Raw genomic sequence first — 144179 nt, forward strand, 5'->3', positions numbered from 1 at the left:
TCTACAGGATAGAAATCAGATCATTGGGTGGGGGAGGGGCATGGAAGAACTTTCTGGAGTGATGGAAATGTTTTACAGCTTGATTGAGGTGTTGGTTATGCAGAGGTATATAACTCATTAAACTTAAGATTGATTAATTTTTACAAACTAAAATTAAATTAAAATAAAATGAAAATTAAAACACAAAGCCCCAAAGCCTGAAACAACAAAAAGACTTCATATATCCAACTCCTTAATTGACAGGTGATTACACAGGCATAAATGGAACTCAGATATTGAATGGTAGTCTCAAAATCCTTTGACACCATGAAGAAAATAAAAGACGGTCTTGTGATAGAAAATGACTGGACAAAGGTCTGTTTTAATTTGGGTAATTAGGACGCCACGCAGTGAGCAGAGGTTGACACACGCCTGGAACTTCGTGAGCAAGGGAAAAGTGGTGGAAGATGAATCAAAGAGGAAGGGCCAGATCAAGTAAGGCCATACAGGCCATGGTGAAGAGCTTGGATTTTATTTTACGTGTGATGAGAAACCACTGGAGGGATTTACACAGGCCCATGGTATGACTTGCATTATAAAGGATCACTCTGGCTGCTCTGTGGAGAGTCGATTTGGGGAATGGGGAAGAAGAGAAGCAAAGTGACCAGTCAGAAGGTGTGTTGGTTATTCCCCTTGCCCTCGTTATCTCTTACACCATTTCATTATCTGCCCTTCTCTGACCCCGAAGGCTGACAACTGCAGACAGCATCTCCAGGGCCCCTTTGCTGCCTGGTTTCTGGTTGAGTTGAGCTTAGGCCATGAGAGGCACTGGCAGGAGATCAGAGGTGAGAGCAGAGAGATGAGGGTACTCATTACCACTGCCCCCTGCCCCATTTCCTTCCTTCCTCACCCAGGTCCTGTCTGGGGCTGTGTTCCTGCAGCTCCTGGTGCTTTCACTGGGACTTCACCATCTCTGGGTTGTTTTCTTAAGCTTGCCCCCTGCCTTGGTTAATAGTCAATAGTTAATGGTTTACACATAATGGTTTATGGTAATAATATATGCAGTAATAATATACAAAGGTTTATAGTTAATAGTCATTAGAGTCTTTTGGGGTTATCTCTTTTGAGTGTACCATCTGTTGGTGCCCTGAATGGCACAGATGGTTGTTACAGGCAAAGATGCTGATGGCTTGCACTACAAAGATGGTGAGAAGAGGCCCCATTTGAGATATATTTTGGAGGTAGAAACCAGAGGACATCCTTACGGATTAGATGTGGAGGATGGGAGAAAGAGAGAAAGGGAGGGAAATTCCTAGGACTGGGGCTTGAGTGGTTGGTGGTGCTGTTCATTGAGGCAGGAATGTCTGAGGGAGATGCAGGCTTATAGGAGCAGAGACGAGGGAATCAAGAATTTCTTGTCTGCCATGATAAGTCTGAGTTGCCGATTAGACGTCCAAATGGAGGTGTCGTGAAGGTGTGTAGACATATGAGTCTAAAGACCAGTAGACATGTTAGCTAGAGAGAGAAATTTGGGAGCCGTGAGTATGTTGTTGTGTTTCAATCCAAGGGGCAGGATGAGATCACTTAGGGAGAGAGTGTGTTAGGGAACCCCCGTTGTATGAGTTGTGCTGGACACTCACAGTCCCTGACCCCTAGCAGCCCAGACACAGGCAGTGACCTAGGCTCAGTCAACCTAGGACTCCTGTCCAGGACTTCGAATCTGGAGCCAGTGTTGCAAAGAAGCAAGGGACAGTTCCGAATTCCTTCGGATGGCAGCAGCTGCAGCATCCATGTGGTCACTGGCAGTGGTTGGTGGTGACAGTGTCAGCATGCAGTGTCCAGTCTGTTCCTGGGGTGTGAACTTGGCTGGAATGCTGAGCCCTGAGCTTCCCTCAGTCTCAGACCGTTTCCAAGCCTGTTTCACCGGCCTTCCTGTCAACTCCGTTTGCTACCTGATTTCCTGCCAGTGAATTCCTTTTCTCCTTAGGTTAACCAGAGTCAGTTTCTGCTGATGGCAACTAAGAACACTTTTAGCACAATGCCTTGAACTTGGAAGGCATTCAGCAAATATGTGCTGAATAAGTGTCTGAATAAGTTTCCTCCTAAGTCGAAATTAGTAAGGAGTCCCATGCTTTTCCACCATGGCTGCCATGGTCTAATGGAGAGTATTCTTTTTCGTGAATTGACAGCTTTCCTTGGAGTTTTCAGAGGACAGAGAAACAAGAGGTCAGCAGCTGAAGTAACTGTTATCCTAATCTAATAGGAATAAACATGTTGACACATTGGTGAAGTCAGTTTCCTTCTAAAAATGCCATGTGGGAATTATTATTCAAGGGGAGGAATTCTTCCCTGGATCCTCTGGTACTTAAGGATGCTCCAGGTCAACCCACCCACCATTCCCCATATTTTAAACAGCAGTTATAGAAACCTGTGAGCTCCTGAGTTTAAGATATGTAGCCACAATGAAAGCAATGAAAACTTTTGTCCTTTGCAACTAGAATAAAGAGATCACGTTTTACTTTTCCAAACTTGTCAAGGTAATTCAATTCCTCCCTCCCCTCCGGCGCTTTTAAATGAAAGTCAACTGTTGTCTTTGAAGAGACTTAAAGAAATTATTGAAACAGCTGGAGTCTAAATCTGCTTTGGCAAAAACAAAAAAAAGTGTGGAATTATCCTACACTGGTCTATTTTACATTTTATTGAGTTTGAGCTGCCTAAGGGGCCATCTGCTGGGGCTCCTGTAAAGAAACCAGCTTTCTGTCTACAGCTAGCTCTGAATCCAAAGAGAGGCTAGCTCCTCAGCCACGCTGTGAACCCAGTACAGGAGAGTGTGCCGTCAACTGGAGCTCTCGCTGATGAAAGTATGGAAATGTCAGCAGCTGGAGAAATAAGTTAATTTTGAAAGGATCACTACATCTGATGCTAGATCCTGTCAATTCCACCTTAATGGCTCTGTCATGTCTATACCCTCCTCTCCATCCCCACTCAGTCTTGGCCAATGCTTCTCCAATGTTAATGTGGACACCAATCACCTGGGGATCTTATTACAATGCAGATTCTGATTCCACAGGTGTGGCGTGGAGCCTGAGATTCTGGTCGTGTGACAAGCTCCCAGGTGACACGCACACTGCTGGTCTTGGACCACACTTTGAGTAGCCAGGGTCTAGGCCACCATAACACGTCTTCCCTGGATATTTACAGCAGCTTTCTACCTGGTCTCCTGGCTCTAGGCTTGATCTTACTTGCAACAGATTTTCCCTAGAGAAGCTAGAAGATAGAAATGATTAGAAGCTAATCGTGGATCTGTAACATTCTCACCTCTCTCCACTTAAAATTTCCCAGTGGCTTCCAGTGTTCTTAGAATACCATCCAGACCCTCTCCTGTGGCACCAAAGGTCTCTATGCCCACGAGCCTCCAAAGCCCACTCTCCTCTGTAGCACCGGGCATTCCAGTCCTCTCGCAGCACTGGTGTTCACTTCCCCTGCAGTGGAAGCGTGGAGTCTTAACCACTGGACCGTCAGGGAAGCCCATCTTTGCACGTCTTGGTACTTCTTCAGTTGGGGCTGCTCCCCTCTGTCTGCCTAGTGAATGATTCTCTGCTAAGTCTTTTCTTTCCCTCCACAGCTCCTGCCTCTTACACAGAGGGAGGACCTCTCCCTATGGGTTCCCACAGTACCCTGAAAATCTCTCTACCACCAATTTTAACAAACTGTATTTTAATTGTTTATATGGTTATCCCTTGGACTAAACTGTGAGCTTCTTGAAAGCATAGACTCCCTTCCTTCCTTCTTTCCTTCCTTCCTTCCTTCCTTCCTTCCTTTTTCCTCCCTCCCTTCCTTTCTTCTTCCTCCTCTCCCTCCTATTCCTTTCCTCTCCCTCCCTTCCTCCCTCCCTCCCTCCCTCTTTCCCTCCATCCTTCCTTTCTGTCACACTGAACTATCGAAATTTCTGAGATCTCCGGTCTATGGGACTTTGCAACACTGTTTGATCTCCCACCTTCCAGACGTGGAAATTCCTATTCATGCTGCAAGATTCAGCTGAGATGGTATTTGCCCCAAGAAAATTTTCTAAATAATTCTTATGCCCACTCCAGCCCCAGCCAGACTAGGGGCCCCTACCCTGTACAAACAGATCAGAGCTCTGAATACACTGCATTATAATTGAATATTTACTTCTCTGCTCAGCTAGACTAGGTACTCATTCATTCATTCAACAAATATGTGTTGAGCATCTACTGCTCTAGGCACCAGGGATACAGCAGTTCACAAAGGAGACAAAAATCTCTGCTCTGCTTCCTTGGATCTTACATTCTAATGGAAGGAGACACGTAATACACAAATATCAATACGTATGTCAGGTGGTGACAAAGCCTTTAAATGAGAATAAAGCAGGTTAGGGTGATAGAGAGGGACGGGGAAGTGTCTGTTTAGGGTGGTGAGCAAAGGCCTCTTGCATAAGATGGTACATTTGGGTAGAGACCTGAATGAAGTAAGGGAACAAGGCGTGCAGACATCTGGGAGTGTTCTAGACAGAGGGAATGGCAAGTGCAAAGGCCACGAGAATGGATCGTGCCGGGCATGTCTGAGGAACAGCATGGAAGCCAGAATGGCTGGAACAGCGTGAATAAGGAGAGTGGTAAGCAGCATCGCTGAGCCTTGGAGCAGGACCACCTTTGAAAATAAAGAAGATTGTGGACTCAGGAAGACAGGGAACTTCACTGACGTTCAACAGCCAACACAGAATAACATTTCTTGAGCATCAAGAGCTGTTGTTTATTGCATGCCTGCCGTGGGCTCATTGCCCTTAACACTCATGATGACCCTGCCAGGGAGGTAGTGTTAACCCAACTGCACACACGAAGCAACTGAGGCTAGTGATTTGTCAAAGGCCACTCAGCTAGTAGGTAGATCAGGTGCGACTGGGACCTGGGTCTGTCTGACTGCAAAGCCTGTGCCACTTCTGGTACATTTCATGATGTATCCTTATAGTTAAAAAAAAGAAAACAACAGTTATCGAATAATGCCAGAGGCTTTTTTGAGGGGTGAAATGAAACATTATCACAGATTGAATGGTTAAAGAAAACAGGTCACAGCATACAATTTAAAACTTAAAAGTACAAGACTTACCAAGAATGTAATGCCATTCGGTGTTCTAAGCAGGGCCTGGACTGAGTGAACATACGTTTTGAATGCGAAGGGATGGGGGGGTGTACATTTCCTGTGGCTGCTACAGAAAACGACCACAAACTTAGTGACTTAAAACAACAGAAATTTATTCTGTTCTGGGGGCCAGAAGCGTTGAACTTCAAGGTGTCAGGCACGGCCAAAGGCTCTAGGGGAGAATCCTTCCTTGCGTCTTCCAGCTTCTGTTGGCTTCAGACTTTCCTTGGCTTGTGGCTGCACCACTCCAGTCTCTCCCTCCGTCTTCAAATGGCTTTCTCCTCTTCTCCCTGTATCTGTGTCTTCTCATCTGTCTTATATTAGGACACGTCATTAGATTCTCCCACCCAGAGAATCCAGATGATCTCTGAACCCTTAATTACATCCGCAAAGATCCTTTTTCCAAATAAGGTCGCACTCATAGGTTCTAAAGGTTAGAGAGTAGACATATCTTTTGGGGGCCACTACAACAGTTGGTGACATAACATTAACAGATCCATAGTCCCCCCCATGACCGTCCCAACCACATTTGAGTCCCCACAGGGTTCTCCTGAACCCTGGCCCTTCTCAAATGCCTCAGACCTTACATAGGAGAAAGAGAAACAAAGTCAGACTAGGTGTGCATAAATTCTTGCTCTGAAATATTATAAAGTATAGCCAACAGGTTTGTATTTAGACAACAGTGTTCTTATCTCTCCTTCCAGGCAGCCACCGGGGTGATACTCAAAATATTGCACAACTGATCTAGCGCAGGTACCAACCCATCAGAATGGATGCCGCAGCCCATCAGGATGGTACCCACTGTAATCAACAGGCACTTCTAGGCTGGTGTCTACTGGGAGCAGTGCGGTAGTAACTAATTACTAATCCCTCACATTTAGGCAGTCACCTGGTTTTCGATGTTTTCTCATAGCATTGATACTGTTTGGTTTCCACGACGGTGCTGTGAGCATAGCAGGGCATGTTATCTCACAGACAAGTGAACAAAATCAGAGGAGTTGGTTGCCTCACCTGGGATCACTCAGCTGTGTGGGGCAGAGGCCAGCCCAGACCCCTTGTGATTCCTAGTCCAGGATTCGTTTCCCTTTACCAGGCGGTACTTGCTAGGATAGACTTAGTTTACTTTGCAATGAGCATAACGTGCATAGAAGATGAGGGCTGGATATCTCTTTTGGAAGCTGAATGGAGGAGACTGACCAGTGGCCAAAATCCAAAATGCCTTCAGGAGCTGGCAGATAAACTAAGAGCGCGACCGCCTGGGGCGGGTGGTGGGATGCACAGAGAGTGTGGTGGAACCTACATGGATCTGCAAAGCACATGCCTCCCTTAAAGGTGCTTAAAATCAGATATTTTTTATAACTCTGAGGTAGCCAAACAAAACAAATCTGTTTGTCTTATCAGCCCACAGGACACCTGTGTGTACCCTTTGATATACCAGCCATCTCAATGACAGATGACAAAACTGTGATTCAGAGAGGCCAAGTAATTCGCCCAAAGTCAAACAGCTTGTTACTGACAGCTGAGGTTAGAAAACAAACTACTGGTGACCAGTGGGGAGAGGGAAGGGGCGAGGGGCAAGAGAGGGGTAGGGGATTAAGAGGTACCAACTCCTATGTATAAAATAAATAAGCTATAAAGGAAGCAGCCGCATAGCCCAGGGAGATCAGCTCGGTGCTTTGTGACCACCTAGAGGGGTGGGATAGGGAGGGTGGGAGGGAGACGCAAGAGGGAGGGGATATGGGGATGTATGTACACGTATAGCTGATTCACTTTGTTATACAGCAGAAACTAACACACCATTGTAAAGCAATTATACTCCAATAAAGATGTTAAAATAAATAAATAAATAAATTACTGCTGAATGAAAAAAAAAGATATATTGTACAGCACAGGGAATAGAGCCAATATTTTACAATAACTTTAAATGGAGTATAATCTATAAAAATATTGAATCACTATGTTGTACACCTGAAACTAATATAATATTGTTATATATTATATATAACTATATATACTAGTTATTATATATAGAACTATATATAACTAACCCTAACTATACCTAAATAAAACATAAATTAAAAAAATGTTACAATGCTAAGAAAAAATGCGCTCTTCTCACTCTCTGCCCAGTACTCTTCCCATCCTTATTCACAGGCTGCACTTGCCCCTACAGTGCCCTGATAGGTCTATCACCCTGGGACTGTGACTCATAATCCAGGCTTTTACTATCCCTGTGACGCCATACTCCCTTGTCCTCCCAATCAAAATTCCCCAGACATTCTCCCTGTTCCCTATAGCCCTGCTCCATGTTTGGTCTAAGCTGAAAAAGGAAGGCACGCTAAGGCAGCAATGAGAGGCAATGGCTTAGGGTGAATTAGCATAGCCAGTTGGGTCAGTTGTTATGTCAGTCAAGGATAAAATCTCTTTATTGCAAGGTCATTGGGGAAGGGAATATAATAACAGCATGAAGAAGAGTTTGGGATCTCTAGTTATAGAGACCTGGGTTCAAATCATGACTGTGTGACTTTGGGAAAGTTACTTATCCTCTCTGTGCCTTAGTTTCAGCTGAAAAATGGTTATAATACTAGTCTCTTCTTCCTAGCACTACTGTGAGGATTAGACACAGTATATGCAAAGCTCTTAACACTGTGTCTGGCATTTGGTAATTCATCAGAAATGACAGATCTTGAACATAAAATCTTAGACAATAAAAAAAGATGCATCCCATGTGAGCATTCCTTGGCAGTCTAGACGGCTTCTGTGCTCCAGATCTGCCTGGGGTCAGAAAAGAGAAGGGTGAGGAGGGAGAAAAAATCCTCTGTGTCAACTGGTGTTCCTACATGTTAATGTATATAGATAGCCACCACCATCAGATTATCTTTATGTAAGCAAGAGCGTTTTCATATACTTTACCCATAAATGGGAGTTCCTTGGCAGGGCTATTTTGTGCTGGACCAAGAATAAACTCACAGGAAGAACGTAATCATGGAATAGACAAATTGGATCCAATATGCAGAATTGGGAGTGTCAGCCAGAAAACTGTAAGAGGCTAGAGATAGACTGGGAATAAAGCACAACAAGTGAAAGAAAACAGGGACAGACTCCGTAACCCCTTGTTCTGCTCAACATTTCTTATCGATAATTGGAATAAAGACTAGAGGACAGGGCTTCACTGGTGGTGCAGTGGTTGAGAGTCCGCCTGCTGATGCAGGGGACACGGGTTCGTGCCCCGGTCCGGGAGGATCCCACATGCCGCGGAGCGGCTGGGCCCATGAGCCATGGCCGCTGAGCCTGCGTGTCCGGAGCCTGTGCTCCGCGGCGGGAGAGGCCACAGCAGTGAGAGGCCTGCGTACCGCAAAAAAAAAAAAAAAAAAAAAAAAAAGACTAGAGGACAAATTCATTGAATTTGGGAGGGGCATACAGCTTGGAAGGGATGGTTAAATACCTTGCATGACAGAATTAGGTTTCAAAAAGACCCAGAAAGAAATCTGACTTCCTGGTCTAATCAAGATGGAAAAGCCCCTCTAACAACTAAAAAAAACCCTGGACATAAACCAACATATGAAGACTCTAAAAGGTGGAAAGAAGAAGGTGGACTTGGCTAGGGACCTCGGGACTTCAGGAAGGACAAGGCAGTGAGTTCTCTGGGTTTCCCTTTGCCTCCCATATATCCAGAACAGGGAGCTGGGAAAGTCTGCAACCTGGAACCACCAACAGGCACAGACAAGAAAAGCTCCTTGAGGGGCCTGCTCTCCCTACCCAAAGGGCCAGGAAAAAGGTGGCCTAACACAACAGAAAACCTTTTTGCCAACACCTGCCCCAATCCAGCTAAACACCAGTCTGTGTGTCTATGCCTCTACCCATACCACAATGAACTGATTACCGGAGCTATATAATAAGGCTTCCATTGGGCGGTAGGATGATCTCTCCCACTTCATTCTTCTTTTTCAAACTCTCCTAAGTTCTTGCGTTTCCATTTCATTTGAGTGGGTGCTTATATTATTGATTTGCGCCATTTCCTCTTTTCTAATGTATGAATTTAGTGCTGTAAATTTCCCTTCAGCACTACTGTAGTTCTGTCCCACAAATTTTAATGTGTTGTTCTTTCATTGTCATTTTGTGCAGTGTTTTATTTGATTTCCCTTGAGCCTCCTTCTTTGACCCATGGATTATTTAGAACCATGTTGCTTAGTTCCCAAGTGCTTGGAGATTTTTCTGTTATCTTTGTGTTAGTTTCTAGTTTCTAGTTGGTTTATAGTTTGATTCCACTGGGGCTGGAGAGCATACTCTGTATGACTGGAACTCTTTTAAATTTATTGAGGTTGGTTTTATGGCCAAAATAGAGTCTATCTTGATTAATGTCCCGTGGGCGCTTGAAAAGTATGTGTATTCTGCTGTTATTGGGCAGAATGTTTTATAAATGTCCATTAGATACTGTTGGTTAATGATATTGAGTTCTTCTATACCCTTGCTGATTTTTCTACCAGTTGCTGAGAGTAGGTCATTGAAGTCTCCAACTATAATTGTGGATTTTCTATTTCTCCTTTCAACTCTATCAGTTTTTGCTTCATGTACTTTGAAGCTATGTTGTTTGATGAATACACATGTATTTATTTATTTATTTTTGGCTCTGTTGGGTCTTTGTTGCTGCGCATGGACTTTCTCTAGTTGCGGTGAGCGGGGGCTACTCTTCGTTGTGGTGCACAGGCTTCTCGTTGTGGTGGCTTCTCTTGCTGTGGAGTACAGCCTCTAGGCGTGTGGCTCTGGAGCGCAGGCTCAGTAGTTGTGGCGTATGGGCTTAGTTGCTCTGGGGCATGTGGGATCTTCCTGGACCAGGGCTCAAACCCGTGTCCCCTGCATTGGCAGGCGGATTCTTAACCACTGTGCCACCAGGGAAGTCTAGACAAACTAAATTTAATACAATTATTGATATGTTAGGATTTAAGTCTGCCATATTATTGTTTTCTCTTTGTTCTGTTTCTTTTTTCTTGCTTTCTTGTGGATCACTTGAACGTTTTCTAGAATTACATTTTGAGTTATCTATATTTGAAAAATGAAGAGGATAAACTATCCTACCAACATTCTCTTTATGATGACATATGAATTATCTAGATGATACAGGCTTCCTCTCCAATGTTCCTGACTTCCTCCTGAGCCCTTCCTGGGAGAATCTTTAACATCCATATTTCTATTAACAGTCTGTTCAGGCCAATGTAGGATTTCTCTATCATGCTTTTCAAAAATTTTCCAGCCTCCACTCATTACCCACTTCCAAACTCACTTCTACATATTTGGGTATTTGTTACAGCAGCACTCTCCTGGTACAAAATCTGTATCATTAAGGTTTCAGAGTAACAGAACCAGTATGAAACATATATTGAGGTTTATTGCAAGAAATTGGCTTATACAATTGTAGGTTCTGGCTAGACAAGTCTGAAATCCACAGAGTAGACCAACAGGAAAGGCAGTCTTGGACTCTCAGTCATGAGCCAAAGCTGCTGTCCAGAGGCAGAATTTCTTCTTCAAAGAAGCGTCAGCTCTGCTCTCAAAACCTTTCACCTGATTGAATCAGGCCCACCCAGATTGTCCAGGATAATGTCCCTTACTCACAGTCAACTGATGATGCACTGTAATCACATCTACAAAATACTTCTATAGAAACATCTAGATTAGTGTTTGATTGAATAACTGGGGACTGTACCCTAGCCAGGACACATAAAACTGGCCATCACAGATGGTAAATTGCCACATTCACATTTTAAAAGTGTTTGACAGCATATACTAAAGCTAAACATATATGTCCTTTATGACCCAGCAAGTATCCTTCCAGGTTTAGACGTAGTATAAATGCATGTATCTGCCAAAAGTCATGTACAAGAATGTTCATAACAGCATTTATTTGTATTAGCTTGAAATTGGAAACAACCCAATTTTCCATCAACAGGAGAACGAATTAACAAGTTGTGGCACATTCATTTAATGAACTACTACTTAGCAACGAAAAAGAACAACCTACTACTACATGCACAGTGCAGATGAATCTCACAGACATAATGGATGAGCAAAAATAGCCATTCACAATTGAGTACATTCTGTATGATTCCATTTATATGAAGTTCAAAACCAGGCAAAACTAATCTACAGTGCTAGAAATCAGGATAGTAGCTACCTTGGGATGGGAGTTATTGACTGGAAAGAGGCACGAGGGAGCCTGTTGGTGCTGATAATGCTCTGTTTCTTGATCTGAATGGTGGTTAGAGGGATGTGTGTGTACGCGCGTGCGCACGCGCATGTGTGCACATGCGTGAAGATCAATCAAGCTGTACAATTAAGACCTATGCACTTAAATTATACCCTAATAAAAAGTTAAAATAATAAAAAGATCCAGACAGGATAGGAGAATGGGTTGAAACCAACAAAATGATCTTTAATGTCTAACAGTTTTAAAGTAGGGCATGAGGAAGACCTGGGGGCTTCAGCTGACCCCAAGTTCTGTATGAGTCAGCCATATGACATGGCAATTTTTAAAGTGCAAGTAATTTAAGCCGCTTTAGCAGATGCAAAGTCTCTGTTATATTTCATCTTGCTGGTTCCAGCCCATCATTTTCAAATCTCTTTGGATCTTAATTCTGTCATGTAAGACAAAATGGGGGTGTAGAAAGAACTCTTAACTAGGAAAATAAAGCCTTGGAATGATCTTTCTAACTAACTAAGACAACAATCTAAAGTTGAGCAAAAGTCCAATGAGTTGTTTTGTTGGTAACTGGACTTAGATTTAGAGACCAGATACAACATTTTTCAAAAGTTGTTGACAAATTTAAGAGGAACCAGAGGCCAAGAGTTAGGATGGTAATGAGAAGTAACCCTGCCATATACGGAAGAACTTGAGACAAACAACTAAGGAGGGATGTGGAAGAGTTTTCATTTTGAATATTGGAAGGGCTGGCATTTGGAAGAGGGCATATCTGTTCATGCCCAAGGGCAGAGCTAAACCTGTGGTAGGTGTGATGGTGAAACTGACTTGGGTTCTACTGTATTAAGAAGGAACCTTCTAATGCCAGGGGCTCTGCAAAAGGGGGAGAGCTGGCCATCATGGAAGAGTTTAAGCAGTTGCTAAATGACCTCGGTGTGGAGACGGTGCTCAGAGGAGTCCTGCTGCATTGTGCCTCTTTCCAGATATGAAGAAGCAAAGAATGGCACCAAGGGGAAGGAAGGTGAAATCTCAAAGAAAGGAAAATGTTGACACCTATGTTCAATCCTTACTATCCATTTGCAATCTCTTGAAAGTAGTCAGTGGGGATGCCTATGAAGGTAAAGCATCACACATTTTTAACTAGAAATGGACCAGAAATAGAAGGTAAGGTTGTTGCAACTTCCCCGAGGTGCCTCTGTAAATGACGCTAATATCAACTCCCAGCATTATGTTTTCAGGAGAGAGAGACCAGTTTCAAATGCTGTCTAGCCTCTCCAGTCCATTTACAGGACCACCCGTTAAAAACTTTGCCTTGGGGCTTCCCTGGTGGCGCAGTGGTTAAGAATCTGCCTGCCAATGCAGGAGACATGGGTTCAAGCCCTGGTCTGGGAAGATCTCACAAGCTGCAGAGCAGCTAAGCCCGTGCATCACAACTACTGAGCCTGCTCTCTAGAGCCCGCGAGCCACAACTACTGAAGCCCACAAGCCACAACTACTGAGCCCGCGAGCCACAACTACTGAAGCCTGTGTGCCTAGAGCCCGTGCTCCGCAACAGGAGAAGCCACCGCAGTGAGCAGCCCGCGCACCGCAACAAAGAGTAGCCCCCGTTCGCCGCAACTAAAGGAAGCCCGCACGCAGTAACGAAGACCCAACGCAGCCAAAAATAAAAATAAATAAATTTATAAAAACCTTGTCTTCATGAAGCAGCGTAGAAGAAAACCCTATTATGACCCTTTTTGAGGACATTCTCTTCAACCTCACTCCTCCTGCCCCTCCCAAACTAAAGTCCACCGATGTAGAAAATCCACCAGATCTTTATACTCACGATAAAGTGATTTTGCTTTCACTGTATTTAATTTAGTAGAGTTGCACCAAACATAAAGGATTATTCCAGCAAGTGTTGGTCAATCTGACCCTGTCCAGAATGCAATTCTTATTTTATTATATGGCTGCAAAAATATTGTCACAAGTGTCTGTGACTATCTATAAAGGACATAAAGTTATTAAAACACATTCTCTTACCAGAGCAGTACAAAATATTACATAAACAAATCAAGCTAGAAGCGAGCATATTTCATTTGCTTAAATAGCACGAATGAAGCCACCGAAGCAAAGCATCTGATGGGCCAGCAGGCAGCAGGGAGATAATTTCAGTGATGATATGACATGATAAGTGGCCTCTGCTGTACACAATTTTCGCTCCAGAAAATGATTCACCTCCCACTCCTATCACATTGCTCTTTCCCATTGATGCATATGTCAGTTCTGTCAGCTCTGGAGTCTGAACAGGACCAAGTTTGTCCTGTGTGCCTGGGGCTCCAAAGATGCGAACCCATGAAAGAAAAACAAACCCACAAAGCACAGCCTGCTTTTGGACATCTTCTAAAACGTAAATATTATTTGGGTCCCTTTTCTGTGTTTTCGTTGAGAGTCTAAAGATACCCATAGAATAATACTCTTTTGAGACAAGGCAGCTTGAGAGGAGGTGAGAGCAGCCATGCTGTGACCCTGTGGAAGCTAGGTTTGGAGTTCTAGCACTTACCAGATGTGTGAGTTTGAGCAATTCACTTAACTCGTCCTCATCTGCTAAATATGGATATAATACGACTTCCTAGGGTTGTTATGAAAACTAGGTAGTGCCATGCATGTAAGGTGTCTAGCCATACAGTTTGTGTCTATTAAGTGGTACTTAGTATTAGGATTCAGTCATTTAACAAGTATTTATTGAGCACCTATTTGCCCAGCACTGTTCTAGGTGCTGGGAACACAGCAGTGAATAAAGAAACCAAAGTTCCTTCATTAATAGATCTTAAATCTACTGAAGGGAAACAAACAATAAACAGAATAAATAAGTAAAATGTGTAACTTGTCAGAAGGTGATAATTACTGTGGAGAAAAACGTAGCAGGGAAAGAGAATAGGGGTAGCTGGGATTGAGTTTGGGGTTGCAGTTTTTGATGGGTGGTCACCTAAGACTGTGACATGTAAGCAAAGACCTGAAGGAAGTGAAGGAGTGAGCCAGGAGCCAGAAGGCTACCTGGGGGAAGTATGTTTCAGGCAGGTGCAATAGCAACTCCAAAGCCCTGAAACAGAAGCGTGGTGGGGGGGGGTGGTGTTCAGACAGCAGGGAGGCCAGTGTAGAGTGGTATGAACGATGGGGAGAGAAGTAGAAAATGAGGTCAGAGAAGTAATATGGACGAGATCATGTAAGGCCACGAGGGACTCCCTGACAGGGAGTAGGTGCTACATATGTAATAGGTATTCTTATATAACGCCATCATCGTCACCAGACTCAAATATTTAAAGAATCACCCATTTCTGGGTTAAAAGCTATAGAAGGCACAAGGGTGGTAGCAGAGAGATTTTTGAAATAACTAGATGAGAGATGATGGCAGTTGAGACAAGAGTAACCACAGTGGAGGTTGTGAGACACGGTCAGATTCTGGATATATTTTAAGTTAGAGCCAGCAGGATTTCCTGATTTAGTAAATGTGGGGTGTGAGTGAAAGAGAGGATTCAAAGATGACTGCAAGGTTTTGGTGCCCGAGCAACTGGAAGGAGGGGCTTGTCTTAATCTGAGCTGAAGACTATAGAGGTGGGGCACATTCCAGGAGATCAGTAGCTTGTTTTGACCATGTTAAGGTTGAGATGCCTATTAGACACCCACTGCGGGCAGGCTAAGTAGGAAGTTGGATATCCAAGTTGGATATCCCCCCCAAGAATTCAGGGGGGAGGTCCATGCTGGTGTTAGCAGTGTATGAATTGTGTTAAAAGCCATGGAACTGGAGGAGATCACCAAGGAGTAAGGATAGATAAAGAGAAAGAGGAACTGAGCCCTGGAGCACTCCAATGTTAAGAAGTCAGAGAGAAGAATAGACAAATCCATGGAGATGGAAGGCAGGTTTATGGTTGTCAGGGGCTGGAGGTAGGGATGGAGAGTGACTGTTAATGGATAACGGGTTACTTTTGGGGGTGATGAAAATGTTCTGGAATGAGATCATTGTGATGATTGCCAACTCTGTGACTCTCCTATAAACCACTTAACTGTACACTATAAAAGGGTAAATTTTATGGTATGTGAATTATATCTCACTTAAAAAAAAAGAAGTTGGAAAGAAGAGGAGGACTCAACAAGGGAGACTGAGGAGAGGTCAGTGAGGTAGAAAGAAAACCAGGAGAGTGGACTGTCCTGTAAAGAAAGAGAAAAAAAGTTTCAACAGAAGTGTTACCAAATGCTGCTCAGACTTAACCTAGGTTGCAGTTACATCAATGGATTTAGCATCATGAAGGTCACTGATGATCTTGAGAAGAGCCATTTAGGTGGAATGGTGGGGGTGAAGCCTTGACTGGAGTGAGATGGGGAAACAAACCCATTGGTCACTGTTGGAGGATGCCAGGGATCCAACTCATTATTTTGAAAACTGGAAAATAGAAAGAATCAAGCATCCTTCCTGCCTTTCTAGGAAAATGGTACCACTATAAAACCATGTGAGGGGGCATTTCTCTTTATAGAAGTATTTCTAGCTAATAAGTGAAGATGGGATGATAGAATTCTAATATCACCACGTTGCAATCCTCAGTGTAAACCTGTGCATTAGATTAGCAATACTAGCAATAGCTGCTAAAATCACACCAGGAGGCATTATCATACTTCCGTACCTCCTAATGGAGGCACATGCCACCACCAATGAAATGGTCTTGCTTTTTTTAAAAAAAATCAAACTAAATCTGGTTAAACCTCTAGATTCGACTACCAATGTACAGAAAACACAGGAGACAAAGGAGCATGTTAAATGAAACTACAGGGATGCAGCCAGTGAATTAGAGAATGTGGGGAATTCTACAGGATAAACAACAAGTTCTTTCCAACAAATAAATTCTAAGGGCAAAAAAAGAGATGGAAGTGGAACACTGACAACACAAAATTCTGGCAAGGATTTGGAGAAGCAGGGACTCTCATTCATTGCTGGTGGGAGTATAAAATTGTACAGCCACTTTGGAAGACAGTTTGGTGGTTTCTTACAAAACTAAACACACTCTTACCATATGATCCAACAATCACACTCCTTGGTATTTACCCGAGGGAGCTAAAAACTTATGTCATGTAAAAATCTGCACATGGACATTTATAGCAGCCTTATTCATAATTGGCAAAACTTGGAAGCAACCAAGATGTCTTTCAATAGGTGAGTGGATAAATAAACTGTGGTACATCCAGAAAATGGAATATTATTCAGCACTTAAAAAGAAATGAGCTATCAAGCCATGAAAAGACATGAAAGAACCTTAAATGCATATTAAGTGAAAGAAGCCATTCTTTAAAAAGCTACATACTGTCTGATTCCAACTCTATGACATTCTAGAAAAAGCAAAACTATGGAGACAGTGAAAAGATCAGTGGTTGCCAGGGGTTGGGGCAGGGAGTGACGAATAGGCAGAACACAGAAAATTTTTAGGGCAGCGAAAATACTCTGTATGATACTATAATGATGGATACATGTCATACATTTGCCCAAATCCATAGAATGTGTCACACGAAGAATGAACCCTAATGTAAACTATAGACTGTGGTTGATAACGATGTGTCAGTATTCATTTATCAGTTGTAATAAATGTCCCACTCTGGTAGGGATGTTAATAAGGGAGGCTATGCATGTGTGGGTGCAGGAGGTATATGGGAGATCTCTGTGTGTTCCTCTTAATTTGGCTGTGAACCCAGAGCTGCTGTAAAAACATAGTCTTTAAAAAAAATCTAGTAGAAGAATCTCAATATATTGCTTTATACCTTTCTGGATCTATGACGTCTAGAAATTTTTGCTGATACAACTGGAATTCTTATTGTATATCCAGGAAGTCTCGTAGCTTTCATGGAATTACATTTCTAAGGAATTCTCAAGATTAGATTTTTATTACAATGTTTTTCTATTCCTCTTGGACACTAGAACTGATCCACTGTTCAATGGAGGACTCCTTTGGTCTTAACTTTGTATGGTTTCCATTTCCACTGCCCTCTACAATTCTGTGCCTTCCTTGCTAACCATCTTTCTGCCTCTTTTCCATATGTGTATGATAAATTAATGAGGAAGAGACAGACAGATAGACAGACAGACACACACACAGGAATATGAATGGGAGGAGGGAATTTGGAGGCAGTGAGTATAGACAACTCTTTTAAGGAGCTTTAGCATGAAAGGAAAGAGAAAAATGAAAAATGGGGCAGTTGCTAGAGAAGGAAGTGAGTCAAGAGACATGTTTGTTCACTGAAGGGAATGATGTGGTAGAGCAGAAAAAATGGCTGACTTAGAAGAGAGAGGGGGGAATTGTTATAGCTACATCCTTGAATAGGTAATAGGGGGGTGGAGATCTAGTGAGGAATTGGAAAAGTTGCCCTTAGGTAGAAAACACACCTTTTCCAATGTAACAGATTTGGTTGTGGGAGCTTTGGGAAGTTCTTTTTATCTTCTGCTCACTTATTTTCTCAATAAAATAGGAAACTAGATCACTTACTGAGAGTGAAAATGGGGGAAGAGGTGTCAGAGGCTTTAGGAGAGAGGAGTAGATGTGACGTGGTCTTCCACACGAGTTGGACAGTGAATGTCTAGGAAAATAGTTTGGTTGCCAGGCAACTCCAAGGATCCACTTGTGGCTATTAGTCATGAATTTAAAGTGAGAACAGATAGTGTGGTTTTGTATTTTCCTTCAGCCACAGTTCAGCTGCAGGTGCAGAGCAGGGAGAGAGGTGAACTTAACCAGGTTTGGGGTTTTGCCAAGTAAGTATGCAGATGTGAGAAGGGCATTAAGTTGGGGCATACACAAGGGAGTGATTACAATGACTGAGTATGGAGTGCAGGCTCAGTAAGGAGGGGACAGAAGACATCAAGGGGGTAAGGTATGGTGAAAAGGTAGTAGGATCAATGGATGGGAAGTCTCATGGGGTCAAAAGATAGTTGGGAGTGAGCTGGACAGATAGGAGATGCTGGTCCCCCATCTAGCCTTGCAGTGAGACATTGAAAGTTTTGGTAGAAAAATTGGTAATGGCCAGGTCTAGGGTATGAATTGAGTGGCTGAGGTGAGGCTGAGGGAGAACAAGATCATTGGAGGAAAGGATGTCAAGGGACTGAGAGGCTGGAGTGGGTACTGAAGTAGCGGTGGTGTTATTAGTGGAAGAGGTCGTGGCTGTGATGGCAGCCCAAGCAGACATCATTGCTATTGGGAGGAAGGGGACAAGCGCAGCTCTGTAGGGAGTTCCAATGTCTCCCCTTCTGGGAGCTCTTTGACTCTTGTGGTTAAATGAGCCTCTCTCACACCTCTCCCCTCCCCTTCCCGTCACCCATGCATCCCATTACTCTATTTTGTTTTCTTTAATGCACTCATCGCTGTCTGAAAAGATCATGCTTCTTTAGTTATCTTCTTCCCCCTTATTGTCTGCCTTTTCCACTAGAATCCAAGCTCCATGAATTTGTCTTTTCCAGTGCTTTATCCTCAGGGCCCATACAATGCACTTAATAACCGGCAGTTAGAAAATAATGAAAGAGAAGAATGAATGAGTTTGATCATGAGTGTGCTGCCTTCTCAGCATACAGGAGGGCCCTTTACGAAGCCTTTGAAGAGTGGGGTGAACAGGATGCATTCAGGGGAGGGGAAGCCTGTGTCAGCTGGTGATGAGGGTTTCTGTGAAGGGGGTTCCTGCGAAGCGTGGAGGACCAGTGAGGAGTCCTCAATTTCTGTAAAGTGTGGCCACTATTTTTTCCCTTCAGGAGAGTGTAGGCTGTTACATGTTGAGTAAATAAATACAGAATTCATGCGAGTGACTCGCCGTGCACAGCCCACTGTGGGTTCAAGCTGAGTTGTTCCCAGCCAGCAGAGGAGTAACTCGATCTTGGGCTGCCCTCCAACTGCAAAATATTGCCTTTCCTCCGGGGCTCTATCTCCATCTTTTCGCATCCCGTTCTTTTTTATCTCCACTGGCGCCAGTCAGGCTCCACCTCCCCTCGCCTCTACTGAAATAGGCCTGGTCAAGAACACCAGTGACCTCCTGTACCCAGTCATTCCATCGTTTCTGCCTCAATGCTCGGCGGCAGGGTGAGACACATCGACAGCTCTCCCCTCCCTGGAACATTTTCTTCTCTCAGCTGCCGTGAAGATAACCTGGGGTTTCCCGCTATCTCACCAGCTACTCCTGCTCCGCTGCTTGAACTCCCAACGTGGCCGTGAGGGTCTCAGGGCTCAGTCTGTGGTCTTCTTTTCTCTGTCTTCATCCTGCTTCCGGCTATTTCCCTTGGCTTTGCCTCTCCGCTCCCATGGCCTCCGCTGCCAAGACTCCCATCCATCTCCTGACAGCTCTTCCTAGCCAGGACTCTTCTCTGGGCTCTGGACTTCAGTATTTCTGTCCGCCTACTAGACATCGCCTCAAACCCAAATGTCCAGAACAGAGCGCCCTCACCAAATCTCCTCCTCTGTGTCACTCATCTCTTTAAATGGCATCAGCACAGACCCAGTGGCTCTGGCCAAAAACCTGGGCGACATCACCGATTCCTCTTTCTCTTTCACTCACCTCCAGTTACAAATCCCTCATCAAGGCCTGTCGGTCTTACCTTCTAAATAGCTCATGACATGTCTTTGTCTCCACCCATCACCCCATCCAAGCCAGCATCCCCTCCCACCTGGATGGCAGGACTCATGTCCTGACTGATCTTCCTGCCTCTGCTCTTTGCTCCCCCACTGCAGCCAGATCAATAATCTTTTCAAAACATAAATTGGATTATGTCTCTCCCCCACTCAATACCGTGTAATGGTTCTTCCATTGTCATCAGAATACAAATCCCCAATCCATGACATGCCCGTGTTGACCTCTCTGGTCTCCCCTGCATGACTCCTTCCCCTTCCTTAAACTCTGAACTTCTCTTGGTCCCTCAGATGTGCATGGTGAGCACGGGCCCTTCACATGTGTTTCCCCTCTTCTCCGCTATTCACCTTCACCCTGTTGACCTGGATAACTTCTCATCTTTCATGTCACAGCTCAAATGCCACTTCCTCCAGGAAGCCCACTCTGACCCTCACGCTCAGCCCTCGGGGTCCTTGCTCGATGTTTCCAGAGCTCTCTACATACTCTTCGTGTCATAGCGTCGATCTGACTGCGTTGTAACTGCTGACTTTCTGTCTCTCCATCTAGACTAGAAGCTCTGGAGGGCAGGGACCTCTTGTCTTTTGTTCCCCTCCGGATGCCATGTGTCGAGCTCATAGTAGGCTCTTTGCACCAGCTTATCCTTATACTGGAATATTCCTCACCAGCATCTTTAAAAGTCTGGCTGCTCATCTTTCAGATCTCAGGTCAAAGGTCGTCTCCTCACGGATGCTAGCCCTGACCACCGATCAGAGCTAGTTATCCACTCACTATCACATCACCCTACTTCCATTCTCTGCACTGCACTTGCCACTGCTGGATATTTTCCTTGCCTGTGTGTTTATTTTTTATCTGTTCATGGCCTATCTTCCCCAGCAGGAATGTACACTCCATGGGATCGGGGACCTTGTCCAGTTTTGCCCCACATTATAACATAGCACCTAGGTTAAAGCTTGGCATGTGGTAGGATGAATGTGGGATGAATATATGTTGGATGAATTGAATGAGTGAACCAATGAATGAATGAATCAATCAATCAATTAATCAAATATAACTCTCAGAGGAGAGCTGGCAGTTCTCAAGTGGAAGCTGTAAACTAAGTGAGGAGCTTGTGAAGCCTGCTTCACAAGCTGGGGCCTAAGATGGTCATCGGTGGATGCCTAAGGACCGTGGCCAACATTCGCCCAGCATGAATGGCTTCTGGAACTCATGAGAGAAGGACAATTGGGAAGGTTCTGTTTTTAAATTTCCAAATGGGGCAGACCTTTGGTATGGCAAGAAGAAAAAATAGCCCCCAATGTCTCTCCCCACCATGGCTTCCTAAAGGAAGGGGCTGGCAGAGGGTGGCTTCTCAGAACTTCTGATGGGTGATGGAGGCTGGTTAATTGGTAACAAGTAAGGCCTGGGACACAGATGTCACACGAACACTCATGAAAACCAGTTTACCATTGGCTAGACCCAGGGCAGGACGGAGCTTTTGAACAGTCTCAGCTTTGCTGGAGGGCAGTGAAGAGACATACTGGCCAACAGTCCCTGCATTCCATTGCTGCCCTGCCTCTCCCCATCCCCTACCCTCACATCCTCCGCCCCTAGTCCTCCAACAGCAAGAACAGAAAGGCATCACTCCACCTCCAGAAGCTCTGGTCTCAGGAACTCATCCAACTTTACTAAATCGAGCTCTTCGCTTCTGTGAATACTAAGAAGCGAACCTAAATGAGCCCTTTCCAACAGAACTTCTCCCTTGCTCAGCATCAAAATCGAGGTTCTGAGCTTTCCAACAAACATTTCTGAAGCCACCCTCTTTCTTTTTTAAAAACTGAAAACTACACAGCTCTCTCGCAAAGAGCCCTCCTCCCCACTCCCCCTTTGGTGGCCAGCCATGCCAGTTTGGACACCTCCCAAGGACCAGACTTTTTATGAACAAAGTGCAAGTTCCCCCAAATGCTGCCTGATTGATGGAAGTCCTGTGGGATTCGACCCTTAGAGGATTGACACTCAAAGGCTGCTTGATTATTAAGTACCTCCAGAATAGACACTAAGGCCCCCAATATAAGACCAAACTCCCTGAAGTCCCATTTGCTTGCTGTTTCACATATTGCTGTAGGCAATTCCACACCTTATGTGCCCTCTGGTCCAAGGGGACCCTGTGTGGTGTTGCTCAAATAATAGAAGACATAATTCCTACCCTTAAAGGGGTCCAGCGGGGCCAGATAATCATACGTGCCAAGGACATACGTGTTAATGAAGACACTTGTAGTACAGACGCATATGGCGTGACCAGCATTCTCTCTTTGCGCCACCTCTGGTGAGTGGGCTGAGCTCTCAGCTGTCCTTTGGGCCCCATGACACAAAAGAGCTGACTCCAGGACATCAGGATCAGGCCGCACCCCGCATCCAGGGCTAGTGATAACAGCTCAAGTTTAAATTCTGGTCCCCGGAACAAGAAAATCTCAGAAGATCCAAAGAGCCTCCCAACCCAAACTACCCCCCAGTGGAGTGTCTGTTAACTGAGTCAACTGGAAATGACCAGCCTTCCCCCTGAGGCCGGGGTGAAGGCTGTGAACCTAGGAGCACAGGGAGGAATTTACACTTGTGGCTCCAGCCTCATCCTCCTTGCTTCTTTTTTTTTCTTAATTTATTTTATTGAAGTAGAGTTGATTTACAGTGTTGTGTTAATGTCTGCTGTACAGCAAAGTGATTCAGTTATACCTATATATTTTTTCCTATTCTTCTCCATTATGGTTTATCACAGGATATTGAATATAGTTCCCTGTGCTGTACAGTAGGACCTTGTTGTTTATCCATTCTATATACAATAGTTTGCATCTGCTAACCCCAAACTCCCAGTCCATCCCTCCCCCACCCCTCCCTCACCCTTGGCAACCACAAGTCTGTTCTCTGTGACTGTGTTTCTGTTTTGTAGATAAGTTCATTTGTGTCATATTTTAGATTCCACATATAAGCGATATAATATGGTATTCGTCTTTCTCTGTCTGATTCACTTCACTTAGTATGATAATCTCCAGGTCCATCCATGTTGCCGCAAATGGCATTATTTCATTCCTTTTTTATGGCTGAGTAGTATCCCATTGTATATATGTGCCACATGTCCTTTATCCATTCCTCTTTTGATGGACACTTAGGTTGCTTCCATGTCTTGGCTATTGTGAATAGTGCTGCTATGAACATAGGGGTGCAGGTATGTTTTTGAATTAGAGTTTTGTCAGGAGATATGCCCAGTAGTGGGATTGCTGGGTCATATGGTAATTCTATTTTTAGTTTTCTGAGGAACCTCCATACTGTTCTCCATAGTGGCTGCACCAGCTTCCATTCCCACCAACAGTGCACCTCTTCGCTTCTTAGTAATCCACTTGATCACACTCCATCACGCAAGCGCATTTACTTTAATGGGAGGTAGAAGTACAGACACGGAGCTGAGGAACTCCCCTCAAAGGACGGCGCCTGAGACTCTGGCAGCGCAGAAATCAGCAAAGCCACTGTGAGCTCAGGAAATGTAGACATTTTGTGTGGGAGGCGGTGGCTCTTGGAAAAACAAAAAAAGAAAGAAAGGACAACCACAGAAAAAGCAACTTGCTGAACTGGTTATCTTTTTGCTTCAGGGCTGGCCACACAATATCCCTGTCACAGAATGAGTTTAAAGGAAAATGAGAAAGCATTTCATGGTCTGCAGAAACCACCAAACTCTAGCCCTGCCCCGGCACAGCAGCCCAGAGCACACAGCACTCTGGGAGACAAGAGGGACCACCAAAGGCTGCCATGCCCACTGTCTCCACTCTCTCCCAGCATCCCACATCCTGGCCCCCAGGGGACTCTTTCCCATCCAGACTTGGCTGTGAGACATGGAACTGGGCAAAGGACTCCCTCAGCCCTTAGCCCAGGCTGTTTTTAGCCGAATGGGTCCAATGCACCAAGCCACAGTAAAATCCACTGCCAGCAGCCGTAAAGAGATGGGGAAATGCGGGGCGGATGGGAAAGGCCTCTGAAGTAGAGAAGCAGTCCCTAAATAGGGAGGAGAAAGCCACATGCTGAGGGGTCATTTTCTGAGAAATCAAATGGGCCAAGTGCAGAAAACATGCAGCAAAATCCCCCAAAGTGTTTGTAAAATATAACCTCGACTCTCAATTCCTTGGGTGAGGCAAACTTGCCTGTGAAGAATTCGTGTGCGGAGCACCTTTTAGGAAATGACCTTCAGACCCTGCAGCCAATTTCTTGGGATAATCTGAGTGCTAGATGGAATTTTTTAAACACCCGGTCAACATTTGATCCATGGCCACGAGGCACATATTCCAACAAGGCTGTGCTAGCTTTGGGTCCCAATAAAGAAGGTGAAAGGGGTTTTCTCAGGTGTCACATAACTTTCCTCTAAGAGCGCCCCCGTGAGGTCACGCACGCTGGCAGCAGCATCGGCAGCAGTGTGCAATGTCCCGAGCCTCTTGGAAGGGCAACACTCAGTTAATGAACATAAAAGTTCTGATGTCATTGAAGAAATATGAAAGCTCTGATATGCTTGTTAAAAATCAATCTCTACTTTTTTGTGGTGCCAGGTGTTTGGGGAGGACGGGCAGGGGATGGGGGAGGCCACTAAAGTCACATGCTCTTGTCTTGAGGGGGAGACTTTCTCCATAAGGGCCAGATAGTGGATATTTTTGGCTTCATGGGCCCTGTGGGCTCTGTCACACAGGCTCAATCCTGCCTTTGTGGTGCGAAAGCAGCCGCAGACCATATGCAAACCAATGAGCATGGCTAAGTGCCAATAAAACTTTATTTGCAAAAGCAGCCTGGGCCCGATTGGCTCTGTGGGCTGGATTTGGCCTGCAGTCCATACCTGGTGACCCCTGCCCTCTGCTAAGCAAATGCTCATTTGCAGATTTCTTCTTGTTCAGCATCTCCAAACTTGCTGAAAGGTAAAGGGACAAGCTGCGATCCCTAGACGCCTATAATCACTTCTCTTCAACCATTCTCAGTTTAATCCCATGATGTCATTCTGAAATGCAGTGGGTCATTGACAGGGTCACATTACTCAGAGAAAAACAGGATGCTCGACACCTAAAATATTCAGAACAAGCCCCGAGCTCATCGCTGCAAAAATGCTCTTATATAATGGGAAGCAAGGGAAAAGGGAAGGGAGCCATGGGCGGCTGCCACTGCCCCCACCCCAGAGCACATAGCCCCTTGCAGCTGTCACTCCAGTGGCCAGATGACTTCATTTCAGCTTTCCCCTGCCCCAAATAAAGGGGGTAATAATCTCTCACTTGGGAGAAATACCATATGGTAGATGCTTTGAAAAGTTGTAAGAAAAGTAGAAATTACTTAGGGGGAAAAAGCTACTTCCAAAAGCATGAAATTTGTCTAGAAAAGGATCAGGCAGTTTCTTTGAAATACCATAGCTTCCTAGAAAATCGAGTCTAAAGCAGTGGATTAGGTAACAAGAGGGGCATTATCAAGGCAAATTGATGGGGAGATCTCTTTCTTGTGTTTACATACCTTTAGTACAGCCCAAATCCCCAACACTTATTCGCAAAGCCCTCCCGTGACCTGCTCCCGCTGGAATCTCCAACCTCAAGGCCCACCACTCTCTATCTTGTACTCCAGACTCAAAAATACATGACACAGTGACTTCTAATTCCCCAAAGGCTCAGGGCCATGTGGTTTCATGTCTCTGGGCCTTTGCTCATGGGGTTCCTTGTTCTAGGAGGCCCTTCCTGCCCTTCAAAATTCAGCCTCCTTATATGTACAAAATAAATAAGCTACAAGGATATATTGTACGGCACAGGGAATACAGCCAATGTTTTATAGTAATTTTAAATGGAGGATAATCTACAAAAATATTGAAGCACTGTTTTGTACACCCAAAACTAACATAATATTGTAAATCAACTACACTTTAATGAAAAAAGTGAAAATTCAGCCTCCTTTGTCTGTTCCCTGACCCTCCCAAATATGTTCGGCACCCCGTCTGCTGTGCTACTTAGGGCTCTTTTGTACATATTTCTCCCATGGTATTTACCACACTGTTGAGTCATTTGTTCGATTAAATGACTGATTTCTTCCACCAGATCAAGAGCTCCTTGCTGTCTGATACATCTCTGGATCTCCAGAGCCTAGACAGTGCTGGGTTCGTGGGAAAGAGCTCCATATTGCCCAGGTGTTCTCCTTTGAACCACAGCTATATTTTCCAGGGCTTGCTTAAGTTACGGCTCCAGGTTAAGGTCTCTAGAACACAACAATCTGTAGTCCTGGGTTCCTCAGTGTGAAGCTCCAGTCAAGTGAGTCATTGGCATAGTTCCTTCATGAACTTTAACCCAACTCTTCCAGTCCAATTACTGAGAGTCTCCCAGACATCTCCTTCTTATCCTTCGGGTCTCACCCTCAATGTCTCCTCTTCTGAGAGGCTATCCCTGGACCCACAGTCTCGGGTAGGTCTCCCCATTAGTCTGTCTTGGCTCACCGTTCTTTGGCTTTATGTCACTCATCACAATCTGTAACGATTTGTGATATTTCTTTCTTTGTTTATGGTCTGCCTCTCCCACTAAAGGGTTAGCTCCACGAGGGGCAATGCTATTCAGTGTTGTAGCCCTGGCCTAGAACAGGACTTGGCATTTAGTTGGCATTTAATAAATACCTGTTGAATGAATGAATGCCGTGAGGTCTGAGTAACATAATACACCTCGAATGTCCCACACGTCACCATCGCCTAGAGGCGTGCCGTAAATGTTTCTTATCGACATCTCTTCAAACACACTAATCCCAGGAAACAGCTAGGATAACGAAGCGGCATTTCCCCCATTACACGGCTTGCAAAAATGCTTCCCTCTGTGTACAGACAAATGAGAAGGGAGATGAAAGCCAGAAAGAAGGCAGTTGTCATCTTTCCTGGACAAATAAGATGTGTGCAGAAGTTGACAGCGTTCATGTTTCCTGCAAGGGCAGCAGAAGTTAAATTCCCCACAGCTTAAGCAACTGGGAAAACCAGAAATGTTCACACATCACCTTAAAAGTGGGTCTGACCATACTGCAGAGGGAGACAAGCCCGGAGATTATGCCCATATAAGGCCCTGCAGGCCGCTCCCAGGGGAGCCTGAGATAATTTGGCGCCTCTCAGCAAAGACCAGCAGGACTGCTCTCAGGGCTTTGCTCACCAAGAACCCCAGATCTGCCGTCTCCATTTTCATCTAAACATTTGAGGAAAATTCTATTACTACCCTAAACATTTCAGGCCTCACAGACTTTGAAGGAAGGGCTGAAAATAAATCAAATGCGGCCACGGTGGACATGCTCGCTTGAGGCTCCCTGAGCTGCTAGGAGGCTGGGGTGGGAGGCCAGGGCTCTGGAAGCCACCTGAGTTCAGACAAGGGCTAAGAGCTGCTTCCTTTTCTGCCAGTGACCTATAAGGCCAGGGGATTGGCAAACTCTTCCTGTAAAGAGCCAGATGGCGTTTTTGACTTTGTTAAGGCCTCCGTCATAACTCCTGAACTCTGCCGTTGGGAGTGGAAAAGTCTTAGACCATAGATAAATGAATGTGTGTGGCAGTGTCTCAATAAAACTGTACAGATGGACACCGAGATTTGAACCTCATATAATTTTCGCATGTCATGAAATAGTCTGCTTTTGATTTTTCTCAACCATTTAAAAATGTAAAAGCCATTCTTAGCTCTCAGGCAATATAAAAACAGGCAGGCGGTGGGCCCAATTTGGACTCAGGGCTGCAGCGGACTGCCCCCGGAAGCAGGCAGCCACGCACAAGGAACACAGCCTCAGGCATCTGGTCTCACTTGGATGTTTCAAGCTTACCTCTGCCACTTTCTGGCTAGGTGACCTGGAGCAAGTCGGTGGAATCTGAGCCTCAGTTTTCCGCATCTGTGTAGACTTCCCTGTCAGCTGTGGAATGAGGATTTGAAGAGGTAAGGAATGGGGAGCACTCAGCATAGCTCTTGGCACATAGTAAGCACTCAGTAAATGTTAGCTACTGTTATCTGAAACGCCCTTTGCTTGGAGCCGGGGTTCTCCCTTCAGATAACCCAAGTGCCTAGCACAGTGTCTGGAATGCGGTAGAGGCTCAGGAATTGTTTGCTGAATGAATGGAACTCAACTGAAATGTAGCAGCTGACATTAACTAACTAACTAGCTAGTTAGCTAGTCGCTAACTAGCTGCCCGGGCTGTCGAGTTTCAGCCTGTCTCACTTCCAGACGTTTAGTTTTGGCCCAGTGTCCTGGTTGGGTCATCACTGGGGACAAACGGTTGGTAGCTGCTCAATAATCACTCGACAGATGAATGAATGAATGAACAGCTACTGCCTAAGCCACGCCTTACGGTGTTTGAAGTCCAAGAAAAGAGATTCCCTTCTCCCCTCCCCCACCATCCCTGGGGCTCCCGATGTTGCGAGGGGTCATGAGGATGCGGGGGACCCCTCTGAAAGTCTGCTTGGGGAGGCGGTAGGTCATTGTAGGGCGCTACCTGTTTGCCTTCTTCTCTTGCCTCCCTCGGCTGGCCCCCCACGGGGGCTACTGGCCTGCCTACCACCTGCCTCTCTAGGAGACGTGGCTCTCACACAAACTGTTTGGGGCTTTTTCAAGGCAAATTGCTCTCTGCATCTGCATCCTCATCCAGAGGGGCCTTGTTCCAGCTGCTAAGGTAAAAGAGGGGTTAGCCAGTGATTCAGGCCCATGTGCTTCATGGGGGGAAGCCATTTATTTTTCTATAAACAGCATATGGTGCTCATCTACCCCTCCCAAGGAGGCTGTGGGGATTCCTGGCACGTGGGTGATTTTAAGTTTCAAAGATTCTCCTGGGTCCTGGTTAAAAAAAAAAAAACTGCAGAAAAGACGGAAAAGGAAATTATCTTGAGCAGTCCCTAAACCACGAAGAGCATCACGGGTGGATTGGAGGCTCCAGCACAGGCCTCCCTGGAGACAGGAAGGCCCTGGTGAGGCCCAGCCAGGCTGATACGGTGCTGGTTTTCCGGCCGGAGAAGCAGCGTGGGCATCAATGAGCGCATTTTTTAATGATACGGCGACCACCGAGAAGAGGCCTGTGGGCTACGTGAGCACTGACGAGACCTTTAAAAGCTTCCAGCTTTCCTCTAGAGGAAGTCTTGACTTGGCTCCGGCTACAAATACTGTCAACCACATCATAGCTGTTTCACAAAAGCACTCAGAAAATGGAAAATGTGAAGGGCATTTGTGGGAACCAACAAGGAGCCAAACACAAGCACGGCATCACTTTTCCCACCACCCAAGGAGCCACCTTCCCGAACCTCAAAGAGGCAGAAAGGGGAGTCAGGGGCCTCATGCCCGTTGAGCTGGTGAGCTCCGGAAGGCCCACGAGGGTCGGCATCTCAGAGCCTCCTTTGGACCTCTGAGCCCATGGCACCAGCCATCTCTTCCGATTAAGAGTAGAGATAATATCCGTAACAGCCACCACGGATAGAGTGGTCACTGTTCCCAGGCACTGGAACTAAGCAGCCCTGTGACCTCGGACATTCACTGAACCTCTTCTAGCCTCAATTTCTTGCTTACCTGTAAAAGAGACACAATAATAGCTCTTACACCAGAGGATGCTTGTGAAGATTCAGCAAAGCAATGCGTGGGAAGGGCTTAACCCTGTCCCTGGCCCATACGAGGTACTCAATAAGCGGCAACTGTTATTATTACTATTCCATGTGAAAAGTATCAAATGATTAGGATCAAAGAGGGAAACGAGAATGGTCTTAACTCTGCCTTCTGTCTCCCCTCACCCTCACTCTTCTCACCTTACCCTAGCTCTTTAACACAGACCCTATCCATTTTCTCCCTATCCCCAGAAGGGCAGCCGGGACGAGGACTGACCTGACCGTCGAAAAGCATGAGCTAATCACTCACAGGTCTGGGTGCCCGTCAACCGCCACTCTGAGCAGACTGCCTCTTTCTTCCTCCTGGCCAGGTCCATTTTCTGCAGTTTACATCTCCTTGACAATGCCACTTTGGACTGGTTCCACAGGACAACGCACGAGGCACGCCCTGGCAATGTGAAAAGGCGTCAGTTGGCTATCTTGCCAGACTGTGTAGCTGTGAATCAGAAATACCAAGGCATCTGAAAGCAAAAGCCACACCTTCTGTGATGGCCACCAAAAATAATGCCCCCAAAGGTATTTTTTCCCCTTCCTCTTCTGAGTGTAAAGCAGAAGAGAGGGAAAAAGAAAAAATGAGTGGCAGCAACCAGTCCTATGAAGAGAATGTTTCATCTTGGTTCGTGCATTTGTTCATTCATGGCATTCTTAGTGTCTCCTCTTGGCTGACTAATATGCCACAGGTATGGGGAAAATGAGACGAATAAGACAACGGTGCCTGGGCCCGAGGGGTGCACCATCTACTGGGGGAGATGGACAAAATAAATGAGCAATTGTCATATGGTGTGGAAAGTTCTCTGCTGTTGGGCCCCAGAGGAACGGGCACTGAACTCATCCTGGGAGTATGTTTGTTTTAGTCTGAGAACAAGCCAGCGACAACAACAAAAAATAGGCTTTGATGAAAACAAATGGAACTCAGCAGCCAGGAAACCAAATACAGAGGGCACAGGGCCTGCAAAGGCAGCTCTGGATCTTCTTCCTCTGGGTCATGGTGATTCTGCTGCTATTTCTTGTCCATTCCTGAGCCTGCTGATTGGGCTCTTGCCTCCAACCCTCAAGAAAGAGTTAATCCTTAAGAAAATGCTCACAATATTGTTTTAATTGAAGTATAGTTGATGTACGATGTTTTAGGTATACAGCAAAGTGATTCAGTTATACATATATATTCTCTTTCGGATTCCTTTCCATTATAGGTTATTACAGGATATTGAATATAGTTCCCTGTGCTATACAGTAGGACCCTGTTTATCTATTTTATATATAGTGGTGTGTATCTGTTAATCGCCAATTCTTAGTTTATCCCTCCCCCACCCCCTTTCCCCTTTGGTAACCATAAGTTTGTTTTCTATGTCTGTGAGTCTATTTCTGTTTTGTAAATAAGTTTATTTGTATCACTTTAAAAAATTCTACATATAACTGGTATCATATGATATTTGTCCTTCTCTGATTTACTTCACTTAGGATGATAATCTCTAGGTCCATCCATGTTGCTGCAAATGGCATTATTTCATTCTTTTTTACGGCTGAGTAATATTCCAGTGTGTGTGTGTGTGTGTGTGTGTATGTGTATATATATATACACATACATACATACCACATCTTTTTTTTAACATCTTTATTGGAGTATAATTGCTTTACAATGGTGTGTTAGTTGCTGCTTTATAACAAAGTGAATCAGCTATACATATACATATATCCCCATATCTCCTCCCTCTTGCGTCTCCCTCCTACCCTCCCTATCCCACCCCTCTAGGTGGTCACAAAGCACCCAGCTGATCTCCCTGTGCTATGCGGCTGCTTCCCACTAGCTGTCTATTTTACGTTTGGTAGTGTATATAAGTCCATGCCACTCTCTCACTTTGTCCCAGCTTACACTTCCCCCTCCCCGTGTCCTCAAGTCCATTCTCTAAGTCTGCGTCTTTATTCCTGTCCTGCCCCTAGGTTCTTCAGAACCTTTTTTTTTTTTTAGATTACATATATATGTGTAGCATACGGTATTTGTATTTCCCTTTCTGACTTACTTCACTCTGTATGACAGACTCTAGGTCCATCCACCTCACTACCAATAACTCAATTTCATTTCTTTTTATGGCTGAGTCATAGTCCATTGTATATATGTGCCACATCTTCTTTATCCATTCATCTGTGGATGGACACTTAGGTCGCTTCCATGTCCTGGCTATTGTAAATAGTGCTGCAATGAACATTGTATACCACATCTTCTTTATCCATTTATCTGTTGATGGACATTTAGGTTGCTTCCATGTCTTGGCTACTTTGAATAGTGCTGCTATGAACATTGGGGTGTGTATACCTTTTCGAATTACAGTTTTCATTTTTTCTGGATATATGCCTAGGATATATTTATTTTAAACATATTTATTTTAAACATCCAAAATAAAAATCCCAAATCCTGTATACAGTAGGATTCCAATCTTGTACTTGTTTGTTTCTGTATGTGGGAGTTCATAATGCACATACAGAAAAAAGACTGGAAGGAAACACATACAAACATTTACAATAGTTCTCTTTGGGAAGCATTTTTATATCTCCTTGTTTCTTAAATATTTTCATTTTTCTACGATGAACATGTATTAATCTTTGTTACCTGAAAAACAATGTTAATTTTAAAAGCGAAGAGTCTGTCTGCAAAAGGCTGCGTTGCTATGTGATTCTGTTTATATGACATTCTGGAAAAGGCAAAACTATATAAACAGAAAACAGGTTTGTGGTTGCCAGGAGCCTGAGGTGGGGAAGGGACTACCTACAAAGGGACACATAGGGCTTCCCTGGTGGCGCAGTGGTTGAGAGTCCACCTGCTGATGAAGGGGACACGGATTCGAGCCCCGGTCCAGGAAGATCCCACATGCCGCGGAGTGGCTAGGCCCATGAGCCATGGCCGCTGAGCCTGCGCGTCCGGATCCTGTGCTCTGCAACGGGAGAGGCCACAATGGTGAGAGGCTCGCGTACTGCAAAAAAAAAAAAAAAAAAGGGACACAGGAGGATTTTTTGGAGTGATTAAAATGTTCTGTATCTTGATTGTGGTGATAGTTACATGATCGTATGTGTTTTTCAAAACTCACAGAACTGCACACTTAAAAGGATAAATTTTATCGTATATAAATTGTTCCTCAATAAATCAGATTTTTTTTTGTTAGAGTCTGGATCATTTCTCCAGTTCTATTATTTTTTGAAGAATCTAATGGACCTAGGAAGATAATGACAAATCTGGAGGATATGATCTCAAAAGGAAGATTAAAGAAAGAGATAAAAAAATTTTCATATTCCTCTCAGTCTCTTCAAGTTCAGCCATAAATGGCTGGGGCTTGAGTTTGGTGTTTTGGTTTTACTCCTTTTTTAAAGTGACTTGAGACCAGGATATATGAAAGACATAGTTTTTCTTGGTATTTAATGAGGTGACTTGAGTATGAGTTCAAGTATATGATTTACAACTGGAGTGATAACTTTATGAAACATTTACATCTGTGACAACATCTAATAAAACTTTTTATTATTATTAGAAACATTGCTTGTATGGTTAGAACAGACTGTCAAAATAATCCCCCTTGGACCAGACACATCACAAATTGATCATTTACCTTGTTGCTCTTGCCAGTATCATATCTAAATTCAGGGGACTTCCCTGGCTGTCCAGTGGTTAAGACTTCGCCTTCCAACGCAGGGGGTGCGGGTTCGATCTCTGGTCGGGGAGCTAAGACCCCACATACCTCGTGGCCAAAAAACCAAAACATAAAACAGAAGCAGTATTGTAACAAATTCAATAAAGACTTTAAAGATGGTCCACATCAAAAAAAATCTTAAAATTAAATACATAAATAAATAAGTAAATTCAGTCTGATGGAGAATTGAGAAAAGGGCCAGCCACTGACACAATTTTCTTTACGAAGATTGGGGTTTTCATTTACTACAAGGGACACAACATAAAGACTATCTTTGAGTAGGAAACTACATGACCAGAAACTGGCAAGAACATAAGATTATCTGTAGAAGGAGAGAGGGATGCCTAGACACAGACCCTCCTTCACACGAAAGGACTTGAGGACCCCCTGTGTGTATGGCATAGGGATGGGTGCTACAATTCCTGTCCTGAGTGACCAGGGTAGACACTGCTGTTCAAATTCAGTCATATCATTTAAATATTTGAGGCTGCTTTGCCCTTTATTTCATATCGAATCAGATCATTGTCTATAAACACTGACATTAGATGCTGTTATAATTGAGGTAGCATCGAAGCTACTTCCACTTCTTCCTTAGGTAAACAATAACAAGAGGAGATTCTAGAATAAATCAGTGTTATGGAAAGGAGATGGGCAACAGGCTCAATACAGACAGAAGAGCTGTTCCAGTTACTTTTTATTAACCTGTAAATTCTTCTGTTTCTCCTCAGAAGCAGCTTCAGATGTGTGGTACAGAAACTGCATGTACACATGCTCCTGGTTCAGATAAAATCAGTTGAGAAATCACAGAGAAATACCGAAAATTAGAAAATATCTAAGCGATGGGTCCTGGTTAAGGGCAAAATGAAAAGATGGCATGGAGTTTTCTACAGAAAAAAAATTGGCCATGTTAGTCTATTTTATTTACAAACTAGGAAATTCGAGCTCTAGACCCATAAAGCCAGAGGCCCACTGGACATCTCCACTTGGGTATCCCATAGGTACATCATGCTCAGTGTGTCCAAACCTGAATCCCTTCCCTTTCCCTGTCTCCCTGCTCTGCTCCTCCTGGGTTCCACATCTTGGTGAATGGAACCACCACTCACCAGTCACTCAGTCCAGAAACCCGACAGTCATCCTTAACCTCCCACTCTTCCTCACCTCCCATATGCAAGCAGTCAAAAGGTCTCCCCTAAACCTGCTTTGTCATTCCCTTACTGTTACCACTGGTCTCCATATTCCTGGATCCAATGGACGCTCTCCTGTCTTTGTATGACTTGATCTCTTTACAGAATTTGACACTATTGGCCATCCTTTCCTAATGAAAACTCTTTCTCCTTTAATATCTGTAACACTGCTTTCATTTTCTACCAACCTCTCTAGTCTCTTTAAACATCACTGGTTTTGCTTGCTTGTTTGTTGTTGTTTTGTATTTTTTTCTAGGACTCTTCCTATTATATACTTTCTCTTGGGGATCTCATCTGCTCCCAAAGTCCAGATTTTTCTCCTGTGCTCCAGGCTTATATATCTAACTTATCCTTTAAGGCTCAATTCAACATGAACTTCCTCAGGAATCACAGAATAGTAATTCATCTAATTACAAGTCTGTCTCTACTACTAGACTGTGAGCTCCCTGAGGGCAGGAACCATGTCTTATTCACCTCTGAATTCCCAATACCTTGCGTAGGCACTCAGATAAAGTTTGTTGAATGAATGAATGGTTAGTAGAATCAAGTCATTGGTCTCCTATGAAAGGTAGAGGTTTGAATCCCCCTACTGACATCCCTACCATTGGGTCAAAAAGAGTAGAGTTCAGCTGGATAGAGTATACTGTAATGAGAGCAAAGTTGCTGGTTACATTATTACCCAGACCAGCCAAATTTGTCCTGGACGGTAACTCTAGGCCAACTGTGAACTCTGACCAGCTGTCTTGAAAACGTAATGTTAGTCATCAAGAGGAGTGGGTGAGAATGCAGCATCACTAACCCAGATGGTGGTAGGGTCTCACCCCAGTAAGTAATCTTCTCCTCTCATTGGTGTCTCCATCTGAGCCCCCTTTTGGGGTGGGATTGGTGTCGGCTGAAGAAAACCTTGGGGAGAGGGAGAGGACACTTTTTCTTCCTAGTGTCTCCAGGGGCTACACATCTAACCCCGCCGTCTACAGGGAAAGACTGAGGTAAGCCAATGAAGTTTTCTGTCTAGGTTAAGGGCATACTTTGTGAGGTTCTGAGTTTAATATACATTTTTAGATCAGCACATCAGTCCTACAATCTCTGGATGGGGGAATAAAATCCTGCTGAGGAAGGAATGTAATCATGAGTTAACATAAAAGCAATTTTAGGAACTACCTATCGGGATCAACGTTACTTTTTTTTTTTAATGACAGCTCTCTGTGGATCATCTTTCTCTCAAGGTAGTTCTGAACTGACTTTTCCCAACAACTCCGGAGGCAACGAAGACTTCGTTTTGGAAACATTGGCTGGGTGAGCTGATGACTCACACCTCAGATGAATTAATAAAAGTTAAGAAAACAAAAACCAGATGTTTCCTTCATCTTAATATAGGCCTCTATGCTCTCTTTTGTCAGTTATACTGTCAATTGCTGGTTTCCTTCTCTTGGGGCAAAAATCAATCTTTAAAAAGTTTGAATCTCTCTGTATTTTTTGATGAACTCTGTCCCCACAGTTGCTATTTGGCTCAAATGTCCACAAAGACTGCAGCTCCGGCACCGACGGTTTCAGCAAGCGAATGGCACACAGTGCTTGAGGACAGCATACCAGAGGGCTTTGCACGCTACACTGGATTTGCTAGAGAACTCCTGCAACAGTCTCTGGGGAAAAGCACAAAGTGAAGCAGTCTCCTTGCTCACACGTAAACCTCCCCAGAACCAGAAATGGTCTGACCAACTAGCCGAGGCTTCCTTTCCAGATCCAGGATTCATTCTTTGGCCCTTGACCCTCCCAGAAAATGCTAAGAACTGTATTTTAGAGTGCCCACAACATATATTTTCATTCTCCTGGCCAGACCAGTGGAGGATACACCGAAATCCAGAGTGACGCACTCTTTAAAGTTTCCTAGTAATACCACCCATCATTCCCGGAGAACGTCGGAAGCATTCTGTTTTTTGTGAGGGAAAATCATTTATTTTTTCCTCCATCTATTGTACTTTGCTTAAGGCAATTATTTTCCCCAGACGCCACCCCAAGCAGAAAGCTCCAGATGTTGTTCGGTCATAATGGGAGAATGGACTGCAAGTCCTAGTGTTTTCCAAGCTTGCATCCTCTCATGCCCTCCCAACTTTCTCATTCGGAGCCCTGAGCTGCTTTCTCTCACTCCTCTTTTCCTGCTTGGGTTCCATCTCCCCTCACCTTCCAGAGGCAAATTTAGATTTGCACCTTTCCTGCCTACATTTCTGAACGTCTTTGTCAAAAAAGGGATTCTCTAAAACTGCAGTACTACCAGTCCACACACCCATTTGCCCAACCCAGATCGCTGGGAATCATCGTAACCCACTTCACCCCTCACTCATTCACCGCATTTAGTTTCCAAGTCCTGTTGATTCTATTGACGACATGTCTCCTGCGTTTGTTCCCTCCGCTCCATTCCTCCTGACGTTTCTATAGTCCAGACCACACCCTCTTTCACCTGAACCACCATCCCTGTGTTCGCTCCTCCTCTGTCCGGAAAAGCCATCCTTCCCACTGCAGCCACAATGAGAGTGATCCCTCTAGAACCCAAATATGGTCATGTCTTCCACACACTGCCACTCCCTGGTCAGATAGTGGGCGTGGAGGCCTGGGAAAATCCCTTACACCAGTGAGTAACATGGAAGTGTCCGTTAAAGCTAGGCTAAAGCCACAGAAATGGCAGGGCATTCCCCAGCCTCCTGACCCCTCTCCCAGCTGGGCATTTATCATCCGGACTTTCCTCCATCCCAGTGCCATGTTGCCTGCGTACTTGCTAGTCTCCCTCACTGGACGGTGGACTCTGGATCTTGTTCAGTTCTGAACCCGCAGCACCATACACAGTGCCTGACACAGAGCAGACACTCAAAACTAAATAAGAGACAAAATCCCCTCTCCCTCCAAGGCAATGTGTTAGTTACCTACTGCTGCTATAGCAAATTACCACAAACATAGTGCCTTAAAACAACCTGCACTTGTCCTCTTACGGTTCTGTAGGTCAGAAGTCCGACACAACTTCACTGGGCTAAAATCAAGGTGTCGGCCGGGCTGCTTTCCTTCCAGGGGTTCTGGGGGAAGACTTTGCTTCCTTGCCTTTTCCAGCTTCTAGAGACCGCCTTCCTCTCTCTTCAAAGCCAGGAATGCAGCATCTGTCTGCCCCTGCTTCTGTTAGCCATCTCTTTTTCTGAACACAGCCAGGAAATGTTCTCCAATGTTGCGGGCCCGTGTGATTGGACTGGGCCCACCTGGATAATCCAGGATACTCTCCCCATCTCCAGGTCAGCTGACTAGCAACCGTAATTCCATCTACACCTGTCTCTTTGCCATGTCACTATTCACAGGTTCCAGGCATTAGGGTGTGGACATCTTTAGGGTTCATTATTCTGCCCACCATAAGCAGTAATGGGTAAGGGCCCTGAATCCCATATAGCGGTCCCTTTCTAATGCTTTTTACATGATTGCAATGCTTTTACCTAATTGGCTGCGGCTGCCTTTATATCAAAACCATGATTTAAGTCACCTCTGTGATCCTAGTGCCTGGTCCAGGGCTCAGACCCTGTGAGGTGCTCAGTGTTTGCTGACTGGAAGTTAGGAAGTAAAATATTGGTTGGCTGGAATGTTTAAATAGCAGCTTCTTGGTTCCCCTTAGAAAAGGGAGCTTTGATTGTTGGTCCCAAGAAAGTGTTAAAAAAACAATTTTATAGCACAATCAGGGGGTCCTATCGCCATTATCTTGCTTTCTCACACTAAACCAGCTCTCAGATTGGAAAAACAGTCAGCTTCCATTATCTGACAGAAGTCTTCCAGATTTTTCAGATGAAAAAACAGCTCACATGCTTTCTGCCTAGTCCACATGGGAACACAGCTGTATAGGAAATTCAAGCGAACAAAAGAAAAAAAATCATGCAATAAAGCCTTGTGACTCCCCAGGCAACCAAGAACTGAATACTTCTCAAGCAATTTTGGTAGGATTAGTATTTAAACACACAGTGAACAACCTCAGTTCCAACAAATCTGGAGAAATTAAGCCTTGTTTCCAAGAAGCGCTCACAGAACTTTCAATGCGTTTTTCCATCACGGCGAAAAGAAAGAACTTGCACAGCTAAGCTGCATCTCTCGAGTGGGATCCCACGCCCACTGGACAGCAGCAAGTTTAAAACGAGCAGGACACCGGGGGCAGGGCTCCCAGGCTGCAATGGCGGTACGGGTGCCTGGTAAAGGAGAGGGGCTCTTTCACTCAGCAGACAGAATTGTCCAGAAACTATCAGGTCTCATGGAGTTCAGGCTCCAGCAATGACAGCCCCGGCTAAGCCGGTTCTCAGAGTTCAGCCTTCACCATGGCAACCGCTTGGGAAACCTCCAACTTGCTGAACTGGAGATTCTGAAGGAAAGTCACCCACAGCAGAAGCACGGTCTTCAGAGAGTTTTCCGTAGTTTATTCATATAGCACCTCATCAGCAAAACCTGACAGAATACTCAAGCTCAATGTCAAGAGCCTTCTGAACCCCGGTCAAAACGTTTCAAGGTACATCACTTCACCTGATCCCCCAAACAGGCCTGGCAGCTACTTGCGGCTGGAATCATACTCCAGTACCTACCACAGGGCTGGCACATGACAGCAGCTCAGTAAATGTTTGCGGGATCCGTGACCTGTCATCATTTTATAAAGGAAGAAACAGCCTCAGAGAGGCTCAAGCAGCCTCCTCAGCATGCCGAGCAGCCGGCAGGGCTGGCCTCCGGCCTCTGTCTTTCCCACTCCACCATGCTGGCCTTCTAAATCCAACTCAGTAAAGGGCAGGAGGACGTTTCGCTCCTTTTCGACAAACATGCGTTGAGCGTCTACCCTAAAGCAGGCCTTCCCACCACTCCTCGCTGTCCTCTGCCTGGGCAGTTCCTTCAAGCCTTGGTTTTAGTGTCACCTCCTGAGCAAGGCCTCCTCGATGAGCCCTTCCACAGCCACCGGGCCACCACCGCCTCGCACCCAGTACCCTCTATGCCGTTTCCTGTTTGGTACTCATCCCTGTCTCTAATTACTTGATGTGCGTATTTGTCTATTTATGGTTGGCCTTCCCCGACTGGAAGCTCCGTGATGGCAGGGTGCCGGCTCAGGCTTTCTGGTGACGCCATAAGATGAGGGAGACGAGGCCACTGAAACAAACAGCCAATGTGCTCTCAGGTGCATTCATAAAGATGTCCAGAACAGTGGACTTCCGGCGCGTGTCTGAAAGACAGGGAGGCGATGGGGTTGTCAGCACGGGGCGGAAAGACTCAAGAAAGACACACCAGCTCTTCTTCTCCAACGTCTGAAGGCTGCGACCCAGAAGAGGGCCGTGGACTTGCCTCAGAGGAGCGGTGGGAGAGGGCTGGAGGGACAAAGTTGCAGGGGCAGGCTTGGGTTCAAGGTGCTCCTCGTTAGGATTGTTGGGTACTTCCTATCTTGCACACTAATGTGTGAGTACTAAGAGGGTGGCCGGCATCCATTTTATTCCTCCCGCTATGTAAATAGCGCAGTACCTGGTATGTTTGTCACTCCATAACTATTTGATTGAATGAATGTTGTGTCGAAGATCAGTTACAGGCGGAGGCTGTCACTGCTCACTCTGCCTGGAATGTTCCTCATCCCCCCCGCCCCCGCCGCCTGTCATCTGCTTGACCCTCTGGTTACTCTGTGGTCTAACCTTAAATATCCCGTCGTCAGGAAAAGCTTCCCTATCCCCCTATCACCGAATTACAGGGCCCTCTCAGAGCCTCCTGTATTTTTCCATCGTGTGATGATTGTATTTGACGTTATTTGCTGGTTATTTGAGGTAGATATTCCCCTACCCGAAGGCACTCAGTCTCTCTTGCCTGAATGATCCCCAGCAATGCCGTGAGACAGCTGTTGGCATCCCCTGTAGAGTATGCTCTGTGAGAGCAGGAACTGCTGTTATTTGCTGCTATAGCCATCGCGTGGGGCACAAAGCAAGTACGCAAATATTTCTTGAATGAATTAACTTTACAACTAAGAAATTACTGAAGGCTCAGCAACATGTAAGTGGTCGACGTTACACAATAAGCCAGCAGTAGAGTCTAGATTTGAACCCAGGTCTGTGTAACTCCAAACCCTGTTTTTTTTCTACTACACCAAACTCTGCGGGTATAGAGCCATTGTTCAGGACCTCGCGGTCTGCCATAAAAGGTGGGCCCCTTGGTGGAAATGTTGGAAGGCAGAGTGTGAAGGCATGGCACCAGCCAGGTTGCCTCACCCATGGGCTCAAGGAGATACAGGAGGGCACTTCACTAAGAATTCGAGAAACTTCCCAACCAGGGGAACTTGTGTCTGGCGGCCAACAGTGCAGCAGACGGAAGGACTGAGCTGAGACTTCATGCCCTACCCTGGCCTGATGGCAAGCAGGTGGTGGATGGGCAGCAGGATGGACGTCTGCAACTCCTTTCATCATCCTTCTAGTTATACTCAAGATGGACTAGCCCATCGCGTGCTATTGGAGCTGGGAGAGTAGCAGGTAACAAATCTAGACTTTGGATTTGAATCCTGGATCTGTCACTTACTAGCACTGTGACAACTTCCCTCCACCTGAGTTCCCTTATCTGTGAAAGGAGAATAACACAAAGCATGATTAAGATTAGATTAAAATGTGGATGAAAAGAACACCTCCTATATACACTGCCTGGATCTAAGGGGGCTCAAAAAAATGAGCACTATTTTTATCATTCCCAGTTTATTTCAAGCCTCATACCCCAATGCTGCATCATCTGTGTGCAGTACTTCCTGGCAAGGACTTTCTGATTAAGTCAAGACATCTACATTTTCATCTCCTTACACCTGTGCCCTGAGTCAGGTAAACAAATAGACTTGCTCAAATCTAATGCAGGGTTTTATTTGTGAATTAGGAAACATGCGTTTGTTCAAGAAACGAGCATCAAAGCTGCTGTCACCAAACCCCAACCTACAAAACTTCTTACGTACAAAGAGAAAGACCTGTCTTTAACTTGGAAAAAGGACTATTTGTGTGATCGTGCTCTCAACCCAACTTGCAACTGCCTTTCTACCTAACTGGATACAGAATTTACTCCCCCCATATAATGGAACTAACATTTTCATGACATTATCCACCACTGAGCTAACAGGCTACAAATCAATGTAACAGATTCGACTGCTTTGAGTCGTATTTCTTAAATGGTCCCATAAGCAAATACATCCAGCCTCACACATAAGCACCAGAAATTTGCCACCCCGTAAGTTACGTTCCGTTAGGTTTCTGTTTGTTGCTTTTTAAAACATCAGTCTTCCCCCTTTCCCAGTAGGTATATAGGTAGAAAAATAAATGAAGTCAGCACTCTTCACTTCTCACTAGAATAAACTGTGACTCAAACACTGTGAGTGGTTATTTGCAAGGCTATAATTTTTTTAATGACAGATTTTCCTAAAAGAAACCACTATAACATCTGTCCAAGAACTCCAAGGGAAAACAAAAAATACATAAAAGATTAAAAGTCTATTACTTTAACAGCACATTGCCAAACACGGACAACTAGGATAAAATGCCAAGGAACCTTAAAAAATAACTTGAAAAGATGCAACGTTCAAGTCATTCAAACGTGTAGGGTCCACAAAGAACAGAAAAACAAGTCCGAGAACAGTTCTACTTGTGCATGATGGGAACTCAGACTGTACCTCATCCAAGTTCATTCAGGTGTCTCAAACCAATAGATGTATGAGCAGAGTTTGTTTTTGCTTCTTTGCTTGGAGATGCGCACGCAGATTAGAGAGGAGAATCTTCCAGATGCTGATGTAAGCGCAGCAGACTTGGTTCCCCTCTGATAAAGTACGAAGGCAGATTTAGTTGACTCAAACTTTATCAGTTTCCCTAAGAAAAGGTCTTATGCATGCTGAAACAGACGAGTTACTGAATTTGTCATGCTAAGTATTTACAGCAATTTTCATAAAGTGAGCTCAGTAACTTGACAGGATAAAAAAGGTAGTTGTGAATTTCTTATATAACCTTTTACAACGTGAATGACTTCGTGGGTAAATGACGCTGAAGTTCAAAGCCCCTCAAACACACATTAACAAGAAATTATTGACTGCATGAAGAGGCACACATTGTAGAAAATGCACACTTCACGGGGTTCCTGCATAGCAGGAAAGTCACTACCACTACATAACAAATGGCTATGCCAACAGTTAGAGCTGCCACTCAAGGGTCCAACAGTAGAATTCCCTCAAAATCGCAAGGAGTGTTTGCATCACAGCAAGGAAACCTTTGGGAAGACAAGTACATATTTCGTTTGCAAAGATATTTTGTGTTGGACAATTTGAACATCGCATAAACAAATCCGTTTTTGAATTGGGTACGATTTAAGGCAATGCTACTCAGACCTGAGGGGGAAAAAACCCACAGAAGTTTCTAGTTTTCTTCTGAAACTTTGACGGGTCAGAATCAGTGTCGGAAAGGATCCCCCCGCTAAGATTCAATGCACCATTAGGTATCTGCAGCTTACAAAATAGGATCCACTTGCATACTCTGAATACGAAATGGGCAATGTTATGTACTCTTCCTTGAAAACTGTAAAAAAACAAAACAAACATGGCAGCTTAGGTATTTCATATTAAAATGTCACATGAGCATGAAGACAACTACACCTGGTGCACACAAAGGAGTAACCGCCCTCACAGCAAGCTCTCCGCAGCGCTGTACTTTTCTCATGACTGGCTGTGGTGTAGTGTGGAACGGTCATGGATTCATAAATTAACTTTTAACATCAACTACAGACTAATGAATGACAATTAGACACAAGTAAGTTCAAAAGTTTTACATTTTGCTCCTGTTTGGCTGCTAAAGAGCAGCGATTTAAATTCATATAAAAACTTCTGACCACAAAGCTTGCTATACACATAAAGTACATAATCAAAAAGTAAGCAGCAATTGAATTTCTTATTTAAACTTATCTGGTATATATTATTTACATATTTGGGGGGAGAGCTCTCCGAAACCACCATGCTCCTTACTCCCCTTCCTGGCCTCTGCCCCCTCTCCGCCTGCCCCAGCCCCTCCAAATCGAAATCAAGTGCTCTGAACTATATACAACTGTACTTTGGCTAAGTGGGCTGGATGGCGCGACTCCTTCCCAGGTCTTGGAGTGGAAGAAAAGAAACAAAGTCTTGGAAGTCATGTGCAGCCTTCTTTTCCGAGTAGCAGTGTACTGTAGCCAACAGATCTGTTCTTTTCATGGCAAGGGGGGCAAAGGGCCCCCGCACTTCACTCCCCAATCTGAGTGGGGCAAGATCCAGAGCCACTGGCCTCTTGCACCACAACAGGCCACCGGACAAAAAGGAAAGGAAAAGGTCACGACAGAGGCAGCAGCAATCAACACAAGTTTCCCGACAAAGGAACTTCTCCTGCTAGCACTCCCCCCTCTTCCTCTCCCTCCCCTCCCACAAATTCATTGCCTTAAAATTAATTCATATCACGAGAACTCGGTACTCTGGTTAAGTGTCAAGTAAATATAAGAAAGAGTAAATCTGTCACCTTGTATACTTGAACTGGGACATAAAGCTGGGACACACGACATCACTGAAATTAACTTTCTAAAACAGATCCGGTCTACATAGTGCAGCCAATAAAACGTAAGAGTTTGTTCACAATCTGCCTTGTACAGGGTATTTATAGTCTTTCGATGCCATATAAATAGCATTTATACAGCTTAAACATTCAGAGACATGCACTGGGACTTTTTAGGTAGTACGAATTTCTTCACAATCACATGTGCAAATTTTACAGATCACTAAGTGAGTAATGAGTAAGCTTAGGCTGGACCGTGTCTTGTATTATCTAACAAATTTAACGGGGGTTCAGAGTCATCCATAGGAAGAACCAGGCGTGTTCCCCGAATGACCAGTTCATGGTCCCCGAATGCAAGTTCCCGATCCAAGGCATCTTCAGAACTGTTTCCCATAAATCTCCTAGGGGCACCGGACGATGCTGATTCAGTGTTCACGGTAGAATCTCCATACGTCAAACTAATATCACCATCATTGAGAATAAGATCGGAGTCATCATCTTTCAACTGTTCCTGGTTCTAAATTCAAATAAAATAAGTTTTGCGAATTGTTATGAAATTCAAGAAACATTTCCAATAGCAGAATTTTCAAGGATGCCCTATTTAAAAAGCTTCAGGGGCCGCTCCCTGCCCTCAGGATAAAGTCGAAAGTCCTCACCTTGGCTTAAAAGACACTGTGCGACTTGGGCCCCTCAGCTTCATCTCCCACCACCTTCTGTTTCTCTGACCTCACCCGCCTCACTGTGTGCCCGAAGACTGAAGTGCTGACAGCTGCCCCAAATCTCTCGTGCTTTCTCTTACGTCCTGTCCCCTCTCTCCTCCTTCATGTAACTAGCGCCTACTTATCACTGAGGTCTTGGCTGAAAAGTCACTTTCTCCCAGAAGTCTTCCTTGATCATCCAAGGCTAGCTTAGGGGTCCTCCTGTGTTCTCCCCTAGCGTCCTGTACTTAGTCTTCTCCTTAGAGTGGCACTTACCCCTTTGCGTAACTGCTCAGGCAGTGGTCTGCGCCACACACACACACACACCCCCCGCACTAGACCCTAAGTCCCTTGTACGCTGTACTTCAATCACCTAACAGTTTAGGGGCACAGAGAAAGTATTCGCTAAATATAAGTTCAATTGATTGTTGAACAGATTTATATAAATGAAGCTTTTACTGCCGTATCAACAATACCTAGAAATACTGAACCCTCACTACACACTTGTCACCCAGCTCAACGGGCGTTGGTTCTAATGGAAACTTTGGGGCCAAAAAGAATATAAATAAAGTTCCAGAAAAGGGAAAAATGTCTAGCATATATAGTGCCACTGTGGCAAATTAAAAAGTGTACATGTGCACAGGAAAGTCTAGAAGGTATTCAACAAAATGATGATAGTTAGCTCTGCATGACAGAATTGCTAGTGGTTTTTATTTTCTTATGTTTTTGTACTATCTGAAATTTTATTATAATGAGTACATATTACTTTTAAAAATCAGAAAGTCATTGTTTAAAATATAGAGTAAGAATTATTCTAAATACTCATATTGATCTAGCAAAAAAAAGTCTGTGACTAATACTCCTTGAGGGAAGTAGAGCTGACAGAAACATCCTACACTCAGCTCTCCTATCCTGTGCGTGTTTAAAATCTTTAAATTTGTCTAAGATGGTCAAATAGACTGAGGGCACGATTGGACAAAAATTTTTCAACTTAAAAAAAATTTGCTGTTGCTAGAAATTTGCCTAAATACTCAAAGACAAAGACATGTGAATTAAAAACCAAACAAACCCATTCCACCAACCAGCCATAATCCCTTCCTGCCCAATCCAGTTATAACAGTTAAGTCTAACAAGCGTGTCTATCGCTTAATTCAGCAATACTCAAAGCTCTGTGGCACCTTCACTCGTCAGCAGGGGCTCTTCAGCACCTTCTAATGACTTTATTAAGTTTCAGGTTTGGGGCAATATCTACCAAATTTTAAAATGCATATGACTTTTGACCCAGCAACTTAACCTTTAAAATCTATTCTTTATAACTTTATATTCTTGGGTAAATTTATATATACAAGGATATTCACTGTAAACATTGTTTGTAATAACAAAAACACAAAAGGAGGAACAATGTAAAGGTCTAGCCACAGGAGACTAATTAAATCAACCTTGGCAAAACCACACTGTGCAGCCACCAATAGAGAGAAGGTAAGGGATCTCATGGACTCTTAGAAACATATCCATGCTGTATCATTAAGTGAAAAAAGCAAGTAGCAGGACAATACTCTTATTATGATCCCATTTGTGTAAAACAATAAAGAGAGCTATATATACACATATAAGTTTGTGTAGATAAACTATAGCAGGGAGTATCCAAAATAAACCCTTAATAAAGACTGCCTCTGGGGGATGGAGGTGGGAGAAAGAGAGCGACTTTTATTTTTCACTTTGTACGTTCCATACTGTTTGAATATCTGGCTGCAAGCATGCTACTTTTATAATTTAATAAGTAGTTAACATAGCAAAAAATAAAATTAAAAAATTAAGTTTTATGGTTGTTACGGGTTACATGGTATCTCCCCCCCCCCCCCCCCCCCCAAGAGATGTGAAATCCTAACTCCCAGTACCTGTGAATGTGACCTTATCTGGAAATAGAGTCTTTGCAGGTGATCACATTAAGATTAGGTCCTTGGTATGGGCCCTGAGCAAGTATGACTGGTGGGTGTCCTTATAAAAAGGGAAAATTTGGAGACACAGACGCATACGCGCACACAGGGAGAATGCCAGGTACAGATGAAGACAGAGATCTGTGTGATGCATCTTCAAGCCAAAGAATGCCAAAGATGGCCAGCAAACCACGAGAAGCTGGAGAGAGCCCTCGGAAGGCCCCAACCCTACTGGCACCTTGACCTCAGACTTCTAGCCTCCAGAACTTGAAACAGTAAATTTCTGTTGTTAAGCCATTCAGTTCGGGGTACTCTGTTATGGCAGCCCAAGGAAACGAATAGAACAATGCCGTATTTTGCTATCCACAGGACACACAGGCATTGTGGAACTCTTCTGGCTTTTGGTGATGGCGAGTGGGTCTTTGGAATCCCAGAGCCAGACCTCAATGACTTAACTGACAAAGCTGGCTGACCCCTCAGCACAGAGCCACATGGGCTAACAGGGTAAAGAGGGAATGGGGGCCGTGCTTGATATGGGAGCCTGGGCAAAGTGGCAGGGAGGGACAAGACAACACGGGGTGTTCCCCCCAGCCCACCAGTAGTCTGTCGGAACTGTGCACTGACTCAACATAACACAACGCTGCAGGGTGCTCCTCCCTGACCCAGGTGCCACCCCTGCTAAGACTCCTCTTCCCCATCCATTCTCTGTGGGATCTGCTCGAAAACACCACAGAGGCGGTCACAGGGAACTGGAGGGTGCATGTCTACACTGCTTTACCACAGCCTCATCTCTCAACTCAAGGTGTTGCATCAGAGTAGTCAAAATTGGTGGGTTTTGTTAACATGGGTACTTTATTTGATGCACCAGATTATTTTTGAAGGGTTGGGTTAGAAGTAAAGGTTTTTAAAAAAGAACTTGAAAAATTAAATGTTCATATTTTAAAATAAAAACTGGTTAGCATTTGTCATTTCTTTCTTTGTGGCAATACCTGCTGAATCACTAATCTTATGTCGGCAGCTAAGGAAAAAATATGGAATCTAGATTATATCTAGATATATCCATGCCTCCCAGCAATACGGTACACAGGTAGATAAACTTTCCCTAATATCCGAAATAAAAGAGCATCTGTTGCACTTTAGGGGCATCAAAAAATGTTTTAGTAATCCTCTCCACATGACTGTGACGACCCTGATTTATAGATTACAATATACGCAGTTAGTACTAAGCTCAGGCCACATGCTGCAAATAAATGAAAACCAGCATGGAAATAGAATTATTTACTAAAATCACTGACAGTAAGATGAGATGCTATTCTGTATCTTTTTTCAAATGACGGCTCAAAGGCGGTGAATTATATTTATAGATTTCAGTGCATTTTCTGGCTGAGCAAAATATGTTTATATTCCTGCTTGTGGATTTTATACCTTAAACGCAAGCAAAGCAAAACAAAACAAAAAACCAGTAACCCATCCACAGAACAGATAGTTTTAAATTTAACTTAATGAAGAACTTAGGTTCTGGATAAAACCAACTTACCTCATAAGCCTGGGGGCTGGTTAGGCATCTCGCAACGGGTCCACAGCAGGCAGGGAGGGTTGTCGTGAGAGGAGGCCCACTGTGCGTCAGCAGAGGCTTCAGATAGCTGTGCCAGTTAAGGAAGAGCTGCGTTCCTTTCTTTACCAATTTAAAAGAACAATCTGTTTGATAACAATCACTGTCACAGTGTACCTACCAATTCAGATAGCAAATGTTGTCCCATTTCATGACCCTATTATGCAACGGGAGGGAGATTTTATTATTATCTCTGTTTTACAAATATGGAAACTCAGGCTCATAGAAGTCAATGATCTGCCTAAAGTCACACAATTAAGTAAACGGAGGACCAATACTCGAACCCAGATTGGCTTGATTCCAAATCCTATGCCCTTTCCACTACATCATATTGCCTTTCTGATTTTACTAAAGCCAAAAGGAAGACAAAATCGCTCTCAATTTAGCGCTGAAGGAGACACGGAAGAAACTAAAGAATGGTAAGAGCCTAAAAAGAGATTAAATATTCCAGTAGTAGAATATAGCAATAAAAATGGTTTTAATTATTTATTGTAGACTCAGCTGGCCTCTTCAATGAGTTGAAACTTTAGTATCAAAGGAAACTCAATTCTAAAAACATTAAAAAAATTATGCATCATGAGGTCCTCTGTCATAGACTCTTATTTCAGTATTCATCTATTCTCCAAAAATAAAAATAAAAACAGATGCAACAATATATTTGATACTCAGAAGAAAAAAAGAGGGAATCATGAGAAAAAGCAGAAAAAGGGAGAAAGACACATACATATTCGCTACTTTCTAAAATTACAACTTAAGGTTGTTCTCAATTAAAAATGAGGAGGCCAAAGAAATTTACATAAATTCACATATTTATAAACTCTAAGATTAAAGTACTTCATATAAACACACTTACATAGCTCATAAAACATCTTGCCACACAAAACCACTGAAAATCTGGAATGATGAATTCTACTAGTGCATTAAGTACAGAAAGTACCAGATCGTAGTTTAGTGGTACTTAACACGCTAGTACAGAGGCTAATAAGTCTTGGTATTTAACTCTATAAGAACAAATTCCCTAAAAACTAAAACTTACCAAGTATTGACAAAAGGAAATCTGAATAGTCCTGTATTTATTAAAGAAACTAAAAACCTCTTCATACAAAAAGTTCCAGGCCCAGAAGGCTTCACTGGTTAAAATCTTCCCAGACTTAAGAAATACACAAACTCCTCCAGAAAAATAGAAAAGAGAAAAATTCTTCCCTACCTGTTTTATAAAACTAGCACAATCTTCCTATAGAAACTTGACAAGGACATTACAAGAAAAAAAAATCACGAGCCAATGCCTCTCATGAAAAGACACAAAAATCAGACACAAAATACTAGCAAATTAAATCTAGTGACATACACAGTGAATAATATCATAATCAAGTGGGATTTGTTCCAGTAATGTAAAATTGGCTTAACATTCAAACAATTGATGAAAATCAGCAAGATAACACACTAAAGGAGAAAAAATAAATACACGATCGTCTCAGTTGATGTAGAAAAAGCGTCTAATAATATTCAATACCTATTTATGGTAAGAACTCTTAGCAGACTAGAAATAGAAAGGAATTTTCTTACATTGATCAAGGATATCTCAAAAACTGACAGCTAACATCATACTCAATGGTGAAATATTGAAAAATTTCCCCCTTAGGTCAGGAATAAGACAAGAATGCCCGCTATCATCACTTACATTTAACATTGTACTGGGAATGTCCAGCCAATATAATAAGACATAAAAATAAAACATTATTATTCACTTGGTTATGTGCATAGAAAATAGAATCTAAAAACTATTAGAAATGTAAGTAAACTTAACAAGATTGCTGGATACAAGGCCAATATATAAAAATCCAATTATATACCTATATATTAAGGGCAAAAATGTAGAAAATAAAATAAAATGAAATACATACCATTTACAATAGCACCCAAAATACCAAATATATAGAGATAAATATAATGAAAGATGTGCAAGACCTGTCACTAAAAACTATAAAACATTAATGAGAGAAGTTAAAGAAGATCTAAATGAATGGAGGATATACAGTGTTCATGGATTGGAAGACTCAATATTGTTAAAATGTCAGTTCTCTCCAAATTCATCCACAGATTTAATACAAATTCAATAATTTGCCAGCAGCTTTTTTTCTGTGTGTGTGTGAGCATGAGTGTGCATGTATGTATGGAAAATGACAAGTTGTTTCTAAAATTTAGATGAAAATGCCATGGACCTAAAATAGCTAAGGCAATACTAAAGAATGACAAACCTGTAGAATTTCTCCTATTGGATAGCAAGACTTATTAAAAAGTACAATAATTAAGAGAGTGTGGTATTGATGTAAAAATAGACAAAGAGAAAAGACGGTCCGGAAATAAGAGCCCCCCGACTTATATGGCCAAGTGATTTACAACAAAATTTCCACTGCAATACAGTGGGTTAAGGATGGCATTTCCAATAAACGGTGCTGGGTCAACTGAATACTCGTATGGGAAAAAATAGGTCTTGACCCACACCTCACACTATACACAAAAATCAATTTGTAATGTATCGAAGACTTAAATGTGATAGTTAAGACAATCATATGTTTAGAAGAAAACATAGGAAAATATCTTCATGACCTTGGGATATAAAAGATCTCTTAAGACACAAAAAGCACTAACCATAAAAGAAAAGATTAATGAAATAAACTTCATTAAAATGAAGAATTTCTGTTCCTCAAAAGACAGGATTACAAAAATGAAAAGGTGAGCTATAGATTGGGAGAAGATAGTCACAATACATATAACTAACAAAGAACTCAATTCAGGAATGTAGAAAGAATTACAAGTAAATAAAAAAAAGATAAGACAGTTCAATTAAATAGTGAGCAAAAGAACCGAACAGACACACTTCATAAAAGAGGATATCCAAATGGCCAATAAACATATGAAAGGAAACCTCATCAGAGGAATGCAAATTAAACCACGTGAGATATCACCACGCACCCACTGAAATGGCTAAAATTTCAAATGCTGGCCAATGCCAAGTTTTGGAGAAGATGTGGAACAACTTAACTTGCTGGTGGGAGTGTAAATTGGTTACAACCACTCTGGAAAACAGGTTGGCAATATCTATTAAAGCTAAACATACACTTGCTCCAAATTCCATTCCTAGGTATATACCCAAGAGAAATGAGTGCCTATGTTCATCAAAAGATGTACAAACAGGGAATTCCCTGGTGGCGCAGTGGTTAAGAATCCACCTGCCAGTGCAGGGGACACGGGTTCAAGCCCTGGTCGGGGAAGATCCCACACGCTGCGGAGCAACTAAGCCTATGCGCCACAACTACTGAGCCTATGCTCTAGAGCCCGCAAGCCACAACTACTGAGCCCACGTGCTGCAACTACTGAGCCCGTGTGCCTAGAGCCCATGTTCCGCAACAAGAGAAGCCACCGCAGTGAGAAGTCCGCGCACCACAATGAAGAGCAGCCCCCGCTCAGCGCAACTAGAGAAAGCCCTCCCGCAGCAACGAAGACCCAACGCAGCCATAAATAAATTAATTAATTAAAAGATTATTTTTTTAAAAAAAGATGTACAAATGTTTAGCTTTATTTATAATCGTCAAAAGCAGGAAACAACCTAAACGTTTATCAACAATAGTTTCTGAGATATCCTTAACCAAAAAAAAAAAAAAAGAAAACCCCCAAAAACCAAAACCCCGTAGTATATTCATACTATTTATGGAACACTACACAGCAATGATAAAGAATGAATTACTGGTACAGGCAACAATATAGATAAGTTACACAATGTTGACTGAAAGAAGCAAAACATAAAGTAATACATAGTATATAATTCCATTTATATGAAGATCAAAAATAGGTAAAACTAATCCATGTTGCAAGGAATCAGAACAGTGGCCACCCTTTTGGCTGTAAGGCCTTCAGGGAAGTCATTACTGACTGCAGGGAAAACAGGGAGCCTTCTGGGGTGCTTGAAATGTTCTTCGTATCTTTATATGGGTGGCAGGCACACAGGTGTATACATAAGTCAAAATTCATTAAGCCATACCTTTAAGATTTGTATACATTACTGTATTTAAGTTATATCTCAATTATAACAAATGAACAAACGGACTGCACAAAGGAACTGAAATCTAGAATGATGAATGATTAATTATACTAGGGCACTAGGTATTAAAATTACCAAGTCTTAGTCTAGTAGTACTGAGTCAAACAATTCTTGGTGGTCACTTCTATAAGAATATAAAAAAATATTATTCTACTCTTTCTCTACATTAGGATCATTTAATTATTTTGTATATTATGCAGAAAATATACAAAACATTTATGAAGGAAAAACTAAACAATTTTTGTTAAATCAGAAGGATGAAAAAAATCCCAAGAGATATGGGAGTGGCTTATACCCAAAATGCTGATAATGGAGCCAAAAGTAATGACATAATCATTAAACAATTTTTTTTTTTTTTTTTGCGGTACGCAGGCCTCTCACTGTTGTGGCCTCTCCCATTGCGGAGCACAGGCTCTGGACGCGCAGGCTCAGCGGCCATGGCTCACAGGCCCAGCTGCTCCGCGGCATGTGGGATCTTCCCGGACCAGGGCATGAACCCGTGTCCCCCGCATCGGCAGGTGGACTCTCAACCACTGTGCCACCAGGGAAGCCCTCATTAAACAATTTTAAGGAGCCAGGATCTCTCTCCCTCTAATAGGAGTCTTAATACCATAGATAAGCGAGTATTCATGTTCCCGTATATTAATTTTGAGTCCTCGTAAAAAGTGAATGTAAAAATCTAGCAAACAGAATATAGTAAACAGTAGCTTCTAATGATAATTGTCAAGCGCATTTTTTGTAAACATAGAAGGTTTTGATCAGAAAGTCAAAAGCAAGGGAAAAACATTTTACATGGTTGTCCCAAATTTGCTTCAATGGAACATAAACCAGGTTTTGATTCCCTTACTGATAAGTCTCAGCCAGAAAGAACTCCATGGTCCCTTTTTCTAGTTCAACTTTCAAATAAGAAATTAATTTTAATAAATAGTGAGTGATAAAATGTTTTTTAAAAGGCATGATTTAAACAGGTTATTATATATAGCCCGACCCAAAGTATAGCTATGAAGAAGACTGTTACGATAGGACAAGAAGGAAATTGGTAAACAATGAAGCACTGGCATTCTGAATGGAGAGGAGAATCTCCCAGTCTGTGGAAAGGTCAGAGAAAAAACGACATCGCTGACTACTGCGGTACCTAGCATCACTGAATTTCTCATTCTCATGTTTTTTCCTAAGGCAGTCTTTCCTCTTTTACTCTAACAAGCACACGGACAAACACCAACAAATCCCTTTTGCGGCATTCACTCGATTAGCTAAAGGACAATAAATATTAAAGTTTGCTCAATAAATAAACCTATATATCAAAACAAGTCTATCATAAGGGCTCCTGAGTCCCTGCATACAGCAAGCTTCTGCAATAACCAGTCCTTACTGGTTCCATGGGTTTTCAGAGGATTCATCTGTGTGGGTTTCCTCTGGTAACCTTCTCTACTACACTGAAGGGGAAAGGGAAGACCAAAGGCAGGTTTTATATTCCAGTTCAGGAAGAGAGTGGTCAAAACCATTGTTCCATTAAACTCTAGCGTCCACGTCCACACTGTCATTTTTTTTCTCAGTTAAGGATACTTATGATCAAAGTTATACCATATCCGGAAAAGCCAGGCACTCTCTGCTTTGGTAGTTCTTCTTTCACTTTCAGGAATACCCTGCAAACAGATTATAAATCAATACATACACAAAGATAAAAACACATTTAGTTAAGAGTCATTTCTTTGTAGAATCAGGAACATAGCCTACCGCATACGAGATACTCTCCAACATGGGTAACATGAGAAATTTAATAGCTTGTACACTGCAGCTTGGGAATAAAAAATTGAAGTGTTTTTCTGAACACTTCTATTACTCAGGCTGCTTACTGATTTATGAGTCTACTGGCATTTAAAAAAATCAGTGTGGGATAATCCATCCCCTAAATCTGAAAGGCTTACACCCATGTGAACTGCACCTTAAGTAGAAAACATCCCATCAACATCCCGATCTCTGGGAGTTGTCATGGGTCCCAAAGTTAACTGGCATTTTCAAAGTTGCTACTATGTTCTTAGAACACTAGCAAAATGTAAGTAAGTAGGGAAATTCCATGTTAAGCCTGACTGGGTAGGAGGGAAAAGTAACAGCAAGCAGCTTCAAAAACAGCTCCCCCAAAACATCAACTGGGTCCTTATGTGTAATATGATGCGGTCGGCCAGCAGTGGCGCTGTTAGGCCACCTGGTTCCTCTCGGCTCTGACACGAACTAGTTGGGCAACTCCCTTTCCCTCTCTCCAGCGGAGTTTTTTCATGTATACAATGTTACTCGAAGGCTCTATCCATCATGAATGTTCTATGTTTCCGAGACTTTCGAAGAGTACGGAGTTTAGATTCTGGCTTTTGGTTCCTGTTCTTCCTGGTCTTCAAAATAAATGAATCTTCCTCTCAACATGTATCAAAACATAGACAATATAAAAATGTTTGAGAACACTGTATGGGCTTACAAGAGCGGAGAATCACCCATATTTCCTTTCACATCAGGAGGCATTGGTTTGTATGTCTCCGCTTTTTGAAGAGCGACGAATCTGTAAATCTCACATGATCCTCTCACCACATGAGCACCTGTACACCCAACTCCCACACGCTCCGTAGTTACTAAAATCTTCCTCTGGGCTTCCCAGTGGACACTCGAAATACTGAGTAAACAATATACTGAGCCAAGGCATCCATACGGTTTTGAGGGCAAGGTAAAAATGAGATTTTTTTCCCTGGATGTCACAGCTGCTACTCACCTACCTGGCTCTCTCCCTGTCACTCCATTTCCATTTGTCCTCTGTGGCGACAGAGGGGACATAGCAAGTGGAGACTTTCGCAGATGGTGACCAAGCACTTGTCCGAGGGCCTGTTTGGTAACTCTTCTTGTTTGGCCATGGGGGTGGAGGCACTGAGGAGCTATTGCCCCTTGGAAAGCACCCCAGCAGCTCACCGTCATGGGAATTTATCCAGCCTTGTTGTACAAATAGTGCAAGCCCATGAAATTATACTTTAAGGTTCTGACCACAAAAGGGGCAAGTACTTACTATGTCACGTACACACTCAGCACTCAATAGCTAGCAAAATTAGCATTCAGGAAATGAATCTGATAAAAAACATTTTTAAACTACACTCTGAAGACAAATAAACCAGGGCTTGTTTCAGACAAGAAAAAGAACTGTGTTTTTAAAGAGATGCTTTCCATCTTCAAAAACCTCATTTCTGTGATTCCCCATCTCATGTCTAGGGCAGAGGCATATAGTCAGTGGTGCTCAGAAAGCATTAACAAGTGGCGGGAAAATACCAGAAAAGGGTGGTCAGTCTAGGGAAGGCACTGAGTCACACTGCATTCAGTCTACCAGGTTCAGGTTCAGAGGAACAACTGAGAAAGTGACACATGGAAGTAAGCAAGGAAACATGGGCAAGGCTGAGGCACGGGGTAAGAAAGCACATTCTCCTGAACAGGCAGGAAAGACTGGCTGAAGAGTCCAACGCTTCTGGGCAGTTCTCAAGGGCAGCTGCTGGTCATCCAATTTGAAAGTTACACAGGAAGAGCAGCTGGAGTGGGGCTTACATCAGAGACAAGCCTTCATGCGCAAACCAAAGTGGAAAAAGGCTCCCCGTGCCAGAGCAGTCACTTGAAAACCCAGGAGCACTTAAGGGACTGCTCTCGTCTGTGGCCAAAGCCCAGGTTGGCCCAAAGATAGGAGAGCTGTCACCCTTGATAACCACACGCTGCCTAAAATTCAGTTTTGTCTCTATCGAGCAGTGAGAAAAGCCAGGAATGATGTCAGTTAAAAGCTGATGCAAATAGGACAGGATCTAAATAATAGTGACATGAAGTCTACAGTAGATTTGTTTTCTTTCCAAGCGACTACACATTTGACAGAAATGCCAGAGACAACACAAATGCATATTTACCAAATGTTCTTGGTCTGAATCAACACCAACCCTAAAGGAGAAACACAAAAGGAAAATGAGATCTTGCAGTCAAAAGAAAAATTGTCTATTCACATATGGGCACTGTCAGGCAACTACTTTTCTCAACGCAGAAGCTATGGAATGCTTAATATTTTCGTGCTTCTCGATGGCTGGTGACGTAGACTTTTGGCTCCCACCACTCTCCTTAGCACGGCTTGGACCCTAAGGCAAGCAGGGTCTACTAATATTCTCTTCCTGCAATCCAATCCCACTTACCAGTTTCAGAAAAAGAACTTTTTCTTCTGTAAGTCCACTACAAGCAGGAGTCAGGGAAAGCAGCATTGCCCCAGTGGTTGAATAAGAACTACAACGTAGTTCCAAAAACAAGGCTGGCCCAATGCAGTTCCAGGAGGGAGCTGCATGTTTTCGGACCTCTTGGCTCTCACGGCAACATCCTCTTATGACTGCAGAGAGGGTCCAATTACAGGGGTTTTCCCATAGGCTAATGGACAGACATTAGCCTTGGTTCTTCAGAATTCTTTCTTATCTGCTTTCCGTATCCCAGGGAACAGCTTCATTATGAAGAAGCTCTCTTTGACTCCTCTACCCCCTCAGCACGAGCACTCACCAACCCCGCTCATTCTTCCCCTAAACTGTTTCTCAGGTCTTCTCTCCTTTCCAACTGCTCAAGCTCGGGCCTCATTCTGACTCGTGGGGTCTGGAGCAACTGGCTGTAAGGTTGCCCAGCTGCCAGGCTCTCCTCTAGAGTTAGCCATCTAAAGCAGAGAACTAACTCACTGGCTTGTTCCCTGGACAAAAGACTCTGAGAGCAGCTTGCAACCCAGAGGGTCAAGTCTAAAGTCCTTTGTGTGGCATGCAAGACTCTACAAGCTAGCCTCCCCCGCTGCTCCAGCCTAGCTTTCCCCTCATCCTCGCCCACATACCCGCTGTTAGCCAGACCGACTGCTCCTCTCCCCAAATCCTGTCCTCCCCTGAGCTTCCACGCCTCCGCTCATGGTGTTCCCTCTATCGGAAATGTACTGCCCCTTATTTTTTTTTTTGTCCTCCTTTTTCAAGTTCCAAAGGAACCATTCTATGGCCCCTTCAGGCGGGACTTTTCCTTTGTGCTTTTACAGCACTTTCTAGATTCCTTTATTATAATACTTAGCACAGTATAGTTATTTACCGGTCAGTCTCCCCCAAAAGACTGTGAGCTCCTTGAGGATAAAGGCCATGTCCCAGTTCATCTCCGTATCCCCAGAGTCTAGCACAGTACCTGACACACAATAGGTGCTCAAATGTTTATCGATTAAGGTCACTACTACAGACAACACAGTAAAAATAGCAGTGTGAGAAGCTGTAGCAGGAGCAGCCCAGTAACACCGAAGGGAGGAAAATGATGCACGACCTTATCTGGAAGGCAAGTGAATCAGGGCCAAAGACTTGAAAACAGATGGCCACGACCAGCTTCAGAATTGAAAGAAACGCTCATTTCTTCCTTGTTAAGATGGCCAGAAGCTGTTTAATATCTTCTTAGCCAGATTAAACTCTAATCACATTTGTGTATCTCAAGTGACATCTAGTGGTCTTGAAGACAGCACATTTGGGTTTTTTTGTTTTTCTGGTTTTTTAAATAAATTTTATTTATTTATTTATTTATTGGCTGCATTGGGTCTTCGTTGCTGTGTGCGGGCTTTCTCTAGCTGGGGTGAGCGGGGGCTACTCTGTTGCGGTGCGTGGGCTTCTCATTGTCGTGGCTTCTCTTGCTGTGGAGCACGGGCTCTAGGCGTGTAGCCTTCAGTAGTTGTGGCACGTGGGCTCAGTAGTTGTGGTTTGCGGGCTCTAGAGCTCAGGCTCAGTAGTTGTGGTGCACAGGCTTAGTTGCTCCGCGGCATGTGGGATCTTCCCGGGCCAGGGCTCGAACCTGTGTCCCTTGCATTGGCAGGCAGATTCTTTTTTTTTTTTTTTTTTTTTTGCAGTATGCGGGCCTCTCACTGCTGTGGCCTCTCCCATTGCGGAGCACAGGCTCCAGACGCCATGGCTCATGGGCCTAGCTGCTCCGCGGCATGTGGGATCTTCCCAGACCGGGGCACGAACCCGTGTCCCCTGCATCGGCAGGCGGACTCTCAACCACTGCGCCACCAGGGAAGCTCGGCAGGCAGATTCTTAATCACTGCACCACCAGGAAAGCCCCCTGAAGACAGCACATTTGTAATTCTCAGATGGAACAGTACTGGAGGCCAATTCAAGGTAATAAAATTTCTCAGAGCAGTTATTATCTGCCAGGCACTGTGCTAAGCACAGGGCATAGACATGAATTAGACACGGCTCTGCCCTCAAGGAGCTCACAGACTAGTGGGGGAGACAGATACAACTAGAGCATAATCCCTAAGGGCTTTGCAATCCAGGAGGGCTGGGTTCCAATCTGACCTCATCTCCTTTCTAGCTGTTTGAATTCAGTCAAGTTATGCAGCCCTATGAACCGCAGTTCGATCACCCGGAAAATGGGGATGACAGACCCCACACAGAGTCGCTGCAAGGATCAAACAAGAAAATGTGTCTAAAGATTTTAAAACAGTGTCCCATACGTCACTAACATTCTCTAAATGGCAGCTCTTATAACAATATCATTATTACAAGGCTGACCAAAACACGTACTGTAACAGAGGTACTCCATGCAGATGGAAGAGTGGTGCTGAGAGAAAAGAAGAGGGCAAAAGGAGGAGGCGTTTGAGCTGTGCCATCTCCTGGGAGTGAAAGAGAATTTCAGGCAGAGGCAACAGTGTGAGCAAAGGTTTGGAGATGGAGAAATGCAAAGTATGTGTGGTAAATGACAAGGAGCCAAAGGTGACTGTCACAGACTATGCGAAAGGACCTACGAAGAGCTGGCTGGCTCTCACTCACTGAGGAGCCGTTGTCCACGCAACAGGACAGATCATGTCACTTTCTTGCTTTCAAATCCTACAAGATTGCCAATTTCGATTTTAAAATCCAAACTCCTTACCGTGTCCTACAGGACCCGATAGCAGGGGTCCACAAACTACAGCCCACAGGCCAATTCGGTGCACCTCCCGCTTTTGTGAATAAAGTCTTGTGGGAACACAGCCACGGCAACTGATTCACATATTGTCTATGGGACTTTCACGCTGGAGTTGAGTAGCTGAGACAGAGGCCATACAGCCTTCAAAGCCTAAAATATTACTCTCTGGCCCTTTACAGGACACGTTTGCCAACCCCTGCCCCTAAAGGATCTTGCCCACCTCGTTTCCTACCTACCCTTCAGTCACTGTAGTCCAGCTAGGTGGGCTTTGTTCCTTTCCATTCAATAGGCTACATTTGTGCCTACCTCAGGGCCTTTGCACATGCTCTCCCCTCTGCCTGGACTGCTCTTCCTCCTGCTCACCATTTAACTGGCATCATCTTGTCATTCAGGTAGACTGAGCTCAAATCTAACCTCAGAGAGACCTTTCTTGATCTCCACCTATAAAATACATCTATCCCCAGCTACTATCATAGTACCTTGTTTGCCATCATAGCATTTAACATCATCTAAAATTGTCATCTTCATTTATTTACTTGCTAGCTTACTATCTGTCTTCTTCCACCACAGTATAGACATTATAAGACCAGGGACCTCTTCTATCTTATTACTACCACTGCACCTCTCCAGACCAGGGTCTCTTAACCTTCGCATTACCAACATCTTGGTCCAGATCATTCTTTGTTGTGAGGGCTGCTCTGGGCACTGGAGGACGTTCAGCAGCATCCTTGGCCTCCCCTCTTAGATTGTGACAATCAAAAATGTCTCCAGGCACTGCCAAATGTCCCTGGCGGGGGGGATCACCCCCAGTTGAGAACCACTAAGTTAGAGAACCATGGCACATAGTTGGTTCTCAATCAGTATTTATCGAATGAATGAATAAAAGGCTTTACAGACATTAATTAGCTCACTGAATCCTTACAACAACCCTGGGAGGGAGGTACTGTTACACACGTCACAAACAGGGAACCTGAGGCTGAGAAAGGTTAAAGAACTTGCTCAAGATCACAGAATTACTAAACGAAGGGGCAAGAACTCAAAGTCAGGTCTGATCCTGCATGAATTTTAAACCTGGAGGACTTTTTAGTATCCTCACAGTTGTACTAGACAAATTTGGGGGGAGGTAAGAAAAACTTAAATTCCAGTCTCTGTTTGAAAAGAGGCCAAAAAAACCCCCCCAAACAGCAACAACAGTAACAAGAGTTAACCTAAGACTGTAAAGTAATGGATACAACTGAATGCCAAACTATGCTACAGGACAGGCAAGATGGAGCCAAAAAGCTTGCAAAGCTGGTGAGGTAGATTCGACTTTATGTGAATAGGTAGGTTTTTGTGGGGTTTTTTTTGGCGGGGGGTAAGCGTGGGTATTTGGTTTGGTTTACGTGGAAGGCAGTTAGGGAAGAGAACTGATTCTACTTAAACACTGAGACTCCACTTAAGACTGTTATTTTTCCTAAATTATCTCACATTTAATTTTGTTGTTCTTAGTAGAATAAGGAAGAGCCTTCATTTACAAGCTCTTGAGGAAAAAAAGGAGTTTAATCCTTCAAAAATGGACCACCCTCATTTCTTGATGCAGCATTCTAGGAGAAATTAAGTGAGACTGGAGGCTCCTCTGTCCACCACTTAATGATATGTATGACCTTGAATAACTTAGAAACTTTCTAAGCCTCTATTTCCTCACTTGTAAATGGAGCGATTGTCATTAGACAAATACGTAAAATGTACCTAGCACAATGCCTAGCACATAGTAGGTGCTCAACAAATGCCAGGTCCTCCCTGAAGTAATAATCAGGGTTACAAGAACATTATTTTGGTGTATTTTCAATTATCTACAATAACAGCACAGGAATTGTAAGAAAGGGATTTGAACAGTAAAGGGAGAGAAAGGCAGTAACAACGTTCAAAGTCTGAGCGCCGGCTGCAATTTAGAGTGTTAAGAGAAAGGCATAATAGAATGAAAAAAAATGGAGAACAGATTCTATAAGATGTGAAATACTGTTTTTTCTAATGAACCTTACACATGCTGGAAGCTCAGTAGCTCTTAAGGTCTATGAAGTTACAGCCAAACACAGAAGTAAAATCTACGAAGGCTTTAGCAACATACACTGCTATACCCATGGAAACAAAGGCAGAACTCTTGAGATACAAGGGAGCTTTCCAATTGAATACATTAACTAGTGTACATTCAAGACTAAGACGTCACAACCTTGGCCTTGGATTGTCAGGTCAGGAACCATGCTGATCATGAAGATGAGAAAGAATGACAATATCCAGTTGTGATTGGGGTTGGGATAAACCGGACTGCCTCATATACTGCAAATATAAGAAGATTTTTGATCCGGTCTGGTAATACGGATCATAAACCTTAAATAGAGGCATATCCCTTGACCAAGCAATTCCACTTTTTAGGAATGCATCCTAAGGAAATTGATAAGTGCACAATGGTGTATGCATTTACAAACGTTCACACTCAGTAAGAGCAAAATCCTCAATTGTTAGCCATAACAGCAAAATCCTAGAAACAATACAAAAGTCCAATGGTAGGGATTTGGTTAATAAATTATAATATATGCAGCCACTAAAATAATGATATTTACTAACATAAATGTCTATGCTATATTACATTTAAAAATCAGTTTACAAGAGTACCTGAAGTGTTGCCCATTTTTGTTAAAAAAATATGTAAAGCACAGCAAGAGGTCTAGCAAGACATCCCTCAAAAGTGTTAACAACAGTTTTTATTCTTCTTTTGCATGTTTTCCATTTTTTTCTGTACTACATGTTATATACTTTTTAAAAGAAACGAAATATTAGAGACCTGTCAAAGCTCAAAATTGTCTCATGATTAAAACAACCCATATTATATTTTAATATTAAAATGAGGGCCCCTCACTACTTACCTTATATGCAAGCATGACAGCATGGCGGTGGTACCACCACCAAACACCCACACAGTAAAAAACACAATCAGAAGTGTGGTGCTGAACATCATTTGGCGGGCGTAAGTGGCAGTATCTCGAATGGCCAAGGCAAATGCCATTGCACCACGAAGGCCTACAAGGGAATGGAAGGACAATGCGAGCTTCATAAATTCAGAGAAATAGGGCACATTCTGAGACCTTAGAAGAGCATGAACAAATACGTAATATATTTTAACATACAAAAGTATATACAAACAAATACAAAAAGAATTAGCAGATGATACAGGCATTGATCGTTTAACAATTTTTTGAAATCTGTTTTAAAATTTACTTACACTAAAGTTCACTCTTTTGAGTGTACAGTTCCATGAATTTTGACAAATGTATAGAGGTGTGTGACCACTACTACAAGTGAGACACAGAGTGGTTTCATCGCCCCTCTCCCAAATTCATTTGTGCTACCCTCATTTTAGTCTAACCTCTCGTCACCCTATCAAACCCTAGCAACCACTGATCTGCTCTGCATCGCTGGGCTTTTGTCTTTTTGAGAACGTTGCGTAAATGGAACATATGGTATGTAACTATTTGAGCCTGGCTTCTTTCACTCAGCATAATGCCTCTGACGTCCATGCATGTTGTTGTGTGTATCACTAGTTTGTTCTTTTTAGTGCTGAGGAGCATTCCATGGCATGGATGTACCAGTTTGCTTATTCCCTCACTCACTGGAAGACAGACAGTTGGGCTGTTTCCAGGTTTTGGCAATTACAAATTGCCGTAAACATTCACATACAGGTTTTTGTGTGAAAATGCATCATCTTTACCTCCTCCACTACACGTGACATAGTTCCGAACTGGGAATTTGGAACCAGAACATGAAAAAATCCCCATAGAAGGGAATGGCACACTTTTAAAAAGAATTTTCTACTGGAGGTTGCAACTTTAATATTTAAGGGAGTCTCACATTATCAGCATATCATTTCCGTCCGAAATCAAGTTGGTGTATGCACTGTGAGTTGTTTCTTGGAGTAAGCAAGAGAGGGAATTATAACTTACCAGCAAACATCATCATGTGTTGAAAATTTGATCCAATCTTACTTCTTCTACCCAAATTAAGTAGGAGGGACAAGGGATAAATATTGGCAGCTCTTCCCAAGAAAATAGCAATCTAAAATTATTAATAGGTTAAGGATAATTCTTTTCATTATTAACATTCTTTACACTATACCTTCAAGATGGTGAAACACTATCTTAGGGAGCTCAGTTTCTAACACACAGTCTTTACTTATTTTTTTAATTTAAAAATTTTTTTAACATCTTTACAAGAGTATAATTGCTTTACAATGGTATGTTAGTTTCTGCTGTATAACAAAGTGAATCAGTTATATGTATACATATATCCCCATATCCCCTCCCTCTTGTACCTCCCTCCCACCCTCCCTATCTCACCTCTCTAGGTGGTCACAAAGCACCGAGCTTTTATCCCCCTGTGCTATGCAGCTGCTTCCCACTAGCTATGTATTTGACATTAGGTAGTGTATATATGTCAATGCCACTCTCTCACTTCATCTCAGCTTACCCTTCCCCCTCCCTGTAACAGTCTTTAGATTCCACTGTCTGACTCAGCACCGTCCAATGGAACTTTCTGCCACGATAGTACTATAGCTGCACTGTCCAACATGATGAGTGCCTGAAGTGTGGCTAGTGTGACTGAAATTTTCATTTAATTTCATTAACTTAAATTTAAATAATTACATGTGGTTAGTTGCTACCAAAATTGGACAGTGCAGGTCTAAGATATAGGATATTCATTAGATGAATAGGAACATGTTTAAAAACAGAGCTTCTTTGGCATAACCTTAAGATTACTAATATAACAGTCTAGTTCATCTTAACTGACAGTGTTGGTAGGGAGAAGAGTAATACTGGCTAAACTTGCCCTTGCTTCCTCAGAACAAAGGGCAGCTCAAACACCTCATACCACTGAAATTCCTGCTAACCTTGATGTACTTCTCTGAGTTTACACTTTCACCCTGCTTCAAAGGGAAGGCTTAATTGGAATTAAGAATGGTTTTAACTAGAAACCAATTTTAGTGTCTTTTTCTCCAGTTTGCTCTCTATAGAGACTCTTGCTTTAAAATACAATTTTGGTTTCAGGGGTTACAATACAGTCTCCACCTCATTTTCTGAAAGGAATATAAAGGAAAATCTAAGATTAAAAACAAAAGAAGGTGGGGGAAAAAAAAGAAGGTGGGGGAAAACAGTGCTGACCTAAGTAACTTTGGAAATGCGTGGAGTTTGTAGGACTAAAGGCAAAAGGAACTGCAGATAAGCATTACATGCTCATTGATAAAGTTGCTTCCCATGGGAGCACTGGGTAACAATCCTGATATTACTATGCATGCTGGAATGGAACAGTTAAGTAATGGATGGTAGAAGGTGGGAGCCAGGTTTCCCACTATTGGAATGGGGATTCACAGATCAGCAGGGGAGGAGGCTAGAATGACCCATATGGTAACGGATTAGAGTTGGAGACATTGGTATCTGGCTTAATAGAAATACAGATGGCTACCTATGTAAATATTTATAGATACACATATATTCAGGAGCTAATATATACATATATATTCCTCCTCTGTCAGCTGGAAGGGCTTAGAAACCAGGACACCCAGTAGCACTGAGCATACCTAGAGCCCAGATCTTGGTTTCTAACACCATTCCCCAATAAAAGGAACCAGGGCTCCTTGGAGAAATGGCTGATTCTAGGGCTGGGGCAGAAAATATATAAGATGAGCCTGAAGCACCTTATAGTTCCAGAAAGTGAGGAAGCACTCACAGAAATTTAAACAAAAACAAAACAAAACAAAACAAACACAAGGGACACCGGAGCCCACTGAAAGAGCTTCTAGTGGCCAAAGCTGGAACAGGTCAAGCAACACAATTTTAAAAGAAGTACTGTATTATAACCTGAAGTATAAAATAAATATCAATGAGTTCGTACTGATATAAATAAGTGATAGCTTCAAACAATAAATGGGGGAGAATAGAAAAATCTCCCGTGGAAAGAATTTCAAATAATTTTCTAGATACTCTGTCTTCGAGGCGGTGGAACTGAACTCCCCAGTCCCTAAGTGTGGCTCCCTGTAGTGACTCCCTTCTAAGCAGTACAACATAGAAAGGGGGGAAATTGAGGAACTTTACAATGGAGCAACCTGACAAACACTATCTAGGCTAAGTGATTAAGACCCAACACAGCCAAAAATAAATAAATTAATTAATTAATTAAAAAAAAAACGAACAAGAAGTAGTGAGGCATAAACTTAGGGGGAGTTTTCCTGGCACATTCCAGGCTAACTTACAACCTAGGAACACGACTTCCGGGAAGGCTCTGCTGCCCTAGTAACCAGACTTGGGAATGGAGAAACGCTGCAGCCTTTTGGCCGTTTCCTGCAACAGCAGATTTAAACACAGTGCTAATGGTCACTTAATATTCACAATAATTGCAGACCCATGAATGACACCTCCCCTCAAAAAAATTGGGGGGTCAAAAATCGACCAAAAATTTCCAAAGAAGGCAACCTTTCAAGAAGACAATTTCAAGAGGCATATTTTACTCACATGTTTTCTTTTCCTTTTTTTTTTTTTAACAATAAAGGGCATGGAAAATGCTCAATATCATGAATTAAGAAAGACAGGCAAATCCCACATTATTAACATGCTGATAAGTATGTGCCCTTACCATGATGTGATGAGAATGGTACATTACTTCTGTGGTCTTCCTCCCAAAGAACACACAAGCCTGGTCTAAACACGGGAAAAACATCAGGCAAATTCCAGTTGTGGGACACCCTGAAAAATACCTGACCAGTACCCCATCAAAATTGTCAAAGGTCATCAAAAACAAGGAATGTCTGAGAAACTGTCACAGTCAACTGGAACCTCCAGAGGCATGATGACTCGACAAAATGTGGCAGCCTGGATGGGACTTTGGATGAGAACAAGGACATTAGGGAAAAACTCTGGGGATCTGAATAAAGTATGAACTTCAGTTAATAATAATGTCTCAAGGGCTTCCCTGGTGGCGCAGTGGTTGAGAGTCCGCCTGCTGATGCAGGGGATACTGGTTCGTGCCCCGGTCCAGGAAGATCCCACATGCCGTGGAGTGGCTGGGCCCGTGAGCCATGGCCGCTGAGCCTGCACGTCCGGAGCCTGTGCTCCACAACGGGAGAGTCCACAACAGTGAGAGGCCCGCGTACCGCAAAAATAAATAAATAAATAAAAAATAATAATAATGTATCAATATTGGTTTATTAATTGTGACAAGCATGCCATGCTAATGTAAGATGTTAACAATAGGGGAAACTGGATGTGGGGTATATGAGAACTTTCTGTATTCACAATTTTTCTGTAAATCTAAAACTAGTTTAGAATCCAAAGGTTATTAAAAGTAGTGATTCTCTGAAAAAAAAACAATAAACAAGAAAATAAAACAGTAACAACAAAACATGTGGGTCAATGTGGCAGTGACCGCTAGTTATATCCCCAATATCTATTTTTTCTTCCCTCAATAGTAGTAGATACTCCTCCCCATCACCTCCAATTTTCATCTGAGTATATAGACACCCAGCCTCCTCTGCTGGGAGGTGTAGCCCATGGGTGTTAGGTGGAAGTGATGTGTGCATGTTCTGGTGGGGGTGAGACACCTGGGACCCTAAGAACAAGGGCAACTCCCTAAGGATGCTCGTAAGGCTGCTTGGGTCCCTACTGACTTTGTGGAGCAGAGCTTGCCACATCACTCCAGACTTTCCCATGAGAAAGAAACACATTTCTATCCTCTTTAAACCTTGGTTAACTTGGGTCATTGCCACATGAAACCAAACCTATATCCTAACAGACATAGCCAGCAAGAGAGCAACTCTCTCCTGGTAAGAGTCAATTTCCATGGTAGGATTCTGTATTGAGGAACTTCAATTCCTAACAGACTCAGAAACCTATAGAGAATATTTAGCCTTGTTTCTGGATAAGTATAGTGGATCAAACCACTTGACTGCTCAAAAAATTTCTCATAGACTAGCAGGATATGAAGTTACTGATCTCATGGGAGTCTTCCAGCTAAGGTTCTTCTCTTATGAATAAGGCTTTATCATTTTTTGCCTGAAGTTAATTCTCAGAAGACTAAGACTGCAGAATGGCATTTCAGTAATACTTCACTTTCTAACACAGATCCTACTTAGAGCTTTAATTAAAGAAATATTTCTGCCAATCTCTTTTGGCAGAATCTTCATTCTGAGGTGTTTTTTTAAAAACAGTACTTCTTTTGAAAATCACTAATTCGAACATCTCTCTCTCTGACCACAATGTTTCATGTTCACCTATCCCGGATAATTCTTCCACCTCACTGGGACCTCCAGTCCAAAGATCTTGCTACTTTTCCATCAGTCAGTCCGCTCCCTTCTTCATTTCCTTTTTTAGCCACATCTTAATAAAACTCATTCCAATACCTTGCATTCACTTACCCCTCTGTTTTCATTGCACCGACCTGACAAAACACCAAACTCAGACGGACTCAGCTATCTATTTTCTCCACGCTTACAGCTAAATTCTCCTGGACAAAGTCATACAACGGGGCAGATTGATTCTACTGTTAATACTTATTCCTCAAACTCAAATGGGTCCCTAACACTGCTCAGCGATTCTACTGCATTCCTTTGGTCAACTCACTTTCCCACTCTTGCAACCACTATTTCCAAACCTTCTTCTCAAAACTCCTATCACCTATGGGAGCCAGCCTCCTAGAGGGTTCCCTAGTATTCACACCCTTGTATAGCCTCTGCTAACACTGTACCAGGTTTTGTCTGTGTGACCAATAGAATATGGCAGAAGGGGTGATGGTACATCACCTCCAAGATTAGATCATAAAAGGCACTTTGGCCTCCATCTTGGTGCTCTCTCAGCTCACCCACTCTGGGGAAAGCTATGTTGTGCGCTGCCCCATGGAGAGGTGCACGCGGAGAAGAACTGAAGCCTCCAGCTAACAGCCATGTCAGTGAGGTTGGGGTGGCTCCTCCATCCCCAGTCAAGTCTCGAGAGAGTGAAGCCCCAGCCCACAGCATGACTACAACCTCAGGAGGGATCCTGGAGCCAGAACCAGCCAGTGAAGCTGCTCCTAGATTTCTGACTCTCAGAAACCATGTGAAATAAGGCATGTTTGTTGTTTTAAGCTGCTAAGTTTTAGGGTAATTTGTTATATAATAGATAACTGATAGGCCACCTGCTCCTATCTCACTTTCAGCAGATGATCTCACCTCCTACTTTACAGATAAAAATAGAAGTAATCAGACAGGAACGCCATCTTGCAAATGTACCCTCATCTCTACATACCCTACCCTTTCCTGGAACAATGGCAGAGCTGTGCTCCCTCCCACTGAAGGCCCGTCCCTCCCCACATGCTTTGGGTTCCATCTCCTCCTGCCTTCTCATGAGGCTGGCACTATTGATTGCTGTCTTTCATGTAATCAGCTTCTCCTTTTCAGCTGGGTTTTAAAAACTCAAGAGAGAGAGAGAGAGAGAGAGAGAGAGAGAGAGAGAGAGAGAGATGGGGGGAGGGAGGGAGGGAAGGAAGGAGGGAGGGGTGGGTGATCCTCCTTCCATCTTTCATCATCTTTCAACTACTGCCCTGTGGCAGACTGCAAACTTCTCCCCACCATCCAATCTCTCTTTCTTCCCTTCAGTAATCAAGGACAAACAGTTTTATCTTTTGGGGTTGGCAGAATGGCAGGAGACTTTTTTTCTGTCATTTCAATCTGTTAGTATTATTTGTGTGATAAACAAAAAATGGAAATAGAATAGAATAGATAAAAAAGTTGAAATCCTGATTTGCTTTACTCAGAGGAAAATTTTATATATTTAACTGTATTCTTATCAATCACCCCTCCAGAAAACCCATGCAAATCTCAATTTAAAAAGAAGTTTCCAAAATGGAACACATAATAAAGGATACAAATGCTCCTACCACAAATGTTGGGTTAAAGACATGATTCTGGAATGTGAACAGTGTCAGTCCCATGTAGGAGAAGATGAAATTCTCTGCCAAGAAATTGAGAAGCTCAAACAACTGAAACGAAATTTTAAAAGGTTAGTCCAGTAAATAAAGTTACATAATTTGAAAACATGAGTATTACTAAGATATTGAAACAGATACTTCAAATATGTAACGTTCATGTATATCCCCCCAAACTCATGATTCAGAGGGGAGCAAATGTAGAGATGACATTTTTCTGGGCCCACAGAAAAAGCCAGAAATGTCACCCCTTCACTTCCCCAGTCAGCTTCCCTTCTTCAATCCCCATATTCAGTCATTCTTGTCCTAATCCTGCAAACCCTGCCAATTTTTCTTTTGCAATGTTCTTTGCTGTCCCTGCCATTGCCTTAGTCTAACTTTCATCAGTTCCCACCCATAATGCTGTGAAAGAGCCCTAACTGGTAACCCTGCAATCCCTAAAAATATGGCAGTTCCAAGACACGTCCCTCTTTACGGGCTGTAAGATCCAGTTCAAATCCTTTTATCCTGGCACAGAATGCTTCATGACGACTCTCACAACAGCACCTTGCCATGTGATTTCACTTTTTACATGGGTCTCAGCCCTCACTGAGGGAGTAGGGCTTACACATTATAGCCTGGTGCTCTGTACCCTCCCCTGCTGCCTGCCCACCTCCACCTGTTCACATCACTGTGATGAAAAGGCCACAACTAGAAGCATGAAAATTACAAAAGAAGAAATCTCATTGGTAAAGGCAAATATACAATAAAGGTAATAAATCAACCATATATAAAGCTAGTAGGGGGCTTCCCTGGTGGCGCAGTGGTTGAGAGTCCGCCTGCCGATGCATGGGACGCGGGTTCGTGCCCCGGTCTGGGAAGATCCCACATGCCGCGGAGCGCCTGGGCCCGTGAGCCATGGCTGCTGAGCCTGCGCGTCCGGAGCCTGTGCTCCGCAACGGGAGAGGCCACAACAGTGAAAGGCCCGCATACCGCAAAAAAAAAATAAAATAAAATAAACATGGTGGGGGTAAAATGCATTTGAACTTAAGAGCTCAGCAAATATATGCACCCCACTGTTCACTGCAGCATTATTTACAATAGCCAAGGTACAGAAGCAACCTAACTGCCTATCAATAGATGAATGAATAAAGAAGATGTGGTGTGTGTGTGTGTGTGTGTGTGTGTGTGTGTGTGTGTGTGTACCCAATGGAATATCACTCAACCATGAAAAGGAATGAATTCTTCCCATTTGCAATGACACGGATGGACCTAGAGGGTATTATGCTAAGTATAATAAGTCAGAGAAAGACAAATACTATATGATTTCACTTATATGTGGAATCTAAAAACCAAAAAAAAGAAGAAATATAACAAAACAGAAAAAGAGTTACAGATACAGAGAACAAACAGGTGGTGGCCAGAGGAGTTGGGGGTGGGGGAAGGAAAGAAATAGGTGATGGAGACTAAGAGGTACAAATTTCAAATTGCAAAATAAATGAGTCATGGGGATGAAATGTACAGTGTGAGGAATACAGTCAATAACTATGTAATATCTTTGTACAGTAACAGATGGTAATTAGACTTATGGTCATCATTTTGAAATGTATAGGAAAACCAAATTGCTATGTTGTATAACAGGAACTAACATAGTGTTGTAGGTCAATTATACTTCAAAACAAACAAACAAACTCATAGAAAAGAAATCAGATTTGTGGTTACCAAAGGCAAGTTGTGGGGAGAGGGGGAATGGGATGAAGGTGGTCAAAAGGTACAAGCTTGCAGTTATAAGATAAATAAGTACTAGGGATGTAATGTACAACACGATAAATAGAATCAACACTGCTGTATATTACATATGAAAATAGTTAGGACAGTAAATCCTAAGAGTTCTCATCACAAGAAAAAAATTTTTTTCTATTTCTTTAATTTTGTATCTATATGAGATGATGTGGTCGTCATTTCATGACGTATGTAAGTCAAATCCTTATGCTGTACACCTTAAACTTAGACAGTGCTGTATGCCAATTATATCTCAATAAAACTGGAAGGATAAAAAGTCATAAGACAAGGGAAACAAGGAAAGGAAGTTAACTGACTGACCACTGGAGCCACAATAATAACAGCCCCTGGCTATTCTGCTGACCTATCTATACCCTAAAAGCTGTCACCCTTCAATCTGACAATCCCATCTATCTCTGGAGTCAACAGAAGAGGAGTTGAAATGAGCAGACATCACTTTGAACAGAACAAAGATTATTTTTCAGTAAAGAAAAAATTTGTTTTGCTGCAAGGAGGAAAAGTTTATTCACAAACTATAAAGTTTCTCTTACCTGTTTAGTTCTATGCTGAGACTCCGTGGACAAATTATTGTATGTATAATGGGCCTGTGTGATGCCACAAAACAATACTGCAACCACACCTATAAATACAACAAGTTCCAAGTTCACATAAAAGGAGAGTTCCCAACTTCTATACGGAGGCTCTTATTTTACAGAAGTAAATTAGATGCTTAGTGTTAAAATTTTCGGTTGTGACTTACTTTGTTGAGAGGAACCGCTTCCATTGAAAATCTTTTACATTCTAAAGTGACAGCATAAATCCCAACCCTAACAAGTGTGTTCAAACACTAGAGGGGTTGGTCCACACACAGAAAAAAAATCACTGGCTAAGTCCCTCCTTGTAAGGGTTTACAATTAAAAGGAAAAAGTAACCTACCTGTGAAACCCCATGCTTCAGCCAAGAGGAAGGTACTCCAGGACATCAAGAAGAACAGGCCTGTCTCCAACAACTGGAACTCTCGTAATTTGGTGAACTTTGTCACGTAAGACTGTCAAGGTTGATAACACGATCTCATAATACAGAAGTGTGACTAGAAAAAATAGTAGTCGAAGCAAGGCAAGCATAAAAGCAAAAGAAGGGTTCTCCAGTCTCTAACACAAAAGTCACAGAATAAGGAGGTACCAAAGCAAAGAAACTCTGAATACAAGCATTGTACTAAGGAGTCAGCAGCCTTCCCTTCCATGAGAAAGTCCTATAGCTTAGTCCATCCAATTGTTTTACGGGTATCACATGCCTTGCTAGAAACCACACAGTAAAGAATAGACATGACAGTAAAGGACAGGAGTGACAGGTCAGATACACAACATGCCAACTCTATTAATTTGTGACCCAAAGCGAGACAGCTTCCATAATGATAGCAATTTATATCTATTAAGAAATATGTCATTTCCATGAGATTTCATGTTCATTTAATCCTCTAATACCTCTGTGATGTGGAGTATTCCATGATGAAGAAACTGAGGCACGTCCCTCACTCATACTAGTCTAACAAGTATATGTTACTTGCCAGTGGAAGGGCCCGTGTCAAGCTGTGGCGAATCTCAGGCTGGAGTCTACATTCTCTTCAAGAACTGTGTACTACAACACAAAGATTAAGTTCCTCAAGGAACTTATGCTAGGGAAGAAATCCTGGTCCTTCTTCAGAACTCTTTTCACTGTCCTTTTATGCCTCAGTTCGTCTGTAAAAAGCCCGAAGACAAGTTTCTTCCACCACAAAACTGAAGTATAGAAAATGAATATATTCTCAGAAAAAGTACTTGTTTTATATGAAAGTACCTTAGAAGTTTTAGAGCTGGAAGCTCTTTAGAGATCAAGCCCCACTCATCTTCCCTGCTGTCCCAGCCCTCTACCTTCCTACACTGAGGTCCCATGAGGTGAAGTGTCAATGCTTCTATATCAGAAGCTCCAAAAGGCAGAGGCCACGTCTGTCTTGTTTATCTTTGATACACAGGGCATAGCATGTGGCATGTAGCAGGCAATCAAGAAATTTTTTTGAAGAATGAAACACTGATATAAAAAGGAAAACTGAAGTTCCAGAATTTTAGGGATATTTGCACTTAAAGAATCCAATAACAGAAAATTTAGATCCATTTATTAAACTATCATTTTCTATTATATTTTAACTTATTATATTTTAACTTAAAACTACAATGAGTAAAAAAAAAAGAGGGTTGTTTTTGAATGAATACAAGATTGACTTACTCAATATTTCTAACAGCAAATTAGTGGCAGTGCATAGGACTCGAGAGCGGAAGGTTAAAATCGGTGACAGCTGAGATGAACTCCCAGCTATCCTAACCTGGGAACCTTATTTTGTTCAACTGGCATCGAGGTCATACATTCCTATTTGTCCTATTAAACGAAGAGCAAAATACTGCCAGGATGAACAGCCGTACAGAACAAGCAGAGGCTCTTTGGAATATATCTACGTTTATATCAATTTAGTCTACAACCTTAAAGTTCACCCCATATAAAGCAGAAACTAACACACCATTGTAAAGCAATTATACTCCAATAAAGATGTTAAAAAATAAATAAATAAATAAAGTGGATGGATCTTAAAAAAAAAAAGTTCACCCCCAAAGGGTCACTGTGTCCAATTAGAATTCTGTAGTGAGTGTTTGAGGGCATGAAGTCCTACACAAAACAATGAAATTCTTTTATTTATTGGTAAAGATGATTGCCTAATGTTTTCAAACCAAGTACTTGTTTATAAGGTTCATAATTATAACACTATGTCAATTATGGAACTAGTGGAGACCATGGAACACAGTATTCAATGACTCTGTGAGGTTAACAAGAAAAGATAAATAGAATAAAAGGATATTAAAGCTGTCACCACTCCAGTAGCAGCACCCATCGCGAAAGAGCCACTGAAGATTCCAAGGAAAATCCCGATAGACTTGAACATGGCTGTGACATCAAAGGTGTGGCTGTTGTCTCCGGCTGGCTGGTATGCTACTATTGAGCTACAAAAGAGAGGTGGTTCTTACTTCTAGAGGCAACTTTTACTTTTAAAACATTATCTAAAAAAAGAGTAAAATAAATTTTAAAAAATTACCTAGTGTAGAGCTTGAAGATGAAATCAGAGGGCGTAAAAACCAAAAACTTTGGATTTGAATTGCCAAAATAAGGTTGGACCAAGCCTTTTCCTCCAGCCTCAAGATACTGTGCAGTACTATTCTTTTGTGACTCTGTTTATGACTTACTGGTACTGAGTGCCTGAAAGCCCTAATGTACTAATGTGAACAAACTAATGAAAAATTCCCCGTATTTCCAACAGAGGCATAAGAATATAAAGAATATTGTTCAGTACTCAACCCGGTCACATTTTGTTTTTCCTGTGGGAAAAAAAAAAGATGACTAAAGTACCCTTTCAACTTTTAGAATAACAGAATGGGCCCAATGCCTCCTATCTATTCATTCACTGAAATGGACTTTTATAGATAAAAGGGCTTGAAAGGCCTGCCAAGGAATTAGAATCCACTTGACAGTACTTTTAGCATACCCAGCTGGATCCTCCACCTCGAACTTCTGAAAGAAAGCCACTCTGTAAGAGGCCAAGACAAGCAATTAGAAGGGACACTCTCCATCTTGAACTCACAGTTCAAACCTAGTCTAAAAATACTTCTTTTAAAACAGTCGCCCCAGGAAGTAAATACAGCGGAGAAAATCACTGTTGCTAGTGGGTCTCTGGCAAGAGCACCTACCATTACTAAATCAGTTCTCATCTCAGTTAATTGAGGTGCCAGTGTTTTTATAATAAATCCAGACTCAAAGACATCATGCAAGTCATGTTGAAGAAAAGAAGCAGAAAAAACACATTCCGAAGAATATAATGAATTCTCCCTGTGGTTACTGCAATGTTTTTTATGGTTCAAGGCTAAAAAATGGCCTTGCTATACCATGTTTACCAAGTTCTCTTCATACCTCGCTGGTTAAACTAAAAATCAGAACAAAACAAAATAAAATCTAAGACCAAGCTAAAATTTCCTAATTTTACCTATTTTATTGAAGTATGACTCTAACATGAATTTCTGGTAATGGCATCTAGAAATTTCTGAGACTCAATCTGAATTGAAAAATTTAAACATTTGCATTTAAATCTTCAAAGTGACCAGATCATTTTGGGACTGGTAGATTTGATATTATTTCAGTGAATAGGAAATGGCCTTTAATGTCATGCTATCTTACCTACACATAAAGGGCTCCACCACTGTAAATGAGATTTGACTACATTATAGCATGAAAATATAGTGGCTGGCTGGAGAAAAGAAAGGATATTGCTACAATAACCTTCCTCCCTGGCGATAGTTTTCAAAATGCCGGCAAGAACAAAATATCGATGCCATGCCTCCTGAGACTGCTTTCCCTGGATTGGTTCATGGAAATTCAAGATTCACACTAATCATTATTTTATTCTTTAATCACTAAAATGTATAAGAACACAGGAAAAGCATGGTGGGCTGAGAAGAGATGACAGGTTTGTTTTCTTCCTTTTCAGTCAAATGTTGGCCTCTGGATTGAAATCTTAATTCATCTTTTCTACATCAGTCAACATTTTATCTTGAGGCAGTAGCATTTTTATGAATACTTAAAAAAAATCCTGAGAGTAATACAATGTACAATTTAGGGGGGAAAAATCACCCCATCATTCCACTACCCTGACAGATCTATTATTTTCCTTCTGTATTTCTTTCCCCTCTTTTTGTTACATGCATGCTATTTCATGTTTAGTTGTAATCATAGTGAACATATGGTTTTGAATTCTGCTTCTTCAACTGACAATGACATAAGAATTATTACAGTCTAACCATGGTTTTTTAAGACTTCAAAAATGATCCAAATGGATATAACATAATTTATTTAACCATTTCCTCTCTGTCGGACATTTAAAAGTTTTGCTTCTATTATTTTTGCTACTATAAATAACAGTGTGAAAGAACTTATTTGTGCTTTCTACAAATTTTGGACGATTTTCCTGTGCTACATTCCTAGAAATAGGGTATTACTATACCTATGGCTCCTTTTACATGTTGAACAATGGCTTTCAAATAGATCTGTATTACATTTCAGGAGGGAAATATGACTACATCTCTCAATGTTTTAGTGATCATATCCATTGGCCTAGAAATTCTACTTCTAAAAAATATCCTACAGAAATACTCTCAAGGATTCACACAGATTTACACATAAATATGTTCACTGCAGTGCTATTCGCAATAGTACGATATTAGAAAACACCAAATATTAATCAACAGGGGGTTGGAGAGGTAAATTTGTAGTGCATTCATACAATGGGATAATGGAGGTATTAATACAGTACAATGTCTATGTGAAAAAAGCAAGTTACAGAAAAGCATGTATAGTGCTATGCCTCTTTCTGTTTAAAAGTTAATATATTTATATGTATGCTAATATCCTAATGGAAAAAATCTGGATTAAAAACCTTAATAGTGGTTATTTCTGAGAGCTGAAATTTCAGGAATTTTCTACTTTCTAAGTCAACTACTTTGAATATTAATTTTATTATCATAATGATAAAATATAAAAGAGTAGGTAATACCAATCTCAATGTCAACAACAATGTACAAGTGATATAGTTTTACAACTCCAGGGTGTCTCAATCCTGGCATTATTGATATTTGGGGCCAGATAATCATTTGTTGGGTGGTGGGTGCTGTCCTGTGTATTGAAGGATATTTAGCAGCACCCCTGGCTTCTACCCACTAGATGCCAGTAGCAACCTCCTCCCATTCATGATAACCAAAATGTCCCCAGACATTGCCAAATATCCCCTGGTTGGGGGGCAGGGGGCTGCAAAACTGTCCCTGGTTAAGAATGACTGTACTAGACCATTACCAGCAGTAACTATTTTCACTAACAATTTTTTTTCTTGTTAACTGAATAGGTAAAAATGGCCACTAATTTAATATGTATATCTCTGATAACCAGTAAAGTTAAAGAGTTTGTCAGCCATGTTTGTTTACTCACACTTATATTCTATAAAATGTAAATGACCCTAAAAACATATTTTAAAGTAGTATGAATTTAGGTCTCCAGGGTAATCATGGTATATCCATTCAGAGGTATGCTATGCAACTTAGACTTCATCTCTAACTAGGTATGTATGACACTGTATCAGTACACACAGCTCTACCTCATACAGCAATATATGAGGGAACCAGTTTCACTCCACCCTCACCAGATTAAAAGCATTAACGTTAACAAAAAAAAAAAGTCACTGCTAACCTAACAGGTCAAAAAGCAAACAAAAACAACTTCCAACATAAATTTCAAGAACAGATGTCTTAACCTGTTAATTGCCAAGCAGAAGTCCTTCAGAAAGGGGCCCCCCTCTTTGTAAAAGGCTGTTTCTATAGAATATACACATTAGAAAATCATCAAACAGAAATCAACACAAGGTAGACTATTTCTATCTAACGTACTTTTAGAGGCAAATGAAAGATGATGAAAAACATAACGCCAAGCACTCCAGCTAGTGACCTCCCATAGCCAGCAACATCACTGGTTTCCCTTCATCTTTTGGGCAGGAACTCATTTGCTCACTTCTATTAAGATACTTACACAGCTAATGATTCCCCGGGTATGATACTCTTTAGATACAGTCCTTCTCCACCACACTTCCAGCAGACTATGGAATGAGTTAACTCATCGCCTGTGAATCTAGAATAGTACTAGCTATGTACCATCCTTAGGAAAATTGAGGAAAGAATCACTTGAATCGTTCTCTACAAGGCTTAAATTCTCTCACACGACCCTGTTTGAGAAAGGTTGCAACAGAAGGACAAGAAGTCCTTTCCTCTTTGTGAGACGTGTAACGGAAAGGGCATTCTCTTTCTAACACATTTATTCTTCACCAACACTGATACGTACACCCCCAAGCTCAAAATTTTCCGATGAGTTTTCTTCTTTTAATACTATTCAACTGTTCTTAAAGTTGCAGGAAATAAGTTACTTTATTAATGGAAAAACTAAGGCACAGGGCACATCAGCTTAAGATAGGACCAGAAAGGAGATTTTTCTGACTCTTAATCCATTAGGGCAATGAGGAAGGAACACGTATTAGTAAATGATTAAGTAGCAGAATAATTATCTAGGATGGCGAATTGATGCTAAAAGTAACTGCCTGTACCCTATTCTCTTCGTCTGGTAGCACTGGTGATCTTACATGTTCTTATGTGCTGAAAACTTCAACAATCTTTGTAGCTTCATTTTTTTTTATAACATGTAAGTTATAACCACACTATCCATTTCTTCCTCCCTTCAAACAACAGAAAACTTTTACTTTGCACCTATCATCCTTGAAGGTACATACATTTAGTATCAATATTAGTTCTAGCCTTTGGGCTTTATTTCTTAAATTAAATTTACATTAGTTGTAGACAGCTGCAAAAAATCTGGCAATAAATATGGTGGAGGGGGTAGAATTTATATACATTACATTCACAAAAGAAGATTTGATCTTTTGCACATCTTCATAAACAACATTTAAGGGATTAGTGTTACATCTCAGAAAGGATAATTTTCACTTTGCTGTTAGACAATGGGGGCAATCAAGCTGTGTAAACCAGAGTCAGTGACTGATTACTCTTTTATAGTTAATGAAGTGGAAATTAAGGAGAGAAATAAAAGTAAGGAGGAAAGGTGAAGGGGTTTTACTTCTCTCTTGTAGAAAGTTCTGGTGTGGAGTAAAGGCAACTGTCTATAGGGTTAGATATTTGCTTAGCAGGACTGAGTTGGCAGGACTGAGTTCCTCAGAGGTTCAGACCCATTCTTTCACCTGCAAACACCTTCTGGTAGCATGTATAGTAATTTCTATAACTAGATTAAAATATTGCTCATTTTCATTATCTTTAAAAAGTGTATTATTTAATACTTCTAAAAAGTTTCTGAAATGATTATGTTAAATAAGAGAAATATGAATTAAACTATGAGGTATTTCTCAATCATCAAATTGGCAAAGATACCAAAGTCTGACAAATACTCTGTTGGTGAAGCTATGAGGAAACAGGCACTCCCACAATTTGGTGGTTAAAATGCAAAATAGCATAATACCTTTGACAGGCAATTTAGCAATGTAACAAAATTACAAATGTATTTACCCTTTAAGCCACTCATCTCACTTCTGGGAATTTATCCTACCAATATACCAGTGCATATATAAAACAGGTTAAGTTCAAGGTTAATCACTGCAGCATTATTTGGGATAGCAAAGAATTGAAAACCCTTTATGATTCCACCAATAGGAGACTGATTAAATAAACTATAGTACAGTTCATAGAATACTATGCACCTGCAAACAAAGAATGAGAAAATTCCTTGTTTTGATACAGAAAGATCTCCAGAATATAGTTATGTGAGAGAAAGTCAGGTAGGTATAGAACATATACAGCATGCTACTTTTAAAATAAGAAATAAGAGGCAAATAAGAATATTTATTCATATGTGTGCTTACATTTGAATAAAGAAATACTAGGATACACAAGAAACTAATAAAATGGTTACCTATGTAAGGGGCTACGGGGACAGGTGGATGAGGACAGGAGTAAGAACGTGACTTTTCAATGTATACCCTTCTATATCGTTGTGATTTTTGAACCATGCGAATATATATGTACGCCAAAAATTTAATTTGATGAAAAACTAAAACGTCCATGTTATAATATTAAAACAGAATACAAAATTATACATACACTACAATCACAACTATGTAAAAATACTATGCATAGAAAAAAAAGAATTTTAAAAAATGTCCTAGAATGTTTACAGTAATTGTCTTTAGGTGTCAGGAGTACATATCATTTTTTTCCCTTCCTTTTCTTCCGTGCATTTTCCACGTTATCTATAAGTATATATTTCTTCAAGAGGAAAAAAATGCTTCAGTTTTTCAAATGTTTCCATTCATAATGCACTTCACTCAATAAGTGACTTTTGGTTCTTAGAACCCTAACATTCAATATACAGAATATAATAAGAAAACAAACACTTACGAAGACAGCACTATGGCAACAGCATCATTCAGGACACTTTCACCAAAAAGAAGTGCATAGAGTTCAACATCAACTTGAAGCTCGTGGAATATGGCAAGAACAGTCACTAGCAAGTAGAAAGAGTCAGAGGAATATTAAGACATTACAAATATAACATTTTTCCCTTCACAGATGATCGTAATAGCTATTTAGAAATTCATTCTTCATCTCAGAATTCAATCCTAATAAACATTCTCTTACCATATCAAAGATTCAGTAATTTTATGTCAATATTTTTCTTTTCCATAACTGTGTACCTGTAATATCTCCCTTCTCTCTCTTACAAACACCTGAAAATAACCTTGGAGGACTGAGTTGGCCTACATTCTTCATGCAAATGCTAATAATCTTGTCTTGTACATTTCTTTTCCATAAAAAATACATGCAGAATTTCTTACAGACCAGGTGATCATTAATCTTTGATGAAGAAAACTATTATGAAAAGCATTTCCTGCTGCAAACTTCATTTTTTCCTTGGAGCCTTACAACTCACTTCTATTTGACTTACAAATTTCAAGCACACCAGTTTAGCAAAGACAGTAGGAAATGAAAACACAAGTTTGGTTTTCGGTTGGGATAAAATTTATGACCAGAATTACAGCTGCTATATTTAACTTAATAAGAATCCAATCATCAGGCTATTACAGCTTGAGAAGAAAAAAAACCTTCTCTTAGGAAACAATTACATGAGAATTCTTAGAAAATCAGAAGAGACTGAAGTTGCATTATAACTTTAATTGCTGAGTCACGTACAGCTCGCTTGCTAAATAAACCCAAGCAGACATGAAAGATTATTATAACCAGAGTTGGGAGAGCCTCTTCAAATGCCAACCAAAAAACAGGAAGCTTGTATTTTAAAAGATATAGTTTCTACTGCAAAGCATTTCATCTGGAATATCCTGATATCAAAGCTAACCAAGAGAAGGAGAAAAGGAGGGCAGGAGCAATGCTGTAGAATTTTAAAAAGAGAACCTATGGCTCATCCTTCTATCAAGTGAACAACTGCAAAATAATAGAATTATTATATGGGCAAATACCTATATAATTCAGAAGAAATATAACTATCCAGCTTTATATAAGCAGAACAGTTTTGCTTGAGCCATCCAGGCAATACTCCCACCAAAACAAAACCAGTTTTAAGTAATGTAGCCAGTCCAACTGACTCAGGTTTCTCATAGATTTTGAAAAGTCGAGGACCTTGCTTCTAGTAAGAGAACACGGAAAACAGAGACCACTGGCTTCCTGCAAAAACCATCCCAACTTCATACTGATAATGGGAACAGCTACAAACAGTAAGGGGGCAGCCCTGACTATCTTTAAGGAGGCGATTTGCTTTTCAGTTCTAAAAATGCCAAACTATACAAATACCTCTCTAAAATGTCCTCTGAGCTTCTAAAATCATCTCTTATAGAGTACAGAGCATATTTTCCTACTTTCTATAACACCCTGTGTTATCAGAGTTAACATAGGAATTCAGAGATAACCTTTGACTATGCTGGATGATAATTAAAGATTATTAACTTACAAGGTCAAAGGGTAAAAGAGAACAAACCTCTACCAAGGATCTAAAATCTAGCATCAGTAAAAGAAAACTTGCATCTTTAGTTCAAAAAATGCAGTCTCTGCTCTTCAGCCTATATATTCTCTAAGTTCTTAATCTGAATGTAGCTGTGAAGCTCACCAATACTATATTAGAAAAACTACAATCTAACTTATCTAACTCAATACAATTAAATTCATTCTCTAGTCATGCTAATATCGAAACTATTTTATAATCCAAAAGCCAATTTTATAAAAACAATTCTTTAATGTATATTACTGCCCACCAATGACCCCAAATCACACTTGTTCTAGCACAACAGCCTTCTAACAATCATTTTAAAACTTTTTTTCTTACTCTTAAATGCAGATAGCTGAATGTAAAACAGATTTTTAGGGATCTGTTTTCTAGAGGCTTGAAAGGAAATGTATAGTTATTACCCATCTTAACTAATATAGTTCATCTTCTATACCCAGTCACTAGGGATAGAGACCAACCTGAATTTCTGAAGAAAATACCTTACGGCCCTCATTTAAACATCATCAAATTGTGGACTAGTAATAGGAAATACAGTAAAAAGAAACAAATGTGTGCTTAAGCCAAAAGGAGCCATTAATTTTGTTTTTTTCCTCCACAGTTGGAAAGTATAGTAAGATGGGGAGTACCTAATCCTGAATTCTACACCTCAAAGGAAGAAATACGTACATGTGTGTTGATGGAAAACCACTGTACAACTTAAGTACTTAAGCTCCACACTCATGTAAAACATACCTGGATCAGTTGCTGATACGATAGCACCAAACAGCAGGCAATCTGTAAAGTAAAAATCTCCCGCAAGTTGTCCAGTTACTTTCATCAGTGTTACACAGCCATACATTATTGATCTGTTCAATAAACATATGTCTACTTTAGAAAAAAAATCAACTGTTAAAGAAGTTACAATACAGTGAGAACAGAAAGATGGGTCTACTGTAGTACTTTGTGACTAATCCCAAATTTACTGCATGTCATTTAAATATGGTAACACCTTAGCCTTAAGGAAAATTCAAACAACTTATCTGTGTGAATACATTTTACTGCAAAAGTTCTTGGACACATTCGAGAATACAATACTGCAGAAGTCAAATATGTATTATTGTAAAATGATAATTTGAAGGCTAAAAGTGTTTTAAGCTTCAAGTACTTACCCAATTACGAAACAAGAAATTGCGGTTCCAAGAAAAGCATACGCTAAGATAGACCCAAGGTTTCGAAAGAAATGTCTCTGACGGAAAAAAAAAAAAGTTACACCGTGTTAGAATACTCACCAATTATTTAAAAAAGAAAAGGTTTTCTATTCTAGTGTGCTATGCTAATATTAAATGCATTATTCATTCAAGGAAATAAGTAAGAGAAAGAATTTTTGTATGGGCATAAACTTCAGCATGTCAAAAGGATAGGAGAGGGAGGAGGGAGAGGAACCTGGAAGGAACTGCCTGTTTCTGAAGGTGTCGAAGATGATAAAGTCCATGGAGTTTAAGGCTGTTCAAAGTATATGAAATACAAAAGCACTTACTCTTTTCAGACTATATCCCGCATAAAATATGATAGGAGGAAGTAATATGTTGAAAAATACTTCTGGATCAAAAGTAACCTGTTAAAATAAAGAATTCTTTTAGATGAATTCCCTCAGGAGATTTCTTATTACATTATCAAATGAGCAAAAAGAAAAAAAGATTAAATGTTAAACTGGCAAAAGGCAAGAATATTACCACTGTGGTAAGTGAAAAATATTTCATATAGGATAGCTGTTATTCCACTTCTCAACCAAATGACAAGGAGATGATGGCGTTGGAACAATCAGTTAAGTCCTATCTGTGCAAAGTATCTTAAAATACTATGATAGCAAAAATTTTTTAAATAAGAGAAAGTATGAACATGTCTGCTTTAAATAAGAGACCCAAAACTGGCAACATAAAATTTGGGGGTACAGCATTGTTGTTGGCAAGAGGAAACAGACTTCTTGCATAGGTAACATCTCTAAAGGTATATAACATAATATTGTGGTAAAAAGTTTCTGCACAAGTCAGATTTCTAGTCCTGACAGCCCATTCCTTTTTTTTTTTTTGCGGTATGCGGGCCTCTCACTGTTGTGACCTCTCCCTTTGCGGAGCACAGGCTCCAGAAGCGCAGGCTCAGCGGCCATGGCTCACGGGCCCAGCCGCTCCGCAGCATGTGGGATCTTCCCGGACCGGGGCACAAACCCGTGTCCCCTGCATCGGCAGGCGGACTCTCAACCACTGCGCCACCAGGGAAGCCCCAGCCCATTCCTTTTAATACCTATTTCCTATAATAATACAGACGCCCCCTTCTGTTCATAAGGCTGTAGTATTTGACATGAACACAGAGCAGCTACACATACTCATGCTAAAATTTCATTTCCTAGAACTCTTAAGGAACTGGAATTTTCCACAGGTGGAAAAAAACCTCTTGCTGCAAAGTAAACTGTAAGTTCGTATGAAATTTTTAAAAGCATTAAAGATGGTCAGGAACACAACCAAGTAGCTATAAAAGCCAAGTCCTGCCAATGTAGAAGGCAGAAGTGGAGGCAAATGGCCAAGGGTGGGCGAAAACAGAGACATGAGCAAAGAGGCCCTGAGAAGCTTCAGGATGGCAACTATGGGAAGGACAGGAGAAAGCAGCTCCAGGAATGTCTGGAAGCCAGTAAGACTGCAACCCAACCTACATCAAGCTTCACGCACACCATGGTACAGTACCTGATACTCAGGCTGAGGCCCCTGAAGTTGTGCCAGATTATGAATCAAAGAAAGATTAACTTGTGCTCAGCACAGAACACAATCAAGGCAAGAAAGAATTCAAAAAAATATTAATGGAATATTTTAGGTATTATCAAATAAACTCAATGTGCTAAAGTACTATAAAACTCTAAGGGCCATAAGCAAATTGAAAGAAACACTTATAAATTCTGCTTCACTCAATACTGGTCACCATTTATTACAACTGTAAACACTACAGAGTGAAACAAAAAGGGTTGTAGTACTTAGCCTCAATCAGAAAAGCAAACTATAGACATGTCAATTTCCTTAGCCTTGCATTACATTCATTAGTTGAGGTTTTACTCCATTTGAAAAGACTGATTATTCTAAATATCATTAAAAATGCATTATTTTTCTCCTGAATCACTTTGCTGCTATTATATACCTTAAAAAAATCCAAAGATTCCCTTTAACGAAGAACTTACCTTTCTAAGCATTTCATTATCTTGAACGTTATTGAGCTCATGTGAACTGATCTCTCCTTTCAGCGTATACTCATAAAATTTTCCACTAACATTTACCAATAAGGTAGTTGGGCTTGACTGCACTTCACAGCTCAGGGTCACATTATTCACATCACTTGGAACATGAATGCCATATCGAAGCACAAGGCCCACCAAAAGACCTGGAAATAATAAAAGAATAATATAAGCTCTTCTTTCAGACAGAGACTACTTCTTTTGTACCCCACACATACCTTTGAATTGATAACAGAAAACCTCTTATGATAGTCCCTTGTGATTCTAAACTCATTTTTAGACCAAATGAAGTTACATTTTAAAGTATTACTAAATTCACAAATCTAAGAGTTCGATATTCACATAAGCCAGTGGGACAGGAAGGGAAAACATTCCCTAGGGTAACAACGTGTATCATTGCGTCCCTAGATCAAGATATAAATAAGTGATTAGGAAGGTAACAAAATGAGGAAATACCTTCAAGTCATCTGTACACAGAATATGCTCCAAGGTGTCCCAACCTAACTGTGTAATCATGTTAGAAATGTGTTTACCACCTCCATCCATCAATTCACAAGACTTAAACACATGCATTTTTCAAGTTATTCCTAAATCACATGGCTGGCCAAATAACACAAATTTTACAAATTGGAAAGTCAATAATTTTTCTAGATTGAGTTCTTCTAATACTAAAAGGTGAGATTTTAATTTTAAAATATGTTTCAAAATCAAAACATGGAACAGAAGTCCTGACTTTGACACTATGTCAATGTATTGCTGGAATTTTACTTAGATCATCATATTGACATTCAAATATGCACAATGATCTAGGTACTATAAACCTATACTGATCAAAATGTTTAATAATGATTTTATTGAGATATAATTCTATACAAAGTTTACCCTTTTAAACTGTACAATTCAGTGGCTTTTAGTATATTCACAAAGTTGGATATTGATCACTACTATCCAATTCCAAAACATTTTCATTGCTCCACAAAGAAACCCTAGACCTATTAGCAGTCACTCTCCATTTCCCCCACCCTGACTCCCATCCCCTGGCAACCACGAATCTACTTTTTCTCTATGCCTATTCTGGACATTTCATATAAGTAGAATCCTACAATATGTGACCTTTTATGTCTCGCTTCTTTTACTTAGCATAATGTTTTCAGGGTTTATCCATATTGCAGCATGTATCAGCGCTTCATTCCTTTTTACGGTCAAATAATGTTCCAGTGTATAGATATACCTCAACTGCAAATTGAACTCAAACGTCTGGAACTTTCCTTAACTCCACTATTAGTGGCATTTTACCTTCCTGTCTCCTTTCTCCTTTCTCTTTCACCCTAACCAGTCAGCCTTTCTTTTAATATATATGATTGGACTACTATGCTAAGTAGGCCCCCAGGGTTCACAGATGAAAACAAGGTCCCGCCTTCAAGCAGCTCTCAGTCCAGTTGGTGAAAACAGACTGAATAAACAATTATAACACGATATGTGTGTGTGTGTGTGTGTGTGTGTGTGTGTGTGTATACACACACACACACACACACACACACACACACACACATATATACAAGGTATTATAAAAACAGAAAAGATGTACCTAAGGAAGCCTGAGGGAGTGGGACATTAGGAAAGTCTTTCCAGAGGTGTCACCTAAGCAAGTAACAAAGTAAGAGAAAATGGTTGTCCAGGTAGGAGGAATAGTAGTACATACCCAGTCAAGGAAGAGTGAGGAAACACAGCCCGTTTAGGGGATCATAAATAGTTCAGTATGGCTGGGATATAAAGTGGCAAGAGTTGAGGTGTGAAACAGGAGACCTCGCATGTTGGGGAAGGGAGTGTAGACTTTGTCCTGAAAGCAAAAGGAAGCCACAGAACCATAGATGTCAAAGGGCTTGACATCAGATTTTTATTTTAGCAAGACTGGTCTAGACTACAGAGGTTCAGAAAGGCCAGATAGAAGGCCACTGAGGTCATTCACGCACTAAGAGTGCAGGGCCTAATCTAAGAGAGCAGAGATAGGGAGAGAGGGGGATTTTTTTTAGAAAGTATTATCTTGTAGAAGGATGTGGTGACTGACTGGACTGGGAGGAAGGGAGATGAAAAACTAAGAGGAACCTAAATTGACTTGGCAACTAGGTGGGTAAGCTGGCCTAGGCAATCGGGGGGTAGGAGGGCCAGTCAGTGGGACAGGGAACAGACTTACAGGGGGAAATGCGCAGCTCCGTTTTGGACATGTTGAGTTTGATGTACCTGTGACACATGCACAGTTGAGTATGTGGGATCCAGACCTCAAGGAAGGGGGTGGATCTGGACTGGAGATATACACTTAGCAGTCATAAGATGGTTGAAGTGAAGCACAGATGGGATTACTTAGGGAGCAAACAAAGCGGGAAGAGGACTATGGATATATGCTCGGAGTTTTATGCCAAAATTAAGGGGTTGGTAGAGGAGAAGGAGATGATGAAGGAGTCTAAGAAAGAAAAGCCACAGGAGTAGGAAGAACAGAGGAGGAAGTGGTGAAAACTAGTAAATGCTGCAGCAAAGTCGAGGAAGACAGGCATTAAGAAGTGTCCGTTGGGTTTGGCAACAAGGAGGTCATAGGTGACCTTGCTAAGAGCAGTTTGAGTGAAGAGGTGGGAGCAGAAGCCAGAGTGGGAAGCGATAAAGCAGAAACGGGGAGTGTAAGAGCAGTAGTTGGCTGAGAAGGGAGGAGGAAGCAGAGATGAAGGATCCTTCTGGTCAACTTACAGTCACATGTATTTTTTTTAAGTGAGCAGCAACGAGTAACTGGTAAACAGTACAATGACATCGACTCTAAAAAACGTTTTAACAAAGGTTCAGATTTAAAATAAATGAAAGATAAAATATTTGCAAATCATATCCTGATAAGGGGCTAATATCCAAAATATATAAAGAACTCATACAACTCAAAACCAAAATAACAATCTGATTAAAAAATGGGCAGAGGATCTAAATAGACATTTTTCCAAAAAAGACACACAGATGGCCAATGGTACATAAAAAGATGCTCAATATCACTAATCATCAGGGAAATGCAAATCAAAAGCACAATGAGATATCACTTCACACCTGTTAGAATGGCAATTATAAAAAAGACAAAAAATGGCAAGTGTTGGCAAGGATGTGGAGAAAAGAGAACCCTTATGTGCTGTTGGTGGGAATGTAAACTGGTGCAGCCAGTATGGAAAACAGTATGGAGGTTCCACAACAAATTAAAAAAAGAGCTACTATATGATCCAGCAATTGCACTTTTGGGTATTTACCCAAGGAAAATGAAAACATTAACTCAAAAAGATATACGCACCCCTATGTTCATTGTAGCATTATTTACGATAGCCAGGATATGGAAACAACCTAAGTGTCCACTGATGGATGAATGGATAAGATATGGTACATATACACCATGGAATGTTATTTAGCCATGAAAAAGAATGGAATCTTGCCATTTGAAACAACATGGATGGAGCTCAAGGGCATTATGCTAAGTGAAATTAGTTAGACAAAGAAACACAAATACCGTATTCTCTCTCTTATATGTGGAATCTAAAAAAAAAATAAAAAACAAAGCTCAATAGATACAGAGAACAGATTGGCGGTTGCCAGAGACATGGGGATGGGGATGGGAGGTGGTAGAAATGGGTGAAGGGGGTATAAATTCATTTAAAATTTAAAAATAATAAATGAAAGATACACTTTGAAAATATCTCACCTCCAAAAAAAGAAACAAAATTAAAAAGTGATGGCTGGATATCAACCATGTTTGATAAACATAACCTGGGAGAGAAAAGGCTATCAATCCATAGTCATCCTGCCTATATGATATAGGGACAGCTCTTTTCTCTACTATCTCACAAGACCTTCTAATTAAGATGTTCAGTAGTAGTAAGTTGTCCCATTACATTTATGTGTAAAAATCACAGTTAAGCTACTACAAACAGTAAAAATATCAGCATAAATTCTTTCCATATCCCCAAGCTTGACTGTGTAAGGAAGAGTACCCACTGGTTCTACCACGCCCTGACCCAATGCTGAAATGTCACTGGGTGCCCTGAGGAGGGCTCAGCACTTGGACAAATCTGAAACACACACCTTGGCAGTTAGAACACCAGCAAGGAGAATAATTACTTAGGTTGGAAAAAATCAAGATCCTTTTATAAAAGCATCAGACAGCTGAAAAATTGGAATTTCTTTGAATACAGTTGACAGATCAAGTTAACTTGGGTTCTGTGAAAGGTCAAATCCTAATCACAGAGTTAAAGCAATTCTCACTAAACAGAAAGTACACAAAAGGAGTGCTTTGTTAAGGGGATAAGGCAGAAAATTCTAGCCTCCTACATAGATAGAGGCACAAAAACTACTGATATCATGAAATTTAAAATTATCACTAACAGGCAACAAAGAGTACAACCACAAAGAGATATCTTTCACAAAACAGAGAAGTCCCATTCCTCCTACACATTCCTGACCCTCTTGTGCTGGAGACCCTCCCAGGGATACAGAACTCAGTATCACCCAAGGCCGCAACACTGTATGAGCCTCACAGTGGAAATTGGTTTTCTAATGGATTTCAGCACATTCTTCCAGATTATCACACTAGAAGCCTCTAATAGTCAAAAATATGGAAGGAATATCACTGGGGTATTGAGTGTGGCCAAAATTGATAAGATTTCTACAGATTAAAAAGTACATGTATGTGTGTGTGTATTTATTTATGTGTGTGTGTATATTGTGTGTATGTACATATATAACACTTATCTACTTCTTGAAGAATGCTGTTAGATTCTGTCTGAAAAGCTAATTGAACTACTACAAATCTCTCAGTCATTATTTTCTCATCTATAAAATGGGGATAAATGACTTGCCCAACATTACTTGGCATTAAGTGGCAAAACCAGAACTGAAATCTGGGTTTTCTATTTCCAAAGTCTCTATAATTTTCTAATCACCTCCTTGCTCTCTCATCACTACTAACTTGCTCTCTGGTGGTTATGTCTCCATTCTCTCATAAGCTTCCCTCACAACTCACCTCCAAAACCCTTGTAACTTTAAGTGTTAACTCCCTTCATATCCAACCTTATTAAATTTAGTACAGTAGAGTGTAGGAGAAAAAGCACAAGTTTGGAAGGCAGACAGAAGTATGAATTCTGGCTCCATCAAGTTCTAGTCTGTGATCCTAGGGTACATAACTTCTCACTGAACCTCAGTTTCCTCATATGTAGTGATGATAATACTAACCTGTTTTGTCTTTATAGATAAGTTTTATCTCTTCAACATGAGGCAATACGGTTTAAGGGGCTAAGAGAATGGGGCTCCTGAGGCCGATTGACTGTGTTTGAATCCTGCCTTAATACTTACAAGTTATGTGACTTCGGGCAGGTCATTTAACCTCCCTGTGCCCCAATTTCCTCATCTGTAAAATGGGAAAGATAATAGTACCCGTCTCACAGGGTCGTTATGAGGTTTAAATGAGATGATATTTGTTGAGCACCTAAGCAGTATATAACACATTATAATGCTCAGTAAACACTACCTATTCAGTCACTAGATTGTAAGTGCTTTGAGGACACGGATGATGACTCATATCTGTATTTCTCATCATATCGCATACATCAAAGACACTTAATAAATATTTATTGATAAATCGCATTAGTTAAACCTAGGGCTCTGGATGCTGTAGTTTAAGGCATAATAAATATTGCTTCCCTGTCTTCTGATTTTTATACCATCTGTAAGCATACTGCAGTGAGTGATCACTTTTCAGACTTACTAACGGTGACTCACTTTTAAGCTTCTTAAGCAAGCTAGCCCAATGAACAGAACACTTGGGTGCTTCGACATTGTAACTGGGGCAATTAGGCTATATTACAATCTAGAAACTGACCACATTGGCAACTTAATCTCGCTCTCTCTTTTTACCCCGGCTTCTCAAAAAAATAAAGGAGAAGCTTATTTTAAGTAGCATTTTTCTGGGATTTAGATAGCTAAATCATCAGTGGGCTGAATCCTGGAGGTCTGGACATTCCCAGAGTAAGAAGCCCTTTCATCTGGAAGTCAAGCTGAAAAATAAAGGTCTTAAAATAATACATTAACGTAACAGCTATAATGGTACAAGAGTCGTAAAAATAGGTAAATGGCAGATGGTAATTAGGATTAGAAAATGTCCATTTCCATGGCAGTAAAAATACTTTGACCCAGCCCCATCTTTTCTCAAACTGGACTTGGGAGTTGGTCAGGAGGCTGTTCATCCACAGCCCCCATCACCCATATTGAGAAAATGAGACAGGCTAAAGAATGCCAAGTCGTGGCAAATCAACCCAAATCGACTCACAGATAACACTCTTTCACTTTATATTCCACAAGAGATACCCTTGCTTTTCCTTCACAAAATACCAACACTAAGGTACTCCATCACTTTTCATTAACTTAGAAACATCAGAGAAAGCAATCAGTAATCCCATTTTTCTCCTTTAGCCCAAGAGTTAGAGGAGGTTAATGATTATCAACTACCAAAGAACAAATATTTTCAGGGAAATTCTAAGTCCCTATTTGATTTTTATAAAAAATACTATATCTGCCTCTTAACTTACAAGACTGAATAATTAAAAGAAATATTCTGAGCCTAATCTGAGAAAATGCAGTTATAACAGCAATAATAATAATAGTATTGCAGCTCTCATTTAATGAGCATTTACTTAGGGGTCAGGTACTAAGCTAAAAACATTTCTTCCTCACAATAATGCTACTATCATTGTTCCTAACTTATAGATGACAGTGTAAGAAGGTAAGGGACTTGCCTAAGATCACACAGAGTTATTGGCATACTAAGGCAGGAACCCAGGTCTGACTCTAAAGCAGGGGTTGGAAATCACAGTGATGGTCTGTTTTTGTATGGTCCAAGAGCTAAGAATGGCTTTTAAATTTTTAAAGGTTTACAGAAAGGAAAAAAACAAAACAAAGAAAAAAATGCAACACATTTCCACAACACAGAGATTGATGTGATCCACAAAGCCGACAATATTTACTCTCTGGCCCTTTACAGAAAAAATCTGCAGACCTCTGGTCTAAAGCCTTACATCTTTAACCACTTCATCACACTATATCTCTCTACAGGAAAGAGGTTTCTGTGATCAGTTCCTTCTTTTAACACCGTAATACTTACTTGGTATTTAATGGAATTTAAGATGCCTTTATTTTCTTTATATGACCTGTCTACCCAAGAAGGATAAGTTCCTTGAAGGTGGGGATCATATACTTCTTTGTATTTTCTGTGCATAACATAGTAGGCTGAGTAGCAAAGGTTTGTTGAGGATAGTAAATAAATCACACACAGGTATACAGAGAAATTATATAGAGATATATAGCTTATCTGGCTAATTTAGCTTAAGGAGCACTGCAAATAGAATGCAAAAAAAACCCCATGAAATATGAAAACCACCCAATATGTCTAAAAACTAAGAATCCTAGGGAGCAAAGGTATTTTGCACACAGGCTTAGAATTTTATTACCTTACAAATGAAAAATAAGCCTGAGTTCCTGCATTTTCCTGATGGACACAACTACCTTTCCTTGCTATGCTACCCTTGAGCTGCACGTTCCAGAAGCCTGTATTTACTGGAAAGGGGCGGGGGGGGGGGCGTGTGTGGAGAAAGGTCCTTTTGTGCCAAGGCTTCTCCCACCTATCTGCAAGCCTGAGACACAAAGCTCAACAAGCTCATCAGTTTAAGCCTGTTCCAAATGAAGATAATCTTCGCTCGTGTACTGCACAGAAAGGATTGTTTGTCTGCCCTCATCTCTCCAGCCATATATGCCTCCGCTGTCATCTTAGATTAAGACAGTCAGCAATATGCATCTTTTCCTCTCATGAGGCCAAAACGCCTCCGAGTCCATGGTTTGATTTGCCCTTCTCTCCTCATGACCAAAAAATAAAGATAAATAAGAAACCTCGCAAAGAAAGCACACTAAGACACAAGAACTGAAGCCATTTACTCAACGATCTGTCAATAATCTTATGCTACCAGCAAGTCACCCATAATACCGCATATGCGTGGTGTTCCTAATTACTGTTTGGCCGAACTGTCCTGATCATCCTACAGTACAACATGCTGCTGGAAGATCTTTACCTCTTGTCCTCACCGCGGCACGGCCTGAATTAGAAGAGGCAACCATACGTATCCATATCAGATATTACAGGCATAGTACAATACATCAGGACGTCATCAAAAATGCCCTAAGCCTTCTTCGGCTTCTTTCCTGTTCAGGTTTTTACTTGGGGTACACGGGAGTCAGCTTTTCATTCTCAGCCTCCAAAGGACAGGGCGTAGCAAGATCTGGGTGATGGGGACAGGTGGGCTCTGGCTCCAAAAGAACGTCAGATGCTGAGCAGCAGAGATACTACTGCAGCTTCAATGGACCTTAAACGAACTGACACCCAGAGAAATGGATCGCTATGCTGGCTTCCCCTCCCCCAGTCCTCAGCCTAATCTGAGACACCGCACCCACTCCCTTCCCATCCTCAGTCCCAGGTCCCGAGCTCGGTAGGCAGAGGCGGAGGGGGTGGCGGGTGCGGAAGAAAAAGGGGGTGGGGTCGGAGGAAAAAAAGGTGCGGACCGGCAGAGGAAAGGGGGGCGCGAAGCGGAGAAAACGGGGGGCGACGCTGAGGAGGAAACGGGGTAAGGCAGAGAAACAAGGGGCGTAGCAGAAAAAAGGGGCGCGAGGGAGAGAAACGGGGGTGGGGGAGAAAGGCGAGACGGAAAATGGAAGGAATTGGAAGGGGAGCCGAACGTAGGCCGTGCAGGGCCAGGAGAGGAGGCGAGGCAGCCGGGTAGCAGAGAAGGGGGGGAGCGCCAGGGGCGGACACGGGCTTGAGGCACTTGCCATAAATCATAGCCAGGCCGGTTTCGTGCAGGAAGCGGGCCCGGCGGTGCTTGAAGAGCCAGATCGTGAGAATGGTGAGCGTGAGCAGCAGGATGAAGATGAGCAGATTGGCGCTGTCCTGCCGGTGGCTCTCCTCCGCCTGCTTCTCTGACACGATCTCCTCGTCCATGGCTCTCGCTTCTCCGCCAGCGCCGTCCGAAGCCCCGGCCCAGCGAAAGACTCCCACTGCGAGGAGCAACCAGAGCGGCAGCGTGAGCCGGCGGGCCCGGGGGCCACCGCCGCCGACGCCGCGGCGGAGGGGCGCCCGCAGCCAGCCGCGCCGAGACATAACTCCCCCCGCCCCCGGCCCCGCTCCTCACCCGCAGTCGCCGGCTGTCGGACCACTCCCCGAGGCCTCACGGGAAAGGGGCGGGGCCCCAGGGAAGCCGTCGGAGCGCGCGCCGCCGCCGCCGCCGCCGCCGCCGCCGCTCTTAAAGGGGACGCGACACTCCCAGCGCGCTGGGCCCCAAGCCTTTGGCCTTCTGTCCCCCACTGCACCAGCTCCCCGCTCAGGCTCCGCTGCCAGGCAATGAAAGACCGTCGAATCTAGCCCACTGCCTTCTGGAAAAGAAACCTGGGCTCAGCGTAATCAAAGCGTGGCAAATTGCGCTCTGTCTAGTTCGATCCTATTCTTAGAGCTCTCAGGGGAATCGATCTTTCATAACCCATCTCAATATTGTCCCCCAGTGTCTCTTAACAGGATAAGAAGTTGTCCTCTTGGGAAGGGCCTAAATCTCCATCTGTAATTTAAATCGGATTCTGCTTGTTCTGTCCTCGTAGGGAAAAAAAACAACAGCACTGTAGTAGTTCACAAATAATTGACTCAAAGGTAAGGATTATGTGTGTGTCTGTATGCTCGGTTTTCTCTACACGTAAATTACCTGGTGTGAGTCATCTCTTGCAGATAAACTCTTCAATCTCACAAAGATTCAATCGGTTTGTGCTCAAATTCACCCATGCTCCAAACACTCCCCTCCCTCCCCAGGAAGAAATCTTTTGTGCTGTGATCAGTTTCTCCTTCCCCTCTTGCTCCTTTTCCCTTCTATCTTAAAGCAGATTTCCCCAGCTCAGAAGCCACCTTTGACACCATATCTCATCTCTCTTCCTCAAAGGGTATTTTCCCTGTTCTCAGCCTCTCAACCTTGCACACCAGAATTTTCACAGTCCTCACCTCTTTGAGAACAGCGGATTTCTATTTTCTCCATTCTCCTCAGATCACTCATTAGTCTTTGTGGGCTTTTTGTTCCCTCTAGACTTTCTCTAGAATGTTTCATTTCTACCTCTGCAGGAATGAACTCCAGATCCCAAGTCCTGACCTGCCACCCTCCCTTCAGGCCTCTACCTGTTGGATGCTGAGCATATCCTGCTGAGGCTCCTACCAATCTCCAAAACTAAAAATGTTTTTAAATGAGCTCATTTTACCCCTACCGATATATAGTCTTTCTCAATTCTTTCATACCATTGATGATACTAGCTATCAATCCAATTCCTATCATTCTGCCTAGAAGTCATGACTCTCAAACGTTTTGGCCACATTACGGCCATATAACCTCTTTGCTAAGGCAAACAACATCCAGGCAACTCCCAGCTGTCCCAGTGTGGATTCACTCCCATTAACCAGCTCATTAAGTTCTGTGAGGATGGTGAGCTAAAAAAAAAAAAAAAAAAAGTGCTGGAATGGTGCTTAAGTCCGAATTCTATCCCTGTTGGGTCAGGAGCTGTGCCAGTGACTGAGCCCAGTCTCTCCTCTTAGTACCTGGGTCTGCCTGTCCCTTCCCAACCTCATGGCTGCCCGTCCCCTATACCCTGCCTCCAGCCTAACCTCACTGCCCTGTGTGAACAGGGCTGGGCTGTGTAGAGACAAGAAACCCAAGTGAGGATCCTTCCCAGTCTCCCCACTGCCCCCCCGCCCCAGACCTATCTCTGTCACACCAGAAGACCTAGCAAAGAAGTATCCCCGCTTCTTCAGGCCTAACCACCCAACCCAAGGCTGTTTTGCCCCGGCACAAAACCATTTTTCATTCTCCTAGTGTTTGGAGCTAAAGAAAAAACCAAAACAAAACGAAAGTCACAGATTGCTTGCCTGGCGGGAGTTAGCAAACGTCTCCAAGCTCCAGACTCTACCTCTGTTTACTGGCCCCAGCGATTTAGTATCCCCACTCTCACCCTTTCCCCAGCAACCTCGTTAGAGCAGAGTTCCAGGAGGAATCTTGAGAGGTCGAAAATTTTATCAGGCAGGCCAACTCCATGAGCCCTTGGCTCCCCTCAGAATGTACTTCTTTCTCAACCCAACAGTGCCCTGTGTGCCTCTCGCCCTCCAGTTTCTCCTCTCACTACTGCTGCCCCCTGCCAAGCCTTGTCATGTGCTTTCTGGAGTACCCTCCACTAGGAACAAACTGCCCAGCCCTCTCAGTTGCTGCACCGATGCCCTCTCCATCTCCTCCTTTTCCCGGTACCTGAATCTTGCTCAGGACATCACAAGCTCTGCCGCTGTTTCAAGTGGAGGCTGCTTATTTCCTCACCACTCCACTGTCCTACACACCCACACACACACACTCACGCTCACGCCCTGTATCAGGTGGCCTGAAGGAGGAGCGGGAACTCCGCTCACTCCCCATTGATTGTTGTTCCAGGCTCCTTACTGCTCCACCCTGCCTCGAAGCGCTAACACCCTCTCCTTTCCCGGTATTCTAACGACTTCCTGGTCTCTCTTGCACTTTCACCAAGCACTTGGGTATATGCTTCACAGCTTCCTCTCCCCTCCCCCCCACCGCCCCGCACCTACACACCTCAGCCCCGCCTTCGATGCTCGTACAGGTAAGTCACACGGAGTTCGAGACTTGCCTCCTTTTTTACTGGGAAAATCAAGATCCTCAGGAAAACAGTCCTCACCGTCCTCACCGTCCTCAGCCTGCGGTCTCCCTTCAATATACCAACAGTGCCCACGCGTTCCTCCTGCCCTCCAGCCTCAGTGCTAGCGCTGTTCCCTCCTCCCTTATGAAACGTAAGCCCCAGTCTACGCTCCGCATCCCGCCACCTCCTTCCTGCCTCTTCTAGGACCTACTCCAACTGTCATCTCCCTCCACCATCTTCAGCGGCTCCTTCTCCACCCCCTTCCTGTTCTCTAAAACCGCCTTCAGGTCTCTTTTAAGAAACAGCACCCCGCCCGCGCCCCTCCAGTCCACACGCCCCTCTTCTACCGCACCATTTCTCTCCTCCCATTTCTCTCCTCCCGTTCAGACCGAGCTTCTCAAAAGAGTCGTCTGCACTGCCGCCTGTTTTGGTATGGCATGCTTTTGACATTTTTTAGTGGTTGAAAAGTAAAATCGAAAGAAGACTGTTTTCTGACACGTGAAAATCCCGTGCGATTCATATCGCAGTGTCCACCAGTAAAAGTTGACTGGACACAGCTATGCCCATTTGTTCACTGATTGTCTGTGGTAGCTTTGGGACTACAAAGCAGAGTGAGTGGTTGCAAAGGAGACTGTGTATTAATCTCCAAAATTTACAAGCAGCTCATGCAGCTCAATATCAAGAAAACATAAAACCCAATCCAAAAATGGGCAGAAGACCTAAATAGACATTTCTCCAAAGAAGATATGCAGATTGCCAACAAACATATGAAAGGATGCTCAACATCACTAATCATTAGAGAAATGCAAATCAAAACTACAATGAGGTATCACCTCACACCAGTCAGAATGGCCATCATCAAAAAATCTAGAAACAATAAATGCTGGAGAGGGTGTGGAGAAAAGGGAACACTCTTGCACTGTTGGTGGGAACGTAAATTGATACAGCCACTATGGAGAGCAGTATGGAGGTTCCTTAAAAAAAACTAAAAATAGAGCTACCATTCGACCCAGCAATCCCACTACTGGGCATATACCCTGAGAAAACCATAATTCAAAAAGAGTCATGGACCACAATGTTCATTGCAGCTCTATTTACAATAGCCAGGACATGGAAGTAACCTAAGTGTCCATCCACAGATGAATGGATAAAGATGTGGCACATATATACAATGGAATATTACTCAGCCATAAAAAGACAGGAAATTGAGTTATTTGTAGTGAGGTGGGTGGACCTAGAGTCTGTCATACAGAGTGAAGTAAGTCAGAAAGAGAAAAACAAATACCATATGCTAACACATATATATGGAATCTAAAACAAAATGGTTCTGAAGAACCCAGGGGCAGGACAGGAATAAAGATGCAGACATAGAGAATGGACTTGAGGACACGGGGAGGGGGAAGGGTAAGCTGGGATGAAGTGAGTGAGTGGCATGGACATATCTACACTACCAAATGTAAAATAGATAGCTAGTGGGAAGCAGCCACATAGCACAGGGAGATCAGCTCGGTTCTTTGTGACCACCTAGAGGGGCGGGATAGGGAGGGTGGGAGGGAGACGCAAGAGGGAGGAGATATGGGGATATATGTATATGTATAGCTGATTCACTATAAAGCAAAAACTAACACACCATTGTAAAGCAATTATACTCCAATAAAGATGTTAAAAAAAAAAGAAAATATGAGGGAAAAAAAAAAGAGAGAGAGAGACTGTATAGCCTGCAAAGCCTCCAGTATTTCCTGCCTGGTCCTTTACAGGAAAGGTTTGCTGACCTTTGCCTCGGCCTCTGCCAATCATTACTCTACACTTTTACCAGAGGGATCTTTCTGAAGCACAAGTCTGATTATATATATCACAGCCCTGCTCCAAATTCTCCACTGACCCCATGGCCTTCAGTTCTGGCTCCTTAGCTTGGCACATGGAGCTCCATACATCCTGACTCCAGACTGTTTCTTCACCATATATCCTGTCTTTCTCCCCCAAATATATTGTGCTTCAGCCTTTCTGAACTCCTTGTAGTTTCCTGAAAGCTTCATGTGCTCTCATGTGTCTATGTGCCTTGCCATGTTCTTCCTCTGCTTGAAGAGTCCTTCAACGCATTCCTCACCTAACTAGCTTCTCATCTGACAAAACTCAGTTTAAAGGTCACCAAGATTTCCAGGATACCCTCAGGCTGAGTTAGGGGCTCCTTTTATGGGTTTCCAGAGCCCCGCCCCCTCCCCAGGCAAATCTCTCTCTTAGCCCTCCTGAAATATTATGTCTGATTGAAATGTTTCTGATGCCACAGGTCATGGGTATCTTGAGGGCAGGAACCAGGCGTTACTTATTTCTTTACTGACAGCCTCTAGCCGAAGGCCTAACCAAAACAGGTACTCAATACAACATATCTGAGCATCAGTGAATGTCTCTTCAATTTCACTGAGTACCAAGGAAATCTCCATGTTTGTAGATGACATTAAATTCCCCTAGGTACCTAGGTTCAGTTCAAGGATAAAAGAAAGAGGACTTTACTGTACTGGGTACATAGTAAGTGCTCAGGAAGGACTTAATAATTGAAAAGTGTACATAAGTTTAGGCCACCGTTTGCTGCAGTCCTTGGTTCTTTGGAGGTGCGTGATAAACATTGAATTAATTAATTCATATGTTGGGGGAAAGGCTGAAAAAGCTAAGTTGAGGCCGTATTGTGGAAGGTCTTAATGCCGCAAATAATTTTAACTCATTCATTTCCCTGCTCAAAACCTCTCCAGTATTAATTTGGCAACAGAAAGGGGGATAAATGAAATGCAGAGTGATGGGCGATGGGGGAGGCCAGTTAAGAGGTTGGAAAGGTAGTCTTGCTGAAAAGCAGTGAGGCCTTAATTTTTGGGATGCAGTAGGAATGGAAACGGGAGGCTGGGTGAGAAAGCCAACATGGAGGGTGGTAGGATAACCTGTTTTAGCAGCTGATTTGGTGAGTGGATGGGGAGCGCTTGAGGAAGAAGGATTGAAAGATGACTCCAAGGTTTTGAACCTGGACAACTGGAAAGCATAAGACTACTAATAGCATTAAAATGGGAGTCAGAAGGTAGAGCTCAGCTCTGGACAGGTTGGATTTAAGGGACTGGTGGGATATCCAAGTGGAGGTATCGAAATGGGTGATTAAAAGCTGGGGTCTGGAGTTCAGGAGTGAAGTCAGGACCAGTGACAGAAATTGGAGCTATGTGCACAATATTGAAGCGTGGGAGTCATGTGTTCTCCAAAGAAGAGGGAGTAGAAAGAGAGCCAGTACTAGGACAGTAGTATAGGGAAAGCCTATATTCAAAGAGTAGAAGGAAGAATAGAAGGTCACACATATCAGTTAGAACTCAACATAATTATGCTGGAGTTTTCAGTTTATTTCCTGAACATACCAGCCCAATGTGCTAAAAAAGCAAATAAGATTTTTGGTGTCATTTTCAGTGTCAAGGCTATTTGAAATGAATACTCGTATTAACCTCAGACAAGTAACCTAGGATACTTTATGCAGATGTACTAATGAAACCCCATGAGAAATATTAGTGGATCTGGAAACAGTCCAGAGAATAGCAATTAAAATAATCAGGGCTTCCCTGGTGGCGCAGTGGTTGAGAGTCCGCCTGCCGATGCAGGGGACACGGCTTCGTGCCCCGGTCCGGGAAGATCCCACATGCCGCAGAGCGGCTGGGCCCGTGAGCCATGGCCGCTGAGCCTGCGCGTCCGGAGCCTGTGCTCCCCAACAGGAGAGGCCACGACAGGGAGAGGCCCGCGTACCGCAAAAAAAAAAAAAAAACAAAAAAAACAGAGGGGTGGAGCAACTGATGTTTTAGGAAAGACTAAAGGGATACAGAGCCTGTTCAGTCTGGAAAAATAGCTAGAAGAGTCAACAGGAGCATCAACAACAATAACAATGGCTAAAATTTATTGAGTGCTCCCTGTGTGTGAGATTATTGTAAACAACTTGTAGGCATCATCTCACTCGATTCTGACAACAATCTTAACAGGTAACTACTATTATTATTCCCACTTTACAGATGAGGAAACTGAGGCACAGTGAAGTTAAGTAACTTGTCCAATCTGCCACAGGTAGTAAAGGAGAAGCCAGGATTTCAACCCAATCTGATTCTAGGGGGAGTGGCCAAGATGGCAGAGTAGGAAGACCCTGAGCTCACTCCTCCCATGGGCACACCAAAATTACAGTTATTTGTGGAGCAACTATTGATGAGAAAGACCAGAAGACTAGCAGAAAAGATTTTCTACAACTAAAGATATAAAGAAGGAACCCCCATGAGACAGGTAGGAGGAACAGAGACCCAGTATACTCAAGACCTGTACTCCTGGGTGGGCAACCCACAAACAGAAGGATAATTACAATTGCAGAGGTTCTCCCCAAGGAGCAATGGGTCTGAGCCCCACATCAGGCTCCCCAGCCCGGGGGTCCTGCACCAGGAAGAGAAGCTCTCAGAATGTTTGGCTTTGAAGGCCAGCAGGCTTACTTTTGGCAGAGCCAGAGGGCTATGCGAAACGGAGACTCCACTCTTAAACGGCACACACAAAATCTCACACACTCCGGCACCCAGGGCAGAAGCAGTAATGTGAAATGAGCCTGGGTCAGACCCGCCTGCTGATTTTGGAGAGTCTCCTGGAGAGGCGGGAGGCAACTGCAGCTCACCCTGGGGACACAGACACTGGCGACAGCCATTTTTGGGAGCTCGTTCTACCACGTGGACACTGGTGCTATCAAGTGCCATTTCGGAATTCTCCTTCTAGCTTATTAGTGCAGGGACCTGGCCCTGCCCCTGCTCACCAGCTTGTTGGCACCAGTACTGGGACACCTCAGGCCAAGCAACTGGCTGAGAGGAGATATAGACCCACTCTTAAGGCCTGCTGCCTTAAGAACCCCTGAGCCCACAGCTGCCCCGGGACCCAGCCCTGTTCACCAGAGGGCTCAGGAGCTGGCCTTGCACACCAGTGCACTGGCACCATCCCTGGGACGCCCAGGGCCCTGCACCCAGAGACCCTGGGACCTGGCTGCACCTACCAGTGGACTGGCAGTAGCCCTGGGATCACCTTCGCCCACCAGTGGGTGGGCACCAATCCTGGGATTCCCCAGGGCCCTGGCCCCACCCACCAGGCTGACACAGTCCTCAGGACCTGGCCCTGTACACCAGCAGGCCAACACCAGCTCTGGGACACTCTGGGCCCCTTAGCCAGTGGCCTGGGATCTGGTCCCACCCACCCGTGGGCTGACACCAGCTTTGGGACTTCCAAGGCCCTGCAGCCAGATATCCGAGGAATTGGCTCTGCCCAACCAGCAAGCTGGCACTAGCCCTGGGATCCTCTGGGCCCTAGCCCTTCCCAGCAGCAGGCCAACACAAGCTGTGAGACGCCTTGGACTGCTCAGCTAGCCACCCCGGGTTTTGGCCCAACTCATCAGCGGGCCAGTGCCAGCTTTGGGACACCTTGGACACCACAGCCAACCTTGTCAGGAGCCAGCCCCACTCACCAGCAGGCCAACAGCAGATCTGGGAACCTCGGCCCTCCAACCACCCACCCCAGAACCTGGTTCTGCCCACCAGTGGGCCAGCACTAGCCCTGGGACCCACTGGGGCTCTCAAGCCAGCAACCTTGTGACCTGACCACACCCACCAGTAGCCTGCAGCCTCTGCACAAGTCAGGACCTGGCAACCAATCAGACTGGGGGCCAGCCGTGCCTACCAGACTACCAACCACAATAGAAGGACCCACACATCTCACATAGGGGGCACCCCTAGAGCATATAGCTCTGGTGACCAGAGGGGAGTGTGCTGCTGGGACGCATAGGATATCTCCTACAAATGGCCACTTATGCAAGGTCAGGAAATGTAACCAACTTACCAGATACATAAAAATAAATACAGCAAATTAGGTAAAATGAGGTGACAAAGAAACATGTTCCAAACAAAGGAACAAGATAAAACCTCAGAAGAACTAAGTGAAGTGGAGATAGGCCATCTACCCAATAAAGAGTTCAAGGTAATGATTGTAAATATATTCAAAGAATTTGCGAGAAGATTGGATGAACAGATTGAGAAGTTAGAAGTTTTTAACAGAGTTAGAAAATATAAAGACCTAAACAGAGATGAAGAATACAATAATTGACATTAAAAATACACTAGAAGGAATCAACAGTAAATTAGATGATACTGAGGAACGGATCAGTGAGCTGGAAGACAGAGTAGTGGAAATCACTGAAGCTCAGCATATAAAATAAAAAAGAATAAAAAGCAATGAGGACAGGGACTTCCCTGGTGGTCCAGTGGTAAAGAATCTGCCTTACAATGCAGGGGTCACGGGTTCGATCCCTGGTCAGGGAACTAAGATCCCACATGCTGCGGGGCAACTAACCCCCGTGCCACAACTACTGAGCTTGTGGGCCTCAACTAGAGAGCCCACATGCCGCAAACTCCAGAGCCCACGCACTCTGGAACCTGCACACCACAACTAGAGAGAAGCCCGTGTGCCGCAACAAAGAGCCCGCGCACCTCAGCGAAAGATCCTGCATGCCTCAACGAAGATCCCTCGTGCCGCAACTAAGACCCAACGCAGCCAAAAAAAAAAAAAATCTTAAAAAAAAGCAATGAGAACAGCTTAAGAGACCTCTGGAACAACATCAAGCTACTAACATTCACATTAAAGGGGTCCCAGAAGGAGAAGAGAGAGCGAAAGGGACTGAGAACATATTTGAGGATATAATAGCTGATAACTCCCCTGACCTGGGAAAGGAAACAGACACCCAAGTCCAGAAAGCACAGAGAATCCCAAAAAGGAACCCAAAGAGGACCACACCAAGATATACTGTAATTAAAATGGCAAAAATTGTACATAAAGGGAGACTATTAGAAGCAACAAGGGAAAAGCAACGTTACGTACAAAGGAACTCCCATAAGGTTATCATCTCACTTTTCAGCAGAAACTCTACAGGCCAGAAGGGAGTGGAATGATATATTTAAAGTGATGAAAGGGAAGAACCTACAACCAAGAATACTCTACCCAGCAAGGCTTTCATTCAGATTTGATGGAGAGATCAAAAGTTTTACACACAAACAAAAGCTAAAAAAGTTCAGCACCGAACTTCCCTGGTGGTGCAGTGGTTAAGGATCCGCCTGCCAATGCAGGGGACACGGGTTCAATCCCTGGTCTGGGAAGATCCCACATGCTGCGCAGCAACTAAGCCCATGCGCCATAACTACTGAGCCTGCGCTCTAGAGCCCGCAAGCCACAACTACTGAGCCTGCGTGCCACAACTACTGAAGCCCTCGCGCCTAGAGCCCGTGCTCCACAACAAGAGAAGCCATCGCAATGAGAAGCCAGTGCATTACAACGAAGAGTAGCTCCCACTCGCCGCAACTAGAGAAAGCCCACGTGCAGCAATGAAGACCCAAGGCAGCCAAAAATAAATAAATAATAAATAATTTTCGTCTCTCAAACCTCTAAAAAAAAAAAAAAGTGTTCAGCACCACTAAACCAGCTTTACAACAAATGCTAAAGGAACTTCTTGAGGTGGAAAAGAAAAGGCCACAACTAGAAACATGAAAATTATGAAAGGAAAAATCTCATTGGTAAAGGCAAAAACACATTAAAGTAGTAAATCAACCATGTATAAAGCTAGTAGGAAAGTTGAAAGACAAAAGTTATAAAATTATCTATATTTGCAATAATTAGTTAAGGGATACAGAAAACCAAAAGATGTAAAATATGATATCAAAACAGTAAATATGGGGGGAGGGGAGTAAAAATGCAGGGTTGTTAAAATGTGTTTGAACTTAAGAGATCAGAAGCCTAAAATAATCACATATATAGATTAAGAGGTACAAACTTCCAGCTGCAAAAATAAATGAGTCATGTATATGAAATGTACAGTGTGGGGAATCTAGTCAATAACTATGTAAAATCTTTGAATGGTGACATCATAACTAGACTTACCATGGTGATCCTTTTGAAATTTATAGAAATGCCAAATCACTATGTTGTATAACAGGAACTAACATAGTGTTGTAGGTCAATTATACTTCAAAACAAACAAACAAGGTCATAGAAAAAGAGATCAGATTTGTGGTCACCAGAGATGGGGGCTAGGGGGAGGGGGAATTGGATGAAGGTGGTCAAAAGGTACAAACTTTCACTTATAAAAGATAAATACGTACTAGGGATGTGATGTACAACATGATAAATATAATTAACACTGCTAGGTGTTATATATGAAAGCTGTTGAGAGTATCCTAAGAGTTCTCATCATAAGAAAAAAATGTTTTCTATTTCTTTAATTTTGCGTCTATATGAGATGATAGATGTTCACTAAACTTACTGTGGTCATCATTTCATGACGTATGGAAGCCAAATCATTACGCTGTACACCTTAAACTTATACAGTGCTGTATGTCAGTTATATCTCAATAAAACTGGAAGAAAAAAATAAATAATAAAATAAAAAATAAACCCAATCTGATTCTTGAGCATATGTTCTTAACCACAGTAGTATAAACCTTCCAGCAAAATAATCTTAAAGATATGAATCAAGTAACCAGTCTTTTAACTAAGATTCAAAACTCAAAATACCAACACACCACTTAATGTTTTAAGAGGAAGACACATTGCTTTGTTGTTTGAATTTCTTAGACTGAGCAGAAGAATAATATATATATATATATATATATATACATATATATATAAAACACTAGTTTATATAGTAGTAAACCTCTAGAATTTGTGATCCAGGGGGGTTGTAATAAATAGCTTGAAGAAAGGTTTAGCATCTACAATAGATATATGGCTCCTATAGATACCTATAATAGTCAGGAATATATTTCTAGGGAAGGTGGGTTTTTGAACTAAGTAGGAAAGGACAGAGCGTGCTAGGTAGAGGGAGAATCTGCTTGGGAAATGGGTACATGGATGTGGTGTATGAAGTTACTCCTCCAGTTGGGTGGCATGTAACAAAGTTAATTAACTTGAAGACAATTCTGGGATTGCAGTGCTTTCTCTATTCAACCAACTATCCTGGGGAAACAGTGATGAGCCTTCATAAACAACATCTCCATCTCCATAGGAAACGCTTTAGAGATGGTTATCCCCACCTTTAATAACATCCACATCATTTATCCACTGTGCATGTGGACGATGGCTGTTTCTTTGGGAAAACTAAAGGCACTTCTTGGGTCACCCAGGAATTTAAATGCTCTTTCTCATGAAGTTTGACTTTTGTTCTAAGAGCTCGTGAAAACACTGCTGCCATTAACTGTAACTTGCACCTTTGGGATTAACTCTAACGTAGAGAACACTGCATGAGTGGACCCAAGGTACTTAGTAACTGTGACTTAGTAAATTCCTTAGTAATTGTGACTATGAATATCTTGGCCTCCTTTCAGGGTGGAATCTATAGATGAGACAAAATCCTACCTCATGAATATGAGTTAACCATTTATTTCTAGAAAATGTAAAACTAGGTAGCTTGCACTCAGTATGTGGGTAACAGATTCAAAAGAAGAGAGTGGGGAATGCATTTTAAGAGTGTAACGGAGAAAACAAAATTCAAGGCCTGGACAGGGGTCACTTCCCTGAAGACTAGGATAATGTATTGGTGGCTTATACAAATACCAGATTCCTTACTGGCTCTCTCTTTTTTCTATAACCTCATCTTTTTAAAAGAAAGTCACCAGATCTCAGCTCCTTTAAGAAACCTCCTAATCATTTTCTGTTTCAGATAAATTAACAGAAGTAATTTAATAGGGTACCTGAAAAAACTAATTTCAATTTGACTATTATCAAAGCCAAAACAAAGTTTTAAGATTTTTTTTTGGATCACCTATGTTTTCAACCTTGTCACCTCCCAGCGGTGGAGAAGGAAGCACTTCCCTGTTAAGTGCAGAGAGATTATTTCCTGGTTCGTCCTGATTGTGAGGTCTATAAATAGGGCTACATTTGTAAGGAATACAATATACTGTACTTGACATTGATCAAGTACCGTGTCAACTCTCGGCTTAGAGGTGAAGAAATTGGAGAGGGCCCAGAGAAAAATAATGACTATAATTAAAGGTTTGGAAAATGGGATCCAGGACAAAAACTATATAGGTAAAGTTGAGGAAATCTGATGACTCTTGGATGCCTTCTTTATTTTCTCAACGTTTTCAGCTTTGAGGAAGCTCAAGTATATCGGAAAATGCTTATCATCAATCAAAGTGCTACCAAAATCTAAGGGTGTGTACAAGTCCACAGGGATTTTTGAATCCACTTCAAAAATAATGGACGGACTCTCTATAGAGATTCTTTCAAAGGAGGATACATCCCTCTCTACTTCTTTCCCATAATTCATTCATTCATTCAGCAAACACTGAATGCCTATCATGTGACAGGCAACGTTCTAAGTATAGACAGAAATCTCTGTCTTCTTGGAACTTACATTCCTGGAGGAAGAGAGCTGGTAAACAATAATAACACAACAAACATAAAAAATAGGTAAATTATAGAGTATGTTAGAAGGTGATATAAAAATAGAGCAGGTGAGGGAGATCAGGAATGGAAAGAATGCAAATTTAAAAGGGTGGAGAGGATAGGCGTCTAGTAGCCAGTAAGAGTGAGCAAATTGATGCAGCTAAAACGAATTCTGACAGGGCTAAGGGCAAAGGATGGTGGTCACACTTTGCATTTACCTTGTGATATGCAGTTTACAACATTGTGCCAACCAGTCAGGAGGCACTGGAGGAGTTGGTGGAGTTTGGAAAAAGGGGTGAATTCTGTTTTGGCCATAGTAAGTGTTAAAGGCCACAGGATAGAAATAAATGATCAGCAGGGAGTTGGAAATGCAGGTCTGGAGCGCAGGAAAGACATTTGAGATAGAGATGTCGACTTGGAATCACTAATATTGACGATGGCTGAAAGCAGTGGGTATGAATAGGTGAGCTGGCCAAAGGAGAATACAGTGGAAAGAGGTCAATGTAAAATGTCTATAGTGTAGTGGATGAAGACAAAGAAAAAAATCGAGAAAGGAGAGTATATTTTATCCTGATCAGAGAGACAGAAGATGGATGGGCCTTTGTTGTTAGCATCACTTTATTCCTCCCCTTTCATTTCTCCCTAGTGTAAACTGGTTCTCTTCGTGACGAAAACACTCCCGCCGCGCTACACTCTTTTGGGCGTGAATCTTTCTCATAGACCTTTTGAAGGTAAGGAGAAGGGAACTAACTTTTACTGAGTGTCCCCCGCGTGCGACGTGTTTGCGGCTCCAAATGCCGGGTGGTTTTCCTCTACACCCCACCCGCCCCCTCGCTTTCACACCCTTGCCTCCTTCCGCGGTTCCCAGTAGTCTGAAGTACAGGAAAGGTCCACAGAAAACAAAGGGCACAGCTTGAGGGAAAAGCAAAACAAACAAACAAAAATTCCCAGCCCTGGGGTAGGGAGCCAGCACTGACCGCCTTTAACCACCGCCTGCAGTGCCCAGGGTCCCTCTGCCCCGCCCGGAACTCTCCACAGGCCCCGCCCCCTGCCCCGCGGCCCGCGTTCATTTGCTGGCGCCCTTCCACTCCACTTCCCCATTGATCCGCTTGCGCCTCTTCTTTTACGCCGTCCGCTCAGCTCCGCCCCTCGCAAAGCGGCAGCGCGGCGGAGGCCCTGCCCCTCGGTACTCGCGGACTGTTTTCCGTGTCGCTTCCCCTTCTTCCCGGCATCCCCGTTTCCGCTTTCTCACGGCTCTTTGGTTTTCCCACCTCTCAGGCGCTTCGCGCCCAGGGGTTCACTGACGTCATCTCTCTGCGCTGCGCGGACACCCGCCGGTGGAGGAAGGAATAGCTCCGCCGCCCTTCGCTTCTTTTGTTGGGCTGCTACTCCTCCGGAGTCATGGCGCCGTCGCTGTGGAAGGGGCTGGTGGGCATCGGCCTCTTTGCCCTAGCCCACGCGGCCTTTTCCGCTGCGCAGCGTAAGTGCCTGAGGGACGGCGATCGCTTCCGTGCGGGACTCCGGGGGCGGCGTGTGGGCGCACCCTTGCGGGAGTGTAGGACCGCGTGTCCCGGGAACGGTCATTTGAGACCTTAGAGTTTGGGGTGGCTGTGAGAAGCAGTGCGGGGCTCCCCGGTGGAAGGCTTGGAGTCTGAGTTTGAGAAGAGTGGGGCACCTGGGGTTGCAGCAGGGTTGGAAGTGGGTGTTGGGGAGAGGGCTCAGTACGGGACCGGTGGGCTGCAGGGTAGGCAGAGAGGGGATCTATCCGGGAATCCGGGACAAGTGATGTCAGATCCAGCGTGGGGCTGGCAAAGTTTCAGATCGAGGACCTCGGATGCTCATGGTCCCATGACAACTAGGTGGACAACGTCTTGGTCACTCCTGGGTTGTCCAGGCGGACTGACAAGTTAAATGACCATTTGCCTCAGGGAGGCACTGTGATGCGGGGCAAAGAGCACTGGACTGAGGGGCTGGTTCTTAAAAACTTGCTTTACCGCTAAATCTGTGACCTTGGGCACATCATGTCCCTTCTCTGAGGCTTCACTGAGGTGGATTTTAATTCTTGCACTTTCTATGTCAGAGAGTGATTGGGAAGTTTAAATGAAAAAAAACAAAAGTGCTTTATCACACATATACAATTGTATTGTCAAGAGGAAACTTGGAGTCCAGCAGAGGATGCAGTGCAGTGAGACAGCTGATCTGTTTTGAGGTCTACCTTCTCTCCGAGACCAGGAGTTAGCAAACTCTGGCATGTGGGCCAAATGCAACCTCCCTCCTGTTTTTGCCATGAGCTAAGAATGTTTTTAGATTTTTAATTTGTTGGGGGAAAAAAGCAAAAGAATATAATTTTATGATCCATGACAATTATATAAAATCCAAGTTTCAGTGTCCATTAGTGAAGTTTTATTGGCACACACCCACGCCCATTCGTTTAGGTATTGTCTGGCTGCTTTCTAAGGGCAAAGTTGAGTAGTTACAATGGAGATAGTAAGGCCTGCAAAGGCTAAAATATTTATTATCTGGCCCTTTACAGGAAAAGTTTGCTGAGCTCTTTCCTAACCTATAGAGCGCATAAGGGCAGGGACAATGTGTATTTTGTTCATTGCTGTAATGTCAGTGCCCAGCACAATGTTCCCAACTAGGTACTCAATAAATTTGTTGAATGAAGGAAAGAAATTGAGAGTTGAACTTTATTTGCTACATTACTTTCCATCTTCAGGAATAAAGTAGCAAATGAAATGTGAATTCCTCAAAGCTCCAATTGTTTTCAAGATAAAACGTTTTGTTCTATTTATTGTACATAATTAAATGATCCAATTATTAAAATTACTCTTTACATACAGGTATTATGACAACATTTGTCTGGCAGAAATTCAGCTTTATTTTTTTAAAATTTATTTTGAAATTTTAGATTTACAGAAAGGTTGCGAAGATAGTACGGAGAGTTACTGTATACCCCTCACTCAGTTTCCCCCATTGGTAACACTTTACATTACTATGTTATAATGTAACAACTAGGAAACTGACATTGGTATACTACTATTAAGTAAAGTCTAGCTTTTATTTGGATTTCACCAGTTTTCCCATTAATGTCTTCTTTCTATTCCAGGAATCAATCCAGGATATCATATTACATTTAGTTGTCATGTTTCCTCAGGCTCCTCTTTCTGTGACAGTTTCTCCAAAGCTCCAATCTTGAATGACAACAATAATAATAGCTAACATTTATTAAGTGCTTACCATGTGCCAGGCACTGAACTAAGCATTTTACGTGTATTATGTAATTCAATACTACCAAAAACCCTGGAAGGTAGATATGATTGTTATTATCGTCTTTGAAAGATGAAGAAATTGAGACATACTGCTAGGAAACTTGTGCAAAATTACAGAGATGATAAATGGTGGGGCTGGGTTTCAAAGACAAGCAGTTGGATTCTAGAGCCTGTGTGCTACACTGCTTGGTAAAATTCAGTCTTGAGTAATTGCTTGAAATTGCGCTGTGCTTAGGTGCTAGAAGGTGCAGTGATGTCCTGAGGGAGTTCAAAGTCAAGTGGAGAAAGAAGTGCATCAAGCAACAATCACCATAAAGTAATATAGATGCTATGCTAAAAGTATGTAAAAATACATGGAGATGGGAGTAGTCATTTTTCAGGGGGTGGGGGGAAGGGGTTAAGAAAGGTACCTAGAGTCTGGCTGATCAAGTGTGGTCTTTAGCCCAGCATCTTGGAAATCATCTGGGAGCTGGTCAGAAATGCAGAAATTCAGACACCCCCACCCCAGATCTATGGAATCAAATCTGCTTTTTAATAAGATCCCCAGGTGATTTGTATGTACATTCATTTTAGAATAGCTTCCCTAGAGGAGATTAGGTACAGTGGTACTGCGTCATTTTCTACAATAGACTTCAGCTGTAAAATCTTACTGTCCTAGAGCAAGGAGATAGATGACTGAAGTCCAACCCCTTCATTTTACAGATGAGGAAATGCCCTGCTAAAGCTGGAGTTAGAGTCAGATTAGGCTTCATGCAAAGAAGAAAGGTAGCTGGGAATTGAACAGGCAGTAGGAAGTTAGCCAAAACCTATTTGGGTATTGGTTTGATTTTTCTTTTACACCTGTCCTTATGATGAAACCTGTGAGCTAAAGCTTCAGAAATGTCTCTAAACACATTCTCTTTTAAGAGCCAGTGCATGCTCACTCACAATAATTTGAGGTTTTAAGCATGTTATTAAGTAGGGATTGTGCAAGATTCCTCTAGAATTAGGATTTTGTGTTTTTATGTGAGGTGAGCATGCCTTGTGGCATTTGTCACTGCAGTGGGACCTCTTTATAATCCTCATGTTGGAAAGAGACCAGTATTTACCTTTGAGGCTAATTGTGTCCTGTCAGATTGTGGCAGCAGGTAGCACCCTGGGGTGCTGTGCCATGCTGGTCTTTGCCGTGACGAACTTTGTCATGGCAGAGCTTCTATCCTGTGTCTCATTTGATCCTCATATTCCCAATTTACAGTTGCAGAAATTTAGGCAGTGAAAAGATAGATACTGTATTTTTTTGATTCTCAGGCACATTCCACCTCCCACTCCTACATTTTAACACTCTGAAATTGAGATACATGTTACAATCCACGAGGGTGTCTTACATTGAATGAGATTACGATAAATTGAAGAGCTGGTATTATGATCTCGGCTTTTCAGCTTCCAAATCCTGATCCTTTTCCTTCATACCTTGCTGCCTCCCGAGGCTAAGGCAGTAGCAGAATTATAATTAAATAATATAAGCAGCAATTGATGTCCCGGAATTTCTCCTATTCCAACACCCCCCAGCATATTGTCTCAGGAAAAACATTTCCATAACAATATTACTTTGTCCATATTATGTGATGGTGGTGCTATTTCAGAGTTGAGATTTTTTGTAGACTTAATTTTTAAATAATTGTGATTTCTTTGACCAGATAGTGAAAGAATTTCAGAGAATTCTAGTTTTCCTGTAGTAATGAAAGAAAAATTATGTTTAGGTATTTCTTCCTCATATTTGCTCACTTTTCACTCTTCTCCTGTTTTATAAGGTGACAAAGCAGGTCATGATGGGAATAAAGTAGTTCAAGATCAGACTGACTGCCTTAGAAGATAGAGGTTTTTGAGGAATCCGAGATTAGCATTACTTTTTGTAGCACATGTCAGTTGCTTCTTTGGTATATAGATTTGCTTGCATTTTAAGAAAAATGGGCTACAGTTTCTTTAATGGTATGCTTCTGGTTTATAGATCGTTCTTATATGCGATTAACAGAAAAAGAAGATGAATCACTGCCAATAGATGTAAGTTGGTCATTTATATTCCATTAAAATATATATAACCGAATCACTTTGCCATATACCTAAAACTAACACAATATTGTAAATCAACTATACTTCAATAAAAAATATATATGTATATATATTTTAAAAATCAGCCACATAGCTTAACATATATTTTAAATTTGTTTTGGTTTTTTATTCTCTTAATTTTCCAGAGATGAAATAGCATATCTGTTATCTACATTTTGTCACTCATTATAAAACCCAAAGATTTGGAAACAAAAGATTTCTGTTTGGTTTCTAGAACTTAGTTTATTTTTTTGGCCATGCCGCGCAGCTTGCAGGATCTCAGTTCCCTGACCAGGGGTCCAACCCGGGCCCCCTGCAGGGGAAGTGTGGAGTCCTAACCACTGGACAGCCAGGGAACTCCCTAAACTTAGTTTATAATAGTCTTTCTAGAAGTTGCTCTGTCTGTAGTCTGAGATGGACTTAAGTTGATTATTTGACTTTATTTTTTTTTTAGAAAATTCCTTTTATACATAAAGTTTAAAAACAAGTAAAACTAACAAAACATTGTTTAGGGACAGATAAATAGGTGGTAAAACTAAAGAAAAATAGGAAGTGCTTTTTTTTAAAGCTGAAATAATATGTGAACTTCACTCACAGTTTTTTATCTTTATTGGATTTTTGTTTTGTTTTTTTGCCTGCGCCGTGTGGCTTGCGGGATCTTAGTTCCCCGACCAGGGATTGAACCCGTACCCCCTGCAGTGGAAGCATAGAGTCCTAGCCACTGGACTGCTGGGGAATTTCCCCTCCCCCCTTTTTAAAATCTTTATTAGATTTTAAAGAACAAAAGTAGTAAGTTCTTTGTAATAGAATCAACCAGTAAGTGTCAAAAGTAAAACTGACCCCATACAATTAAAAAAAAAAAACTGACCCCGTTGCTCACAATTCTACCTCTACTCCCAACAGTTTGGAGTATATCAGTAGTTTAGTTTTCTTCTATGCATAAACAACATTATCTTTGTGTATGTATAGTTTTACATAATCAAAACACAGAGTGTTTCTTTTAAAAAAGTTATGTGTATATATGTATACTTTCATAACTAGCTTTTTATTACTTAACAATTTATCTTGACGTATTTTCATGACAACTCATAGATTTACCACATCCTTGTTAATGATGCCTATGATTGCATTGTATGAAATGGGTCTTGGTACACTGGTGGTGGGGATGTAAACCAGTATAACAGATGACATTAGATTTTAGTTTAGAAAGAGTAATAGCTTGTGGCTAATTTTGACTTTAATTGTCATAATTAAAGACATGGTGGATGTGGCTATTAACTCATTCTCCCATCACCTTTGTTTTGTGGTAGATGCGTGCACACACACACACACACACATATACACACTCATTTATATCTGTTTAAAATAACTTCCTTCTGTTTACAAATGGGAAAATTTGAAAAATATAGAAAATCACAATCAAGAAAATAAAATATGCCTGTAATCCCATGTTGGTTAATATCAAACATTGCAAGTTTTTGCTTGCAGAACCTCTTTGGAAAGCAGTTTCGTATTACCTAATAAAGCTGAATTTGTGTATACTCTACACCAGTGGTTGCACTCCCGTGTGCCAGGAGACATACACAAAGATATCCATCCTGATGTTGTAGAAGTCACAGACAGGAAACAGCCCACATAGCCATCAACAGTAGAATGTATAAATTGTGGAATTTTCGTGTAATGAAATACAATGAAAATGAATGGACTACAACTATGTACTTCAACAGGGAGGAATCTCACCAAAAAAAAAAGCTCAAATGGGCAAAAGTAAGCAGTGTATGTATTAGAGGTACATACAGAGCTGGTAAAATTATAAATAAAAGCAAGGAACTGATTAATAAACAGTTGGGGACAATAGTTAACTGGGAGGGAGGGTGAAGGATATAATTGGAGAGGGGTACCTGGGCCTTGAAAGGTACTGGTAATGTTCTATTTCTTAAGCTAGGTGGTGGCTGAGGGGTGTTCTTTTTATACTCTGTGATATTTAACAATAATACATTAAAACATTCATAGTTGCTCTTAGAAGCTGGTAATAGTTGATAACTGAGTTCTGAATGGCTTGGTACCTGTTTTTGCTATTTGCGCAAAACCCAGAAGTATCTTTGCAGCCGATTCACAGAACTTATAGAAGATACTGTTTTGTCTGAGTCCAAATCATTTAAAGTGAGACTCCTTGATAGGATCTAGAAGAAATACCTGTTAAGAGGCTAGAAAGAGATGGAGAGAAAATTGTAAATTTTTATAATAATATTTGTATGTTGTTTAGTAATTTCAATCTTTATACTCACAGATAGTTCTTCAGACACTTCTGGCCTTTGCAGTTACCTGTTATGGTATAGTTCATATTGCAGGGGAGTTTAAAGACATGGATGCCACTTCAGAACTAAAAAATAAGTAAGTCTTTTCCTTTTCATAGGCATTTAATTTCATGGGGGTTTTGCTTCATTTACATAATTTAAAATCTATGTTTTTTATGGTACATAAAAGTCGGTTTTGTTTTTACATTTCGATTATGCAGTTTGTATGAGTAACGAGGTAAAAAAATTGAGGCAGTGTTTGATGTGACAGGAAAAATGGAAGTTGAATGACAGATTATTGACATTAGAATAAGATGTTATGTTATGGTTTCTTAAATTACTTGTTGGCTGGTTGGATAGATAGGTGGATGGAAATAGATATATAGGAAGATATTCCCTCAGGAATTTTTTCCTTCTTTCTTCCCCACCCGCCTTGCTTCCCCCTCTCCTTCCTCCCTCCCTTCCCTCCCTTCCCTTTTCCTCTTCTTATCCTCTTGACCCAGCTTAATCTTTGGAAGATTAAGAGGTTTTCTGTTTCCTCTATCACTTGAACCTAGTCTGTGACATAAACTCTGCTCTTAGGCCCTTTTCTATCCTTGGACTAAAGTATATTTGTTATTCTACTTTCTTTTTTTTCTCCTATACTACTTCTAAGCTATTTTCATGAGCTTTGCTTGCTTTTCTTTTCTGTATTTCTGAATTGCATAAAATCATCCTTTAGCTTTACTCAATTCCGTCTCTGGACTTTACCCACCTTCTTGATCCTAGAAATTTTAACACAGTATTTCCTTAGAAGAATTCACAATAAACATTTATGTGTTAGAGGAAATTCATCCTCTTTTTACTTTTACTTTTTAATTTACATTTTAAATAGTCACATCTCAGGCTTCCCATTTTATGTTGGGGTATGCTTGGATTTTCAGGCGGGCTGACTTTGAGATTTGAGTTTTTATCAAAAGAAAAGTTCTCTTTCCTTCCAGGAAATTAATATTTAAAAACAAACCAATACCAAAAGCCATACACTTAGGTGTTTGTGAACTTTTTTTTAGACTGCATATATCTCACTGGAAAGATGAAAGGATACTCCACTATCACTACCCACTACAGTTCTTACAAAGAGTCTACCAAGAATCACAGGCAAGGGGCTTAGAAAGAAAGAAGTAAAACAGAATGGCATTAAGTAGGTGGTAGCAAAATACATGAATTTAGTAGGTGGTAGCAAAATATACGAGTTTGGACAACAGCAGGTACAGAAGGGCCAAAAGGAATTTTCCGTTGTACTTGATTCTTGGAAGACAGATCTGTACAATTATCAGATGGCTTGAATAGTGAGGGCCAGGTGAGAATAATCAAAGTTATAATCTATGTACTGTTTCTTTTTTAAGGACTATTTGGCATGGGCTTGTGTTAGATTTATAGAGGTGATTAAAGTTGAGCGATTATTTGTGTTTTCATAGGCATCTTGGAAGGAATGCCTGAATTAAAAAATTTGAGGGTTTTATGTTGCATTTCCGGGTTTCTTATTTTCCTTGTACAGGAAGAAAGTGAGATACAGTATGTTTACCAATTATAGTCTGATTTTATGGATTTAAACTTAGTTAAAACTATAATCCATAGCAAAATCATAATTTATTAGAAGCCTGCTTATTTTCAAATAAGCTTTTATAAAGGTTTATCTAAAATTGATGCTTTTTTTCTTTTAAGGACATTTGACACATTAAGGAATCACCCATCATTTTATGTATTTAATCATCGCGGTCGAGTACTGTTCCGGCCTTCGGATACAACAAATTCTTCAAACCAAGATGCATTGTCCTCTAACACATCATTGAAGTTACGAAAACTTGAATCACTGCGTCGTTAAGATTTTTACAAATTATAATAACAGAATAGGACAGGACACAGAGCTGGAATATTGGAGTTTGGGGTACAAAACACTCCCCCCCATCAGTATTTATATTGATCTTTCAGACCTAATTGAAAAAGTCTATGACCCTTGTTTATACACTGTTAATCAAATCATTAATGCAATATAAGTTATCTGTGAAATGAGTCTTTGATCTTTCATAGAGAGAGAATTCTTTTTTCATCTAAAACAAATTCACATGTTTTGTAAAAGTCACTGTTTTGAACACATTTCTTTGAAAAATGATGGTTTTGTAATTATTTATTTTCTTAGATTTCTTTTCTTTTGCACTACAGTTTTTAGGATCCTTTTGGAGATAGTGTGACTACTCCATTTTGCAGCGTGAATGATAGTAAAATGGTCTTAAGTTCTTAACAACAAATGGACTTCTCTAAAGAGACCAAAATGGTGACTTATCAGTTTTTCTTATGCCCCCTAAAAAGTGGCTCTGCTTCAGCAGATACTTGCCAGTTTTTAATTTACCCATTACTTCTCACCCTACCCCGCTCCCATATACCTCCTAACATCAGTCTTGTTTCATCCCTTCTCTGGGGTTCTGTGTGCAGCGAGCAATTTTTGTGTCATAAATCCTTTGTCGTAACAGATATACTTAACGAACTCAGCTTGCTGTAAAGCTACTTGTGTTCTCTTCATTTATTGGTAAAAAATGTCCCGAATTGATCATGTAGTGTAAGAATAGTTGAAGATAGACCAAAAAGACCATCCATGAATTAATTATCCTGCCTGTGTAGAATAATAGTAATCACTGAGGAAAATTGATTACTTGTCATTAGCCAGTTTAACTTATTCAAAATCTGTTATTTTATTGCATACTAATGAATTACTAAAAATAAAGGAAACCTCATTAAAGGTAGACTTCAACAGAATTGGGCCAAATATGTTTTAAATATTTGGAACTCATGTCTTTAAAAATAATTAAGGTCATTGAAGAAATTGTTTCATAGCTTCTGATTTGTTTTCCATCTTCATTGTATGTTGCTGAAGGTGAGGATGAGGGTACAGAGAATTTTTTTAGAAACAATAATTTCAGTTTTAGGGGAATTTGGCTAGCTCTTTGATCTGCAGGAAGCTTAACACTTCTACATTTCTTCGTAGAAAACATTGCTTTTGTTGAATCATACAGGTATGGAAACATTGCTTTTGTTGAATTGTATAGGTATAAAGGGAATAACTGTATGCAGATTTGAAAAGGAAATGTGCTTTAGGCAAGAGTCATGAGATGTCCTTATCCTTGAAGGCATTTTTTCCTATTAGTAATGAACCTCAGCTCTTCTCTTCTGCCTGGTAACACAGCCTGAAGTACAAGATTATTTTGTCATCGGGTTTTTATTCATTGTTTAACTTTGTTTTGCCAACCCAATCTGTCTGTGGAACACTGACTCTGCTCTCTAAGGAGAACAAAGTTAGAAATCTGTTGAAAACCTAAAATAATTTAGAAATGAGTTTAAAATGTGAAGTCAGGGGTTAAAGTGGTTGTATGTAAATCAGAACAGTGTATGAGAAACAAGCTCCTTACATCAGGCCTGTGTACCGTTTCCTCAGGTATGACTTGATTCGCAAGAGCGTCTTATTTTCTTCTCTTTGGGGGCCTGTCTTCCTTTCCTAATATGTTTTAATAATAACTTTACTGAGATATAATTCACATACCTTACCATTCACCCATTTAAAGGGTACAATTCACTGGTGTAATATATTCATGAAGTTGTGCAACCATGATCGCAGTGAATTTGAGAACATTGCCATCAGCCCAGAAAGAAACCCTGTGCCCTTTAGCGGTTACCTGTCTTTTTCCCCCAATGCCTCCCAGCCACTAATCTACTTTCTGTCTCTGTAGATGTGTCTATTCTGGTCACTTAATATGAATGGATTCCTGCAGTATCTGGGCTTTCATGACTGGCTTCCCAAATATGGTTTTGTTCTATGTGGAGTGAGAACTTCTCCTCTTGAGAACTGATTGCTGTAAAAGGAAGTGGTTTGTAAAAATCAGTAGATGTAAGGAGGGAGGGTCACATACCTAACAGGTTTCTCAGTCGGTCTTATGCTGAATAGTTTTTTTCTCAGAACCAAGCATTCATGATATGTTACTACTTATAATATTTTTGTCTAGTCTCTAGAATGGGTATTGATATGGATAGCCCAGTCAGGAAAGTCCTGCTAAATATGATGCCAAATAACATGGCAAATAATTGACATAGCAGTCTTCAGTTGTGTCTAATTTTGCTAGGAGCTTGTATACCTCTGATCAGGTGAGCTTCCCAAATTTTTTCTTTAATTTCCTCCAATGAATTTATGCTGTCTTTTAAAAGTAGGTACCATAGGATTTGGGTGATTTGGGTGCTTCATAACAGCGCTAAATGGATTAAGTTCAGAATTCTATTTATACTACTATGAGGCAGTACTAAGGTAGCCAAAAATGTAGTCATGCGAGCTAGTTAAGCCTGCAGTTGACTGTGATTTCAGTGACATTCAGAAGTGTGTACTGTTGAAGGCTCTCTAGAATATCGGAAGACTTAATGACCAGGGAACCAGCCAAATGCTATGGCCCTAGTGGGCCAGCTGCAGAAAATGCAGATTGGTGAATTAGAGACTGTGATGCTCTGTAACTCCCTAATGATTGTTTTCTAAGCATTGTGGCTTATTTTTGAGTGGCATGACAGCATCCCCCTGGTTGTATGTGGCCTGTTTCCATGATGTACTGAGTAGTGTTGTTTGTTGTGAGCATCGATGCCTGTAACACCAAGCTAAACACAGTCTTTTGGATATGTTTCCTCTCTTTAAATGACCTTGCCCTGTCCAATAAATAAATGATTGTCTCACCCTGTTTTTGGTAGTGGTTTTTTTTTTGTTTTGTTTTGTTTGTTTGTTTGTTCGTTTTACTTTTAATCTCATTTTCTTCTGTTTCTCTGTCCCCAGAAAAACGTAAGATCTAATTTTAATGACTGTATTTTTTCCAGTGTGATGCTGTTTTACTAAATTCAGTGGATACTTTACTTTTCATTGTACATGTAAAGTCTTACTGCAATTTTATGTTTTTTTAGAGTTGAAATAGAATGTGTAATCTCATTTATATTTATATTTATGAATTATCGAATGCCCTTTGGAGTATAAGAATATTGGTCTTTGAGTAGCAGTGTCTAATCATTCCAGCACAAATGTGTTGTATAGCCAAACTGCCATGACAAAATGGGAATTTATACTTAACAGGAAATCATTATGATTAAAGCATCAGGGGACAAATCTAAAGTTTAATGGAAATCCAAGAGGAAGTTCTGGTTCACAAAGCTTGGCGTTTATCTGCAGTATTTTGAAAGATAGCACTACTAGTATTCAAATCTACACAGGAATATCTCAAACTAACCTACTAATCAAGTATTCTTTTAAAAGGAAAAAAAGAAAGATAATATATGCACATGGCAAAAACCCCAGATGGTACAGAAAGGCATGAGGTTAAAACCTGCTCCCTTCCCTCCTCCTAATACCTCTCTCCAAAGGTCACCAGCTTTAAGTGTCTTGTATATTCTTTCAGGAAAAACGTTATTTGCCAGCAAATATATACTTAAAAAGTTTTTACATTAATGGAATCAGACTGTATACACTCTTCTGTACCTTGCTTTTTTTGCTACCTGTGTCTTATAAGATCTTTCTGTATAAGTATGTACAGAAATACCTCATTCTTTTTAATGACTATGTGGTATTCTAATATATGATGTGTAATAAATGTTCAAACATTTATGGGCTTTCAGGTTGTTGGCAATGTTTTACTATTGCTAAACCATATTGCAGTGAACTTACTTGTACATATAATGAGATTAAACTAACAAGGTTACTTCCTAGCAATAGAATTGCTGGGTCAAAGGATAGTTTTCATTTTCAGGTCAGTAGTTGTTGCCAAACTGATCTCCAGAAATCTTTGCCCAATTATGCTTCCACATATAATGTATAAGAATAATTATTTATGAGGCTTTTGCCAATACTGGGCCCTCAACTTTTTAAAATTTGATCATGTGAAAGTGAATAAATGGTATTTTGCATCTTAATGAAGTTATAATGCATTTTAACGAAGGAGATGGAACACATTTTCATGTTTATTGGTTACTTATATTTCATTTCCTGTGAACTGTGTGGTCATGTTCTGTTTTCTATTAGATGATTTGTTTTTTATTAGTTTGTATGAGCTCTTTGTAAGCTAAGAAAATTGGTCCGTTGTCATATGTTTAATAATATTTTCCTGAGTTTTATTTATTTATGTAGTTAAACTTATCAGTCTTTATGGCTTCTGGGATTTGTGCCTTGCTTTAGAAAGGCCTTCTTTACATTTAAGAATAAATTTAATGTATTTTTCCAGTACTTTTAAGTTTTTTTTTTAACCTTTAAATCTTTGCTTCATTTGGAATTTATTTAGGTGGAAGGAGTGAGGTAAGAATTCAAGATTTTTCTCTTCCAAATAGCTATCTGGTTATCCCAACCCTATTTGTTGACTTTTTTCCACATTGATTTGAAAAACCATCCCTCATACATTGTTTCCATATATATTTAGATTTGTTTCTGAACTCTGCAGTCTTTTGCAAAAATTACCAGTCTTTTAAGTTATTACGCATTTTCATATTTGGCATAGCTAGTCCATACCACAATATTATTTCAGGATTTTTTTTCCCAGTTATTCTTGCATGTTTATATTTCTAGATGAACTTTAGTATCATTTTATCCAATTCTAAAATCCTATTGATATTTTTCCTAAAATTTTATTTTGAAAAATTTCAAACTTACAGAAAGTGTGAAAGAATAGTTTGATGAGTGCCAAAATACTTTTCATTTAGATTCACCATTCCTAACATTTTGTTACTTTTGCTTTTGTTCTCTCCAAATGTGCCTCTTTCAAAACCCTCCTGAATTGTTTGTGGTGAGTTACAGACTTCATCATCACACTTCATCACATCACGACGTTCCTAAATATGTCAGCATGCCTCTCCTATGAGAGTGAAGACATTTTCCCATTTAACCACAATACCATTCTCACACTTAAGGAAAGGATGAACCATCTAATCTATTCAAATTTACCCATGCATCCCCAGAATGACTTTTATAGCTGCCCCCACCAAGGTTCACAAATTACATTGGTTAGTTTGTCTCTCTAGTCTCTTTTAAATAGTCCTTCTACCTCCTTTTTAAAATGGTATTTTCTAAATAAACTTATTTTTTAGAACTGTTTTAGATTTACAGAAAAATTGGGAAGATGGTGCAGAAAATTCCCACATAGCCCGCCTCAGTTTCACCACTGGTTAACATGTTAGCATGGTACATTTGATAACAATCCTTGAACAGATATTGCTACATTATTTTTAACTGGAGTTAATGTTCGGATTTCCTTAGTTTTTACCAAATGCCCTTTTTGTGTTCCAGGATTCCATCCAGGATACCACATTGCATTTTTAAATTTCATTTTTAAATATTTATTTATTTATTTGGCTGTGCCGGGTCATTTAGCTGCGATGTCTTAGGCTTCTCCTTGGCTGTGACAGTTTTTTAGACTTTCCTTATTTCTGGTGACCTTGACAGTTTTGAGGAATACTGGTCAGGTATTTTTGTACAATGTGCCTCTACTGGGATTTGTCCAGTGTTTTTTACCATTATTAGACCTGGATTAGGTGTGCCATTGTTCTCATACCCAGGGCATACATTTATTAACATGAATTATAAATGTTGATTTTTTTTTTTTTTTTGGCTGCGCCACGCAGCTTGCAGGATCTTAATTCCCCAACCAGGGATTGAACCTGGGCCATGGCAGTGAAAGCGCGGAGTTCAAACCAATGGACTGCCAGGGAATTCCCTGTTGATGTTATTCTTGATCACCTAAAGCAGTGTTTGTCGGGTTTCTCCATTGTAGAGTTACCCTTTCCATACTGTCCTCTTTGGAAAGAAGTCGCTGTGCACAGCCCACACTTAGGGAGTAGGGAGTTATGCTTCACCTTCTTGAGGATGGAGTATCTACATCAATTATTTGGAATTCTGCACAGGAGGTATGTCTCTTCTCCCCCACTGGTTAATTTATTCAATATTTTATTTATATGAGTTTGGCTCATGGATATTAATTTATTTTGTACTCTGGGTTATCATGTAATACTACTTCATTTTGTTGCTGAAATTGTTCCAGTTTTGAACATTGGTAGCCGTTTCATTTGACTCTTGTGTCCCTTTGACATCACTCCCTTTGACATCACTCCCATTACTGTGGATTTTTTCCCCAGCATTTCTTACTTTCTGGCACTACGAGATGTTCCAGGCTCATCTTGTATATTTCCTTCCCCAGTCCTAGAGTCAGCCTTTTCTCCAAGGAACCTGGTTCTTTTTATTGGAGAATGGTATTAGAAACCAAGATCTGGGCCCTAGTTGTGCTCAGTTGCTCCTGGGGTTTTGTCTCTTCAAGGCCCTTCCAGCTAACAGAGCAAGGAAATATATGGGTGTGTACTAACCTGTGCCTATACACATATGTATAAATATTCCTATATGTAACATCTGTATTTCTATTAAGTGAAACACAAGTTCTTACTGATGTTTGATCCACCACATGTATCATTCTAACCTCCTCCCCTTGCTTATCTGTAAACCACCCCAACACTGAGAGACCTGGTTCCTACCGTCTGCTACCCACTTACTTGAATTGTTTAATTCCAGTATACAAGTGCAGTGTTTTCAGAATTGTTAACACGTATTCCCATGGGAAACAACTTTTTCAACCAAAGCACAGTGATTGTGTAAGGTTTTTTTTGCCATTCGTTTTATAGACTCCACTCATTTCCAAAGTTACTTAGGTCAGCACATTTCCTGCCCACTCTCTTCAGTACGTTTGTTTCAAAAATTTGTAATAGATTGTTTTGTCACATTCTGCATTCTATCCTGGGATTCCCCTGACCTAAATGATTTTTTAAAATATACATCAAGTTTCACTTTTTGTGATCTAAAGTTCAGTGGGTTTTGACAAATCCATGTGTTATGTATCCACAATTGCATTATCATATAGAATAAATTCACAGCCCTAAAAATCCCTTGTGCTTCACACGTTCAACCTCCTCCTTCCCCTGAGCCCCTGTTCACCACTGATCTTTTTATTGTCTCCATGGTTTTGCCTTTTCCAGAGTGTCATATAGTTGGAGTTATACCGTATGTAGCCTTTTCAGACTGGCTTCTTTCACTTAGCAATATGCATTCAAGTTTCCTCCATGTCTCTCTGTGGCTTGATAATTCATTTTTTAAATCTCTGAATAATAGTTTCTTGTATAGATGTTCCACAGTTTGTTTATCCATCACCTGTTGAAAGACATTTCCAGGTTTTGATGATTACGAATAAACACTCACATGCAGGTTTTTTGTGTGGACCTATTTTTTCAAATTAGTTGGGTAAATACCAAGGTGCATGACTGCTAGATCATATGGTAAGATTATGTTCAGCTTTATAAGAAATTGCCAAGCTGTCTTCCAAAGTGGCCTTACCAATTTTGCATTCCCATCAGCAATGAATGACTTCCTGTTACTCTGCATCCACGCCAGCAATTGGTATTGTCAGGTTTCAAATTTTAGCTATTGTAATAGATGTGTAGTGATATCTCATTTTAATTTACAGTTCCCTAATGACAAAGGATGTTGAGCATCTTTCATATGTTTATTTGCCATCTGTATTTCTCTTTTGGAGAAGTATCTGTTTAGATCTTTTGCTTAATTTTGAAATCCGGTTGTTTTCTTACTGTTGCATTTTAAGAGTTCTTTGTATATTTTGAATACAAGTCCTTTACAGATACGTGTTTCGCAAATATTTTCTCCCAGTCCATGGTTTGCCTTTTCATTCTCATAACAATGTCTATCACAGAGAAATTTTTATTTTACTACAGTCCAACTTATCAATTTTCTCTTTCATGTATCAGGCTTTTGGTATTAAATTTAAAAGCTCATTTCCAAACCCAAAGCCATCTAGATTTTCTCTTATGTTTTCTTACAGAAGTTTTATTGTTTTTTATTTTAAATTTAGGTCTATGATTCCTTTCTAGCTAATGTTTGTGAAAGATATAAGATGTGTCTAGGTTTTTTTTTTTCATACAGACACCCAATTGTTACAACACCATTTGTTGAAAAGACTCTGCTTTCTCCATTGAATTGCCTTTGCTCCTTTGTCAAAAATAGGTCAACTATATATGTGTGGGTCTATTTCTGGGCTGTCTACTCTATTCCGTTAATCTACATGTCTACTCTTACCAATACCACACTGTCTTGATTACCGTAGCTTTACACTAAGTCTTAAATTTGGGTAGTGTGAGCCCTCCATCTTTGTCCTTATTTGTCAGTATTACATTGGCTATTCAGGATCTTTCATCTTTTTCTATAATCTTTAGAGTCAGTTTGTCGATATCTACAAAACAATTTGCTGGGATTTTGATTGGGATTGCTTTGAATCTATAGATCACATTGGAAAGAATTGACATCTTAATAATATTGAATCTTCCATTTTGTGAACATGGAATATCTCTACATTTATATGGATCTTGTAGTTTTTCACACGGAGATCCTGTACATATTTTGTTTGATTTATATGTATTTCATTATCTTGGTGCTATTGTAAATGGTATTCTTTTTTAAATTTCAAATTCCAGTAGTCATTGTTGGCATTTAGGAAAGCAATTGACTTTTGTATATTAACCTTGTATCTTACTCCTTTTTATCATTATTTTAAAAATTCAGGAATGGATCTTGAATTTTGTCAAACGTAATTTTGGTATTTATTGAGATAGTCATGTGTTGTTTTCTCCTTTTACCTATTACAATGGTGAATTATAAGAATAGACTTTCAAATGTTGACCCAGTTTTGCATTCATGGGATGAAACGAATATCCATTAAAGATAACAGCGTGCTAGGATTTTTGGTTTTTATGATTTTCTTTAATGTTAACCCTGCCTTTATAATACTTTCTTTACACCACATGTTCACTACTGAAACTAGATTTCTGCTAAAAGTTGGGTTATTTCTTCCTTTGTTATTAAGGGTACTGACTTCTTTCTCTGCCGTAATTTATATGCCTTTTTTTTTTTGCAGTCAAACATTTTATAATGTAGTATTTGGTTCATACAAAAATGTATGGAGCATATATGTAAGCTGAAACTTAACAAAAGGGACTTGCGTAAACTCACATCAAACTTAAGAACAGGAGCATTACCAATACTATTGCATCAACCTTTTCTGTTATGTTTAGTGGGCTTTTTTGTGTGTCCTCTTTAAGAAATATTTTCCTATTTTTGAAGTCTTAAAGATATTCTTTTCTAACTTCTTCTAAAGTCTTAATTTTTCTTTCACATTTAAGTACTTAATCAATCTGAAATTTTTTTGTATATGGTGTGAGGAAGAGATCCAATTGTATTATTTTTCACATAGATTGCCAATTGTCTCAGCACCATATGCTGCAAAAAGAAAGTCTAGTCTTTCCCCAGCGATCTTCGATGACACCCCTGAAATGTATCACATTCCCATATATGCATGAGACTATTTCTGGGCTCTGCTATTCTATATCATTGTTCAGCTCGTGTACCTCTGCATCTATATCACACTGTCTTTATTACTAAAGGTTAATAATAATAAGTCTTGAGATAGTAAGGCAGATCCCCCTAATTTGTTCTTCTTTGTGTTTGTCTTGGCTATTCTTGGGCATTTACTTTTCCATATAGATTTTAGAATCAGCTTGTCAAGTTCCATGAAAAACTATTGGAATTTTGATTGTAAGTGTGTTAGATTTATACATTAAATTGAGGGGCAGAGGAAGTGGATACTGAGTCTTCCTACCTATGTGTAGACCTTGCTTTAAGTCTTCTCTGGTATCTTTCAATAAAATTTTATAATTGTCTGCTATTATTAGACATGTTTAGTTACATTCATTCCATACATACACACACACATTCTCTCTATATTTCATATATGCTATATATATTTCTATATATATATCTCTTTAATATTTATTTATTATATAATCTTGCTAATTTTAGTAATAGCTTAAAAAACTTACATTTCCTGAATTTCTTGTTGCTGTTATATAGAAATAGTTAATTTTTATGTGTTGATTTTATATCTATTCTCTTTGTCAAATTCTTTGTCTGTAGACAACTTTGAGTTTTAAGTTTAGCCAAATAACTTATTTACCTTTTATTGTCTTAGGGTGCAAGCTAGGGATTCTTGGAGTGCAGTGTTGAATAGAAGTGGTTGACATCCCTGTCTTGATCTTGCAAGGAGTACTTCTAATTTTTCACAACTAGGAATAATGTACACTATAGATTTCTGGTAGATTCACTTCTTAACAAATGCTTTTAATTTTGTCCTCATGAATAGTTGTTGCATTTTATCGCTTGTGTTTTCTGCATTGATTAAGATGATTGTATGACTCTCCTCCTTTATTTGTTAATACAGTGTGCTGGTTATTCATTTCTTGCCTCTCAGCTCCAAATTAATCTGTTCGGTCTGATCTGTGGAAATGGTGGGTTCCTTTAATTTTTGTTTTTTCTTCTTCTTGTAACAGTTGTCACAGAAGTTTGTCTGTAGAGGGCGCCAGAGACATTGTAAGGGGAAAGTTTTGCTTCTGGGTCCTGGGTTGCTGGCACAGAGGGTTCCTGCTGGGCACCAGGCTTCTCCAATGCCAGGTCCTGCACTGCACAGAGCTTCTCCACTGCCAGGCTGGTGCAGGGCATAGTGGCCAGCAGCACTCGATGGCCAGCAGCTTCCCTTGAAACTCTCTCAGGCAGTAGTATACATCAGACTGCTTCTGGTGAGACATCTCTGTATACAACATTCTCAGATAACCCAGAGGCAGATTTCTAGAAATTTCCACTGGTGTGGTACCACAACTTTACTGCCATTCTCTGAGTTGCTTCTAGTTTCCTTCAACAAGGTCAGGATTTCAACCCTTGGGCAGGGGTAATACTTTTCCTTGGGTGCTTTACCCTGCAAGGGGGCTCTTTCTTGTGTGTTCTCAGTCTAGGGGGTGGTACTATTCCTTGGGCGATCTATCTCAACCCTGGGGGGGAACTGTTCCTTCGGTACTATAGATCAGCCATGGGGTGGGGGGACTCTTCCTTGGATGACTATCTCTCTCACTGTGGGAGAACTTTCCCTCGGGCACTGTCTCTCAGCCATGTTGATGAGGGGGCTTTCCTTGAGCGCTCTCTTTCAGTCCATTGAGGAGGACCTCTTCCTTGGGTGATTATCTCAGTGCTGGGGGAGGACTTTCCTGCGGGTGCTCCCCATCTCAGCTATGCTGGGGGAAAGGGTTTTCCTTGCTTGCTTATCAGCCATGTAGTGGGGAGTCTCTTCCTTGATTGCTCCATCTCAGCCCTGGGTTTGGGGCTGTTTCTTAGATTTGGGGCGGAACTCTACTTTGGGTGCTTTATATTAGCCCTGGGGCGGGGGCTCTTCCTTGGATGCTCTATCTTTGCCATGGGTGGGAGGTGCTTGAGTGCCCTGTCTCAGCCCCATGGCAGGGAGGAGCTCTTCCTAGGGCCTTCTATCTCAGTAGTGTTAAAGGAGGGGCTTGCCCTTGGGTGTTTGATCTCAGCCCCAGCCAAAGGGATTCTTCCTTGGGTGCTTCATCTCTAATCCCAGAGGGTGGGTTTGTGGCACCACAAAAATTCTTTGCCACACATTGAGTCACAGCTGGGTCTCTCCAACAAGAACTGGATTTCAACCCTTTTGGAGGGGAGTATTATCCCCTTACGTTCCCTCTAAGCCCTGGAGAGGACTTTTCATTGGGTACTCTATTTCAGCCAAGTTATGACACTCTTTCTTGGGTGTTTATGTCAGTACTGGAGGAGGAAGTTTCCTTGGGGACCCTATCTCAGCTATGCAGTAGCAGAGCGTTCCTTGGGAGCTGTTATCTCAGCCCTGGTGGGGGCATTTCTTTGGGTGCTCTAACTGTCCTGGGAGTGGTACTTTCCCTTGAGTGTTCTTTCTAAGCCCTGAAGGGTGGCTCTTCTTTGGAGCTCTATCTCAGTCCTGGCAGGGATGGGAGAGGCACATTATATCTGTACTCATGGAAGAGACCATTGGTATTAAGGTACAGAACATGCAATAATGCTTGTCTAACAAAAACTAGATATAATTGTATTCCATCTACCCCAATCCTTAGTTAATTAGATTTTTCCTTAATCTTTCTGTGCCTTGGTTTCCTCATTTATAACAATGAAGATGGTAATCATGCCTAACTCATAGGGTTCTGCAGAGGATTAAGTGAGTTAATAGATGTAAAACATTTAGAATTGTACCTGGCAGGTAGTAAGTGCTCAATGAAATGTTTTCACCCTCTTTGGACTCTTCTATTATGGGAAATGCAAACATTCTTTATCATGACTCTATTCAAATAATGGGGGGGGGACATAGTCTTTGTTATCCTTGGATGCTAACAGCTTAAGAATGGCCTTCTATACTTCTGATCCTTATCCCCCAACATTGAAAAGTCCCCCCCACCGATCCAGCACCTAGGTGGGCATATTTGAATCTCCTTGTGTTTGGGGGTGAGGGGACTTACATTTTCAAACCACCCGACCCTTCACCATCTATGTGTAGCACTGGGTAAAGTGGTAATCAGTATTTGTTAATGATGAGTTTAAAGTATAAAAGGACACACACACAAAAGAATGACTTTCTCTAAAAAGGGTTGATGCAGAATGAGTTGTACTTCTTCAATGGGTAATTATGCGTTTGTTCCCTTTTGGTTGATGAGAGCTGCTGTTTCCGCAAACATTCTGATTAATCATGGTTGTACCATGTTTGGCTTTGGTCAACACCTTGCATTTTAACTTCCTTATTTTACTTAAACTGGATTAAAATTAAGTTGCATTTCTGAGAACAGAGTGTTTCTTGGGGGATGGCAAATTTTTGCCCCATGATTAAAATCATATTAATGGTGCAAACGCATGGTTGTATACACATTTGAAGACTTTGAATTTTGTGATGGTGGAATTTTGTGATGGTTGTATTAATGGAATATGTTGATTGATTTTTTTCAGTGAATGATGACTGATGAAGCTGATGACTTTGCTGCAGGACTTGAAAACAAAATGAAAAGTCCTAAAGAACCCAGTAGTCTTTCCTCATCTAAGAGAAGGTAGAGTATGGCCTTGCTGTTAATGAAATAGGAAGGAAAATGGTAATTATGTCTTTGAGGAACAGAGAGACATGAACATGTTTGCAAGTGGAAGAGAAAGAATCTAATAAGGTGCAACAATTTGGAGTTACTGCAAGTGTTAGGAAGATGGAGCAGGTTCCTGAAGCAGTAGGAGAGGATGGGCTCAACAAGAGGATGGGTCTGCATGTTGTCACCTCTTGTTCATATTCTAATCCAGAGGAGTCTGGCTTCTGCAACTTCCACTCCACTGAAACTGTCATGTCAAGTCCCCAGTGTCTGCTCCATGTTGCTTTTAACTTCTCAGCAGTATTTGATATAGTTTTTCACTCACTCCTCCCTGGAAATCTTCTTGGGTTTCCAGAAACCACATTTCCCTGATTTCTTCCCTGTTTGCCGATACTCTTTTCATTCTCCTTTTCTAGTTGTTTCTTTTCATTCCCACCACTAAATATTGTAGGGCCCCAAATCTGGATCCTGGGCCTTCTTCCCTTGAATATACTCTCTCCCTAGATGATCCCACATAGTCTTAGAGCTTTAAATATGATGTGTATTTCAACAATTCCTAAGTTTATACCTCTAGACTACAACTTACTCCTGAACTCCAGACTTAAATTCAAATACATACATGTTATCTCCACTGGCATGTCTAAGAGACATTTAAAACTCAATCCATTCCATGTGTTTAAACTGAACTTCTGAACTCATTCCCCTGCAAAAGCCTTTTCTGCATTACAGCGTTTGTTTATTTTTGCTTTTGTTGTCTGTGCTTTTAGTGTCATATCCAAGAAATTATTGCCAAGTCCAGTATCATGAAGCTTCTCCCCTATGTTTTCTTCCAGGAGTTTTATAGTTTAGGTCTTACATTTAGGTCTTTAATCCACTCTGAGTTAATTTTTGTTTATGGTGTAAGATAAGACTCCAACTTCATTCTTTTTTTTCTTAATATTTATTTACTTATTTGGCTGTGCCAGGTCTTAATTTCTGCATGTGGGATCTTCGTTGCGGTATGTGGGATCTTTAGTTGCGGCATGTGAACTCTTAGTTGCAGCATGTGGGATCTAGTTCCCTGACCAGGTATCAAACCTGGGTCCTCTGCATTGGGAGCACAGAGTCTTAGCCACTGGAGCACCAGGGAAGTCCCTTCATTCTTTTTATGTGGATAAGCAGTTTTCCCAACACCATTTTTAAATTTTTTTTTAATTTTTTGGCCATGCTGCGTGGCATGCGGGATCTTAGTTCCCTGACCAGGGGGTCAAACCTGCGCCCCCTGCAGTGGAAGCGTGGAGTCTTAACCACTGGACCACCAGGTAAGTCCCATTTTTTTGAAGACACTCTTTTCTCCATTGAGTAGTCTTTTTCTTTTTCTTTTTAAAGATTTTTTTTGATGTGGACCATTTTTTTAAGTCTATTGAATTTGTTATAATATTGCTTCTGTTTTATGTTTTGGGTTTTTGGCTGTGAGACATGTGGGATCTTAGCTCCCTGACCAGGGATCAAACCCACACTCCCTGCATTGGAAGGCGAAGTCTTAACCACTGGACTGCCAGGGAGGTCCCTCCATTGAGTAGTCTTGACACCCATATAGAAGAGCATTTGACCATATATGTGAGGGTTTATTTCTAGGATCTCTATTCTATTCCATTGGTCTATTTGTGTGCCTTTATGCCAGTAACACACTGTTTTAATTACTATAGCTTTTTAATATGCTTTGAAATCAGGAATGTTAGTCTTCCAATTTTATTCTTTTTCAAATTTTTTTTGTCTATTCAGTATCCCTTGAGATTCTACAAGAATTTTAAGATCAATTTTTCTATTTATGTAAAAAATGACATTGGGATTTTGATAGGGATTACATTGTAGATTGCTTTGGTTAGTATGGGCATCTTAACAATACTAAATCTTCCAATCCATGAACATGGGATGCCTTTCCATTTATTTGTGTCTTCTCAAATTTCTTTCAGCGATGTTTTGTAGTTTTCAGTGTACAAATCTTTCACCTTCTTTGTTAGGTTTATTTCTAAGTATTTTATTCTTTTTGATGCTCTTATAGATGGAATTGTTTTCTTAATTTCAATTTCAGTTTGTTCACTGTTAGTGTATAGAAATGCAAGTGCTTTATGTGTGTTGATTTTGTATCCTGAAACTTTCCATGGGGTTTCATTTTATAATCCCAGGTAGATTGTAAGCTCCTTTTTGTATCCCTCGCAATGTCTTATACAACAGAGGTGTTTTAAGCATCTTTTGGTTAGTGAAATACCTGTTTATTTTCAGATTTAAAAGAAGATTCAGCACCTTGAGAAGGTACTAGAAAAATAAATTCCCACCATCTTCACAACAAAGTTAATTACATCAAAACATAATCCTATTACAACCATCAGTGAGAAACAAAGAAAAGCTTGCTGTGCTGTAGGATGGTGCTGGATATTGCTGAAGTTTCCTAGAATATGGCATTCAAGGTAACTTCCAGAAAGAAAAAGCAGTGGAGCTTTTTATTGCTATGATTCTATGTCAGTAAAATCTGGCGTTGGCCCTAAGAATTTTCTTTGAAAATATAGTTTGCTTTCCTATTTATTTGTTTTCCCTTTGAGGAGGGGTATGTTATTAACTCATCAGGCTAAATACTATTACAGTCCTGGTTTGTGCAGCAGGTCACATTGCTGGTATTTATAACTACCTTCTTTTAATACCATTGTCCTCAGCCAGCACTCAGCTCTTCATGGTTCTTTCCCTGGGGAGGTGACTCAACGTTCATTCTTTTTTTTTCTTGCGGTACGCGGGCCTCTCATTGTTGTGGCCTCTCCCGTTGCGGAGCACAGGCTCCGGAAGCGCAGGCCCAGCGGCCATGGCTCATGGGCCCAGCCGCTCCGCGGCATGCGGGATCTTCCCGGACCGGGGCACGAACCCGTGTCCCCCGCATCGGCAGGCGGACTCTCAACCACTGCGCCACCAGGGAAGCCCCTCAGCGTTCATTCTTGAATGCTTTGGCCATTAGACGTTCTGCCTCAATTAGGTTATTATAATTATCCATTGACTTTTCTCCCCAGCTTTATTGACAAATAAAATTGTAAGGTATTTAAAGTGTACACTGTGATGATTTGATATTACATACACTGTCTGCTGACTTTAATCACAAAACATGGGAGTATCAAGCAGCTCTCTAGATATATCATAGTCCTCCATAGCCCCTTTAGTAGTAGGTAATCAACTTGCCTTTGATAGTCAGGTTAAATCACTCAGGCCAGGACAGTATAGCCCTTCTTCGCCTGTTGCTTGAGAGGGATGGGGAGTCCAAAGTGGTCAGCTGGAAGTTCCAACTTCCCATTCAATGAAGTCATTGTTGTATCCCATGGTGAAAGCACTTCTTTCTTTGGAACTCAGATCTCTACCTCAGAAGAGCTAGAGCTCTAGTTGTGGGGACAAGACACAACGTTTTTCTATTGTATCTCCAGGGTTAATAGTGAGGAGAGGCACTCCCATTTACATACCTTGATTGCAGGACCCATGAATCCATTTTATGGGAGAAATAGCACCATATATCTATGCATATAAATACCTAGATAGAGCATTACCATCTCCTAGAGGTTGTTGCCCCAGCCCCTCAAGTTTTTACCACCTAGCTAAAAACATATGTGAGTCTTCCAAAGGTCATTTCACTTCAGGATGAGGGGAAACACAATAAGACCAGTGACTTCCATGAACAGTGCTCCATTGCTGCACTAGTTTCCTGTGAAATGGGTTCCTTATTTAGAAGTGATGCTGATTGGAATACCATGATGGTGAATAAGGCATTTTTCAAGTCTATAAATATTCGTTTCTCCAAAGCACTTCAGGTGGGAAGGAAAATCCATATCTAGAGTGTCTATTTGAGTGTGGACAAAGCACTGCCCCTTCCTTAATAGAAGTGGTCCAGTGTAATCACCTGCCACCTGGTAACTGGCCCATCACCCTGGAGACTGATGCCATATCATTGTTGGTCTCTGCTTCTTGCAGATCGGGCCCTCAGCAGTGATTATAGTGACATCAGCCTTGGCAAGTGAAAGCCCATGTTGCTGAGAAGAACCTCCATTCTTGCCACTTGGCCACTTGGTTCTTGAGCCCATTGGGTTGTGACCTGAATGCTGGGGAAAGAGGCTGATTGATGTCTAGATAATGAATATCCTATCCATCAGATTATTAAAATTCTGCTCTGCTAAGCTTATTTGCTGAGAACTCTCGTAAGACACAAATACCTTCATATCATCTATCGATTTGGACAGGTGTATCCACATACTTTTTCCCTGGGCCTCCTTGTCCCAAATGTTCAATCATGCATCCTCAAAGTCCCTGACCCTTCAGCCAATAATTCGGACATGACCTATGCATGGATATGCACTCATACTTGTGGCCGTCTCTCCTCCAGGCAGAATGAACAACCAGGTGCACTGCTCAAAGTTCTTCCCTCTGGGAGGCTTACCCTTCACCATATCCTTCCGGGCTGTCCCAGAGTGTACTGGAGTGCTGCAGCTGTCCACTTTGGGCCTGTGTGGTAGGCAGGGTTCTAAAGGTGTCCCTTCAAGATTCCAGTCTTCTGAATACTCAATCAAACACTAATATAAGTACTGCTGTAGTGGGATATTTTAAATGGAAAATGAGTTTTATTTTAGTAGCACTGAAAGAAGAACAAAACAATGGTATTTCTACACTGAGGTGAAAGCAATGTTTAAACTTTCTTAGCAATGAAATATATTCCAAAAGAAAGTATGTTTCATGAACATTCCAAAGCACAGGTGAATCTTAACAGTATAGGAATCTGTAATAATGAAAATGACTCTCTTCTGACAGGGTGTTTAACAAACATATTTTTAAAATTATAGAACCAGTAAAGCAATCCCTTCCAAATAACTGTGTCAAGAGTGAAATGGCTTCTTACATTAACACTCTAACAATTTCATTTTAATACTTTTTACTGCTATGACAATTTTACATAAATTCTACTGTACTGAAAGTAAGCTTTGCAATTACACTTAAAAGCTTTTGCACAGCAAAGGAAACCATAAACAAAATGAAAAGACAACCTACAGAATGGGAGAGAATATTTGCAAATGATGCGACCAACAGGAATCAATTTCCAAAATATACAAACAGCTCATACAGCTCAACGCCAAAAATTCCACCCCCAAACCCAACCCAATCAAAAAATGGGCAGAAGACCTAAATAGACATTTCTCCAAAGAAGACATACAGATGGCCAAGAAGCACATGAAAAGCTGCTCAACATCACTAATTATTAGAGAAATGCAAATCAAAACTACGATGAGTTATCAACTCACACCAGTCAATAGCCATCAACAAAAAGTCTACAAATAATAAATGCTAGAGAGGGTGTGGAGAAAAGGGAACCCTCCTACACTGTTCGAATGTAAATTGGTGCAATATCTATGGAGAACAGTATGGAGCTTCTTTAAAAAACTGAAGATATAGTTACCATGTGTCCAGCAATCCCACTCCTGGGCATATATCTTGAAAAGATGAGAACTCTAACTCAGAAATATACATGCACCCCAATGTTCATAGCAGCACTATTTACAGTAGTCAAGACATGGAAGCAACCTAAGTGTCCACCAACAGATGAATGGATAAAGAAGATGTGGTATATTTATACAATGGAATATTACTCAGCCATAAAAAAGAATGAAATAATGCCATTTGCAGCAACATGGATGGACCTAGAGGTTGTCATACTAAGTGAAGTAAGTCAGGCAGAGAAAGACAAATATCATATGATATCACTTATATGTGGAATCTAAAAAAAAATGATACAAATGAACTTATATACAAAACCGAAATAGACCCACAGACACAGAAAACAAACTTATGGTTACCAAAGGGGAAAGGATGGGGAGATAGATTGGGTATTCAGGATTAACAGATACACACTACTATACATAAAACAGATAAGCAACAAGGATCTACTGTATAGCACAGGGAACTATACTCAATATTTTGTAATAACCTATAAGGGAAAAGAATCTGAAAAAAATAGATATAGATGTATGTATAACTGAATCACTTTGCTGTACACCTGAAACTAATACAATATTGTAAATCAACTATACTTCAAAAAAATGTGGTATATACGTACAATAGAATAGTACATAAAAAGAATGAAATTCTTTTTATGTCGGGGGGAGGTAAATTGGGAATTTGGGATTAACAGATACACACTACTATACATAAAGCAGATAAACAACAAGGACCTACTGTGTAGCACAGGGAACTATATTCAATAGCTTGTAATAACCTGTAAGGGAAAAGAATCTGAAAAAGAATTATCTATCTATCTATCTATCTATCTATCTGTATATCTGAATCACTTTGCTGTACACCTGAAACTAACACAGCATTGTAAAACAACTATACTTCAATTAAAAGAAAAACTATTTTCCATACACACAAAAAAATAAGCTTTGAATTCTGGAAGGATGTTGGTGTTGAGGAGAATAACTACCATGGCTTCCAGTTCTTTGACAAAACCTCAGATGCGTGGCTTTCTGGCCAAGCATCTGTGATTTCACATTGTTGGAGCATTCTTTATATCCCTGGGGGCTGCAGCTTTCTATAATTTTGCTGTGGCTTAATCAAGTAAAAAATAAGCTTTGAAAGTGAAAATGTGTATAAAATTCCAGATCAAAAGATTAATAGATGCAACTTAATAAGGTTTCTTCTCCCCTATCTATCAATTAACAATAATGATTAGCTTTAGCAGACAGGGGTTGAACTTTTTTTTTTTTTTTTTAAGGATAAAATAAGTTTTTATTTATAGTCTTATAGTAAAGGGGAAGCCTTAACTTGCAAGACAATTCTTCAGCAGTATGTACAACATACTTTTTATCTCCATGGAATGGAATCAAACACGGACTGAGACTACAGAGTATACACTAGAAATCAGCAAATGCCAGGAACAGAGTAGGAAAAAGACAAAGAAATGAGGCCTAAACACACAAAACCCTTCACTGGGATCTGCGGACCGCAGCCAGAACCAGGGCTGGATCACATAATGGGGACAGGTTCCAGGACAGCTGGAAGGGGAGAGGGACGAGGGTGGGGAGGGGTCTGCACTGGGGTGTGGGTTTAGTATGAGGTGAACCGCTCTTGGTATTTACATAGAAAATCAGTTGGCTCTATTTCTTAGAAATACACACGGAAAGAAAGGAAGATTTGATCATTACTTTATGAATCTGTCGTTTTGCAATACTGACATCATCAGAAATAGGGACAATTCACTCAGATTCAAATTTCAGTAGCAGGAAATAAATATCAAAACATCATCACTGGCCCTCAATACAAAACCTCTACCCCACCCTACCCTCCCTCCTCGTCCCACCCCCTCCCACCCCCTGGTGGCTACCGCCTCACTGCTGCTGTCCCCCAACAAACCACACGAGTGTCACGCGGCCCTCCCTAAGGCTGGCTGAGAGAAGCAGGAGTGAAACAGGCCAAAGACTCTGCGCTGCAAATCTGTCCCCACTTCCTTTTATACCACAAACTTCTTCAAGGATCTCTGGTCTTTCAACAGGAGCGATAAATAGCCTTTTAGGGAAAAAAAAAAAATCCTTAAAAAGAAGGGGGAATAATTCTGATTACTCCAAACTGGTCATCTTCTTAAAGTAGAGCAGTCCACAGATTCACAAAGTCTATCAAACAGAGGTGAGGGTGGCCCGGGAGGAGAGGCCTGGGAGGGGCAGGAGTCCCCGGGGCACATGCGCCCGGCAGGGCTGGAGGAGCTGGTGGGTGGTCAGGACACCATGTGCTCAGAGGTCTGGCCGGCCGTCTGTCCTCCACAGAAAAAGCTGCCAAGTTGGGGTGTTTTGGTTTGAATATTCCTGGTGGGGACAGGGAATCCCTGAAGGGAAACGTTAAAAAAAAAAATAGTGGAAATGGGGAAGGAGAACGAGAGCTGTTGTCCAAGAGCTTCTACGTAAAAATAAAATTAAAAAAAAAAAAAGGAGGAAAAAAAGAGTCTCTTAAATGGTTCTGAGGGTTTTAAAGATGAACTGAAAAGAGGATAAGACGATGGAGGAGACAGACAGTTTTTATTGCTTGCCTGCCCCGTGGAGCTTAGCTGGCCTCCATCCGGAGCTTCTTCCTGCTTTGGGGCTCTTCGGGCTCCGACTCCGAGCTGGAGTCTGAGCCCCCATCGAAGGCAGAGATGGTGCTGCCCTTGGCGTTGGTGTAGAGGCTGTTGTCTGAGGAGGGGTAGTTGGTCTGCAGTTGGGCACTCGACCTCGCCTTCTCCAGTGCACGGACTTGCTGCTCCAGAAGAGCATTCTGCCGCTTGAGGTCATCAATATCTTGCTGGTGTGTGTGGTTTTTCCTTCGCATATACTGGATATACTCTGTGGCTTTGTCTAGGATTTGGGCCCGGGATGCCTTCTCTCCTTGGAGTGATGGGACCGAGTCCCGCAAACTGTGAAAGCTGTCTTTGATGTGGTCCCTACGTTTTCGTTCCAGTGCATTATGATGAGCCCGTTTGTCAGCCGCTGATTGAAACCTCGGTTGCTCTTCGTCGCTCTCCACCTCGATGTCATCGTTATCGCTCATTTCCTACGGCCCAGGGAGCGGCCACTGCAGCGGCGGCGGGGAAGGGGGAGGGGTGGAGGGGAGGGGGAAGTCACCGACAACAACAAGCCGAGTCCCCCCACACACACACTCACTCACTCGCTCTCTCACTCACTCACACACACACACTCCGGGGTTGAACTTTTAAATACAATCCCCCAAACAAAAAGTTAAGTTTTGAATCTTATTCAGATATCACTAGAAATCTTTAGTCTATTCAGACACTTTTTACAAGAATGGTTTCTTTTTTTTTGTATTAAAACAAAAACCAATTTCTAAACCCTTTTATTCAATTGTATATCCTGATTGGACAAATATGAAAAATAGAAGACTGTCTCTTTTGCTTTTGTAATTGTGATTTTCACTGCAGTCTTAGCTTATTAGGGGAAGAGAAATACTCCAATTTCTCTAGGATTATAGGACCCCAGCTCTGAACTTGCACTAATTTCCTGGAGGCAAACATCATTCTAGTACATGTGAGAAACATTTGCCCTACTCCTGGGCCTTAGTAGAGACTGAATGCTTGACCACGGGACACCAAGTTCCCATGCCACCTGAGCTGCCCATCCTAACGCGGGTGTTTTATTACCCACCAAGTCACAGTGGAGGGTATGCACAGAAGCAGCGTGCTATCAAATGGAAGAGGTATGTACAAGAGTGGATTCAAGTAGGTCCTGAAGCCACAAGTACTTTGCATGAGCAAGTGGCCACAAACTCATGGCTCTGCCTCCTGCTACATTAACTCCTCTCTCTTGCTTGGAAGAATTTTAAGATTAAAGCAGCAGGTTCTCATTAGTTATCTATTTTGTACATAGTATCAATAGTGTATATATGTCAATCCCAGTCTCCTAATTCCTCCCACCCACCCGCTTCCCCTTGGTATCCTTAAGTTTGTTCTCTATGTCTGTGTCTCTATTTCTGCTTTGCAAATCATCTCTACCATTTTCTAGATTCCACATATATGTGCTAATATACGCTATTTTCTGAGTTACTTCACTCTGCATGACAGACTCAAGGTCCATCCGCATCTCTACAAATGACCCAATTTCGTTCCTTTTTATTGGTGAGTAATATTTCATTGTATATATGTACAACATCTTCTTTATCCATTCCTCAGTTGATGGACATTTAGGTTGCTTCCATGTTCTGGCTATTGTAAATAGTGCTGCTATGAACATTGGGATGTGCGTGTCTTTTTGTTTATTTATTTATTTATTTTTGGCTGTGTTGGGTCTTCATTTCTGTGCGAGGGCTTTCTCTAGTTGTGGCAAGCGGGGGGCCACTCTTCATCGCAGTTCAGGACACCATGAAGTGCCCCTGGGGAAGTAAATTTGAAAAAAAGGAATCCAAGAGAACTGGATATTCTGTTGTTTTTTTTAACATCTTTATTGGAGTATAATTGCTTTACAATGGTGTGTTAGTTTCTGCTTTATAACAAAGTGAATCAGTTATACATATGTCCCCATATCTCTTCCCTCTTGCGTCTCCCTCCCTCCCATTCTCCCTATCCCACCCCTCTAGGTGGTCACAAAGCACCGAGCTGATCTCCCTGTGCTATGCGGCTGCTTCCCACTAGCTATCTATTTTACATTTGGTAGTATATATAAGTCCATGCCACTCTCTCACTTCATCCCAGCTTACCCTTCCCCCTCCCCGTGTCCTCAAGTCCATTCTCTAGTAGGTCTGTCTTGCTTTGATTTTAAGTTGAATACTTCTGTTTCTCCCCTAGGAATAAAGTGGGTTGTAGATTTCCGGTAGACACCTGTCTTAACAAATGCTTTTAATTTATCCTCATGAATATCTGTTGCGTTTTTGATGATATAACTTTCCTCTTTTTCTGTACTATAGTGTGCCAGTTTTGGATTTTTTATCTCTCAGCTCTGAAGTCACCCTTTTGGCCTGATCTGTGAAAGTGGTTCTGGTCCCTTTATTTTTTTTCTTCTTGCTGACGTGAACACAGAAGTCAGCCTGTAGAGGGAGCCAGAGGCAACGCCAGCGGAAGCTGGCTCTGGGTTTTGGGCGGCTACCTCCCTAGGCGGAAGCGTCCCCAGTGCGCAGTGGTGAGGAGCTCGTGCCGGCAGCAACTGTGGCCAGAGGCTTCCCTCGAGCCCCCTCAGGCAATAACACATCGGCTTCTGGTGAGACGCTTACTCGTGTACTTCACTCCCAGGGACCCTAGAGGGTGTATGTCCAGCAACTACCTCAGGGCACACTCCAGAAATTTCCACCCGTGAGGCTCCACCCATTTATCGCCATTTTGTGAGTTGCTTCCAGGCTCCTCCGTTAAGGTCGGGATGGACAGTGGGAGTGTGGACTCTTTTCCCCAGGGGCCTTCTCTCTGCCCCGGAAGGTGTCAGTCCCTGTGTGTTTTCCGTCCAGGGTGGGACCCCCTCAGCTCTGGGGAGACGCTGCCTTGGGGGCTGGCCTCAGCCCCGGGGAGGCCATTCCTCGGGTGCCTTAGCTCAGCCTTGTCGGGGACAGGCCACTCCTGGCACCCCTGCTCAGGTCCGGGAGGGTTTATCTGGTGTGATTCTCCCCACGCGGGTGAGGGGGCACTCCCGCTGGGGCCCATGGCAGGCCCGGGGGCCGAGCACTTCTTGGTGTCTGTCCCAGCCCTGAGAGGGGAGGTTTCCTGGGTGGGTCACCCCAGGGCTGTGGCTCCCTCTCCCTTGGCTCTCCCTCATTTGTGAGAGCCTCTCCTCAGGTGCCCAGCTCAGCATGGGGGGGCACTTGTCCTTTGACCCTCTGTGTCCACTCTGATTGGGTGGCTTTTGCTTGTGATCTGCTCGTGGCCCGTGGGGACTGTTAGTGGGAGCGCTGTCCTCCATTCTGAGAGGACTTAGCATTGGTGCTGTCACAGCCGACAGGGTGCCATTCCAAGAATGCTCTGAGACTAGGGTGGACCTCTCCCTTGGGGGCTGTGGCTCAGCCGTTGCGGGAGAGAACTTTCCCTTGGGCACTTTCTTAGCACTGGGGGTTTGGGCTCGTTCTTGGGGCTTCCTGTGGGATCCGAGGCAACTGAGACTGTTCCTTGGAAGGTTGGCCCCTGCCCAGGACGGGAACTCTGTCTTGAGTGCCGTTTCTTAGACTGAGGTGAGGACGTTTTCTTGGGCACTTTATCTCGCTTATGTAGGGGTGGCTCCTGGTTCTTGGGTCCTCTGTTTCAGCCATGGCTGAGGACTCTTCTTTGGGCTCTTGTGTCCGCCTCATGGGGTGGATTCTGCTTGATGTGGTGTCTCAGCCTTTGGGGGGACATCTTAGTTGGGTGCTCTAACGCTGTTACTTGGATGCTGTGTCTCAGCCCTGGGGTGGTGAGGTACTTCTAGATTTCTGGGGTTTTGGTGTGTTTTTTTCTTTTCTTTCAGTTGCATACTTTTATGCTGATTTTAAAAACAAAACTTCTATTGGGAGAAAATAAAATTGTATATTTACAAACAGAAAACAGTAAAACATTTGTTATCTTTCCTTTTAGCCGTTTTTAACCTCTGCTTATTTTTTCCTTTTTTTAAATTGAAGTATAATCGATGTACAGTAATATATAAATTACAGGTGTACAATATAGTGACCTGCAGTTTTTAAAGGTTATACTCCATTTATAGTTATAGAATATTGGCTATATTCCCTGTGTTGTATAACACAGTATATCCTTGTAGTTTATTTTATACGTACTAGTTTGTACTTCTTAGTCCCCTACCCCTATATTGCCCCTCCCTGTTCCCTCTCCCCGCTGGTAACCACTGATTTGTTCTCTGTTATCAGTGAATCTCTTTTTTCTTGTTACATTCGCTTGTTTGTTGTATGTTTTAGATTCCACATATAAGTGATATCATACACTATTTGTCTTTCTCTGTGTGACTTAGTTCTTAGTATAATACCCTCCAGGTCCATCCATGTTGCTGCAAATGGCAAAATGTCATCCTTTTTTATGGTTGAGCAGTATTCCATTGTACATATATACCACATCTCCTTTATCCATTCATCAGTTGATGGAAACGTGGGTTGCTTTTTATATCTTGGCAATTGTAAATAATGGTGTTATGAACATTGGGGTGCATGTATCTTTTCGAATTAGTGTTTCTGCTTTTTTCGGATATATATCCAGGGGTGGAATTGCTGGGCTTTTAGCAGTTTTTTAATGTGCAAATATTTATGCTTTTTACCCCAAGTTAAGATCATACTACATATCTTAGAATTTGCTACATTTTTTTCTAACTTATGTCAGAAGCCTTTTCTCTAGATCACAAATGTTATTCTGAAACTTGTGTTTTAATGGTTGCAAAGTATTTAATCATATAGCTATATAATGATTTTTATTTACATCTGCATTGTTAAGCATCCAATTTATTTGTGATTTTTCAATTTTATAAATCTTTATGTATAATACAATATTTATATGTAAGCATTTATAAAATTCATCTCTATAAATTAGTAGAAGTAGTATCTCATGGGAAGAAATCATGAAAGATGCACCTCCAGAAAAATTGCAGCAATTTAGAAGTTTGTGTGAAGGCGTATTTTCTTATCATCTTGACCATAAGAACTCCCGGTTATTATTTAATTTTAACATTTATAGGGAAAGTTGTGTTGTCTTGCCTTCCTTTTAACTTCTTTCCTTATTTTCTGTATTAGGTTTATTTCATTCCAAATATCTTAAACAGCAAAAATTTTTTTAAGAAAAGAATACTGCATAGCTTGCAACGAGCTAGGGGAAAAATTTACAATGAATAATAGAGATATGAGGTATATGTTCTCAACATATAAAAAGATATAACTCAGTATGAAAAGGGCAAATATAGTAGCTGGGAAAGTAAAGAGCATTTCAAGAAGAAGCAATTCACTAAAGGAGAAGTAACAATAGCCAACATTTGGGGATACGCTTTTTCTTCACTAGCAAGGTTGATGTCTGTTGTTTTGGTCTATTTTTTCCTTTGAGGGGAATATGCCTACTCCCTCTCACAGGGTCTTATTAAAACTGTTCTCCTGAAACAGACTAGGGCACTTCCCACTTTTTGCAGAGAGAACTCAAGGCTGAGTTGTTCACACAGCAACACCTTAAAGAAACTCTCCATTAGTTCATGCTTTCTATTGCTCCAAGAATTACCTTGCTGCAACTCAAAGCAGATTGCTCAATAGTATTTTCTTGACTTCTTTATCTCAGCCTTAAGAGAGTTCTAGCTAACCTTTCAACTATGTCCTTGAGCTTCTAGGTGGAAATCTGGGTTCAGCAAGCAATGTATGAGAGTTCCAGTTGGACCACATATTCACAAGCACTTGCTCTACAGGCAGTCTTTCATTTCATTCTGGTGGGTGTGCAGTGACTTCTCATTATGTCTAAACTTGCATTCCTCTGCTGATTAATGAAACTGAACACCTTTTAGATATGGATTGGCCATGTGAGTATGTCTTATACGAAGTGCCTTTTCAGGTCTTTTGCCCATATTTTATTAGGATGTTTGTAAGTTTTAAATTGATTTACAGTTCTGCATATATTCTGGATTTCACTGATTTTTTGGAGAGAGGGATATATCCAGTTATATATGCATACATAAATATGCACAAATATTTATATACATTGTTTAAATTGATTATATAATACATAGATAT

General features: G+C 41.6%; 3 protein-coding genes and 1 long non-coding RNA gene across 8 annotated transcripts; 1 reads left to right on the plus strand and 3 right to left on the minus strand.

Moving 5' to 3' along the window:
* Positions 1 to 5175: 5175 nt before the first annotated feature.
* LOC113612510 (uncharacterized) lies at positions 5176 to 30093 on the minus strand. The gene is made up of 3 exons (XR_003429866.1): positions 29801 to 30093; positions 27767 to 27853; positions 5176 to 5453 (listed from the first exon to the last, which is right to left on the minus strand). It is a non-coding gene; the product is annotated as an uncharacterized LOC113612510 (long non-coding RNA).
* An 11729-nt stretch (positions 30094 to 41822) lies between these two features.
* SLC9A6 (solute carrier family 9 member A6) lies at positions 41823 to 96832 on the minus strand. Of its 5 annotated transcripts, none has more exons than XM_027092474.1 (18): positions 96718 to 96832; positions 94249 to 94489; positions 93890 to 94114; positions 84950 to 85149; positions 83264 to 83341; positions 82896 to 82972; positions 82480 to 82592; positions 80130 to 80235; positions 73943 to 74084; positions 71992 to 72097; positions 71607 to 71695; positions 69235 to 69348; positions 63291 to 63402; positions 62217 to 62370; positions 56274 to 56304; positions 53920 to 53999; positions 48177 to 48282; positions 41823 to 44521 (listed from the first exon to the last, which is right to left on the minus strand). In XM_027092474.1, the coding sequence occupies exons 3-18, from the start codon at positions 94056 to 94058 to the stop codon at positions 44249 to 44251; spliced, it is 1950 nt and encodes a 649-aa protein (XP_026948275.1). In that variant the 5' UTR covers positions 94059 to 94114; positions 94249 to 94489; positions 96718 to 96832; the 3' UTR covers positions 41823 to 44248. The 5 variants fall into 5 exon arrangements, with proteins under 5 accessions (XP_026948275.1, XP_026948276.1, XP_026948278.1 ...); XM_027092475.1 differs by lacking the exon at positions 96718 to 96832 and adding an exon at positions 95100 to 95749; XM_027092477.1 differs by lacking the exon at positions 96718 to 96832 and adding an exon at positions 94810 to 95055.
* An 11500-nt stretch (positions 96833 to 108332) lies between these two features.
* Positions 108333 to 120866, plus strand: MMGT1 (membrane magnesium transporter 1). Its single transcript, XM_027092412.1, has 4 exons — positions 108333 to 108725; positions 112505 to 112557; positions 114896 to 114999; positions 116607 to 120866. Exons 1-4 carry the CDS (start codon positions 108647 to 108649, stop codon positions 116764 to 116766), a joined length of 396 nt encoding a protein of 131 aa, XP_026948213.1. The 5' UTR covers positions 108333 to 108646; the 3' UTR covers positions 116767 to 120866.
* A 16601-nt stretch (positions 120867 to 137467) lies between these two features.
* LOC113612493 (protein max) lies at positions 137468 to 138700 on the minus strand. The gene has a single exon (XM_027092423.1). It carries the CDS (start codon positions 138555 to 138557, stop codon positions 138075 to 138077), a length of 483 nt encoding a protein of 160 aa, XP_026948224.1. The 5' UTR covers positions 138558 to 138700; the 3' UTR covers positions 137468 to 138074.
* Positions 138701 to 144179: the final 5479 nt, after the last annotated feature.

This window comes from Aethalodelphis obliquidens, unplaced genomic scaffold, assembly GCF_003676395.1.
Source record: "Aethalodelphis obliquidens isolate GAN/ISIS:26980383/991018 unplaced genomic scaffold, ASM367639v1 scaffold78, whole genome shotgun sequence".
Classification (NCBI taxonomy): Eukaryota; Metazoa; Chordata; class Mammalia; order Artiodactyla; family Delphinidae; genus Aethalodelphis; species Aethalodelphis obliquidens.

Coding starts and splice junctions, on each gene's coding strand:
- SLC9A6 (XM_027092472.1), bottom strand. CDS start 94,217: ATGTCTCGGCGCGGCTGGCTGCGGGCGCCCCTCCGCCGCGGCGTCGGC. Junction 71,696..71,991: donor TGAAGCATGGGGTTTCACAG/GTAGGTTACTTT, acceptor TTGTATTTATAG/GTGTGGTTGCAGTATTGTTT. Junction 54,000..56,273: donor ATTCAGACCAAGAACATTTG/GTAAATATGCAT, acceptor ATCTGTTTGCAG/GGTATTCCTGAAAGTGAAAG.
- MMGT1 (XM_027092412.1), top strand. CDS start 108,647: ATGGCGCCGTCGCTGTGGAAGGGGCTGGTGGGCATCGGCCTCTTTGCC. Junction 112,558..114,895: donor ATGAATCACTGCCAATAGAT/GTAAGTTGGTCA, acceptor TTATACTCACAG/ATAGTTCTTCAGACACTTCT. Junction 115,000..116,606: donor ACTTCAGAACTAAAAAATAA/GTAAGTCTTTTC, acceptor TTTTCTTTTAAG/GACATTTGACACATTAAGGA.
- LOC113612493 (XM_027092423.1), bottom strand. CDS start 138,557: ATGAGCGATAACGATGACATCGAGGTGGAGAGCGACGAAGAGCAACCG.